Source organism: Pelophylax lessonae (genome assembly GCF_965119305.1).
Source record: "Pelophylax lessonae genome assembly, chromosome: 1".
NCBI lineage: Eukaryota > Metazoa > Chordata > Amphibia > Anura > Ranidae > Pelophylax > Pelophylax lessonae.
Window position 1 is genome coordinate 559726978 of NC_138768.1, and position 140365 is coordinate 559867342.

At 44.7% G+C, this 140365-nt stretch overlaps 1 protein-coding gene across 1 annotated transcript; it reads left to right on the top strand.

Moving 5' to 3' along the window:
* Positions 1 to 6102: 6102 nt before the first annotated feature.
* Positions 6103 to 121050, top strand: RAB3A (RAB3A, member RAS oncogene family). Its single transcript, XM_082260817.1, has 5 exons — positions 6103 to 6253; positions 37774 to 38001; positions 80085 to 80203; positions 117580 to 117704; positions 120513 to 121050. Exons 2-5 carry the CDS (start codon positions 37774 to 37776, stop codon positions 120701 to 120703), a joined length of 663 nt encoding a protein of 220 aa, XP_082116943.1. The 5' UTR covers positions 6103 to 6253; the 3' UTR covers positions 120704 to 121050.
* The last annotated feature ends 19315 nt before the right edge of the window (positions 121051 to 140365 follow it).

Here is a 140365-nt window from a genome sequence, read left to right on the forward strand (position 1 = left end):
CTTGCACACATAATTAACGATGATGGGAGGATGGTTAAAGAGGACACTGAAAAAGCAACCGTGCTGAATGCTTTTTTCTCATCAGTCTTTACACAGGAAAAGGAAGGGTACACTGACCATGACTGTATGGTTAGTAGTAATACACAGGACTTGCCACTATGGCTAACAGAGGGTGAAATCAGGAAAAGGCTGGATAAACTTAACACAAACAAATCACCAGGCCCGGATGGCGTACATCCGAGAGTACTCAAGGAACTCAGTAAGGTTATATCTAGACCACTGTTCCTGATCTTTGCTGACAGTATTAGGACAGGAGATGTACCAGGGGATTGGAGGAAAGCGAACGCGATTCCGATATTCAAAAAGGGGCAGAGGCATATCCTGGGAAATTATAGGCCTGTCAGTTTGACATCAATAGTATGTAAACTTCTGGAGGGGATGATAAGGGACTATATCATAGAGTTTGCTAAAGACAACAACATCATCAGCAGTAATCAGCACGGGTTTACAAATGGGCGTTCTTGTCAAACCAATCACTTAACATTCTACGAGGAGGTGAGCTGTGAGCTAGATAGGGGCAGACCAGTGGATGTGGTGTACCTGGACTTCGCAAAGGCATTTGATACAGTTCCCCACAAGCGCTTAATTTATAAAATAAGGTCTGCAGGTATCGACAGCAGGGTTTGCTCTTGGATACGGAACTGTCTAAAAGGGCGTGTCCAAAGGGTGGTAATAAACAGCGCATACTCAGACTGGTCTGAGGTAGTAAGCGGGGTCCCCCAAGGCTCAGTCCTGGGACCAACCTTGTTTAATTTATTCATAAACAGCATTGAGGTCGGGGTCAGTAGTTCGATATCAGTTTTTGCAGATGACACAAAATTGGCTAGGGCAATAACTGCACAGCATGAAGCAGATATCCTACAGGATGACCTGGACAAAATAACGGAGTGGGCAACGACATGGCAAATGAGGTTTAATGTGGAGAAGTGTAAGGTTTTGCACTTGGGGACTAAAAACATAAAAGCACAATACACGTTAGGAGGGGAACCCTTGGGGGAATCAAAAATGGAGAAGGATCTGGGAGTCTTGGTTGATGATAGATTAGGCAGTAGCATGCAATGTCAAGCGGCAGCTGCCAAAGCCAACAGAATATTAGCATGCATAAAGAAAGGGATGTATTCCAGAGATAAGACTATAATCCTTCCACTTTATAAAACTCTGGTCCGACCGCATCTGGAGTATTCTGTCCAGTTCTGGTCGCCAGTCCTCAGGAGGCATGTGTTGGAGCTGGAGAGAGTCCAGAGAAGGGCAACTAAACTGATTAGGGGATTGGAGGACCATAATTATGAAGAGCGTCTGCAATCGCTTGATTTATTCTCCCTGGAGAAGAGACGCCTGAGGGGGGACATGATAGCAATTTACAAATATCTCAATGGGGATCTCAGCTTAGAAAAAAAACTGTTCAGTCGAAGGGATTGCACGAGGACTCAAGGGCATACAATGCGATTAGAGGAGAAGCGTTTTAACCTCAGGCAACGTGGGGGGTTCTTTACTGTGAGGGCTACAATTTTGTGGAATTCTCTACCACAAGAGGTGGTTTTTGCAGGAAGTATGGTGGCTTTCAAAAGACTCTTAGATGTACATCTCAAGGATCAGAACATTCAGGGCTATGTGAGATGATTACAGCTACACACACCTACACAGGTTGAACTGGATGGACTATTGTCTTTATTCAACCTCATCTACTATATGTAACTATATTGATCTTGACAGAGAATTCCAGGGAAGGGGCACGTGGAGGAGGAAATATTATGAGCTCGGTTTTAGATAGATTCAGTTTGAGGAAGTGGTGAGACATCCCGGCTGATATGTCTGTTAGTAGATCAGTGATGAGGGAGGAGACTGATGGGGTGAGCTGAGGGGTAGAGAGGTAGATTTGGGTATCATCAGCATAGAAATGGTAGTGGAAGCCATGGGAGGCTATTAGCTGAACCAGGGAGGAGGTATAGATTGAGAATAGTAGCGGCCCAAGGACAGAACTTTGGGGGACCCCAACAGTAAGAGGAGTTGCAGGGGAGTAAGTGGAATTGTGAGTGACACTAAAGGTACGGTGAGATAGGTAAGATTCGAACCAATGGAGAGCACAGCCACGGAGACCGAGCAAACTGAGTTTTTTGAGAAGGAGGGGAGTATTGAGTAGTGACCATTGGTTTTAGCTGTTAGTAAGTCATTTGTAAGTTTTAGGAGAGAAGTTTCTGAGTGTTGCCAAAGAAATCCAGACTGAAGTGGATCAAGGAGGTTATTCTCAATGAGGTGCTTGCTCAGGCGGTTGTAGACTAAACTTTCAAGGAGTTTGGAAGCAAAAGGGAGTAAGGAGATGGGTCTTAAGTTATTAAGATTGGTGGGGTCTAGTGAGGCTTTCTTTGGTATGGATGTTACTTGCGCATGTTTTAGAGAGTTGGGGAAGATGCCAGTGGAGAGGGAGAGGTTGAATATATGAGTTAAAGAGTGTAGGATAGAGTCAGAGGGTGACCGTAGTATTTGAGAAGGAACAGGGTCCAGGAAGTTAGGTGGGCATTAGAAAAAATTTTAGTGACTTCCTCTACAGTAGTTGGGTTAAACAAGGGAAGTATTGATTGTGCAGGAGGACAAGGTGTGTAAGGTGAGGGAGATATCTGTAGTGTAAAGATCTCTTCATGAATTGTATCAATCTTATTTTTGAAGTGATTGGCAATCTCTTGGGCAGTGAGTAAGTTAGTGGGTGGAAGTAATGGAGGACGAAGTAGAGCGTTGAAGGTAGAAAAGAGTTGACGGGGACTGTGTGAGAGGGTGTTAATGAGAGTGATAAAGTAGGTCTCTTTGGCAGTGTGGAGGCAGGAACTGTATTTTTGGAGGGCAGATTTAAATTGGCTGAAATCTTGCTGTGTCTTAGTCTTACGCCACAGACGCTCAAGAGCGTGACTATGTTTTTTGAGGCTTCTGGTATTGTCTGTCTGCCGGGGTTGTAGCGGTCGGGGCCTGATTCTGTGCGTAGTGAGGGGGGCCAAAGCATCCAGGGTAGATGACAGTGAACTGTTGTAGACAGAAGTGGCCATGTTGGGGCAGGAAAGGGATGAGATTGTGTTGAAGAGACAATCTGTAGTGGCCATGTTGGGGCAGGAAAGGGATGAGATTGTGTAGAAGGACATCCAGGGTTGAGCAGAAGGTAGTCTCTTGGAATAGTCATAACTTTTGGTCAGAGGGAAAAACTTGTCATCATACAGGCATGTATGCATTAGCATGTTGCAGTGCAATTCTTTTGGCCAGAGAAGCCACATCCCCCCCCCCCCCCCGGGGTAGGGTTTATTTTTCTTGCTGCTTACTTATGTAAAACATATCACTACTGCCACTCTTCATGAATCAACCTCTTCGCCTTTCCATTCAATGGGCAGTATGAAAGGATGTGCCTTAAAAATGTAAAGTATGTCCTGACTTCAAAGGCAATCATCTGGGTCATTCCATTCCAGGCCTGCTTAACCAACCTAATAAATGACTGGACCCAAGAGACACTCAAAACCTGCTTAGCCTCTTCAAGAAGGACGATCGACTTTCCTCTACTGTACCTCTGGTGAAGCCAGGTGTAAGGCATGGGTAAATGGCTTGGATAAAGGTGCCCGCAGAGCTGGGAATAAAGATGGCTGTGATGGGCTCAGGGCCTCCTTGATTAGGAGGGCTAACTGTGATGAACATATCTACAAAGCTGTATCCTAGACGTTGTGCCTGGAGTCAACTGGCATAAGTGGCTATGGATATAAGTTAGAGATTCACCAACTACTTGCTCATGAAGGGTCAAGACTTGCTGACTCATAGCGTCCTTTGCCATTAGAGAGTGGCAATATCCACAGACATGTTAGTTCAGTAATAGGTCCCAGCCACAGGCCCAGAACTTCTTACCCTTTTGTCACTGTTAGCGCTCAGGGGAGGAAGAATGCCTTCAATTGCTGGTAACTTTCTGCGCCTCCTGACCGAGACCTGAATGGGGCTGGATGAGCCGCTGTCCACACTGGACTTGTCATGACATGAGGATGCTCTTTTAGCTTGACCTTAAGCAAGAGCAAGCTAAGTTGCACTAAAAGACAAAGGCTATGATCATGAAAAGGCACTCTTTTTCCTCTTCTTACTTACCATGCTGATGGTCCCAACCTAAGCACATGGAGGTCCTAAGTTATTTTTGCACTATAAACAAAAAAATAGCGACAATTCTGAAAAAAAAAAAAAAAAAAAAAATATATATATATATATATATATATATATATATATATATATTCTTTTTACTTTCTGCTACAAAACATTCCCAATAAAAAAAATCAAGTTTTTTTCATCAATTTAGGCCAATGTGTATTCTGCCACATATTTTTGGTAAAAAAAAAAACCCAGTAAGTGTATATATATAACCAGGGGATAGATTTATGTAATTTTTAATTTTTTTTACTAGTAATGGTGGCGATCAGCGATTTTTAGTGGGACTGTGGTGGACAGATCGGACACCGAACGTACACTTTTGAGGGGACCAGTGATACTAATATAGTAATCAGTGCTAAAAATTTGCACTGTTACTGTACTAATGACACTGGCAGGGAAGGGGGTTAACACCAGGGGCGATCAAAGGGTTAAGTGTGCTCCTAGGGAGCGCTTTCTATCTGTGTGGGGGTTGTACTCACTGGATGAACACAGAGACCTGTGTTCCTAAATAGGAGGAACACAGGATCCCTGTGTTCATCTCTGACAGAACAGCGGTCTGCCTTGTTTACATAGGCAGACTGCCGTTCAGTCTCCACGAGGAGCGATCGCGGTTGGCTGGCGCACATCGTGTCCCCCGGGAACCGCTCCCTCTCTGGCCAATCGGCGCGTGTGCACTCCTCCGGGGGCGAGTGTGCACCCCCACTAACTGTTACACAAAGTGACGTACAGGTACGTTGTTTCGCCGTACTAAAGCCGGCCTGCTGCAGTAAAACTACGGCGGCTGGTCTGCAAGTGCCTAAATGAAAATCGTATGGTCTGGTATTGTACAAGAGAATCTTTCCTGCTTGTCCCATCGGATAATATTGGATGACCTGTCACGATCAGCTCTCGAAAGCTGCGTACTAAAAATCAGATTATCGTAGGATTGCTTAGAAATCGGAAATTTTTCGGACGATTGTCTGTCGTGTGTGGGCCATTAGGATTGTCAGGCTGCAAAAGGAAGCGCGGTTACTGGCAGGTGCGACAGTTTACGACGTCGACATACGCCATAAGGCTCCATTCACATATAGGCATCTCAGATCGCGGGCAGAATCGCATTGCAAATTGCGGGACGCCTGTGCGATTCCTGTGACTTGCAATGGCACCCCAAACACGGTGCGATTTTACTGTGATTGTCGCCCGACGAATCAGGGTAAAATCACGCAAACAAAATTGCGGGACGCCTTTCGCCCAAAATAAGATCTTGTACTTTTTTTTGGGCAACAGGCGTCCCGCGAGTCTACGCTATTTTTTTGCGACACAATCGCTCCACGTCTGGGGTGCCATTACAAGTTACGGGAATCGCAGAGGCGCCCAGCGATTTGCAATAATTCGGGATCCAATTGGGCGTCTTGGATTCTGCCCGCGATCCAAGACGCCTAAATGTGAATGGAACCTAAACATAGCCGAGAGCTGCTTTGAACCTTGAGTGCGAAGGCCTAGCTGTGGCCAGCATCTGAGGTAAAAGTGCGCTCTGTAGACCGAGGTAATGGTTACCACATAACAGCAGCTCAATGTACGGCTGAGGAGAAGCCTTTCTTCAGACCTGAAGCGTGAGCACGGCTCGGAAAAGCTCGCAGCCTCGTTAATAATGTAAGCGGCAGCCATTCATATATTTAAGTCACTCTAACGACCGCCCTACCACAGCCGCCGCCGTTATCCTCCTTCATCTATAATTCACTCTCATCCATGTTGGAAACAAAAAAAAAAAAAAAGGGTGGGAACTTAAGGCAGAGCCATTCATCTCGGGTACCAAGGCAACCGGTGACCGCCCCCTGTTTAATAAGGAATACAGGCGGCGCTTTTCCATTGGTTTGCCCGCAGCGCCAATCCCAGCCGCCCGTTTCCACCGAGGGGGCAGGGGAATGGGACGACGTAGCCACGCCCACCACCACTCTGCAGCTGTCAATCAGCTGACGTCAGCGTGTGCTCTGCAGGTGCAGGGAGAAAGCTGCTGCATTGGTGCAATAGGGAGCCGAAGAAATATCGAGGGGTAAGAGCAAGGCTTTATTGTCCTTTATGTTGTGTTTGTGTACTGGACATGGAAAAGGGCGATCGTTTAAAGGGACACTTAGTATTGGCTTGCCTTTTTTTGTGCTGTATGCTGATGCTTGCTCGGATGCAGGATCTAACCTTCATTTGTCATGGAAGGATGCTGCTGGCGCTGTGGTCTGGGTTTTTCGCATTGCAAATCCATGAGCAGCCTTCATATGCTTGCATCAGATCACAAGCAAAAAAAAAAAAAAAATCCTGATTGCGTTTAGTATTATTCCTGGCTTTGTCTAATGGTGGGGGGGAGAGCAGATGATGATTCCATGATCAGCAGATCCATAGAGCTGGATGGAGATGAGGGATCTGCTGGGGGGCCAGAGACTTATTTGGTCATGGATGGGCTTCTATTGTCTCCTAGACATTTCTGGCATCCAAGGTTGTATGATATTTGATAGCACTAGGTTTATTTATACCATAGGTGTTAAAATGGACATGCTGAATAATTGATGCGCTTCATTTCATAGGCAATGCATTTTTTTCCCCTTAGATTATTTTACACTTTGGGGAGGGGGGATGAATCCTTGATTTCTGCCCCTCTGACATTGGGAGGTCCATATACTGTAGATGTCAAAGCTATATCATATGGTGCTGGAAAAGCCAGGCAATTCACATTTTGTTCACTAGCCAATTCTCCTCTCATTTGCTTTCCATGTAAATACAATACACCTGAGTTCTTTAATTAATGATTCATGTGCTTGCATGTTTTTGTGATTTTAATGAGTACACACACAGAAGGTTTCCGTAGCTTGCGTTTTCTTAATTTTTGGAACATTAGCCATATGCATTTATATACAGGGGAATGGACAAAGACTGGAGCAGCTGAGAAAGCAATCGGCTTTTAGCTTTCATTTTCAATCCTTAACTGAACATGCCGAAGCCAGAAGCTGATTGGTTGCCACGCACAGCTGCGCCAGTTTTAGTGATTTCCTCCCCATAGTATTTATATTGTATGATGTGTATAAATGAACACACTTCCATTCAGCTACTGAAATAGGTTGTGTCTATTGAAATGCTAAGGTGTACTTGCCAGACCTAATTAACACGATCTACTCTTTTACCATCCATGGTCATCCCTCCTATAAGAATAACCCCCCCATGTCTAGGCTGTACAAGGAAAAATGAAAACGTTTTATGTGAATCACGCTTTTGAAGAATCATCAGAAATAGCAAAAATGGGAGGCATGTGGTTTTTAAAAAAAAAAAAAAAAAAAAAAAAAAAAAGACAATGCCGTGCTCTATAATAGGCCACGTTGTAATTCTTCTTTTTATCGTTCAAACAATATCGTCTGTACCTACAGCCCTGCAGCTTCTTGGCTTTCACAGTCTGCACTCTTCTCAGCAGTAGGGCATGCCGAATTGTAATTTGCTATTGCTTGATGTCCCTCATCCACTGCAGTAATGGCTGAAAGCAATTCCAGATCAGCTTTTTGGTTATACCCAGTAGTTTCTCCTCCATTTAACAAGCAGGGGTTGTCTTTGGCTCAGCTTTCCGTTGTAGCATTGTAATAGACTATAGCACCTTGTAGATTGTAGCTAGTCTGAGTACGGTGTGGCCCATTAAAAGCTGATTGCTACTCAACATGACTATATTTTGCTGCCCCCTCTCTTGAAGACCTGTTCATTTAATTCTGTAGAAACCATGCACGTCATTCCTCATAGTTTTCAGTAGGGATGCACCGATCTGATATTTGGATCGGATATCGGTGCCGATATGGTCATTTTTAGATGGATCGGGGGATCGGTAACATTGGCCGATCCGGTTTTTGCTTGGTAACGGCTCAGCCATCCCTTACTAGGTGCAGTAGTAGTATGGGATGGGAGCCGCTACTTCCTGTATAGGTCCGGCTCACAGGCGGAGTGATATCAGATGCACTCCGCCTGTGAATGGAGGAGCCGTACACATGAAGCAGACGCTTGCTTTGTGTGTAGCTCCGGATCGGTTTCGGTATCGGCGATTTCACAACGCCAGATATCGGTGTCGGATCGGTGCATCCCTAGTTTTCAGCGAAAGGTTTGCACCTAAAGGAGTAGTACTGTACAGCCAAAGCTCATTTGGCTGTGCTTCTATGGATTACAAGAGTGCAGTTCATTCTGCACTCATGTAACCCATTTTCAGCAGACAGCGGGCTGGAGCCCACTGACATCACAGAGCCATATGGTTGGGATCCACCTAGATGCTTGGACCGCCACCCGACTCAGCCTCTCAGTGAGTCACTCCCACCCCCTCCACAGCCTAGCACTCCATTGAGCGTAGGCGACAGAGCAGAGAGCCGGTGACTGATAGTCACCGGCTCTCTGCTCCTGGAGCACTGAGTGATCAGAGGTGTTTGATCGCTCACTTCTCAGTCTTAGAGCCGGTGAGGGACCAACGCTTTATCCTCCTATATAAATATGATTTAAAAAAAAAAATACAAGAAACTTAACTTAATATTGTATGCTTCCCTTATTTTGGATTTGCCTTCCCAATCTGCTAGGGGAAGGGTGCCTTCACACAGGTGATTAGCAAACACAGCAAATTTCATCTGTAAAAACCTGTGGATTCATGTGTCTGGAACAACGTTTGTATGCAAAGAGCTGCAGCGCTCAGATCTGTGCAATGACAGGCTGACGGTGGCTGTAGCTATCCATCTATTCATGCAGCCAGCGATTAACTGCTGTGATGTGACTGCATCCAGCCACAATCATCTACCCCTGTCTGCAGGTACTCATTGAGCTGTGTGAACAGTTGCGTATCGCTACAGCCACTGTCAGCCTGTCATTGCATTATGTGGTCTGATAAGCTGCAGCTCTTAGCACACACCTGTCATTCCAGCCCATAGGAATCTGCAGATTTTTGCCACTGGAAGTTGCAATGTCTACTAATTCCCTGTGTGAATGCATCCTGAGGGCTCATTCATATAGCTGGCTTGGGGGGGGGGAGAGAGAAGTGTAGAGTTGTGCCAGGAAAAAAACTTTTCAGATTCAAACAAGCTCTAATGCTGGCCGTACAACTGTAAGGCCCCTTTCACACAGGCGGACTGACCGTTCAGATCCGCCTGTCCGTTTTTTTGGCGGATCTGAACGGTCCCCCATGCATTCCTATGGGGCATCGGATGTCAGCGGAGACATGTCTGCTGACATCTGATCCGTCAAATCTGGACGGATGGAAACCCTATTTTCCATCCGTCCAGCAGATCAGATGGGATCGAATGAGAACGGACCGACGGTCCGTTCCCATCCGATTTCCCCCATAGAGATGCATGGGGATGTGACAGCTGTGTCTCCGCACACAGCGCGGAGACACAGCTGTCATCCTGCTTAGCGGGGGATCGGCGACTCGATTCCCCGCTGAGAAAATTGGAATCCGACGGACGGATAGTGTGAAAGGAGCCTAAAATTTTATTCTTATGGACATTTTGAAAATTGGTATTGGTGGCATTCAATCTTGCCAACATTAGCTCAACTAATTTCGCTCTAAAACCCTTACATTTTGTCCAGACCTGCTACTTATATGGAATCCCAGATGTATTTAAACTGGTTTCTCTAGTGCTTAGACCATGCACATTACAATATGTAAGATTTTTCCCAAATAAAACCCACGTTCAAGGTAATAATGTTGTTTATGCTAAATGCAGTCTCCATTCAAGAAATAAAAAAAAAAAATACATTTTCCATTCTGCTCCTACATTTTCAATCTTCTTTTTTTATTGACATTTTCACCAAAAAAAAGGAAAAAACAGTTTATAGTATATATGCACATATCAGTGAAAATTACAAAGGTTGTGGATCCTCCACTGTATAAAGTACATACGAGTAAAAAAAGAAAAATGAAACCGGGAGGCGTAAACCAATAAACCTTACGGTTATGATGAGCTATGCTTTCTGTGAAGACAGCCCCAATCCTATATCAAGGGCGCATTTCCATACACATTTTAATCATCCTTCTCCTTCAAATTTTCTTGACACATTGGTAGAAAATGATTGTCGATTTGACTCTACTAACTATTAGAAAATCGAACAAGCGTTTCAAAAACGTCAATTTTGCAAACAAAATTTTACTAGAGTATGACCTTTTCACTGCTAGACACCAGTTATTTAGACATGATCACTATTTCTTCGTACATGCAATGACGTATTTAAAGAAGATATTTATTTTATAAATTGTTACATTTGTCCAGCGAGGACCAATGTATCTATACATATACCATACCTGGCTTATGTTCCTAGAAGCTGGAAATCACTGATTTCTCTGATTGGAGAGGTGGAGAGTTTGATGTCACAGTCCATCCTCTCCACCTTGTCCAATCAGAGAATGCTTTGCATTCATTCAGAAAAAGCAAAGCATTCTCTGAATGGTGCCTGTGTTGAGTGTCCAAACCTCCTGTATTCAAAATGCAGCTGCTGCTCAGCTTAGGACCCAGAAGCAAGTGGAAATCATTGGACTAGCAATGTCTTAAAATTCATGGAGACTTCCGATAGTTAAAAGACGTAATGGCTGGAAGTGACATTGATACCATATACTTCTCTCCATCCTCTCCTTAAAGCCATAGTAACAGGGGGAGAAGCTGTCCAGCAGTGTAAATTTTGGCAGCAAAATTCGATTTAATCCTAGTCTTCAGACTAAAATGCTATTTTAATTTTAGTCGTATTTTAGTCATCTGAATTTTTAGTTTGTCATATTTTAGTCAACTAAAATCTCCAGTACATTTTAGTCGACTACAAATCAAATGAGTTTAGGTAAATTGTAATGCAATATTTAAACATTTCTCTAGAATTTCCAAACTAATTATATACTTCTAGAGTAAAAATCGAATAATATGTTATTTATGGTAATAAGGTTTGAACATGCACTACAGACACAGATTTAGTCGTTGTGATATAGCGTCTTTATAAAAACCAAGTTTCATAAACAAGTTTTGCTTTTTGACAAAGAGAAGTGCAACTTTAAAACACAAAAAACGGTAAACTCTGTTGGCTGTTATGTCATTTCACATCTTACCTGAATATTTTGCCAACATTAATTATTGAGAAAAAAAATATAAGAAAAGCCTCTGCATGGAATTGTGTTGCCAATTTAGAAATATACAACAGAGTAGTGTTCATTTTTTTTTAATGTAAATTTTTGATTTAGTTTTAGTCATAGTCTTAGTCTGATGACTAAAATGCCATTTTAGTTTTAGTCGTATTTTGGTCATCTGAATTGTTTTAGTCGTATTTTAGTTGACAAAAATATTTTAGTCGACTAAATTAACACTGTTGTCCAGCTTTCTAGTCAGATAGCCAGTGCATGCACAGTGAATAAATCACACTAGGCAAACAGGACTTTGAGAGCGGTATTGATGTGGTGCAGCTTCCAAGTCCTGACAATGCCATTTGTAGTAGAGTTTTGTCAATCTAGAAGCTGAAATAAGACCATAAGCATGTAAATGGCAGGTTCTTTGATAGCTCACTTTCTTTTTTATTTTTTGCGATCTTTATCTCGCATTTTTAACAAATATGCAGTATTCACCTCCACATTCAATATTTTACTTTGATGAATTGACTTCTTTATTATCCCATGCAATTTTTCTCGAAAAATGGGTCTAGTGACCTTTGTATCGCATTCAGTAACCTTTAGTGAATTGGCCTCTTTGCTCTCTCTTCCTGTCAGCATGTTTTATTGCCAACACATTTACATGCAGCACCACAAATTTGGCCCCTAGTACAGCCGTTCTCTTTCCCAGTCTGCTTTAAGAGAAATAGTAAGAACCTTACATCTGGTACTTCACCATAACTGCATCTAAAAATATTAATTTAAAGGAGATGTACCACCAAAGCTGGTTTGGCTGCAGGTCTCCTATGAATCATAGGAGTGCAGTTCGTTCTGCACTCCTATGACCCCTTTTCAGCAGAGAGATGTCTGAAGTCTGCTCTCCGCTGCTGTCACCGAAGTCGTTCCATGCACCGCATCATCACGGCCATGGAGTCGGGATCTGCTAGATGCCTGGACTGACACCCGGCTCAGCCTCTCAGCGAGCCCCTGAGAGCCTGAGTCAGCCGCTCCCTGACCCTCCACTGCCCAGCACTCCAGTGAGCGAGGAAAGGGCAGAGCAGAGAGCTGCTGACTGACAGCCGGTTCACACTAGTGCGGCTGCGGCGATCGCATTTAATGTCGGAGCGCACTGCTCCTTCATTACATGCGATCGGCTGTGCAGTGCGAGTTTAGCCATACACTTTGTATGGCTAAATTCGCACCGCACCTGCAGCAAAGACGCACAGGACCCTTTTTGGCAGCCGCATCAGGATCGGATCGCACAGCGGTTCACACTTGTGCGATCCGATCCTGTGCGAACTGCAAGATCGCACTGCGATATGCAATGAAACTGGGGGTGTCGTTAAGATTACATTGACACCCCCAGCGTATCGCATATGGAAGTGTGAACTGCCGGGGGTGCGTTTGCGATGCGGGAACAGGCTGCGGATTCGCAGCCTTCCCGCATCGCATAAGTTTGAACTGGGGCTGACAATCAGCAGCTCTCTGCTCAGGGTGCTGTCAGAACCGAGTGATCGGCAGTGTTCGATCACTCGGTTGTCAGTGCAGAGGCGACGGGGGACAGATGCAGCATCCACCTAGGTAAGTATAAATGGGCAATAACACCAAACCCCATACTTCTCTTTTAATGTTTTATTGAATACCTTAATTTGTGTCTTTTATATCTGACTTTGGTAAAATGGTCTAAAGGGCAACTCCAGCTATTCCTTGGAAAGATTGTCCCTGTACTTCCTGTTCTGAGAGATACAAGAGCAAATGTCCACAAAGTGAAAAGAAATCCTACTTTCCACCCATTAAGAGAAATCCCTTCTGTTGTTCCAATGAAAAAAATCCTAAGAACCTACAGAAAGTTGAAGTAAGCTTTTCAGATGGGGATGTACCCTGCAATAAAAAACCTCACAGAAGTCCTCTCCTTTTCAGGCTATCAAAAAAAAAGTTCAACTAAAACACATTTACCCCTTGGGGATGAAGGGGTATGCCAAAAGAATAACTGTACTTTCAGAGATCCTTTTAAACCATTTGTGACCCTAAAAAAAATAAAAAATCCTTTTCCTTTAAAGCATGTTATACAGCACAGTGCTTGTGCTGTGTAATTTGGCCCCCCATAGGCTTCTTTCACATGGTCCGCCGGATCTGTGCTGCTCAGTGGGGGATCGATACACAGATCCCCCGCTGAACAGGCAGGTGACAGCTCCCTCTCTGCACTGTGTGTGGAGAGGGAGGTGTCGGAGCCCCATGCATCTCTATGGGGGGAATCGGATGAGAGTGGACCGCCTGTCCGCCTATCACCTGAAATACCTGGTTGATCCTGCCTGGTTCCGCCCTCCTCTCTGTAAGCTGACCACGGTTTATCATGGCTGCTGAGCCCTGACACCGTGGTCAGTTTACGTGCCTCCGTCTTCCCGCAGCTCACCTATGTTCTCCTCTCCCTCCCCTTCCTCCGTGCCTGTAGGCTTCGATTTGCTCCCCGGCTCTCCCCTCCTGCTGGTAAAATAAAGGAGTGTTTTGACTGATTGAGTAAACGATGTGGCCCAGTGCATGTTTTTTTGAAAAACATCAGCCGCTATATACCTTATTTCATAGTCACGCTCATGTGACCAGGCCGACACGCTGCCTGCTGTAGCTGTCAGATCAAGAGAGGGAAGAGGCCGCCAGTCACATGAGCGCCTAGCGGCACTATAAAATAAGGTATATAGCGGCTTATTTAAAAAAATATAGAAAAAAAAACATACGCTGGGGCACATCAGTTACTGTAACAGAGGAGATTGTAGCACAAAAATGTATTTTATTAAAAAATCAGGACCAGGGACAGTACTTAAATTTAATGTCCCTTGTGCTGGTGCCAACTCCTCTCAGGTTAGTACCTTATTAACCACCTCAATAATGAACACTTTTGTTTAATCACCACCTATTTTTTTTTATTTTTTTTATTTTTATTTTTGCCATATAAACGAGAAAATACTGACCTATTTGGAAAAAATGTTTTTCTTAACGTCTGTTATACAATTTTGCAAATAATCTTTCTTCATAAATGTATGCCAAAATGTATTCCACATTTCTTTGGTAAAAATACTCCAAATTAGGGATGCACCGATACCAGTTTATTAAGACCGAGTACTGATACTTTTTCTCAAAAACTTACCTATACTAATTATCTATGCCTATTTTTAGGCCCTGTTCACACTTGAGCGTATTTTAGCTCGTAAAACGCTAATCTCTGAAGTCTCAAAACGCCCAACAAGCAAAATCCCATTCATTTCAATGGCCCCTGTTCACATATGAGCGTTTTGTTGCCTGAAGCTCAAAAAAAGTACACGAGCTTCTTTTTTAGCAGATTACCAGCGTTTTTGTTAGATGTCAATGCCTGCCTCCAAACACCTAAAAAAAATGCCTGAAAACGATATCTTCAGGTGTGACTGGAGAATTAGTCTGTAACAGTTTTTTGTTAGGGCTCGTTCACCTTAAACATGCATGACAACTGATGAAAAAACCACACAGATTTCACTTGCAGAGACATCAATTTCACATTAGGCTTCTTTCACATGGTCCGCCTCCGTAGGCGGATCTGTGCTGCTTAGCGGGGGATCGATACACAGATCCCCCGCTGAGCAGGCAGGAGACAGCTCCCTCTCTGCACTGTGTGTGGAGAGGGAGGTGTCAGAGCCCCATGCATCTCTATGGGGGGAATCGGATGAGAGTGGACCGCCTGTCCGCTCTCATCTGATCCGATCCTCTGGACGGATGGAAAATAGGGTTTCCATCCATCCAGATTTCACGGACATGATCGGATGCGGGTGTCAGCGGACCTGTCTCCGCTGACATCCGCTGCCCCATAGGGATGCATGGGGGATCCGATCAGATCCGCCTAAAAAACTGACAGGCGGATCTGATCGGATCGCTCGTGTGAAAGGACCCTTAGGCTTCATGTGTGTTTCTGTGAGTTTTTACAGCCTGTTCACATATGTGCGCTGGCTGCAGTGCAATTTGAAAGCGAGTCCTGTGCTATTTCAGTCTGGTTCAGGGGCAATTTCTAATCTCATACGCTACAATTCACATTGAAATCACACCTGAATCACTGAACGAAATTGCACTGGACCAGGCTTTGAAATCAAACTGCAAACCATCGTGCTCATACACTCACTGGCCCCTTTATTAGGTACAGCTGTTCAATTGCTTGGTAACACAAATTGCTAATCCGCCAATCGCATGGCAGCAGCTTAATGCATTTAGGCATCTAGACGTGGTGAAGATAACTTGCTTATGTTCAAAATGAGCATCAGAGTGGGAAAGAAAGGGGATTTAAGCAGACTTGTATAAAGTACTCGAAATTTCTACTTGAGTAAAAGTACAAGTGCTCGATCAAAAAATTACTTGAGTGGAAGTGCTCGCAGAAAAAGTTACTTAAGTAGAAGTACTAAAGTATTCAACATTTTTTTTACTTAAGTATTGCAAGTAGTTTTTTCAAAAAATTTGCTACTTAAGTACTAAAAGTAAAAAGTACCAGTAGTTTTGAAAAAAAATTTCTACTCAAGTACTGAAAGTAGAAGTACAAGTACTGTGTTATGTAGTTATTAAAGAAATAAGTCAAAAGTTTGAACATCATATTGTTTTTATTATTTCAAATGATTTATTTAAATGATTAACCTGTGTTTGTTAGTAGTTTCTTGATGCACTTTAAGCGCTGTAGCACCATTTATTTGTTTGTTTCATATTTTCTTTTTATTGGAAAGATTTGGTATAGCAGCTTTTATTATACACAGCCTTTATTTTCGTATGCGCTGATTTACAAATGACATTATACACATTTTTTTGAGCTTTATGCAACCTACCATCTACTGTTCTGGCAGTGGTAATTTTTTTAAAAGTAACGAGTAACTATGCAGCACAAAAAAAAAATACTTGAGTAGAAGTATCGAAATCATCGAAAAAATGTAGTGAAGTAAAAGTAGAAGTAGGAGAAAAAAATTCTACTCTAGGAAAGTACAGATACCGCATTTCGGTACTTAAGTACAGTACTTAAGTAGTTCTACTTCGTTACTATACATCTCTGGATTTAAGTGACTTTAAACATGGCATGGTTGGTGCCACGTGCTGGTCTGAGTATTTAAAAAAAAAAAAACGCTGATCTATTGTGATTTTTACGCACAACCATCTCTAGGTTTTACAGAGCATGATCTAAAAAGAGAAAATATCTAGTTGTGTGGTGAAAAATGCCTTGTTGATGTCAGAGGAGAATGGGCAGACTGGTTTGAGATGATGGAAAGGTAACAGTAGCTCAAATAACCACTCGTTACAACCAAGGTATGCAGAATACCTTCTGTGAACGCACAACACATCGAACCTTAAAGCAGATTGGCTACAGCAGCAGAAGACTACACTGGGTGCCACTCCTGTCAGCTAAGAACAGGAAACTGAGGCTACAATGCGCACAGGCTCACCAAAATAGGACAATAGAAGACCTGGAAAAATGTTGCCTGGTCTGAGTCTTGATTTCAGCTGCGACATTCAGTTAGTTGGGTCAGAATTTGGCGTAAACAACATGAACGCATGTATCTATCCTGCCTTGTGTCAACTTCTCAGGCTGGAGGTGGTGGTGTAATGGTGTGGGGTATATTTTCTTGGCACACTTTGGGTCCCTCAGTACCAATTAAGCATCATTTAAATGCCACGGCCTACCTGAGTATTGTTGCTGACTGTGTCCATCCATTTATGACTACAGTGTACCCATCTTCTGATGGTTACTTCCACCAGGATAATGCACCATGTCAAATATCCTCTCAAACTGGTTTCTTGAACATGACAATGAATTCAATGTACTGATAACGGTATTGTTGCAAATCTAACCCAAATCTGTGTATATTATTTATACAATCATGGTATACTGTATATATTTGAAAAATGTCATCTTATCTGATGTACTTACTATCAGTTTTTCATTTCTCAAAAGCCCTAAGATGCCAGGACAGTACAAATACCCCCCAAATGACCCATTGTTTGGGAAGTAGACAGTCCAAGATATTTAGAAAGCCACAAATTTTTGGAAATAAAGAAATTAAATAAAATTAATATTTTTTTCACAAAGTAGTAATTTTAACAAATTATGTCTCACAAACCGCATAGGCATACCTAGACTTATGCCCCAAAACACAATCTGCTATGCCTCCCGAGTATGGGGATGCCACATGTGTGAGACCTTCACATCACCTTTGGGCTTTCAAGGAGCATAGATTTTGCACTTTTATTTCCTGACTACTTATGACATTTTTGGAGACGCTGGAGCACCAGGACAGTGGAAACGCCCACAAAATGACACCATTTTGGAAAGCAAACACCAAGGTACTTTCCAAAAGGCAAAACGAGAAAATGTAATTTTATTTTGTCACATGTTTTTTCGAAAATGCAGAAAAGTAAATATAAAAGGGAATTTTTTTTTTTTTTTTTTTTTTAAATGCAGTTGTAAATTTCTAACTCATACAGTGCCTTGCAAAAGTATTCACCCCCTTGGCATTCTTCGTGTTTTGTTGCCTCACAACCTGGAATTAACATGGATTGTTTGAGGACCTGCATTAGGGATAGACTGATATGGTTTTTTTCAGGGCCAATACCGATATTTTGGTCACAAACTATTGGTCTCGGCCGATATTTTGTACATTTAAAGTTTTGAAAAATAAAGACAATTTTTGACACAAATCTGGCACTGCACATGTTAATGTTTGTTTGTTAACATTTTTAACATTAAAGGCTTGTTCTTCACACCTTACCTTCATGAAAACTGATTTGAGAACCGCACAGCTTTCACTTGCAGGTACATCGGTTTAACAGCATGTGAACAAACGAGTCATAGAAGAGTAGACAACTGTGAAAAATAAAGTGCTGAGAAAATAACTAAAGGCTTCCCAAAAAATTTTTTACATAAACTGCTGCAGTATTGCACTCACTGTCTGCAATGATTAAATCTAGTAGCTGCAGTGCAAAAGACAGTGGACTGGACACTAGTACTACTCAATTTCAATACTCCCAGTTAAGTAGAACAATATTATAGTGCAGAAAGCATAACATTTCAGTATGTTCACCAGTTAAACGGATTCTGTTTTTTTTTTTTTTTCATATATTGCTGCGACTTCACTAAAAACATGCTCACTTGGTACCGAGGAAGGAGGAGCAGAAAGGTATCTTCTAGCATGAGAAGCAAGTCTTTTTTAGGGTGCCTCATTTTCTTTCCACCACTGAAGAGGATCACCACTTCTTCTGTCAATTACTGGTTCCTTCAAATAGAGATGAAGTTCATCACCCAGGGTAATTATTGCAGATTCCGAAGAATCCTCTGCACGAAGCCCCAATAAAACACTGAACATGGCATCTATTCTGTCCATTGTCTTTTTGGACATTTTTCTCTTTTTGCAGCATCCTGCTCTTCCTGACTTGTCTTTTCGGCAGGAAACTCCTGTTGAATATCTTCTGTCAGCCATTGTTGTGCCTTGGCCAATACCTCATCAGAAGAGAAAGCATGATTCTTGTATCGAGGAGCCAAAAGACATGCAAGCACAACACTTTTATTTTCTTCATGCTTCTCAAAACATTTGGCGAGGCTGTCCCTCATGGCCTGCCTACGTGTTTTAGTGCCACGTGTGTTGGGTCCTTCATTCTCTTGAGCAAGCATCTTCAGCACTCTCGCACATGGGATGACAGATGACACAGATGAGTTGTAATGACTCACCTCTAGTGTCCCTTCCTCTATGGGGAGGAGGGTCTCAATGACATTGGCTACAATGTCCCACTGATCAGCAGTAGGACGAAAAATATCCTCCATACTAACCTGAATAGATGGTAAGAACTTGCTTCTGCTCCAGCATTCTTTGCAGCATGTAAAGTGTTGAGTTCCATGGTGTTGGAACAGCGTTGATCAAGTTGTCTTTGGGTAGGCCAAGGTCTTCCTGAATCACTGCTTGGCAAGGATTAAATAGTGGAAATGGCCTGTGCACCACTTCAGCATGCCAATTTATATCAAGCAAAGCTCTCTGGTTTGACAGACCATCATTTACCACAAGTTGGAGGGTGTGCCATGCAACTGAGGTCTGACACTTCAGCAAGCCTCATTCCTTTAACCATGTTCGCTTCACTGTCTCGAAGCACAAGCATCACTCGGTCCTTGGTGATTCCCCAGTCTTCAAGCATGCCTAGAAACATTTCTCTAATGCAGTGGTTCTCAAATCCGGTCCTCGGGACCCACTAACAGGCCAGATTTTAAGTATTACCTTGGGGGATGCAGACTAGAATACTGCAATCACTGAGAAGCAAATGAGATCACCTGTGATGTAATTTAGTTATCTTGCAAACCTGGCCTGTTGGTGGGTCCCGAGGACCGGATTTGAGAACCACTGCTCTAATGTACTCCCCAGTGTGGGATCCTTGCATCACTTTTGTATTCAACACCAAATGCCGCCTTGTCCATCCGCTGTCAATGAAGTTGTATGTAAGACTCATTAATGACTGTTTGTCCTGACCAGCAGTCAGTCGTGAATGAGAGTGAATTGCCAGCATTCTCTGGTTTCAGCATAGCCTTTACTTTCTCAACCCTTTGGTGAATCTTTCCCTGCATTTCGGTTCAATAATACTTGTCACTCTTCAGTGTGTAGCTTGGCTCAACTATGGACATCAACCGCTTAAATCCAGAGTCAGACACCATTGTAAATGGCTGGTTAGTAGTGACCATCATCTCTGTGATTACTCTGTCAAGCAGTTGAGATCTTCCATCCGAATTTCGCCACCTATCTGTTATTGTTGCCTGGGATACTGTAGTTCCCCTTGTGATTCATTGTTTTTTCTGTTCTGCATGATATAATTTAACATGATGAACTCTTAGATGGGCCCAAAGATTTGACGTATTTTTGGTTTTTGCAATTGCTGATCCCATGCTTACATTGTTTGTGCACGTGTTGCACACTGTTGCTTTTCCTGGAGATGGAGATGAGAAATAGTCCCAGATCACACTTTTGCTTTTTCTATCTGCTTTTTCTATCTGCATCCATCTCTATTGAAATTTGAAAGACACTTGAAAAAAACTGGCTGGCTGGCACCCTTTGAGTGGCTGGCACCCAGTGGTGGGTGGCTGGCTTGCTGGCGCCCTGTGGTGGGTGGCTAGCTTGCTGGCGCCCTGTGGTGGTGGTGGGTGGCTGGCTTGCTGGCGCCCGGTGGTGGTGGTGGGTGGCTGGCTTGCTGGCGCCCTGTGGTGGTGGTGGGTGGCTGGCTTGCTGGCGCCCTGTGGTGGTGGTGGGTGGCTGGCTTGCTGGCGCCCTGTGGTGGTGGTGGGTGGCTGGCTTGCTGGCGCCCTGTGGTGGTGGGTGGCTGGCTTGCTGGCGCCCTGTGGTGGTGGGTGGCTGGCTTGCTGGCACCCTGTGGTGGGGGTGGCCGGCTTGCTGGCACCCTGTGGTGGGGGTGGCTGGCTGGCTGGCACCCTGTGGTGGTGGAGGTGGTGGGTGGCTTGCTGGCTGGTACAGGGCGTGTGGGTGGCTGGCTGGCACCAGGCTGTTGTGGGTGGGTGTATGGCTGTGTTACACTCCCGACAAACTAGTCCCGACTCCAGACGAGGCTGTCCAAGCGAGGGAGGCGGCCTAAGCGAGCAGAAGGTTAGGCTCAGTCCGTGGAGGCGCGTGGCACAACATACGCAATGACGTCATGACAATATTGGCAAGTTCCGGGCCGATACCGATATATCGGGAAAAGTGAATATCGGCCCTCCGATTATTGGCTTTGCTGATAATCGGTCGATCCCTAATATGCATCATTTAATTTACAGAACATGCCCACAACTTTGAAGATGGGGGTTTTTTTTTTTTTTCGTGAAGCAAACAACAAATAGGACAAAATAACAGAATGTGTGCATAACTACTATTCACCCCCCTAAAGTCAATACTGTAGAGCCACCTTTTGCAGCAATCACAGCTCCAAGTTGCTTTGGATAAGTCTCTATGAGCTTGCCACATCTTACCACTGGGATTTTTGCCCATTCCTATTTTCAAAACCGTTCCAGCTCCTTGTGAACAGCAATCTAAAGCCTCATACACACGCGTCGAAATTCGGCCGGGAATTTTCGTCTGACCGATCTGCCGATTTCTGGCTTGTTAGTATGATGCTTCCGACAACGACTCGGACTTTGCGGCCGAAAAAAGTCTGGTGTGCAGGCTATAAAATTTTTGTCCACCGTCAAAACACGTCCGATTTTCGTGCAGTCAGTACATATTTCGACAGGGAAAAATCTTATGAGCAAGACTGGGCATGCTTAGAGAAGAAAAAACACAAAGAAAGCAAACCAACACATGACATCACTTCTGGTAGAATTTTGTCGTGCGGGAAAATTTGTGTGCAGTCTAGGCACATTCCAACCAACAAAACACAACTCTGGATAAAAGACGGACAACCGGTCGGCGGAAATTCATTACGTGTGTATTAGGCTTTAGTCTGACCACAGATTTTATTTTGGATTGATGTCTGGGTTTTGACTAGGCCATTCCAACACATTTACATATTTCCCCTTAAACCACTCAAGTGTTGCTTTAGCAGTGTGGAGTCATTGTCCTGCTGGAAGGTGAACCTCCATCCTAGCCTCAAATTACGCACAGAGTGGTACAGGTTTTGCTCAAGAATATTCCTGTATTTAGCACCATCCATCTTTCCTTCAACTCTGACCAGTTTCCCAGTCCCGGCTGCTAGATAACATCCCCACACCATGATGCTGCCACCACTATGTTTCACTGTGGGGATGGTGCTCTTTGGGTGATGTGATGTGTTGGGTTTGCGCCATACATAGCTTTTTCTTTGATGGCCAAAAAGTTCAATTTTAGTCTCATCAGACCAGAGCACCTTCCTCCATACATCTTAGGAGTCTCCCACATGCCGTTTTTGCAAACTCAAAACGGGCCATTTTGTTTTTCGCTGAAAGTAATGGCTTTCTTCTAGCCACTCTGCCATAAAGCCCAACTCTATGGAGCGTACGGCTTATTGTCCTCCTATGTACAGATACTCCAGTCTCTGCTGTGTTATATTAGGTCTCTGTGCTTCCTCTCTGATTAATGCCCTCCTTGAGTGAGTTTTGGTAGGCGGCCGTCTCTTGGCAGGTTTGCTGTTGTGCCATGTTTTTATTTGGTTATGATAGATTTGATGGTGCTCCTAGGGATCATCAAAGATTTGGATATTTTTTTTATAACCTAACCCTGACTTGTACTTCTTAACAACATTGTCCCTTGTTTGGAGAGTTCCTTGGTCTTCATGGCAGTGTTTGGTTTGTGGTGCCTCTTGCTTAGGTGTTGCAGCCTCTGGGATCTTTCAAATAAGCTGTGTATATGTAATGATAGATCATGTGACCCTTAGATTGCACACAGGTGGACATCATTTCATTAATTGTGACTTTTGAAGGTAATTGGTTGCACCAGAGCTTTTTATGGGCTTCAAAACAAAGGGGGTGAATATATGTGCACATGCCAATTTTCTGTTTTCTATTTCTGAAGTTTTTATGTATATATATTTTTCTCGTTTCGTTTCACCAACTGAGACTATTGCGTTCTGATCCATCACATAAAATTCAGATTACCTAAACCAGGCCTCGACAAATCCCAGGCGCCAGGTCGCATTTGCGACTAGAAATTGCCTCCTGGCGCCTAAGAGCCCATTCACCTTTTAGCACCAGGCACGAGTAATTCCTAAAGCCGCTATCCCTCAGCCTATCTAATGCCAGCACTATGAACGTCACGCCAATTATCTCTCCGCCCACCGGCCGAAAAGCGCGGAATTTCTTCTTCTCTTACTCCCGTATATTCCAGGCTGCGCACCCTGAAGGTTTCAGTTCCGGGTGCAGCTAGCAAGGCTGTTCGGTTCCCGGAGCCAGACCTCCAGCCAGCAAGCGGAGACAGAACGGGGGGTACCGGGAAGACGGCGGACGAAGAGAGCGGCCAGCATCTGCCGGTACAGTGACTTGTCCCATGTATACGTAGAGGAGCACATACACACGTGGGTAGCCACTCAGTACGGGGCTCCTGTGGGAGGTGAGGATAGCCCAGCTCCCAGTGTATGTGGGGAGCTCCTTCCTTCAGGCTCTGCCTTGTACTGCATGTATTCAGAGCTGAGCCCTCTGCTCATCTCTCCCATCCTCTGCTAGGGCCCATTGACACCATGGAAATACAGAGGTCTGGGCAAACATTGTACAGTACAGTGCTCAGGGGCCCCAGTTGCTCTGTCATTCCCTCCTATAAAACTGTACAGACATATGTTGTAGGTGGGTCTAGGTGGGAACACTGGAACTGGTGTGTACAGGGGGATTAGCAGAGCCCCTATGGTGAGCGCGGGGATCAGCAGAACCCCCATGGTGAGCGCGGGGATCAGCAGAGCCCCCATGGTGAGCGCAGGGAACAGCAGAGCCCCCAAGGTGAGCGCAGGGATCAGCAGAACCCCCAAGGTGAGCGCAGGGATCAGCAGAACCCCCAAGGTGAGCGCAGGGATCAGCAGAACCCCCATGGTGAGCGCAGGGATCAGCAGAACCCCCATGGTGAGCGCAGGGATCAGCAGAACCCCCAAGGTGAGCGCAGGGATCAGCAGAACCCCCATGGTGAGCGCGGGGATCAGCAGAACCCCCATGGTGAGCGCGGGGATCAGCAGAACCCCCATGGGGAGCGCGGGGATCAGCAGAACCCCCATGGTGAGCGCGGGGGATCAGCAGAACCCCCATGGTGAGCGCGGGGGATCAGCAGAACCCCCATGGTGAGCGCGGGGGATCAGCAGAACCCCCATGGTGAGCGCGGGGGATCAGCAGAACCCCCATGGTGAGCGCGGGGGATCAGCAGAACCCCCATGGTGAGCGCGGGGGATCAGCAGAACCCCCATGGTGAGCGCGGGGGATCAGCAGAACCCCCATGGTGAGCGCGGGGGATCAGCAGAACCCCCATGGTGAGCGCGGGGGATCAGCAGAACCCCCATGGTGAGCGCGGGGGATCAGCAGAGTCCCCTGTGGTAAGCGTGGGGATAGCCCCCTATGACAGGGTTCGACAAATAAGCTGGCTCCTAACTTTTTTAGCTGGCTCCTAGATTCAAGGCAAATTTGTCAACCCCTGACCTAAACATTGAATTTAAGGCTGTAATGTAACAAAATAGGTAAAAAGTCAAGGGGGTGAATACTTTTGCAAGGCACTGTATCCTAGGCATACTAAGAATTACACCCCAAAACACATTCAGCTACTCTTTTCAAGTGTGGCAATACTGCATGTGTGAGACTTTTTCACAGCCTAGCCAGACAGAGGGGCCCAAAATCCAAGGAGCACCTTTCTAGGGCCATAAACTAGACATCTAATTTCCAGATTACCTATCCTATTTTTGGAGGCCCTGGAGCACCAAGATAGTGGAAACACCTATAAGAGAGACATGGTGAATCTTTTGAAGGTTTCATTTTTTGCTACAGGTTTTTGGAAAATGCAGAATGAAAATTAATTTTATATACACAAATTTGTCAATTTAATTAGATATTTCAAGTTTACTGAGCATGGCGATACCACATGTGAGACTTTTTTTTTTTTGGATTGATTATATGCCGGACATCATATCTAGTTTAACACACCAATCAACGAATTGTATAAAAACCATTGTACTGTAATGGTCACCTCTATACGAGTCCTCAGGAAATATAGGTTAGTGTTGCATCACCTGTACTAATCCCTGTTCCTATAATCCAAGCAAGCCTTGCCTACTGGTACGTGGCTGCCCCCAGGAATGCAATGTTTACTGGCCAGGAAGTACAGGAGGAGGAAGAAAGGAAAAACAAAAGAGTTCCTGTGGTTCCAGGAGTGCAGTTGTCTACAGGGGATGGCTGGTACTGGTGTCTCAAGAACGAAATCAGTCAGATGTGCAGATGGGGCAATTCAGATGCAGCTGAGACACATCATAGGTTGAACTGGATGGACTGATGTCTTTTTTCAGCCTCACAAACTATGTAACTATATGGTCCTCAAACAGGCAAAGGATTGATCCAGGTTATAGGTAGAAATGTGGTCAATAAACAGGCCAGGGTTCGTACAGGTGGCAGGCAGAGGCAACCCGGCACTGGTGTGGCAGTGGTCAGGAAACAGTTGCTTGATGCACTGGTCTGGTGTGGTGGCAATTAAGAACACTGATTCTAGTTACACTGGTCTGGCGACGCTGTGGCTGGTCTAATGGTGATCAGATAACTCGCTGACTGCACAATTAGGACTTGTTCACATGTGAGGTTGGTGGTGGTAAAACCTTGAGCCACTTTAAGCCACCCCCCCCCCCTTAGTTGCAGAGACAGCTGCTGCAATGCCTTTCTTAGCAGGTGTGGCAGGATTTATACCCCCTGTACGACTGCCGATCATGTTTCATTCAAATGAATAGGGTTGCTTGTATGGGGTCCAAGAAATTAAAGAAGGGGGTGAGAAGGCAATACAGTGCCTCCTTACTGCCTGTCAAGTGCTTTCTGAAGAACGATACGAACATGAATGGCCCTTCAGAGAGAACATGTCTGTATGTTACAGTGTAGACATTTGCCAGCACACCACTGATCTTCACGTTGTCCAAACGGCTATATTGAAGTATGATCATATAGCAAACCAGAGAGTGCAATGTTTTCAGGGTCATGCAGGACCCCTTCCTCAGACATGTGATCCTTATGGTGACATTGTGACTGCTGTGGCCGCGATCAGGGACGCTGTGACTGATCACAATAGTAAACAATGCTATCATGAATGGATTGCATTTATGACATTTACTAGTAGACGTGGTCACTGAGATTGGTCGTAGCGACCACGTGGTATCTTGGTCAGTTACAGTGGCCTGGTACCAAGAACTACACCACTGGACACAGCGTTCACAGATTGCTGCTTCCGTAACAGAGCATCTGCCCTGCCAATGTGTGTATATATATATATATACGGTGGGTAAAATGGTATTAAAGTGTCACTAAACCCACATCATAAAAAACTATCAACAAATGGCGTATTACATGCTGTTCATAATCAGTCGCTATGATTTGTTTTCTGTGTTTGCAAAAAACCTGGTTGATCCCACTGCTTTCTATCTAAATTTTCTGTTCCCAATTCAGCTAGGAATTTTGCAGCTGTAGTGGCAACACACATGCTCAGTTTTAAGTGAGTTTCTATGCTGAGCGCTCCCTATCACATCTGAGCAGCCCATGTGACTATAGAGTCACACATGTGGGCATGTACACAGTGGTAAATGACAGTCCACTCCCATCCTCCTCCTCCGTACCCACTAACCCGCTAAACACAGTATGGGCAGGATATTACGTGTAGATTAATGGGGGTTTCACCTCCCACTTTATTCTAAGACACAGGCTGAAGGGGCGTGACACAGCCTGCGACTGTCTGAAATCCACCTACACCATGTTATTGCCAAATGATGATAAAGATTTGATTACAAATGTATATTTGTAAAGTGCTTTGAAAAAGTATTCATACCCCTTGAAATTTTCCACGTTTTTGTCATGTTACAACCAAAAACGTAAATATTTTATTGGGATTTTATGTGATAGACCAACACAAAGCGGCACATAGTTGTGAAGTGGAAGGAAAATGATAAATGGTTTTCAATTTATTTTACAAATTATCTGAAAAATGTGGGGTGCATTTGTATTCAGCCCCCTTTACTCTGTTATCCCTAACTAAAATCTAGTGGAACCAATTGCCTTCAGAAGTCGCCTAATTAAAAAGTAAATAGAGTCCACCTGTGTGTAATTTTAATCTCAGTATAAATACAGCTGTCTGTGAAGCCCTCAGAGGTTTGTTAGAGAACCTTAGTGAACAAACAACATCATGAAGGCCAAGGAACTCACCAGACAGGTCAGGGATAAATTTGTGGAGAAGTTTAAAGCGGGGTTAGGTTATAAAATAAAAAATATCCCAAGCTTTGAACATCTCACAGAGCACTGTTCAATCCATCATCTAAAAATGGAAAGAGTATGGCACAACTGCAAACCTATGAAAACCTAAAAGTGTAGCGCTAAGAATATTGATGATCACAAAATTAATAAAAAGTGTCCAAATGAATGGAAAAAACTACTAATCACAATGATGTGTATAACGAAGAAAAGAGTGTCCAAATGAATGAGTCCCAATATAAATGATATAAAATAAAATCATAAGTCCACGTGCACAATATTGCAAGAAGTGATTCAACCCGTGACACCCAGGGTATGTGAAGGAAGGGAACACCTCGGTGGTGGGATATAATAAGCAGCTTACCAGATTTCCTTGGCTGCTCAACTTAATGAGTCAGCCTCTCCCAGCTATTAATCAAGACCGCTGAAGATCTGATGTTAAAAGAATGCTTAATCGATGCAAGTAGACCACCTCTCAAGAAGCATGTAGCAGATCAGTGTAGGGTCCGTGCTCCTTAATATTTTTCTCCAGCATAAATGAATATGTGGGAAGAAAAAGCGAAGCCCATAGCGTAATCCCGTTTAAAAATAATATTCCACTTTATTAAAAAATATTACTCACATTATCTCATGAATAAAATAGGCTTGTCAAATCACTAGAACCAGGGATGGAGATGCGGCGTCCCGCGAACAATCCCAAGTAGCAAAGGATAATGAAGGCCGGCTATTTTCCAGGGGGCGTGTGGACGTTGCGTCTGGAGTCGCCAACGTTTCGTCTCAATAGACTTCGTCTGGGCGCCCATCCCTGGTTCTAGTGATTTGACAAGCCTATTTTATTCATGAGATAATGTGAGTAATATTTTTTAATAAAGTGGAATATTATTTTTAAACGGGATTACGCTATGGGCTTCGCTTTCTTTTCTTCCCACATATTCATTTATGCTGGAGAAAAATATTAAGGAGCACGAACCCTACACTGATCTGCTACATGCTTCTTGAGAGGTGGTCTACTTGCATCGATTAAGCATTCTTTTAACATCAGATCTTCAGCGGTCTTGATTAATAGCTGGGAGAGGCTGACTCATTAGGTTGAGCAGCCAAGGAAATCTGGTAAGCTGCTTATTATATCCCACCACCGAGGTGTTCCCTTCCTTCACATACCCTGGGTGTCACGGGTTGAATCACTTCTTGCAATATTGTGCACGTGGACTTATGATTTTATTTTATATCATTTAAATTGGGACTCATTCATTTGGACACTCTTTTCTTCGTTATACACATCATTGTGATTAGTAGTTTTTTCCATCCATTTGGACACTTTTTATTAATTTTGTGATCATCAATATTCTTAGCGCTACACTTTTATGTTTTCATTGTTAATTTGAGTCACTGTTGGTTGATTTTGTGTTGGCTGCTGACATACATTTATCAATTATTTATCATATTAGCGCGGAAATTTTTCTATCTTTTACAACTGCAAACCTACCAAGACATGGCCATCCACCTAAAATGACAGGCCAGGCAAGGAGAGCATTAATTGGAGAAGCCGCCAAGACGCCCATGGAAACTCTAGAGGAGCTGCAGAGATCCACAGCTCAGGTGGAAGAATCTGTATACAGGACAACTATTAGTCATGCACTCCACAAATCTGGCCTTGAGTGGCAAGAAGAAAGCCATTGTTGAAAGAAAGCCTTAAGAAATCCCATTTGCAGTTTGCAAGAAACCATGTGGGGGGACACAGCAAACATGTGGAAGAAGGTCTTGTGGTCAGATTAGACTAAAATTTAACTTTTTGGCCTAAAACCAAAACACTCTATTTGTGACGGAAAACTAACACTGTACATTACCCTGAAACATGGTGGTGGCAGCATCGTTGTGGGAATGCGTTTTTTTTTTTTTTTTCAGTGGAACAGAGAAGCTAGTGAGAGTTGAGGGGGAATATGGATGGAGCCAAATACAGGGCAATCTTAGAAGAAAACCTGTTAGAGTCTGCAAAAGACGTGAGACTGGGGCGGAGGTTCACCTTCCAACAGGACAACGACCCTAAACATACAGCCAGAGTGACAATAAAATGGTTTAGATCAAAGCATATTCGTTTGTTAGAATGGCCCAGTCAAAGGCCAGACTTAAATCCAATGGAGAATCTGTGGCAAGACTTGAAAATTGTTGTTCACAGACGCTCTCCATCCAATTTGACAGCTGATAGCTATTTTGCAAAGAAGAATGGGCAAAAATGTCACTCTCTAGATATGCAAAGCTAATAGAGACATCCCCAAAAAGATTTGCAGCGAAAGGTGGTTCTACAAAGTATTGACTATTGGGGGGCTGAATACAAATGCACGCCACACTTTTCAGATATTTATTTGTAAAAAATTTTGAAAACCATTTATCATTTTCCTTACACTTCACAATTATGTGCCACATAGTCTATCACCTAAAATCCAAATAAAATAAATTTACAATAACATGACAAAATGTGGACAATTTCAAGGGGTATGACTACTTTTTCGAGGCACTGTATCCCAATTTAAACCAGTTTATTGATCTTCTTTATTTTTACTCTGTATTCCAAAGGCTGTTTTGTGTGTTTTTGTTTTTTAACACTTTTAACACTTGACCAGCAGCAGAGGACTAGAAACTCCTGCTTATGTTTCCCTGCAGACAGGTAGGGAAAGAGCTGGGTCATGTGACAGCTGTATATTGATTAGGAAAAAGGTACTTAGCACTCTGATTTTAAGTAAATAAAAATCTATCATCCATGTATTAGTATATGTAAAATTACTGTGCCACTGATTTTTCTGCAGAGAAAGCTGCTGACACTACAATCCCAACAATATTGTTAAACAACTAAAATCCAAAACAAGTGCCGCGCTATGAACGAGAGAAAAACGTCAGAATGCTCTAGCATGTAAAACGCTACATATATCCCTTCGAAAATTCCTCTTATCCCGTCCTGGTTGGCGTGGGGGATTTGCACCCTTTTTTTTTTTTTTTTTCTCTCTCCTCCCCCCTTGCCTTTCCCTCCTTTTCAATCCTTCTTTTTATCTTTCCTACAACGTCCTTTCTTTTTTCACTCTGGTAACCTTAAAGTGAAAAAAATAAAAAATCTCAGGATGCACACAGGCTCAGGCGCCTGCCCACCTGGAGTACGGTTCCTTGTTCTCCTTCACTTGTTGGTTTGCTGGTTTGACTTTGGAGGCGTCATTCCCGAGGTAAGTTTGCCTCCCTTACACGGAGGACCTGGGAATGGCGCGTTCTCTGCATAAATGTAATTTAAAGTAGCGGATCACCTTTTTATATTTTCTCATACTGTCCGCTTTTGGTTCTCCGCACTTTTGTGTTGTACTGACAAACCTGTTTCATGAATCTGCATATTTGCCTGTTGCCTGTATTGTATTCTTTAAATAAAAAATTTTGAAAACGCTACATATAAGCATATAAAAATAGTATAGTATATGTCTGTACAAAAAGAAAGCAAAGTGCCTTATGTGCAAAATAAAAACAACCTATTGCTCATAAGCATCACAAAATAATATTATAAAAGTGCAAAGTCCTTTTAAAATATAGACAGTGTTCAAATCAAGAATAAAGTCCATGTCCAAAAAAACAGGGGACAGTCCCTGTTCAGAGGTAGAATGATGTCACCACAGGTGCGACCATCACCATGAAGGGAAGTCAGAAGCACTTACCAGAAATTGTGGACTCTACTGCGGATAGCAAAGAGTCCTACAAGCAGAGGGCTTTAAAGCGGAGGTCCGGGCACAAAAACAAACTTTTTTTTTTTTTTTTTTTTTTTTGTGCCCATCCGCTTGGTCTCCTTCACCTGAAAATGAATTGGATAGTTAGGCATTTTTTTTTTCACTCACCTTGTAATTGGAGATTGAAAATACTCACCTATTCTCTACTTCCTCCCTCGGTGCCGCGGCTCCGACGTCACTTCCTGTCTTGCGATGATTCCTGGGAGCTGAACGTCATCGCTCCCAGGAATCAATGCGACGGCACCGGCCCCGCTCGTCACTTCCGGGGCGACGCCGCATTCCCTGCTAAACAGTTTCTGGGCATGCCCAGAAGCTGTGGAGGAATGCGGCGCCGCACCGGAAGTGACGAGAGGGGCCGGTGCAGGTGCATTCTGGGACAAGAAGACGCGGAAGAGGACGCAGAAGAGGATCGCGCTGGCTTCAGCTGCCCACAACAGAGATGGCAACGCTGGAGAAGAAATTTTAAAAGTGAGTATTTCTTCTTGTAGGTAAGTGCGAACCGGGACAGTTCAGAGGCTAGCCATTGTGGAATGTACTAGCCCTGACTGTCCCAGGGGTATGTTCACTGAAAAAACGTTTTCGTGCCCAGAACTCTTTAAGTCTCAATAGTGCAACATTAGGAAGTTGGTAGTGTCTCTTCAAATTTCTCAGATACCCAGAAAAACAAAAAGCCTCCTCATATTGTAATATCCTCAAGACTAGGCTTTATTAAAAAGTAGAAAATCCGACGTACGTTTCGTCCACATAGACATCCTCTTGGGTATGAGTATGTATCCATTTATTGTGCTTTTTATATAGGTAATGAATTATCTCTAAATTGGCTCTCATGTTAACTCGAAGTTCGAGAGAGCCGGAAGCGGAACGGAAAGCACAGCCCACCAAGTTCCACATACCACACACTTTTGCATAAAGGCAAAGAAAAATGTGAATATATTATATTGCCCAACACGAATTTACATCCATGAAAGTCATATAAGATACAAAGACTCTAGAAAAAAAAAAAAAAAAAAAAAACAAGCCGATCGTTAAAAATGAATTGAAATAAAAAATAAATATAAATAAAAAATATAATTGAGGCGTGGCATTTGATTGCGCATTGGATCTGTGATATCGCGAGATCCAACGTTATGTTGATTTGGCCTATCGCGAAAGCGAGGCGTGACTTAATCTATGATTGACCATAGCCATTATCACCTATAGCGGAAAGAGGCGTGGAACGCACACCGCACACCATGGCACACGCACTTCCTCCTCGCTGGGAAAGAATGTTTATTTGTATATCATGGAGCCAATTTAGAGTTAATTCATTACCTATATTTAAGTGCAATAAATGGATAAATACTCCTACCCTTGAGGATGTCCATGTGGACAAAATGTACGTCGAGTTAGATTGAGTTTATTCAATTGTATTGTGCCTATTGAAGATCATTTGTGATCACATTTGAGTTGCCTGCTATTTGCACAGGAAGTGTAAGTTTTCTACTTTTTAATAAAGCCTAGTCTTGACGATATTACACTATGAGGAGACTTTTTGTTTTCCTGGGTAGCTGAGAGATTTGAACAAACGCTACCTAATTCCTAATGATGTTGCACTATTGAGACTTAACCTCCCTGGCGGTATGATTCTTTTGGATTTTAGGTGCTGAAAGCGGTACCATTATTTTGCATGTAATTCTTGTGAATGAGCAGCCCAAACCAACTGTATACATTATATATTGTAACATGGGGGACCATTAGCTCAGTGGCAGATGCGTTATTCCAGTGATTCACTGTAGTCAGGACTGTAGTTTAAGGGCATGGCAGCCCATTTTTTATTAAAACAATAAGGAAAGTCCATAACATAGTTTTTCCCACGCAGGGGTTCTTCGCCAGTAAATACAAAACTGAAAACACTAGCCCACCTTGCTCTCTCGCTCTCATGCAGTTTTTCCTCAGCAGTACCTCTGCACTTTATGCTGGTCTCCAGACCATGGACTTTCTGAAGCTTGACAGCTACACTGTGGCCTTGGTCCTCAGGCCGTCTCCTGTCTCTTCAGAAACACACACACACACACACACACACACACACACACACACACACGTTCTGGCTGCCACCTGCAGCCACTGACTCCCCGAGAGTTTTGGAGTCCTCCTGACTCCCCACGAACAGACCTCCTGTCTGTTAGCTGAAACAGTCTCCAACTGGGAGCCCTGAGGTTTTCCTAAACCTTCATTATAAGGGCTGTGTGCACCTGAGCACACACCCTGCTTGTAATCAACAAAACATGGACACAGAGTTGGAGATTCCGTCCCTCCCAAGACACTTGGACACTCCAAACTACAGAGCCCCATTCAGGAATACCAAAACCTGGAGAAAGCTGCAACAGCAGTCTTCTCCACTGCACATCTATGCTCTGTAGTCTTGCACAGAGCCAATGTGCACACTCTGTGTCCTTTAAGTTACAGATTTCACCGTGACAGAGTCTTGACCTGTCACTATATATGTGTGTATGTGTGTATTAGGCTTGTGACGGTATCAGATTTTCATGCTGCGATTAATTAAGGTTTTGCCACGGTATACGGTATTATCACGGTATTCTATTATTAAATTTAAATTATTAAATTTCCACCTCACTTCAATTTCATTGCTGAATTTAGGGGCTTTGGTTCACTTATGCACATTATTATATAGTCAGTCAGTATAGACTCTGAACCAGGCCTAAAATAGGTCATCAAGCAGTGTCTGGCCTAACTGGTGATAACTGGTCCTGGCGCTCGGCTCCGATCCGATGGCCTGGTCATTAAGAGGGCAAATCCTTGTGGTCAAGAAGTGGTTAAACCTGAAGGAGGTGTTGTTTATAAATTACTTTACTATTGCTTTAGGCCTGGTTCACATGTATGCGGGTTGGTGGTTCGCATGTATGCGGGTTGGCGGTTCGCATGTATGCGGGTTGGCGGTTCGCATGTATGCGGGTTGGCGGTTCGCATGTATGCGGGTTGGCGGTTCACATGTATGCGGGTTGGCGGCCCACATTTGCACAGGCATAGCAGCCCATTGATTTGAACGGGCTGCTATGCCCTCATTTTCCGCAGAAAAAAGGTGCATGCAGCATTTTTTTTTAAAATTCAGTGGCCTTGAAATCCATCCTGCTTTTGCACCATGCGACTAACCTGCAGTTCCTGCTCTGGCAAGCTTTCTGCATTTTTTGTATACGTGGGCACGGCATTTAAAAACAGTTTGCGTGTGCAGCAACGGCAGGTAAGTCGCATGGTGCAAAAGAAGGATGGATTTCATGGCCACTGCATTTTTTTAAATTCTGCATGCACCTTTTTTCAGCTGAAAACGCAGGCATAGCAGCTCAAGCCCATTCACATCAATGGGCTGCTATGCCTGTGCAAATGTGGGCCCCCAACCCGCATACATGTGAACCGCCAACCCGCATACATGTGAACCACCAACCCGCATACATGTGAACCACCAACCCGCATACATGTGAACCAGGCCTAAAGCAATAGTAAAGTCATTAATAGATAAAAACACCGGTCCTCCTGCAGGTTTAACCACTTCTGGATCGCAAGGATTTGCCCCTTTAAAGACCAGGCCATCGGATCAGAGCGCCAGGACCAGTCATCACCAGGTAGGCCAGACACTGCTTGATGGCTATATAATAATGTAATGTGGGCTGCTATGCGTGTGTGTGTGTATATATATATATATATTAGAGCTGCACGATTCTGGCCAAAATGAGAATCACGATTTTTTAGCTTGGAATAAAGATCACGATTCTCTCACGATTCTCTGTGTAACAAAAAAAAAAATTGGGATAACTTTACTGTTACGTTTTTTTTTTTTTTTTATTCATTAAAGTCTATTAATTGCGTTTGAAAGACTGCTGCGCAAATACAGTGTGCCATAAAATATTACAACAATCGCCATTTTTTTCTGTAGGTTCTCTGCTAAAAAAATATATAAAATGTTTGGGGGTTCTAAGTACTTTTCTAGCAAAAAAAAACTGATTTTAACTTGCAAGCAACAAGTGTCAGAAAAAGATCCAGTCTTTAAGAGGTTAAACTTCCTTTCTCCCTGGCAGAGGGAAGGAAAAAATACAATGTAATCATTTTTGTTTATAGTTACTGGGAGACTTTGCTGATAGGCATTAGCTGTGTGAGTGAATGAGTCATCCAGCTCACTGAAATGTATCAATTCACAAGTCAGGCAGACTTGACAGAGAAACTCTGTATTTTAAAAATGCCACAAAAACAAAACCGTGGCTATGCAATACCGCGATATATCGAATTACCGAAAACCGGCATATGTCTAGTGTGTATATATATATATATATATATATATATATATATATATATATATATATATATATATATATATAAAAACAAAAACTAATGTGTTTTTTTTTTTATTTTGAATTGTATCAGTGTGTTTTGGTGTGTTTTTACATTTGAATTTGCCGCCGGTTCCACCCCCCTTCGAACGTCACGTGTGTGGCTCGGGGTTACCGCTTTTGGCTCTGAAATTTAACCCCAAGCCACGCTCGAATACTGCTAAGAAGGTTAAAGCCCTCTGCTTGTATTACTCTTTGCTATCCGCAGTAGAGTCCACGATTTTTGGTAAGCGCTTCTGAATTCCCTTCATGGTGATGGTCGTACTTATGGTGACATCTTTCTACTGCTGAACACGGACTGTCCCCTGTTTTTTTGTTTTTGGATATGGACTTTATCCTTGATTTGAATACTGTCTAAATTTTAAGTACTTTGCACTTTTCTAATAATATTTTGTGATGCTTATGAGCACTTTATTTTCTTTCTGCACAGACATACTATTTTGATATGGTTATATGTAGCACTTTACATGTTAGTGTCAGAATGCTCTATCATCCATATATAGATAGAATAGAATTGCACAGAGCAGCCCGATCCTCTTCTTCTTGGGTACCCCAGCAGTGTTGCTGACTTCTCCTCCCTTGCAGGTGCCCAAATAGGAAGCAGAGTCCTGTAGTGGCACTCGTGCAGGCTCGCTCCCGAGACCCACTGCTGCGTTTGACACAGACAGCCGGACTTGGCCTATCTCCCCCATCCCTGGAGTTGATTGACAGGAACGGGAGCCACTGCTATCGATCTGCCCAGGGAGGAGGGACAAAGTCAGGAGAGCCGCAGCTCTCATGCACAGCGCTGGATTGTGATGGGGCTCAAATAAGTATAAAGGGGGGGATACATTAAGGTAAAAAAAACCTTGAGACTTTAGAACCACTTCCTGCACAAAGATGTACTTGTACGTCGGCTTGAAGAAGTGGTTGTACCGGGGTGATGCCTGCAATTGCAGGCATCATCCCGGTACCGTTTTTTAGAGCCAGCAGTCGCTTTTTGATGACGATAACCTGGCTAGGCCATTATCCCAGTGATTTCCCCCTCCCGCCGGGAGACCTGAGCGAGCAGCCGGCATGTCCACCGGCTGGTAAGAGTCCCGAGGAAGCCAGAAACTGCTTTGATCAGGTCTCGGCTGCTAACGGCGCCAATTTAAAAAAACTGACCGTATTAAAAAATGCAGATTTCGGCATTTTGAATACTTTGAAGTGCATTGGAGGGGATCCCTCAATAAAGAGTACCTGTCACTGCCTATTACTGTTTTTTAGATTCAGTGAAATTTATTTGTTCCAAAAAAAATTGCGTTTAAAAGACTGCTGCGCAAATGCTTCGTGACAAAAAATATTTCATTCTCCAGAGTCTTTGCTAAAAAATTATATTTATAATGTTTGGGGGTTCTGAGTAATTTTCTAGAAAAAAATACTGATTTTAATTTGTAAACAACATGTGTCAGAAATAGGCTTGGTCCTTAAGTGGTTAAAGGAGAAGTATGGTGTTGGTGTGTGGTGTGTGGTGTTTGTGTGTTGTTTTTTTTTTTTTTTTTTTTTTTTTTTAAGACTTATACTTACCTAGGTGGACGCAGCATTGGTCCCCCAGTGCCACCAATACTGAGAACCAAGTGATTGAACACCCCCGAACGCTTGGTTCTCACAGCTCCCTGAGCAGAGAGCTGCTGACTGTCATTCACCGGCAATCTACTCTGCCCACCCTGCGCTCCCTGGAGCTCTGGGCTGTGGAGGGGGTGGTAGCGGCCGGCTCAGGCTCTCAGCGGCCCATTGTCTGCTGAAAACGGGTCACCGGAGTGCATTGCCAACTGCACTCTTGTGTTTCACAGGAGAAGTACAGCCAAACAAGCTTTGGCTGTACTTCTCCTTTTAATGGCAGGGTCACCAGGTAGTAGTTTAATAAGTGTTGCAGATTTAAAAATCTTGAAAAATGTTTAAAATTACATCAACATGGTAAAGTCAATAATAAAATTTTTAGTGATTGGGCTTATATATACTTTAGGGAGAGTACGTTGGACTGTTGGTTGCGCAAAAAGATCAGTATGGCATATAAAATATATTAAAAAAAAAATAATAAAATATATGAGGTAAGAAGAATAGAAAGTACAATGTTATTACTTTATTTAGAACTGAGGCAAGTGGATTAATAGGTTGAAAATGTTGTATTTTTGGGTAATTACCTGATTATTTGGTGAGTTTTGTGGGGAAAACATAGGTGTTGATTTTGCAGCATACCACAAGGCCCCAGCTGTCATTGCATTGTTGCATGCGGGAATCCAGAAAATTCCTAAGGCTTCTCCAAGTTATATAATGGTGAAAATGTTTTATTTATATATTATATATAAAATATGAGTTTTAGACACCACATTTCTATTTACAAAGAGAATGCCTGGTTCCTATTGCATTGAATTGTAATTTTCACTTCTCTGTGTACAGATGGCATCAGCTACAGACTCCCGTTATGGGCAAAAAGAATCCTCGGACCAGAACTTTGATTACATGTTCAAGATCTTAATTATTGGGAATAGCAGCGTGGGTAAAACCTCCTTCCTCTTCAGATATGCAGACGACTCATTCACCCCTGCATTTGTCAGCACGGTGGGAATAGACTTCAAAGTGAAAACCATTTACAGGAATGATAAAAGAATCAAGCTGCAGATCTGGGTAAGCATGTAATTAACCAAGAAACATCTGTATCTGATTATCCCACCCATTGAATGATTTTTCTGCAGTGTCTTGTCTTTGTTTTAGATTATATACATTTGTAGGTTCGCAGTAAGAGACATATGAGCATTACACCTTCCAACATCACGCACTTTTCTCATGTTTTTCCTTTAGGGTCTATCTTTACGCTTTGTATTCTATACATTTTGTAGGATCACATTAAAAGTTTACCTTTTCTAGCACAATGCCCGTTTTTACAATCAGCACAAAGCTTTATAAGCTGGCGACACATGGTTAGTTTCAGCCCTACTGGCTGAACAAAAAAATGTAACGAGCTGATTCCTCCATCCACACAAACGAGTTGGATGGAGGACATTGCATTTTGACAGCAGAGCTTGCTTCTGTCCATACACTGATCAGTGTCTGACAAAAATGTTCCAATATGTCACTTCGACAGAAGCTGATCAAGCGATTGACTCACACACTGGATTACACACACACTTGGATTAGTGTATGGGCAGCTTTATTGTCATTCTGCTCAAGCTGTCTGTAATTACTTATTCCTCATTTACCTCCTACATGGCCACCTTGTATATGCACCCTCTGGGGTCAGAAATGTAAAATATAAGACAACATTTCAGGCATTCTATAGTGGCATGAAGTGAAAAAGAGGGAATGGTGGAAAGGGGTGGGTGGAGAGTGTCCTAAAGAAGTCAGTGGCGGCAACAGGAGGAAGAGATCTTTGGGGCCAATGGCTGGGGCTGACTTGCCTTTAGCACAGGATGCTTGATTAAATGCTAGAGAGAAGTTTTTGTGCACAGGGCGACTGGTGGATATGGTAGCCCTGGTCCAACACCTATGGATGCCTTTAATCATCCTAAGGAAGAGGTACAGTACGTTAATACTGTATTGGGATATAGAGAAGCTGTGCCAAGCCTTCAGTAAGCAATATATACACACAATACACTCCCCAAAATTATGCATTTTGTTATGTAACCGTGCTTGAATTTGCATTTTTCATCCACAGGAAGACACAAATATTTCCAAAAGCACTTTATTTTAACTTAACCTAAAAACAAAAATGTCAGATTTTATTTCCATGCTCATTTTCCTTTAATTTCACCTGGTAATCCTGCAGTCAACACCGTTTCTGTACCTGGGTAGCTACATTCTCTTGTCCACTGTATCTATAGAGCAAACCATGGTTTTTACCCAGGCTAGACTTCAAAAAGTCGTATTTCTGTACTTGCTGAAAAATTTTGTAGCCTGAAAAAAAGAAAACAAATAGCCACCACATCCAAGGACTAGTTAGTTGCAGTTTTTAAATTTTTTTGTGCTTGGGTTTAGTCTCTCTTAACCACTTCCCGCAAACCAATGTTTTTAGAGCTGGCGGTCGGCTTTCTTATGATAACAATCGATGCGACTAAGCAGCCGCTCGGCCGTTATCATAAGGAGCGGGAGGGGACGCCCCCCTCCTGCCGCCTTCTGCCGTTCTGCCAGGGTCTCCTGTCCCACCGGGAAACTCAAGTGACCAGCCGACACGTCCGCCGGCTGGCAGAGTCCTGAACGAAGCAAGATTCAACTTCAATCTGGTCTCCGATGAAGTAGCCCTGGTGCGACGTCACAATGTCACTTTTGGTTTACTTGGCCGCCAATGGCACTGATTTAAAAAAAAAAAAAGACCGTATTCAAAAACGCAGATTTTGGCGTTTTGAATACTTTTAAGTGCAAAGGAGGGATTTGGGGTCCAAGATCCCTCCATAAAGAGTACCTGTTACTGCCTATTACTGTCACAAGGGATGTTTACATTCTATTTGACAGCAATAAAAGTGATCAGATTTATTTATTTTAAACCTTTTTAAAGCGTGGCCTATGGAGATTTTTAAATACCGTAGTTTGTCGCAAAAGTGTGCGCAAATTTTAACCTTAACATGTTCAGTATCTATTTACACGGCATGACATCATCTTTCACAATATACAAAAAAAAAAATGGGTTAACTTTTACTGTTTAGTATTTATTTTTTTTTAATTCAGTGAAGTATTTTTTCCAAAATAAATTGCGTTTGAAAGACTGTTGCGTAAAACCTTAGTTAGACTTAACGGTGACAGTATTTTGAAGAGCCTTTCAAGATAGCACATGGAGAGCGCAGCTCCACCCCAATTTCCCAGGAAACCCTGCAGCCTTTAAAATCCCTCCTCTTCTACCATGCCTTCAGTTATAGAGTAGCCTCTGACATGCTGGAAAACGGAGTACATAACAAAAAAAAAACATAACAGGCCATTAAGACATATTTTCGAAAAAACCCCAGGGAGGGTAGCAGCTGCTGTCATGAGGCTCTTAGAAATAACGTCACCGCTAAGTCTAACTAAGGTTTTCCAAAATCGCCTTTTAGGACAGCACCTGGAGAGGATAACTGAGAAACTAACCCTAGGGCGGGACCACTGCCTGCCACACCTTCCTGCCTAAAGCCTGATCTGCCGCTGACAGTAATGGGCCATACACACTATAAGATTTTCTGAAGACTTTTTCCTTTATATTTACCAAAACCAGATAATATGAAGTCAAACCTAAACACTTTCAATTTGTATGCAATCTGGCAGGCCCTTGCACTACATAGAAAAGGTAAATCTGAAGGAAAAAGTCTTCAGAAAAACTTGTAGTGTGCATGGCCCTCAAGTCTAGCCTATAGTGCCGAAGGAAAGTAGAAAAGCTGGACCAGGTAGCTTTTCTAGATTTGTTCAGGTGAAGCACCGGCCCTTTTGGCCCAGGAAGCTGCCACAGACCTTGTAGAGTGAGCAGCAATACCCACCCTTTTGCATTTTGCATCTGGATGCTTCTTCTTCCACCTCATCCGTATCCTTGAGGGAAAGAAGTGTATTTGCCCCTTCTCCCCCTGAGTCACTGGCCTCTGCCGACTTTGAGGTGGATGCCAAGGAGCTAGATAAAGTACTTTGTTGGGAATCTGTCTGTTGCTGGTCCTTTGACTAACAAGGAACGGACTGAGCTTAAAGTATCCATTCTCTCTTTCACAGACTAAAGCCCCGTACAGACGTACTGATTGTCGGCCGAACGATCGGCCGTCTTTTGTCCAGGGCTGTCGTGTCTGATGAAAACTGCAAAAGACTGTACACGAATTTTGTCGGCCAACAACAGCCGACTGCAGAAGTGATGTCATGTGATGGTTAACTTCCCTTGTCTTTTTTCTTTTCTGAGCATGCCCAGTCTTGCTAATCTGCTGTCTGTCGGCGGAAATCTGTACTGACTGGCGAACAATCGGCCGTTCTGGTGTTGGCCAACAAAAATTTTAATGCCTGCACGACGGTTTCTGTTCGGCCGAAAATGCGCTGTCGGAAGCATCATACTAAAAAGCCTACAATCGGCTGATCGGTCGTCGGCCGAATATTTACGGCCGACAATCGGTACGTGTGTACGGGGCTTAAGTCCCCTTTCACACTTGTGCGACCTTTCACACTTGTGCGACTTTTCCTGCGATTTGGGACTGCAAAGTCACATGACAAGTCGTTCTCCATGATTTCCAATGAGTACCGTTCATATCTGTACGACTTCAAAGTAGTCCCTGCACTACTTTTTGCTGATTTTAATGCGTTTTGAGGTCCAAAGACATAAGCATTGCTTCAAGTCGTGTCAAAGTCGCGGCAACAAAATCGCGCAACTTTTAAGTTGCACAAGTGTGAAAGGGGCCTAAAACAAATCTTTACATTGTTGTGAAGATTCCTCTTTGACAAGGTCTGCTATGCAGGTTTTGCACAGAGGTTTCGGCCATGAATCTCTCAGGGGGCTTTTGCAAGAGGGACACTTCCTTGAAACTGAGGGAGATGCTTTAGTTTTAACCGTGGTTTCAACCTTGGACCAAACCTAAGAGGCCACCAATCCCCTAACAGCTAGGACTAAAAAAACCCCAAAGTGAACAGATACTGACCCTCAGAAACAACCTCTGGGCACTAAACCAGCCAACACCAAAAGACAGAGTCCTAGCTCCAACTGTAAGTCTAAGAACAGTTTACCACAGCACTCTCAGAGCAGGCTCCCACTGGAGGCAGTACAGCAAAGAACCACAACAATTAAGGCAAAATAGTAAAGAATAGAGGCACCACTGTACCTCTCTTACCTGGGCCTAGCCGTTGCTTGCGGTGCCTGCTTCCGCCGCTGCTGCACCCCCCTCCTCTTTCATACAGAGTGCGCAGCGGAATGTAAAATAACTGCCTGAGCTTTAAAATGATGCTTCCCAGCGTCCCAATGCTTCGGGGAGCAGAAGCAGTGACCTTCAACCTGCCCACTGACCCTTGCGTTCCAGCAGCCGGAAACCAATGCCGCTACGCCCCCGCCGGAAGTCCCGCCTACCGAAAACTACGTCGGCCGGGGCCGACATGCAGGGACTGCCGCGAGATGCGGCTGTCTGCTTGGACTGCCTACCAGCCCATAACCCGTGGCTCCCAAGCACACTAGACATCCTGGGGAGTCACTGCTCCCCTGAGCTGGAAGGACCAGAGGCTCCAGAACACTCCCCTCCAGTACAGCCAGGGGGAAGGGGGTGCTGGGATGGTCATTAAAATGCAAAATCCTAGAGGTAAGCCTACCCTTTCTCCACCTGGAGAGAGCGCAGCCCCCCTAACTGGTTCCCTGCAGCACTTCTACTATAGTGGAGGTAACCCAATAACTGAAGGCATGGTGGAATAGGAGGGCTTTTAAAGGCTGCAGTGTTTCCTGGGAAATTTGGGTGGAGCTGCGCTCTCTAGGTGCTGTCCTGAAAGGTGATTTGTGAAATACAGTGTGACCTAAAATCTTGCAATGACCGCCATTTTTATTCTCCAGAGTAATTTTCTAGCAAGAAATACTGATTTTTAACTTGTAAACAACATGTCAGAAATAGGCTTGGTCCTTAAGTGGTTAATTGTTATGCTTGGTATTGGACACATGGTTTTACAATCACTTGCAATACCAAGCACTATGATTGGAAAAAAAGGCCAGCGTTTTTCAGCTTTAACTTGCAAAACCTTGATAATATTACTTCATGTGATGTTCTGCTATGCCTTCCACACTCTGCCTAATTATCAACCAAGTTGATGGCCTAAATAAACTGCACACCTTGTGCCAGGTCATTCCAGTGCAAGTATAGGGTTTCCCTACTAATTGAGAAGCCCTGCCCTTGCTGATTTGTACTGTAAGACAGAAACTGTGTTACGTCTTTTTAGGTTGCATATCCCAACTCTGTTACCCTTTTTGGCTTTTTCTATACAGTTTGGTGACCCTAAAATGCTATTAAAGGAAATCTATTATAGGAGAAGTATAGGAAGCTGTCATCGCTGATCTTTTTCTGGAAACGCACTTGCCTGGTTGTTATACTGACATGCTGGGTTTATTATTTGCTGGTTTAGTGACCCAGAACAAATATGCAGATCGGGATTTCTGACCTCAGTTTGATTTAAAAGCGAAGTTAATTTTTGTGAATAAATTTATTATATTACAGGTACTTGAATAGCACTATCAATTTACGCAGAAGATTTACATATTTATTATACATTCCCTGCTCTCAAGGAGCTTGCAATCTAAGGTTCCTAACCCACATCTATACATACACATACTAGGGCCAGTTTAGACAGGAGCCAATTAATCTACCAACAAGTCTTTGGAGTGTGGGATAAATGCACATATTTTTTGCAGGTGTATGCATAGGAGCATGTTACATGTTACCCTAAATATGAGTGTAACATTTAACATGCACCTAAAGATGAAATTATCCTTTAAAGATTAAAAATTAGTGTGCATAGAACCATGAATGGCCCCACAAAAATATACTATGCTGTGAAAAGAATGTCCTAGCCAGAAGTTTCAAAGACTAATCTGTCAAGTCAAATATATTGGTTGGACTAAATAAATATCTGGTGACCTCCCCCAATTTTTGCTGCAGGTCTTTTGGCGTTAGTCTCTAATCTGCATCCTGCTAGATTGGATGGAGAATCTTTTTGAATCATTTTTCAAGTCCTGCTCAAGATTCCTAATTGAATTAAAGTATAAGTTCACCTTTTGTGAACATGTTACAATTAAACTAAGAGCCTGCTTTGACAGCGAGCAGAAGGATCTTCTCCCCTTGTTTCCTGTCACTATCTAGAGAAAATGCTGGCCACATCATCCATTCACATTGTTCTGTATATTAGAAAACTATAAGTCCCGACAGCCTTTGCTGCCTTCGTCTTGTAGTTCTCAATGAACTACTATGGCGCTGTTGAGCACTGTGGTAGCTCATTCTCTCTTCCTGTCAGTGTGTATCTGCCTGCCCGCACAAGGTACGAGCAGGCGGATACACTGACAGGTCTGCAGGAGTCCTGCATGTGCAATGCTTTACAGACTCCAATTGAAAAAAAACAAAAAAAAATGCACACTACTCTTTCGTTCATTGACGGATACAGCTCCTGATATTCTTAACAATTGGGTTATACTGCCTCCTACAGAATTAGGACACTAGGCAGAAAAAAAGTCTGGCTACGCCTATGGGCAGTCCCAGGAGGTATACTCCCTCTTTCTGCTATAGTTACTAGTTTTTTTCTGCCTAGTCGGGAGTAAGAACCTGGTTCCTTGCTGGGATCTATGGTCCTGGCAAAAATGTTTCTTTTAGATACATTTTTTTGCTGTTTTTTTTTTTTTTTTTTTACCTGTGAGATCTACAATCAACTTCCGGACTGGGCGACAGACTGGATAATCTAGATCCAATGGTCACCAGAGTCTGTACAGCAAGCGTGCGCAGACTGCAGCTCCGCACTAGGTTGGCCGTGACATAGCCCCACCAGATGGGGGCTGGCCTGCCAGTTAAACACTCCTTGCGAGGTTGCATACGACCAGGTGTCGCAGCATTCCTCCTGGCCGACCGACAGCCCCCCATTTCCATGGCGAGGGATTCTGTCTGGAGCGGTGCCCACCTGGTTCCTGGTATGGTGAGTAGCCCCCTGGAGGGTTTTGGGGTGGATGTGGGCCCCTCCATGGGACGGTCGGACCCACGGGTTCCCCTCCTTCCCGTTAGGCACCCCCCTCACCTGTCCCCTCTTCCTACCCCCCCTCACCTGTCCCCCCTTCACTAATGCTGGTGATTTGTGGCTGGTCTTGTACACCTCCTGGGGTGGGAGCAGGGCGCTATGCTGGCGATTGGACGATCGGCCGTGTGGGGGTGGGGTGTTTTATCTTATGGTGGCTCCTGCTAGGGCCCCCCCGTCCTGCCTGTCTTGAGGCCCAGGGGTCTTTCCTCGGTCCCTGGGAGCATCGTGGTGCCGCCATTTTGTTGTAGCCTTTGTGCTGCAATGCACGGCGGCCATGTTTGTGTAGTCCAGTGGGCATTTTGCGGTGGTTTGCCATAGAAAACAGCGGCGGCCGTGACAATGCAGCGATTCCGGCGGTGGGAGCCCCTCCTCATCCCCTAGTGCTGACTCCTGGATCCTTTCTTTTCCTGATCACCATACAAGTAGTGCAGATTCTCCTGGTGGCTGCGGTGCCTGGTTTTTGCTGGGTGTGGAGTCTGGTGGGGTCATGCTGAGGATTGATTGTGACTGGCAACCGGGTGTGCTGCCAGAGTGGTGGGGGTGTCCCATTAGTGTTTTATACTTTTGAGGGGTCCCCCTTGTGACTTATGGAGTCTTTTAGAGCACATCTCTCCACCTGATCCCCTCTCCGAGGCCGCAGGGCCTTCTGGATCCCAACCATCCATCAACGCACTGATGGCGGTCCTGGAGTCCTTTGTGTCCCAGGTGGAGTTGGCTTTTGGGCGACAGACTGGCAAAAAAGTACCCCTCGTCTTCCCCTGCCTCATCTGTCCCCTCAGATCCTGAATCTGATTCGGCCACCGTGGACGTGGGTCACGAGTCTGCAACCACGCGCCCTGAATCCTCAGATGGAGAGAGGATTCCTCCACATCTGCAACCGTGCACGAAAAAGGCGCTGGGGGACGCACTGACTGTATTTGTCACTCACAAGCCATTCAGAGCGTCAAAGGTTTAACCTTTCCCCTCCTATTTTGACAGAATTGTCACTAAAGAGTGGGGACGACCAAAGCGTCCCCTTGGGGTCCCTAAGCGCATTGATAGGCGAAACCCCTATAAGGAGTCCTAGCTTAAGAAGTTGACTGTTCCACCCATGGTGGACCCTCCAGTTTCCAGATTAAACAAGGCAACCATGATTCAGGTTGAAAAGTCCCTGGCCTTTAAGGACTCGGCTGACAGGAAGGCAGTGGCTGTGGCCTGCAATATGTACACCCTAGCTGGTTCGGCACTGAGGCTGCTATTCAATATTGCCCTGGTGTCACAGCTTCTGTCTGAGTGGGCTACGCATTTGCAGTGACCAGGGGCTGCAGTTTATCTGTAATGCCTCTTTGTGGCTCAGCTCTCTGTTTTGACAGTGCTCCTTCGGCGTGTCTTTTGGCTCAAATGCTGGTCTGCGGACCAGACTTCTAAAAAGGCGTTTACTGATCTTCCCGTTTTAAGGAGATTGCCTGTTTGGTGCTACCCTGGATGACATTAAAGGTCTTGCAGGGGGGAAGAGTACCCTTCTTCCACAGGCTACTAAGGGCAAGTACCCTCGTCATAGATGTGGGCCCTCCTCCTCGGCTCATACGTTTTTTTTTTTTTCGTCCCTCAGGTTTGACTGACAAAGGGTCGAAGCCCTTCAGGGCCTCCTCTGGAGGATCCAAGCGAACTTGGTCTGGCAAGTCAAAAGCAGGCTTCTCCAGACCAGAGGACAAGGCCCCTTCAGCTTGAAAGTGCGCCCTCACCTGTATCTGGTGTGGGGGGGACGTCTTCGCTAGTTCCCAGACCTGTGGACTTCCCCGGTACAAGACAAGTGGGTGCACAAAGTCACGCGGCCTGGCTTTAAGACAGAGTTTCATCCTTACCCTCTGGAAATGTTATTTCCTTGCAATGTGCGACTGCCCCCGGTCCGCTTATGGGCTCTCCTTTTGGGCGGTGCAAGACCTTTTACTTCAAGGGGTGATTGTCCCGGTTCCGACTTTGGAACGTTTATAGGGATTTTACTCAAACCTATTTACAGTCCCCAGAAAGGAAGGCAAGATGCGTCTTATCCTGGACCCCAAGGTGCTGAACTGCTTGTGCAGTTGCAGAAGTTCAGAATGGAATCTGTTCGCATGGTGGTGGCTTCCCTGCATCATGATGGATTTTCTTGCCTCCATCAACATCTAGGACGCTAACTTCACATTCCAATATGTGTCGGTCACCAGTGCTCCCTCCGCTTTGCCGTGGGAGAGGAGCAATATCAGTTTGTGGCGTTACCCTTTGGTCTCGCCTCCACTCCTCAGGTCTTCACGAAAGTGTTGGCCCCGCTGCTAGCATCGTTGGGTCATCAGGGGATCGCGGTCCTGGGCTACCTGAATTACCTTTTGCAAGTAGAGTCTCCTACTGCTCTGGTGGAAAACCTGGAGATCTCCATACGGATCCCTTGTATTGGATGGTGGTCAACACGGATGCCAGCCTGTCAGGGTTGGGAGGCGTTCTCAACAGAAATTCTGCTCAGGGGGGTCTGAACCCCCCGGAAGGGTCTAGACCACCGATCAATACCCTGGAGCTCCAAGCAGTTAGACTGTGCTTAGGACATTGGGCAGATCATCTCCAAGAATGTCCAGTGCGCATTCAATTGGACAATGCCACAGCTGTGGCTTATGTCAATCACCAAGGGAGCACAAGAAGTGTTCTGGCGGCTAATGAGATAGCCGGCATTCTCAGGTGGGCAGAACATTTGTTCCAGCCCTTTCTACCGTACACATTCCCGGAGTGGAAAACTGGCAGGCGGATTACCTTAGTCGGCAGACGTTGGACCGGGGGGAGTGGTCCCTTCATCCGGAGGTGTTTCATCAGTTGTGTCTCCGGTGGGGGACCCCCGCATTGGATCTGTTGGCGTCGCTGCTCAACAGGTGCAGAGGTTCGTGTCACGGTCACGGGATTCTCTGGCAGACACCAGAGACACGCTGGTGGCCCCGTGGGGTCAGTAATGTCTGATTTACGCCTTCCCTCCTCTCAAGCTTCTGCCAAGACTTCTACGCAGGATTGAGGCAGAAGGGATTACGGTCATCTTAGTGGCCTCGGACTTGCCTCGCTGGGCATGGTAAGCCGATCTGGTGAGGCTAGTCATCGACGTTCCTTGGAAGCTTCCTCCTAGGGAGGATTTGCTGTCCTAAGTGCCAATCTTCCACCCTGCTTTACAGTCGCTGGCTTTGACAGCTTGGCTGTTGAAGGCCAGTTACTGAAGGATAGGGATTGGTCTGAATCAGTGATTCAGACGCTGTTAAAAGCTATTAAATCTACTTCTAGGAAGATCTACCATCCTACGTGGAAGACATACATTGCGTGGTGTGAGTCCCTTGGGATTCATCCTCGCTCTATCTCGGTGGCTCGGATCTTGACCTTCCTTCACGGGGGGTTGAACAGAAATTGGCCTTGAGTCCTGTCAAAGGCCAGGTGTCGGCTTTGGCAGTCTTCTTTCCACGACCCTTGGCCACACACTCCCTGGTGCGTACCTTTCTTCAGGGAGTTTGCCATTTGGTTTCTCCAATGCGGTCTCCGTTGCCACCTTGGGACCTCAATTTGGTGCTTTTGGTCCTCCAGAAGTTTTATCTTTGAGATTCTTTGGGAGATTCCCGTTTACGCTGTCTCAGAAGGTGGTAATGAAGACGTGTTGACTGGCGAGCATTATCCTGTTTACCTTGGTGGTTCACAGAGATAAGGTGGTTCTTCGCCCCTGTCCGTCATTCCTTTTAAAATGTTGTCTCTGATTTTCTATTTGAATGAAGACATTGTGTTGCCTTCCCTGTGTCCTAGACCAAAACATCCAAAGCAAAATGCCTTGCATTCCTTGGATGTGGTTAGAGCAATTGGGGTGTAAATGGCAGATATGGAGTCTTTTAGGAAGTCCGACTCCTATTTGTGCCTACTGATGGGTCTTGGACGGGGTTGTCCTCTTCCTCTGCGACCATTTCTAGAAGAATCAGACAGACGGTGATTCAGGCCTATTCCATTAGGGGTCAGGTTCCTCCTTTCCCTATCAAGGCACACTCTACTTGGGCGCTCAGTGCCTCCTGGGCCTTCCGTCATCAGGCGTCAGTGACACTGGTTTGCAAGGCGGCCACCTGGTCGTTGGTGCACACTTTCACAAAGTTCTATAAAGTGGATGTGCCGGCATCTGCAGATGCCTCTTTTAGCTGCAAGGTTTTGCAGGCTGCTGTTTTAGAGGACTTGATCCTCTTTGAGGGTGTATTGTTTTTTTCAGGTGGGCTCCAGTTGTTTTGGTTGAGCCCCTGTTTGCTGGTTGGCTACTGTTTTTAGCCTTGGGAATTTTTTCTGTTCCCACCCCTCATGTTTAACACTGCTTTGGGTTGTCCCAATGGTTAAGAATATCAGGAGCTGTATCCATCAATGAATGAAAGAGAAAATGGGATTTTTGACTTACCGTAAAACCCATTTCTATGATGTTCATTGACGGACACAGCACCCACCCCTCTGCAGAGTTGTATTTTCTCTGACACTACTGGTAACAAAACTGAGTACCTATAGCAGAGAGAGGGAGTATACCCCCTGGGACTGCCCATAGGCGTAGCCAAACTTTGTTTCTGGCTAGTGTCCTACTCCTGTAAGTAGGGGACTGTATAACCCAATGGTTATGAATATCAGGAGCTGTATCTGTCAATGAGCATCAGAGAAATGGATTTTACGGTAATTCAAAAATCTTTTTTTTTTTTTTTCTAACCTGCAAAAAGAGGTTAATGCATTTATTTTTAATGCACACTAGCGTTTCTCATAAGCTCAAAAAAGCATTTTATTAACGTTTTTGCAACACATGAAGAAAGGAGAAGAAAAAAAGAAAAGCTGTTGGTAACATTTTCATAGCATTTTAGAAGCAGTTAGGACCATTTAGAAGCAGTTACGAGCATTCTGCAGTTTTCTTTTTTTTTTTTTTTTTTTTAACCACTTCTGGACCGAAAGATTTTCCCCCTTGACAAGGCCATTTTTTTGCAATTCGGCACTGCGTTACTGATAATTGCCCAGTCGTGCGACGCTGTACCCAAATAAAATTGATGTCCTTTTTTTTTCCCCCCCCCCCACAAATGGAGCATTCTTTTGGTGGTATTTGATCACCTATGCGTGTTTTTTTTTTTTTCAATTTATTGTGCTATAAACAAAAAAAGAGCGACAATTCTGAAAACACAATATTTTTCACTTTCTGCTATATAACATTCCCAAAAAACAAATTTCAAAATCAAAATTTTCATCCTTTTTAGGCCAATTTTGTATTCTGCTACATATTTTGGTTAAAAAAAAATCCCATTAAGCCTATTTTGATTGGTTTGCGCAAAAACTATTGCGTCTACAAACTAGGGGAAAGATATGTCATTTTTTTTTTAATAGTAATGGCGATTTGCGATTTTTAGCTGGACTGTGACATTGCGGCAGACAGATCGGACCCCTGACATTTTTGACACTTTTCTGGGGACCAGTGACATTACTACAGTAATCAGTGCTAAAAAATATGCACTGTTACTGTAATAATGACACTGGCAGGGAAAGGGGTTAACCCAGGGGTGTCCCAATGGTTAAGAATATCAGGAGCTGTGTCCGTCAATAAACGAAAGAGAAAATGGGATTTTTGACTTACCGTAAAATCCAGTAGGCACGTAAAAGACACATCAAACAGACTTGTTTTCTTTTTCGGCAATTGCTTTTTTTCTACTTTTCCTTTAAACTCTGCATTGGGAAATGTCTGTGCTATGAACTATTTCTCTCACCTCAAGTGTGGGTCTCTTCATTTCCTTTAGAGTTACTATTGGACTTAAAGTTCCTTCTCTTGTTTTAACCTTTTTGCTCCTGGACCACTTTTCCAGTTTTTACATGCGTTCAAATTTGTGACTTGTAAATTTATGTAAAAGCCTGTAGAATAAAAAAACACAAATTTAATTTTAGTGCACACAAACCCAATATAATTTACATTTTTTGTAAAAAAAAAAAAAAAAAACATTGAGTAAATACATTTCAAACCGGCATTTTCAGTCCTACTTCAGGGGCGATTTCACAGACATCTGTGTGGGTTCCTGCATATATGTCTTCTGAAATTGCCCCCCGAAGTCACCAAAAAGTAGTACAGAAACTACTTTTGGGAATCAGTGTGGCGCCACAAAGACATGTCAAATCTGACCAATATGAACGTGGGCTAAAATACGGTACAGATAATCAGTTTAGAGCTAACCACTAATGGCAGTCCTGGAATTATTCTTCTCACTCTGCATGAGGATACCTAATAAGGATTGTGCAGTTGGCATTTACAGACGATTGTGTCCTAAGCGTGCATATTTTTAAGTATATGTTTAATATTTTTTATTTTGCTTTTTTCTTTTAGCTACCTTTTTATTTAGCTCTACTGATTCTGTGTTTTATTTATTTGTGCCCTTAGCCCTTTCTGAGCTGCATAGACCTTCTGATTCCGAGTTTCTCAAGCCCTTGGAAGTGTCGTAATAATAGCATGATTTCTCCTCCTAACAAATCCATATGGTGTGGATTTTGTTGATGTGGTCTGTTTCCTCTGTGTGTCCAGCCATATACCCTCTTCCTTTCCCATCCTTCTTTGCTTCCTTTCACCAGCTATATATATATATCGTTTTTTTTATCAAGGATGTTACTTTGTGGCAGGTTTACTCCTTTTCCCCAGTGGAAGATGCCTAAGGAACAGACTGAAAAGTAAATTTCCTCTCTGAACATCCACTCCCTTCATCGCTGAGGCATTCCATGTATGCCCCCCCCCCCCCCAATCAATACACAATGTCTTGCACTCTAAGTCTTCCAAATCCCCCAACAAGCCTCTCTCTGCATGAACGTGTACCCCCACTTTCCAGAGTGGGGTTATGTCTGTTGGCCCTTGCGGATTTTTGGGTGCAGAATGTGGTATTCAAGAGCTAAAACTCAGTTTTGTTCTCTGTCCCCTCCTCGCTTTCTATCTTTTAAATCTTTCTGTGTTTAGAACTGTCTGGCTGATCTCAATTAGACTTCCTCGAGCCTTCTGTACCAAGGTATCATAGCTTAGGTCCCTTCTTTGCAGCAGTTCCAGGGGTTTTACTCCTGCTTGTTCACTCTTCCAAAACATAAAGGGGCCATTTGCCCAATCCTGGACCTCGAAGCCTTGAATAGCTTAATGTGGGTCCACAAATTCTGGATAGAATTAACCAGATCTGCCCTTGCTGCCCTTCGTCAGGGTGACTTTTTTTTGACCATGCATACTTGCATGTACGCATGTTTCCAGCACACAGTTTACTGTAGGACGTCTGCACTGCCAGTTTATAGACCTGCCTTTCCCATTATGTGCTGCTGTGGAGTGAGGGTTGCAGAAAATCTGTTACTTTGTCCTGCATGAGCAATGCACATGTTTCCTTTAGGGTGAGCAGAAGCACTGGAATGGTAATTTTTCAGAAGATTTTGAAAGGAAGCATAAGTGTACAATGTTAAAATATGTCTGGTATTGTTACCTATGCGTCTTTGTATTCTTCCAATTTTTTTCTTCATATCTCAGTAACCTTCAGAATTTATTTACATGTACTGATTTTGGATCCCTTTGCTTAGAAAAGGTTTGTGTACCTAACAGCCCAAAGCACATATTGTGCTTTTTCTTCTGTAGCTCTGACTTCTAAGGACAAAGGAAAATTCCCTTTATTCTAGAGAAACAGCGCTTTAGATCTAAGGCTAGCTATATTAGAATACATACAGAGAACTCCTGCCCACCAGCAATTGTTAGTATGGTCATGTACTGACTGATTACCAGATACACCATATCCATGCAATTACACATAACAAATGGTTGAACCGTGTTTTTACTGCCCCCAGCCGCTCCTTCACAAGGTGCAAAAGCAGCAGACACATGCCATGTCCACACTACTTTGCATTGCGGTGTGGCAAAAAAGGTCCTGCCAGTTGCTCTCAGTGAGCACTAGTGCCTGACATATGCAACCTATTCAACTGAATGGGGCTGTACTGCCAATGCCTCACAACCATGTGCACTGCACGCAGTTGTGGTGTAGGTTTTTAGGAGTTAAAACAGGCAATGAGGAGGCAACATAATGTCAAATGCTCTCTGTAGAGAGATCAGCTGCAGAGGACGCCACACGTGTAAGGCTAAAGGCCCGTACACACGTACCGATCGTCGGCATACAAACGTCGGCGGACGAAAGATCTGCCGATTGTACGCGTGTTAGTATGGTGCCTCCGACAGATGTCTGCGCACAATCCGCGGACAAAAGTCTTTCGTGCAAACATGAAAATTTTTGTCTGCGGACACCAGAACGGACGATTGTTCGCCTGTCAGTACACAATTCGGCCGACAGACCGCAGATTTGCAAGACTGGGCATGCTCAGAAAATTAAAAACACAGGGAAAGTTAACCATTACATGACATCACTTCTGCAGTCAGCTGAAGTCTGCAGACAAAATTCTTGTGCTGTCCTTGTGCTGTCTTTGCACTTTTCAACAGACACTGACATCCCGGGGAGAAAAGACGAACATTTGTATGCCGACCATCGGTACGTGTGTACGGGGCTTAAGTTCACACTTGTGTTGGTGGTTGCGGTATGCAGGTAAATTGCACCTGTTCCTGCACCCTCAACTACCCACAGCTGCTCCTTTTTAGATGCGCTGGGCTGCCATTCACCCCCACGCATCTGAAACTGCAGCACATTTTCGGTTGCGGAAAATCACATGGTGCTATGGCAATTTTCTGTATTGAATCTCTTTGTTAAAATCGGTGTGGAACCCACTCTGGAAAAAAAAAAACGCCACTGGTGGCGCAAATAGACCTGAAAAAGGTCTGTCTGCTTTGTTAATGTGGCTCATGCTACTTACACCAGTTTCCTGTGTTATAATGGCGCTGGAAACTTTCATTCTCCCCACTATATAATGTTTCTTATGTATACAAAACATTAGTAAGTACATTTTTACTTTAGGCCTTCTTTAAGACCACTGAATATATTTTACAATCTAATAAAGTTCATCTGTAACTAATTTACGAGATGTGAACTAAGGTACTGTATGTTTTTATAATAATTTAGCATACCAATTTGCCCAGTACTTAGTGCCATATGTGGCCAAATGCAGTATTTTCTGTTTTAAATCATATAAAAACATTCAACCAGCAGAGGAAATAGCCTAATAATAGTGTTTTATTTATTTTTGCCCTATTTACACAGAAAAAAAAGAAAACATGGACTCTGGTTAAATTATGTATTTTTTCTCCATAAATGCACCACTAGGGCATTTGGTTTTGAGGAAGCTATCAGAATATGGATAAATTGTCATAACTGTTTCACCATTGAAACCTTTAGATTAACATTTTTATGTTCTAATATTTGTGTGTTATTCTGTCCAAAAATGAGTGCAGACTTTGGATTCCAGAGGTCATCTGAAAAACACTAACAGTTGCTCCTCCTCTAAGGTTGCTACCTGCCCAATGTTCTCTTTTGTTCATTAATGGACACAGCTCCTGATCTTCTTGACTATTGGGTTATACTGCCCACTACAGAAGTAGGACACTAGACAGAAAAAGAACTTGACTAGACCTATGGGCAGTCCCAGGAGATATGCTCCCCTCTCTCTACTATAAGTACTATACTGCTATAGGTACTCAGTCTTTTTCTGCCTATTCAGGAGTAAGGATCTAGGTCCTTGCTGGGATCTCTGGTCCTGGCCATTTTTTTATTTTTATTTTTGGGAGCCTCTTGGAGCCGCCATTTTGTTGTAGCCTATTTCCTGTATAGGCTGGCGACCATGTTTGTGTAGCCACAGCAGCCATTTTGCATTAGTCCGGAATGGAATTGAATGGAGGCCATTACTGTGGAGCCTTCTGGGCGTCCATTTTAGCTGTGGGAGTCCCTCTTTTATCCCCTGGTGCTGACTCCTGGACTCTTTCCTTCCTGGACATTGCATGTGGAGTGCTTTGATCCTGGTGCTGGTGGTGAGCCTGATGGGGTCCTTTTCCTCTCTGCTGCAGGATCAGGGGATGCTCTGTGACTGGCGACTGGCTGATTGTTCCCAGCGGGGTGGGGTGTCCCTTAGCAGTGGGGTTTTATTTTTTGCACTTTTTTGGGGTACCCTTATTCCTCATGGAGTCCTTAAAGCACATTTCCCCACCTGACCCCCCCCCTCTTAGAGCCTGCAGGCCCTCTGGGTCCCAACCATCCATTTATGCACTGATGGCAGTCCTGGAGTCCTTTGTGTCCTGGGTGGAGGTGGCTTTTAGGTGGCTGGGTAGTAAAAAGTGCCCCCCCCCTTTCCCTTGATTCATCTGTCTCCTCAGATTCTGAACCTGATATGGCTGCCGCAGACGGGGCTTCCCCTAAGGGGTCTGGGCCACGCGCCCTGAATTCTCAGATAGTGAGGATGATTCCTCCAGTCCTGTAGCCACGCAGAAAAAGGCGCTGGTGGACACACTTATTATATCTGTGGGTGAGACTTTAAAAATGGAGCCACGCAGAAAAAGGCGCTGGTGGACACACTTATTATATCTGTGGGTGAGACTTTAAAAATGGAGCAGGCAGCTGAATCTGCGGTGCAGTCACTGGTTCCCTTTGGCACTCCCAAGCCATCTAGAGCGGTGAAGGGGTTTCCATTTCCTTCCTATTTTGTACCCATTTGAAAAGTCTCTTCTTAAGAAGTGTTCACTGTGACCAGCTCGGCACTCAGACCGGTCTTCACCATTGCCCTGGTGTCACAAACTTTGACCGAGTGGGCTAAGCTTTTACGCCGTGACCTGGAAATTGAGCAGTTCCCCCTGCCTTTGCGGAGCTGGCGGACCAGTTAGTCCAGAGGCAGCAGTTTATCTGTGATGCCTCTTTGAATGCGGCTCCCCTGATTTCTAGACTGTCTGTTTTAGCAGTGGTCTTTGGACGTGTTTGGTAAGCCTTAACTGATCTTCCTTTTTCAAGGAGATCGCCTGTATGGGGCTACCCTGGATGACCTCATTAAGAGTCTCACGGGGGGAGAGCACTTTTCTTCCGCTAGTAAGGGTATGGAACATCCTCGTAGATGTGTCCCGTCCTTCTCGGCTCACATGAAGGTTTTTTGGTCCCTCAGGGTCGGTTGACAAGGGTTTGAAGCCTTTCAAGGCCTGTTGGCTTTGCTCTCCAGCTCTTCGCCAGGGCAAATCTTTTCTCCCCCTGTATTGGACAGTGGTCACCATGAATGCTAGTCTGTCTGGGTGGGGAGGTGTCCTGGGTCGGAACTCCGCTCAGGGAGTTTGAACACTGGAAAAGTCCAAACTCCCGATCAATGTCCTGGAACTCCTAGCGATCAGGCTGTGCCTGAATCACTGGACAGATCGCCTTCAGGGGTGTCTGGTGCAAATCCAATCGGACAATGCTACAGCCATGACTTGTGTCAAATCACCAGGGTGGAACAAGTAGTGTATTGGCAGCTCTGGAGGTAGCCGGCATTTTTCGGTAGGCAGAACATTTAGTTCCGGCCCTCTCCACCGTACACATTACAGGGGTGGAAAATTGGCAGGCGGATTATCTCAGTCGGCAGGCGTTGGACCAAGGGGAGTGGTCCCTTCATCCAGAGGTGTTTCGTCAGCTGTGTCTCCAGTGGGGCACCCCAGAGGTGGATCTGTTGGCATCTCGGCTCAACAGGAAGGTACATAGGTTTGTGGCACGGTCATGGGATCCGCTAGTGGACGCCACAGGTGCGCTGGTGGCCCCCTGGGGCCAGTATCATCTGATTTACACCTTCCCTCCTCTCAAGCTTCTGCCAAGACTCTTGCACAGGATCGAGGAAGAAGGAATTCCAATCATTCTAGTGGCCCCAGATTGGCCTCGCTGGTCTTGGTACGCAGACCTGGTGCGGCTGGTCGCCGACGCCCCTTAGAGATGACCTCTCAGGGAGGCTCTGTTGTCCCAATGGCTAATCTTCCATTCTGCTTTACCGTCGCTGGCTTTGACGGCTTGGCTATTGAAAAGGCAGGTGCTGATGGATAGAGGTTTGTCTGGGTCAGTGATTCCCACACTAGTGAAGGCTAGGAAGTCTACTTCTAGGAAGATCTACCATCGTACGTGGAAAACGTACATTTCGTGGTGTGAGTCGCTTGGTGTTCACCCTCGCTCTTTTTCGGTGGCTCTTGACCTTCCTTCAATGAGTGTTGAGCAGAAATTGGCCTTGAGTACCATTTTTAAGGGTCAGGTGTCGGCCTTGGTGATCTTCTTTCAACTACCCTTGGCCACGCAGTCCCTGGTGCATACTTTTATTCAGGGGGTTCGACATTTGACTCAACCAATGCAGTCCCCACAACCCCCTCGGGATCTCAACTTGGTGCTTTCAGCTCTCCAGAAGCCTTCCTTTGAGAACATTCGGGAGATTCCCCTGCTTATGCTGTTCCTTCCAAAAGTTGTCTCTGATTTCCATCTGAATGAGGACATTGTTTTGCCTTCCCAGTGTCCCAGGCCAAAGCATCCTAACGAAATTGTGTTGCATTCCCTGGATGTGGTTCTGGCTATTTGGGTGTACCCGGAAGCTACAAAGTCTTTTAGGAAGTCAGACTCACTATTTGTGCTTACGGGTGGGCCTCAAAAGGACTACCTGCCTCATCTGCTACCATTTCTAGATGGATCAGACAGACGGTGACTCAGGCTTTTTTCGACTAAGGGTCAAGTTCCTCCTTTCCCTGTGAAGGCGCACTCTTCATGGGCGCTTAGTGCTTTTTGGGCCTTCCCTAATCAGGCGTCAGTGATGCAGGTGTACAAGGGGGCTACTTGGTCGTCGGACACTTTCACAAAATGTTTTAAAGTGGATGTGTTGGCATCTGCGGATACCTCTTTTGGCTGCAAGGTTTTACAGGCTGCTCTTTAGGGGGCTTCTTCCCTCTTTGGGGGTATAATGTTTTTCAGGTGGGCTCCAGTAGCTTTATTTGAGCTCCTGTAACCTGGTTGGCTACAGTATAGCCTTGGGAGTTTTTACTTGCTGTTCCCACCCCCTCTTGTTTGACACTGCTTTGGGACGTCCCAATGGTTATGAATATCAGGAGCTGTGTCCATCAATGAACGAAAGAGAATGGGATTTTTGACTTACCGTAAAATCTATTTCTCTGATGTTCATTGACGGACACAGCACCCACCCCTCTGTCGAGTTGTAATACTTCCGACACTGCTTGTAACAAAACGGAGTACCTATAGCAGAGTGGGGGAGCATACTCCTGTCCTACTCCTGTTGGGGGCAGTATAACTCAATGGTCAAGAAGATCAGAAGCTGTGTCTGCTAGTAAACATCAGAGAAATGGATTTCACGGTAAGTCAAAAATCCAATTTTTAAACAGGACAGTCAGGTTTAGTCTGTCCAATTTCAAGACCTTCCTCCTCTGCTGTCCAGTTTTCCAAATGTTCACTAGCCTGAAGAAAACAGCAGTAGAAAGGAAATAGCAGAGGAGGAGGAGGAGGGGGTGGCAACAGCATGGCATTTGTGAGCTGACTGCGTTGCTGACCTGAAAAAATGCCAAGGTTGCCAGCAGCTCTTCATTCCTGTGGCAGCCCTTTAACGGCTCCAGTCCTACAGAAGTGACATAACGAGGTCAGGGGTAGCTTTGAATGTTTAAGATAACACTGTCTGTGTATTCTCCAGAATGGAGTGATGTAAATTAAGCCAGCAATAGATGGTTTGAATCTCGGCCGATTTCAGCAGAGACCAGCCGAGATTTGAACCATGTATGGGCAGGCTAAATATACAACAGTTCGATTTGATCAACTTTGGTACAACCAGCCTGTCAGATTTTATATGCAATTATGCTTATTACTGTGTTCTCCTAGGTGGGAATGGCTCCCCCTGTCTCCCTTGCCAGGAGAACACGATGGCTCAATGGTACAAGCCATCAATAAAGTGGCTGCATACAAAGATAAATTTGGCATCCATCCCAAAATTAATATAAGCAACACACCGCAAAGGAGGGAAAGAAGGGAACTTTTAGTGATACCCAGATATTGATTCAACCATGCTATAGATAAAAATCCAATTACTTTATTGAAAAAATATTAAAATTATTCCCAAATAAAACTCATGAGAGAGAATTGACAAGCATGACATATGATCGCATAAAAACACTTCACATAATAAAGCGATAAACAAAAAGTATGTAATGATGAATTGCCAAACCTATCATGATGCGATCCCAATAGTATATGTCCAGAGCACCAACACGTTTCGACTTAGTCTTCCTCAGGGGATGGTAAAAATTGGCATTACATTAGAGTTTCTGGAAAACATATATTATATATATATATATATATATACATATATATATAATATATGTTTTCCAGAAACTCTAATGTAATGCCAATGCCTGTAAAGCAGGCTTACAAAAGTCAATAATCCAAAAAACAGGCTCTACATAAAGCATGACCTTGAAATATGGATAAGTTTCATGTAACCTTAGTATAAATCTACCTATAAAAAAAAAACTTTTCTTTACCAGTCCCTGAAATCACAGCAATTAAGTAGCCAGTCTAACCACCATAGACCAACAGCCATGGAGCACCACTACAAGCAGAGCATTTATAAATAGGGAGATTGGCCCTGCCCTGTGCACCTACAGGACCAATCCAAGAGAGGCAAATTGGCGCCAATATTAGCTTTCAGCTGTGCAGGGAAGGAAAGAACTAAGTGCTTTCAAACCAGTTGCAAGGAGACCACTTTCTCCAATGTCACCCGCCGTCATACGCCACCCCCGAACCTGGCCAGAACTGCATCAACACAATGGCTCAGTGGAAGGGATTTCCCCTTCAACAATGACTGTGTTGATGGGGGAATCGAGAAAATTGTTCTGTCTATGGCCAGCCTAAGTTACCCAAAGGTTCAGTGTAAACACATTTGATATTGCAACTTTTACATTAAAGTGGTTGCTAAGGCAAAAGATTTTTTACTTGAATGCATTCTTTGCATTAAGGTAAACAACCTTTTATTCTCCGTTCCGCAGCGCCCCCCCCCCCCCTTCCCCAAATACTTGCCTATCTCCATCCAGCGCTGTGCTCGAGAGCACCGCTTTCTCTCTCTCTCTCCCTCCCCACTGGCTCCTGCTGATGTCAATCAAATCCAGTGACCAGGGGGCAGGGTTAAGCCGCACGGTGTGTGTCAATGGACACACAGAGCACAGCTGGGGATCGAGCCCACGTGTGTGTCACCATAGGAAGCCGCTTCCTATGGTAGCACACTAAAAAGAGGAAGAGAGCAGGGGAACCGGAGAAGAGGATTGGGGCTGCTCTGTGCTAAACCATTGCATAGAGCAGGTGTTACATGTTTGTTATTTAAAAAAGAAAAAAAACTTTATATTCACTTTAATTTTTGACTGTAAAAATGTGTCTCCTTTTCTTGATTGAAAACATGGCTTTGCTATGGTGGTGTACTTTAAGGCTCCATGCACACAGGACATTCAAAAAAGTATTTCTGGATGTGCTATTGCTGGTAAGAAACTGCTGCTTTAAAGCGTGCTTTTAACAGCATTTTTTTAATCCCATTTATGTGCGTTTTTCAGCGTAAGCATTTTTAGAGCATTCAGCTCTACAATGTAAAGAGCGCTAATGAAAGCATGTTTGAGTGGTTATGCGTGTTTTTCAGCATTCAGCGTGTTTTGTGGTCAGAAGAACTGCTCTTGAATGCAATTTTAGGGAGTTCAGACAACAGCCCATAATCTCCCCTGCTGATAAACTTCAAAAAACATCCATGTCTGCATGGACACATAGGATAACCTAAGAGAAAACAGAGCGCCTCTAAGTGCATCAAATGCATAACTGTAGCAACTCGCATGGTAAAAGAGTACAACAGGTTTGGGAACTCCGTGGTATGTCCGATTTATAGGTCCAGGGGTCCTGGAGAGTGTGATGCCAAGAGCCAGTCTGAAGGGCTTATCCTACACTGAAGGTTATCCTACACTTGACAAAAGAGCGCGCATGCCCAATGAGAGCCGTGCGCGAGCTCTGAAACGCGTCGTGTCATCCACTGCCTCCGGTGACGTCACACAGCGTACGCTGCATTCCAGCTTGGTCTTTGGCGCCCAGCCCTATCCGGAAGACGGACGATTCCCTGCACAGCGTCGATCCGCCCTTCAGACTGGCTCTTGGCATCCCACTTTCCAGGACCCCTGGACTTACATCGGACATACCACCGGAGTTCCCAAGCCTGTTGTACTCTTTTACCATGTGAGTTGCTAAAGTTATGTATATGATGCCTACCAATAAATGCTGCACTTAGAGGCGCTCTGTTTGTTTTCTCTTGCATTGTCCCACAGCACCGACTTCACTGTGTTTTATGGAGCAGCCCTTACAGCAGCAACTGGTTTTACTTTGATCTTCACCTGTTGGACATGATCTGGACTTATGTCTAGTATTTAGTCCACAGATTGTTCTTGTCCCCTATCACCCGTAGTAGAGCAGCACTTCTGGTTAAAGTTTAGCATATAGTTACCATCCTTACCAGCTTAAACCTAGAGCGCTTGTTTTTTTTTTCTTGTACATAGGATAACCTAGAGGGGAGTTTAAGGCTAAGTTCACATGTAGGCGTTTTGGGGCGTTTTTGGGGAGTTTTTCTGCTCTAGGATCAGCTCAAAAAACGCCTAACAAGACGAATCCTATTCATTTCAATGGCCCCTGTTCACATCTGAGTGTTTTGACGTTTTAAGCAAAACACCCAACGCTCAAAAAAGTACATCAGCTTCTTTTTGGGCAGATTACAGGCGTTTTTATTTTTTTCCATTGGTTAATAGTCAACCTAAAAACGCCTGAAAAAAACTCCTAAATGCTTGTAAATAGCAACGCCAAGATGTGAACGTAGCCTAAGGGCTGTTAAAACAAAAAAACCCAAACTCACAAAAACGTGAGTTTATCAGCTGCAGTGTGCATTAGTAACCATTAGAAAACGGACTGGCAGTCCTACTGAATAATGTATGACTTTTTTTTTTTTTGAGTGAAAAGCTTGGACAGACATATTGTTTGCAAGTCAGCATGTATCCTGTAGAAGAAAACATGTCCCTCTAAAAGGAAGCAGCAGGTTGCTTGTGGGAGGTTCTGGGGATTAATTGGCAGATCTGGCTGCTGCCCAGAAAACATGAACTTGGAAAACAGCCTATAAGCTGGATAAAAAAACTGCAGTTTTCTTAGCGACAACTTGCAGAATGTGATAGTGGTATACAGTAGAATTCAGAAATCTAATGAGACTTTTAAAGAGAGCCTGTCTTTCAAAACACACCAGCTGCTATATATTGGGTGCTTGAAAGACCTTCTGGGAGACATGTAGGACCAAGAGTGGGTTTCTCTCTCGTGCAGTGTTGCAAAGAGCCTGCATTTTCTAGTGCTGTCATGGATAATTTAGTTGTTGATCACTGTTCCTCTGGAGTTGACTGAAAACCTTCAGAGTGGCATTCCACTGTGATCCTATCGAGTTATGAAAAGAGAGGTTTTTGTCTTTGCAGGGGCAGAAGTTCAAATGTAACACCATAAGGGCTAGTTTGCACTAGCATTGCTCTTTAGAGAGTGATCTGCATTTGGATCAGAGAGCATTTGACAGCTGATGAGGAGGCGGCATTGTATCAGCTCCACATGGCCTGCTTTAACCACTTAAGCCCCGGAAGATTTTACCCCCTTCCTGACCAGGGGGTATTTTGCGATTCGGCGAAGCGTGACTTTAACGGACAATTGCGCGGTCGTGCGATGCTGTACCCAAACAAATTTGATGTCCTTTTTTTTTCCCCACAAACAGAGCTTTCTTTTGGTGGTATTTGATCACCTGTGCGATTTTTTTTTTTTTTTTTTTTTTTTTTTTTTTTTGATCATGCGCTATAAACAAAAAAAGAGCGTCAATTTTGCAAAAATAACAATATTTTTCACATTTTTTTTATATGAAAATCCCCCCAAAAAATGTAAAAATCAAAATTTTTTAACATTTTCGGCCAATTTGTTTTATGCTACATATGTTTTTTGGTAAAAAAAATCGCAAAAAGCATATTTTGATTGGTTTGCGCAAAAGTTCTCGCGTTTACTAACAAAGGGAAAGATTTTTGTCATTTTTGTTGTTTTTTTTTTTTTTTTTTTTTTTACGCGTAATGGCGGCGATCTGCGATTTTTTTTTTTTTTTTGCGGTACTGCGACATTGCGCCGGACAGATCGGACCCTTGACTGACATTTTTGACACTTCTGGGGTTACCAGTGACATTTCTACAGTAATCAGTGCTATACATATGCACTGTTACTGTAAAATTACACTGGCAGTGAAGGGGTTAACTTTATTTGAGAGGGAGGGGTTATGTGTGTCCCTAGGGGCGTGATTCTAACTGTGATTGGCTGTGGCTTGAGGTGTAGGAACCATGATCAACGGTCCTACATAGTAGAACCGTATGATCATTGTTTCTACACAGGGGAGAATGACAGGCGGCTTGTTTACACTAGCCGTCTGCCTTTCTCCCTCTCCCTCGACGATCCCCGAGTGACCGCTCTGCCTGTGGGGGGCTGACTGCCGCAGTAAATATACTGTGAGCAGTCGGCAAGTGGTTAACCACTTGAACCTGGCGCTTGTGAGGAGCAGGTCCACTGATGAGGCAGTACAGCCAGCCCTGCTGTACTGGGCCCAAGCTTCATCAGTTCAAAAGGGGGGTCCGGGCACCTGCCAAGTAGGGGAGCCAGCAGTACTGTGTTATTGATGACACTTGTGACTATTGTGCAGTTCTCCCGGCTTCTACTATACTTTTCTTTCTCCGACTGCACTGCAGGAGGATCAGTTTAGTATCTGTGCCCCTTTCTCCCTGCCGTCTGGGACCCCTGTGTGCCCCTTTCTGCTGCAGTGCTGCTATTTTTCCTCCTCTTCTCTCCCTCCAGCATCTGCTGAGGGCACACAGGCTGGGTTATTTCAGGATGATGAGTGTGGGGGGGATCACTATCCTAAATAAACACCCCACCCTGAATGAACACAGTGAGTGATTAGTACTGATCGCTCACTGTGGAGGTGCAGATATTGCCTCTGTGCTGCAATTCACCTGAATAAGTCTTGTTCAATGGGGTGTATTTTCTGCCATGGCTGCAAAGAATAGCATAGCGGGCGTTGCATTTTAGCAAAAATATAATTTGATGTTTTCAGAGGAGGGGGGCCCTGACAGACAGACTGTTCGGGGGCCCTGTAATTTCTATCAGCAGCCCTGGGGAGGAGCAACTGTGTGGGTGGTTGTGAGGCACCCCCCATTCAGTTGAATGGGTCGTGTTCAGTGGGTGGTACTGCCGCTGATGGAAAATTGTTGCAGCAGGGACACCGACAAAACAAAATCCATTTTAGTACAGTGCACAAAGAGTATCTTTGGATGTATTTTTTATTTTTTTTAATTGTGCATTTCTGTTTCAGTGACAACCACACAAACCCCATTTCTTGTGAGCATCACAAAGACAGGAAGTCTATCCGAAGCAAAAAAAAACCAAATCTGGAAGTTATAATTGGGCTTTAAAACCCAAAACAGTCATTAGGCTTACATGCTTAATGGGTATATACAGTAGTGATAAGCTTGCATAATCTCCCTAATAATGCCTAAAATCCAGTACTGTGAGTTTCTTTTTACATTTGTGTACAATAGAATACCTGGAGAAAGTAAAAAGCTTAAAGCGGAGTTCCGGCCACAAAATGCACTTTGGGCCATCTGCTTGCTGTAAAAGAAATGGATAGTCACGATTTTTTATTTTTTTGTTTACTTACCTTGTTATTGAAAAAATATACTTACCTTCCTTCCACTTCCTCCCTCTGCGGCCGCGGCCCGCGCCGTCAATTCCTGCTTCCATTGATTCCTGGGAGCTGAAAGTCATCGCTCCCAGGAATCAATGCGTCTGCATCGGCCCCGCTCGTCAGTTCCGGTGCAGGCGCGTCATTCCCTGCTAAACAGCTTCTGGGCATACCCAGAAGCTGTGCAGGGATTACGCTCCTGCCCCGGAAGTGATGGCGGGGCCGGTGCAGTGCATTGTGGGACCGAAAGGGACACGGAAGAGGACGTGCTGGCTTCAGAGCTGCCCACACCTGAGATGGCAGCGCTGGAGAAGAAATTTTCAAGGTAAGTATTTCTTCTAAAAGGTAAGTGCGACCTGGGACAGATCAGAGGCTAGCCATTGTGGAATGTACTAGCCCTGACTGTCCCGGGGGTATTTTTATTGAAAAAAACATTTTTGTGGCCGGAACTCCACTTTAAAGTGATTTGTAAAGGCTCATTTTATTTTCTAATAAAATAACAAACATGTTCTACTTCCCTCCTCAGTGGTTTTGCACAGGGCAGCCCAGATCCTCCTCTTTTCAGGTCCCTGGCTGGAGCTCCTGGCCCCTCCCTCCTGCTGCGTGTCCCCACAGCAAACAGCTTGCTATGGGGGCACCCGAGCTGAGTTGCAGCTCTGTGTGTTCATTCAGACACCGAGCTGCCTGACCCTGCCCCCTCTCTCTCTTCTTTGTTTGACAGCAGCGGGAGCCAATGGCGCCACTGCTGTGTCTCAGCCAACGGACAGCTGAGAGACTCGTGGACATCTCTGGCTAGAGAGGGGGCTCAGGTAAGTATTAGGGGGGCTGGGGAGGGGGGGGGGGCTGCGCCATGAAGGTATTTTTTCTCTTAATTAATAGAATGCATTTTAACCACTTTACCACCGGAGGACTTTGCTGTCTTCCGTCCAGGCCACTTTTTGCGATTCGGCGCTGTGCGAATTCAACTGACAATTGCGCGGTCGTGCGACGCCGTACCCAAACGAAATTTACGTCCTTTTTTTCCCACAAACAGAGCTTTCTTTTGGTGGTATTTGATCACCTGTGCGATTTTTACTTTTTGCGCTATAAACAAAAAAAGAGCGTTTATTTTGAAAAAATAACAATATTTTTAACATTTTTTTATATGAAATTCCCCCCAAAAAAGATGTAAAAACCAATTTTTTAAAAAATTTTTGGCCAATTTGTTTTCTGCTACCTATGTTTGGTAAAAAAAAATCGCAATAAGCGTATTTTGATTGGTTTGCGCAAAAGTTATTGCGTTTACTAACAAAGGGAAAGATTTCTGTCATTTTTGGTGTTTTTTTTTTAACGCGTAATGGCGGCGATCTGCGATTTTTTTTTTTTTTTTTGTGGGACTGCGACATTGCGGCGGACAGATCGGACCCTTGACTGACATTTTTGACACTTTTGGGGGTACCAGTGACATTACTGCAGTAATCAGTGCTATATATATATATGCACTGTTACTGTAAAAATGACACTGGCAGGGAAGGGGTTAATTTTATTGGAGAGGGAGGGGTTAATGTATGCCTGGTGCTTACTGACGTGTAGGGGGGGAGGTGACTGAGTGAGTCATGGACAGATCGGATGTCCAGCTATGCTGAACAGTCCCGATCTGTCACTCCCTGTCACTATGGAGATCCGTCCGCTTGTGTTTACACAGGCGGGCGGATCTCCACACTAGATCCCCGGCGATCGGGGCAGAGCAGCGGCGATCGCCGCTGCTCCTCCCCTGGCCTGACTCCCGCTGTGAATGAAAACAGCGGGAGCGAGCCTCCGGCGGCGCGCAAGCGCCGCCCAGAAGGGGAGTGTCTGACGACGTTAATACTACGTCGTCAGGCGATAACGAGCCACTCTGCCGCAGTAGTATTACTGTGAGCGGACGTAAAGTGGTTAATAAATATCCTTCTGACTTTATAACCCCTTTAAACACTGCTACCCAACAATATAACATCCCCCCCCCCCCCGCCCCTTTCAACTCCAAAAAGCAATTTGGTGGCTGTCTGTCATCCTATTAGCAGCATACTGTAAGTATCTGGGTAAGAGCTTTTATGTAACATCATAGATCCAAAAAGGTAGTAATGAAAGATCAACAAAGCTTCCATAGTCTTCTAATCTTGGTTACCGGTATATTTCCACTGCTTTTAGAGTAATCCACATTATCTGTATTCGTCATCTTTTTCTGCTAATAGGATTCTATTAAAGTTAAACTTTAGGCTTGAAAATACAAATGGGGCGAAAGGCAGGATTTTTAATGCAGAAGACACTTTTTGTCTTCTGCATTAAAACAGTCAGCAGCTCTTTGCTCACAGAGCTATGAGAACTGAGCGATCGGAGGTGTTTGATAGCTCAGTTCAGTGTAGAGGCGTTGGGGGACCACTTAGGTAAGTATGAATATTAAAAAAAAAAAAAAAAAAAAGTACATCTTTTAATAAAAATGTATATAAATTTTGATATTCTGTTCTGTTTTCTGATATTGTTGATTCTGTTTATTCTTTCTGCTGGAGCTCTTGGAGAAGCATCAGAGCCATTTGAAGTGATTGATCCCAGGCTGCTGTTTGTTGTCTTTAAGTACATCATTGGCAGATTGACCTCCTACAACTTAGAGGTCTGATCATTTTTAAAGCGGTAGTATCCCGCTTCTTGACACTTTTACCTACAGGTAAGCCTATAATAATGCTTACCTGTAGGTACAAATACTATCTCCTAAACCGGCATGGTTTTGGAGATATTTACAGTGCATGCAGCCGCTCGCGCGAGCGGCGCATGCGCTCTGAAGGTCCGGGGGGACCTTCAATTAATTTGCCGGGAGCTTGCCGGAAAAATCACTCCACGCGCATGCGCGGGAGTGACGTCATCGCGGCTCCGGCCAATCATCGCGCCGGAGCCGCCGAACCCGGAAGAGACGGCGAGGGATCATGGCAGCGCCCGCAGCGATGTCCGTGTCGGGGCTTCGTTCTAAGGTAAGTTACACATAATGGGCTAGTATGCGATGCATACTAGCCCATTATGCCTTTGTCTTGCAGGTTTTTTTTTTTTTTTTATTTATTAGGGTTTACAACCACTTTAAGACCTCATGCACACTGGATGTTATCAGAATGCCAGTAAAAAGCTGTAGCTGTAGAAGGAGGTTTTTTTTTTTTATTTTTTTTTTTTTTAGCTTTTTTCAGCTATAGTGTTTTTTAGCTTTTTTTTAGCAAAACTATACTCCCACAAAAGCTTATGGCTCAAAAACGTAGAGAACGCTGAATAGCCATGTTTTGTAATTTTTCCGCGTTTTTAAGCTTTTATCAGAGTTGGAGCGTTTTTACAGCTGAAAAACGCCTCTCAAAACCCACTAGTTCTGGGGGTTTTTTTGCAGCCAGAAAACGCCCCTGTCAAAAACTGCTGATAACAGCCTATGTGGGCATGGACATACAGGATAACATGCTGGAGAGTTTACTGGCTGTAGAAAAAAAACGAATGCCAAAAACAGCAGCTGCAAAAACGTCCAGTGTGCATGAGACCTTAAGGAGCGTGTATGTTGGTGGTGGGACACCTCCTATTGGCATTTTGGTAGAATCTGTCACCATCTTATTTCTGGAGGAGTCTATTATTTATTTATATATATATATATATATATATATATATATATATATATATATATATTTTGGGACTTTATATTGCTTGTTATGCCACTTCCACTTTAAAAAACATTTTTGCACGCTGCACTTAATTTAATCTTTGCACAGAGTTGCACATGGAATTCTAAATTAAATTGCACTTTGATGAATTTAACATACTGTAAGTTTTATCATTTTTTTCTGTTTAATGTGAAGAATTATTTTGGTTGAATTTAAGACACTAATGATTTAAAGAGACAGACAGCACAGTCCTTTTTGAGGTGTTGTTGTCCATATTGTGTATTCCAATATTAGGGTGCTGCAGTTTCTTTGCACGATAGATACTTAGTGGTCCTATCCAAATTCTATTTCATGTCACTATTCAGAAAGACCCTAAAATGGCCCCTCTGTACTTCTTTATCCCAGGCCTAACTAATTCCCAGTGAAAGTTTGCCACCATCAGCTAAACAGACAATTCCCTGAAGTTGGAAGAAACCTGGCATAGCCTAGGAAGAAAACCTGTATGAATATTGTTCTTTCCTACTATTTGTTCATAATTACAGTATTAAAATATTCAGACCCCCTTAAATTTTTCACTCTTTGTTATATTGCAGCCATTTGCTAAAATCATTTAACTTCATTCTTCTTCCTCATGAATGTACACATAGCACCCCATACTGACAGAAAAACACAGAATTGTTGACATTGTTGCAGATTATTAAAAAAGAAAAACGGAAATATCACATGGTCCTAAGTATTCAGACCCTTTGCTCAGTATTTAGTAGAAGCCCCCTTTTGATCTAATACAGCCAGGAGTCTTTTTGGGAAAGATGCAACAAGTCTTTCACACCTGGATTTGGGGATCCTCTGCCATTCCTCCTTGCAGATCCTCTCCAGTTCTGTCAGGTTGGATGGTAAACGTTGGTGGACAGCCATTTTTAGGTCTCTCCAGAGATGCTCAATTGGGTTTAAGTCAGGGCTCTGGCTGGGCCATTCAAGAACAGTCACAGAGTTGTTGTGAAGCCACTCCTTCGTTATTTTAGCTGTGTGCTTAGGGTCATTGTCTTGTTGGAAGGTAAACCTTCAGCCCAGTCTGAGGTCCAGAGCACTCTGGAGAAGGTTTTTGTCCAGGATATCCCTGTACTTGGCCGCATTCATCTTTCCCTCGATTGCAACCAGTCGTCCTGTCCCTGCAGCTGAAAAACACCCCCACAGCATGATGCTGCCACCACCATGCTTCACTGTTGGGACTGTATTGGACAGGTGATGAGCAGTGCCTGGTTTTCTCCACACATACTGTTTAGAATTAAGGCCAAAAAGTTCTATTTTGGTCTCATCAGACCAGAGAATCTTATTTCTCACCATCTTGGAGCAGGGGCCTACCTAGAGCATTTGGCACCCGGGGCGGATCCTATATCTGGCACCCCCCCCCCCCCCAGGCAACGAACATTGACGTGTCATGTGTAAAATGTATGGAGACCCCCTTTTACATTACACAGAACCCTTACCCCTGGACCCCTTTACATTACACAGCCCCCGTACCCCTGGACCCCTTTACATTACACAGCCCCTGTACCCCTGGACCCCTTTACATTACACAGCCCCCTTACCCCTGGACCCCTTTACATTACACAGCCCCCTTACCCCTGGACCCCTTTACATTACACAGCCCCCTTACCTCTGGACCCCTTTACATTACACAGCCCCTGTACATTACACAGCCCCCTTACCCCTGGACCCCTTTACATTACACAGCCCCTGTACCCCTGGACCCCTTTACATTACACTGCCCCCTTACCCCTGGACCCCTTTACATTACACAGCCCCTGGACCCCTTTACATTACACAGCCCCCTTACCCCTGGACCCCTTTACATTACACAGCCCCATCCCCCATACAACCCTTTACATTACACAGCCCCCCAATATAACCCCTTTACAATACAAAGCCCCCACCAATAGAACCCCTCTACAATAAATCCCCCCATAGAACCCCTATACAATACAAAGCCCCCCCCCATAGAACCCCTATACAATACAAAGCCCCCCCCCATAAAACCCCTATACAATACAAAGCCCCCCCCATAGAACCCCTATACAATACAAAGCCCCCCCATACAAGCCCTATACAATACAAAGCCACCCCCCCAAAAAAAGAACCCCTTTACAATACAAAGTCACCCCCCCTCAAAATAACCCCTTTACAATACAAAGCCCCCCGCCCCCCCTCAAAATAACCCCTTTACAATACAAAGCCCCCCCGCCTCAAAATAACCCCTTTACAATACAAAGCCCCCCCGCCCCCCCTCAAAATAACCCCTTTACAATACAAAGCCCCCCGCCCCCCTCAAAATAACCCCTTTACAATACAAAGCCCCCCCCGCCCCCCCCTCAAAATAACCCCTTTACAATACAAAGCCCCCCCCGCCCCCCCCCCCTCAAAATAACCCCTTTACAATACAAAGCCCCCCCGCCCCCCCCTACCTTTTTAGGAGGAGAGCGGAGGAGGAGGAACTGTTTAAAGCAGAGAGGATGTGAGAGACTCACTGTTACTCCCGAGCCCTGAGCCCTGAATACACAGCGATCGGCGCCTCGGCGGGAACTGCAGAAGTTACTATGCTGGTTAATGAGCAGGTGATTGGTTGATAGGCGGTCCTAGCAACCAATCGCCTTCTCATTAACCAGCATAGTAAACTGCGGCAGCGCCGATCGCTGTGTATTCAGGGCTCGGGAGTGACAGTGAGTCTCTCACATCCTCTCTGCTTTAAACAGTTCCTCCTCCTCCGCGGTGGAAGCAGTCTGGCGGCCGGCCCCGGGTGTCACCCTGATCTTCCCTGACACACTGACACCCCCCTAATGTGTGGCACCCGGGGCGGACCGCCCCCCCCGCCCCCCCTATTGGTACGCCACTGTCTTGGAGTCCTTCAGGTGTTTCTTAGCAAACTCCATGCGGGCTTTCATGTGTCTTACACTGAGGAGAGGCTTCCGTCGGGCCACTCTGCCATAAAGCCCCGACTGGTGGAGGGCTGCAGTGATGGTTGACTTTCTACAACTTTCTCCCATCTCCTGACTGCATCTCTAGAGCTCAGCCACAGTTATCTTTGGGTTCTTCTTTACCTCTCTCACCAAGGCTCTTCTCCCCCGATAGCTCAGTTTGGCCGGACGGCCAGCTCTAGGAAGGGTTCTGGTCGTCCCAAACGTCTTCCAATTGAGGATTATGGAGGCCACTGTGCTCTTAGGAACCTTAAGTGCAGCAGAAATCTTTTTGTAACCTTGGCCAGATCTGTGCCTTGCCACAATTCTGTCTCTGAGCTCTTCAGGCAGTTCCTTTGACCTCATGATTCTCATTTGCTCTGACATGCATTGTGATCTGGAAGGTCTTATATAGACAGGTGTGTGGCTTTCCTAATCAAGTCCAATCAGTATAATCAAACACAGCTGGACTCAAATGAAGGTGTAGAACCATCTCAAGGATGATCAGAAGAAATGGAAAGCACCGGAGTTAAATATATGAGTGTCACAGCAAAGGGTCTGAATACTTAGGACCATGTGATATTTCAGTTTTTCTTTTTTAATAAATCTGCAACAATGTCAACAATTCTGTGTTTTTCTGTCAGTATGGGGTGCTATGTGTACATTCATGAGGAAGAAGAATGAACCTAAATGATTTTAGCAAATGGCTGCAATATAACAAAGAGTGAAAAATATAAGGGGGTCTGAATACTTTCCGTACCCACTGTATGTCCCATGAAATTAATTGGGAGGCAGTTTCCTTGAAAAAAATTGGAATCTTGTTAAAGTTGAGTTCCAGTCGTTTTTAGTGTTTTTTAAAAGTCAACAGCTACAAAAAGTGTGCAACTAGTCATGCAACTTTGGACATCAAAGTTACATGACAAGTCGTTCCCCATGTTTTCCGATGATACCCATTCATATATGTACAACCTAAAGTTGCAGCAACTTCAAAGTAGTTTATGCACTACTTTGATCTGACTTTCATGCAGCTTGAGGGCCATAGAGTTCAATGTTAACCCTCCAGAAGTTGCATGAAAATTGTACCTGAATGTTATACAATGCAACTTGTGTGCAACAGTTGTCTATTATCACTGGTCAAAGCCAAAGTCGTATCCAAGTTGCACCTATACAAAGTTGCACTCCAACGTCGGAGGAGTCAGAGGAAAACTTCTGCTTGGATGGTCTACGGTCTGAGCAGAAATGAGAGCGGTACCTGTCAAAACTAGATACCCTCAGGTACTAATGTACTAGCTTCAGGTAATACACAGATTAAACAAATCCTCCTATTGAAGTTGTACCGGTTTATCTACTGCAATCTGTTCTATATATCATTAAAAAAACACACAGGTCAAAATATTTTTTCTTAGGTCTAGCAGCAGGGGGCAGGGATCTGATTGCACACATATTGCATAGCGTAGAGCACAGTTTCCTATATCTGACAGCTGTTTGGAGAAAAGGGACACACCCTCCTCTACACAGGCTTATAGGCTCCTATAATATACACTAAGCTAAATCTATGAGTCACCTGCTGGATGTTGGGCCATCTCTCTCTACTCTAGGCCATAGCTCCCAACTGTTCCTGATTGAGGGACTGTCCCTGATTTAGAACAAAGTACCTCTGTCCTTTTCTCCTCATTTGTCCCTCATTTTGGTCTTATCTATATAGTTGTATATAAAATGCACTTTATATCTTTCAAAAAGTGTTTCCCGGTGCTAAACCTTTCATCCAATTTCTAAATTGCTGCATTTGTAAATTTCAAAAGCCAGTATAAAGGAATAGTAGTGGTAAAAAAAAAAACACTTGTGGGTTTAACTAATCAATTTTCTTTTGTATGATTCCCCTTTAAGGGGGCATGGTAGGCGGAGTGTCCTATGCGTACATACTTTTGCTAATAGGTGTCCTTCCCATCTCAAAAAGTTGGGAGGTATGCTCTAGGCTGCTGTGTCAGGAAAAATCAGAAGTGACTCATGCAGATAGTAGAGCGAAATATCACTCGGTGCTTTGGATTTAGGTAAGTACACACTATAGCAGAAAGTGCTTTGTTCCTTTTTCATGTTTGAGGTTTACAACCACTTTAACTAATCTCTCACCCTCTGTTGCTGATACCTTTTTTGTAACAGTTGTAACGTCGGCAAACTAAATCTTGCATGTTCCTTGTTTGTTGCTTCAATACCAAATTTTGTAAATCAGCTGTTTTGATACCTTCCTTAAATAAGATATAATAATTTTCACACATTAGTCATGGCCTAATAGTAAACAGTGTGGGAATGCTGTTAGAAATGTGTGGGATGTTGAAAGGAAATCTAGAGAATAAATAACATTTAAAGCTAAACTGCACCAAAAATGTATGGGATTGCAACGGTGGGGAACCTCTTAGCTTGCTGCACAATGAAACACTGTATGGCCTTTAGGTTGACTGTAGTTGCAGCCCTGAGCATGCCAATGTTCCACCTGTGGTACTCTGGTGACATCTGTTTACATCGCCCAATGCTTGTAGGTTTTGCAAGTAAACTTTGGTAGAACCACAGCATGACCCAAAGACTCCAAACTTGGGTGGCAGTTTGTAGTGAAGTTAATCAACAGCAGGTCCCTCCAAAGCAGCTTACCTTTCCATACCCCATCTCCTCTCCCAGCAGCTCACCTACTCATAGCCTCACTCCCTTCAAGCAGCTGAGTTTTCCCCATGGCCCAGCTCCACATAGCTCACCTTCACATACCTCCGATCTTCTCATTGCTGCTCATCTCCCATGTAGCTCTGCTTCCCTCCCGACAGCGGAGTTTCCCATTATTTGGCTCCCCTGTGCTGCAGCTACTAACACATACAAAGCAAATCTGGTGACTGGCTTCCTTTTTTTCCTTTTTAATTCTTTCTTTTTATTAGTTTTGCAAAGAAAATACACAGCAGAGCCTTATGGGCATACCCGGCTCAAAGCAAACAAAACAACAATAATACAAAAAAAAAATCCCATAAGATTACATAACCTAATCTAACAAAACAGCTGCTCAGTGCTAAATACAGGATTATGAAGGAGAATAATTTATGGTACCATTCATACTATTCGTCTTTAATCTTCTATCGGTTCGGTTACGATGATATGTACCTTAGAGCTACTGGACGCATAGTTAAGTCACAGTACCTCTACAGAGCAGAAGTCAACAAATACTTGCATCCAAGGGGACTTAATATCTTAGGCAGAAGCCGTTGAGGGGGATTCAGTCCAGATATCCCAGACTTGGAGAATTTATTAGGACATCCATGGGAGAGGTATGTGGCTTTATATAATGGCAATACAGCATTCACTAAGGACTGCCAAAAAACTATAGTGGGGGCCTCCCTGGTTTCCAGTTCAATAGAATGGCTTTGCGGGCGTAAAAAGGTAAACTAAGGACGGTTCTAAGTGCCCTACGAGGAGCTAGAGGGGTCACCAGACCAAGTAAGCAAACTTCGATGGTGAGAAGAACCCCCACCATAATTCGGTTAGCAATGAACTGTGTAACTTCAGCCCAAAAAAAATGTATTTCTGTACATGTCCAGAATATATGTTTAAAATCATAATGTTCCTCCAAAGACCTGGAAAAATGTTATTTTACATCTTAGTTGTCAGATATATTCTGTGTACCAACTTGAATGTAACCAATTTGTCTCTACTGGCTGCCAATTGAGAGAAGCAAAATTCTCATAAGTCTTTCCAGGCTTTATTGTCGATATCTGGAACATCCGCCTACCATCTAGCCCGTAAAGTCTCCATACCAACATGAACCGATGGTAGGAGAGCTTTGAAAAATTATGAAATCGGTTTAGCTAACATGTCATCCGGAATACATTTTTTAATTTCTGAGCTGTACAGGTCAACTGGGGATGTGCCAAATTGGGTAGAATAGGCATGCGGAGCTGCACGTACCTAAAGAATTAAGGAGGTTAAATTGTGCTTTAAAATCATCAAAGGATAACCGCTTCCCATCAGGACATACTTGGCCAAGCCTTTTGATGCCCCGGGACGCCCAGACAGTCTGATCTGGAATAGACTGAAATTCATTGAGGGTTGGATTGAACCACATAGGATTGTAGGGAGACCAAAAGTGAGTGTCAGCAATGAGCTTAAGCACTTTCAACCGCCAGGTCCTGAGCATGGCCCGCATTGAGAGTATTATTGGGAGCGGTATCTGCTGTCCCCGGTAGGGGAGAAGGCACAAAGATTTGTAGGAGCGCAGGTAAGCAGCTTCAAGGATGACTGAGGAATAAGTGTCATCTGAAATAGCCCAGTTGTGGGCATGCGTAAGAAGTGTCGCTAAAAAGTATGAATACAAATCAGGAAACGCTATCCCCCCTGGGTCCAGGGCCTACATAATGTTTTCTTGCTAAACCGGGGAGGAGTGGATTTCCACAGGAAGGAGAAGAGCAAGGAAAAAAATAGTTTTGAAGAATTTTTTTAGGAATCCACATCAGGGAGTGTCTCAGAATATACAGGAAAACCGGGAGGATTTTCATTTTGATTAAATTAATTCGCCCAATAGGAGAAGGCGGGAGGTTGTCCCATGCCTTCATTCTCTGTTTGGTAGTATTTAACAGGGGATACAAGTTCAGGTGTGCAAAATCCATAACATTGGATGTAATATTAACTCCTAATTCGGTGACACGTTAAATTTGCGACAGGCGGGAAGAGTGAGCGGGCACAGAGAGAGAGACAACCTGCTGCCAGAACTACAACTCCTAGCTGGGGTGAGAGCGACACTGTGTGGCACAAAATGAAAAAAAAAAAATATTTTTTTTTTTTGTGATTTACATTCTCCCTGATTAACAGGGACACTGTAAAATACCTGGGACAGGCTCCTATTTGCCGGGATTGTGCCAGGAAAAACAGGACAGTTGGCAGGTATGGCACGGCGATGAGGGAAAAAAAAAAAAAGATATATATATATATATATATATATATATATATATATATATATATATATATATAATTAGGACTGTCACGACGCGTCAACGTAGTCGACTACAAAAAATCGTCGACGTGCGTGAAAAGCGTCGACGCGTCTACGCGTGACGTCACACGCCCCCTGGCCGGCCGCCGCGCCGCTTGAAATTCCCCCACCGGGCTCCGTCCACACCGATGCCGGAGACAAGACCGTCCACACCGATGCCGGAGACAAGAGGTGAGCGCTGACCGTCTCCAGCACCCCTGTACTCCGCCACAGCTTCTGCCGCAACGCCATCCTCCCCGATCACCCAGCTACTTAAGAGATGTCACATGTGCGGCACTACACCAGCTTGTACTGTACTGTGGCGGCTTGTAATGGCCTGTACTAGGTGGGAGGGCTTACTGGGGGGTCTGTACTGGGAGGGGGCATACTAAGTGGTCTGTACAGTACAGACCACTTAGTAAGCCCCCCTCCCAGTGCAGACCCCTCAGTAAGCCCTTCCACCTAGTACAGACCCCTTAGTAAGCCCCCCTCCCAGTGCAGACCCCTCAGTAAGCCCTTCCACCTAGTACAGACCCCTTAGTAAGCCCCCCTCCCAGTGCAGACCCCTCAGTACGCCCTCCCACCTAGTACAGTCTGTACTAGGTGGGAGGGCGTACGGAGGGGTCTGCACTGGGAGGGGGGGCTTACTAAGGGGTGTGTACTAGGTGGGAGGGCTTACTGAGGGGTCTGTACTGGGAGGGGGGCTTAGTAAGTGGTCTGTACTAGGTGGGAGGGCTTACTGAGGGGTCTGCACTGGGAGGGGGGGCTTACTAAGGGGTTTGTACTAGGTTGGAGGGCTTACTGAGTGGTCTGTACTAGTGTACTGGGAGGGGGGCTTACTAAGTGGTCTGTACAGTACAGACCACTTAGTAAGCCCCCCTTCCAGTACAGACCCCTCAGTAAGCCCTCCCACCTAGTACATATACCACTTAGTAAGCCCCCCTCCCAGTACAGACCCCTCAGTAAGCCCTCCCACCTAGTACATACTGTACTAGGTGGGAGGGCTTACTGAGGGGTCTGCACTGGGAGGGGGGGCTTACTAAGTGGTCTGTACTAGGTGGAAGGGCTTACTGAGGGGTCTGCACTGGGAGGGGGGCTTACTAAGTGGTCTGTACTAGGTGGGAGGGCTTACTGTGGGGTCTGTACTGGGAGGGGGCTTACTGAGGGGTCTGTATTAATTACAGGATTAATTAGCTAATCAAAAAAACACTCAATTAAGCAAAAAAAATAAAATAAAAATAATCGTTAGATTAGTCGACTAATCGTAAAAATAATCGATAGATTAGTCGACAGACAAATTAATCATTAGTTGCAGCCCTAATATATATAATATAATTTTTTTTAATAATAAGAATTGAAAAAAAAAAAGAAAAAGATGTTTTTTTTTTTTTTTTTTTAATTTAAAAAATAAATTAATAATAATAACCACACTCCCTGTCCACTTACCTTTAAGCAAAGGTAACTGGACAGGGGATGAAGCCTGCAAAAACTTCCCATCTCCTTCCAAAGCGCAGATGAGAGGGAAGGCATTACTCCCAGCCACCACAAGAGGGCGCCAGTTCCCCTAGCCTCTCATCTCACAGAAGAAGGCCGAAAAGCCGGGGCCTCAATTTATGGACGGCGCGGAAGTCCGTGCACTCGGGAAAGAAGGTGGGGGCGCAAAAGGGACAGGGCACCTCCTGCAGGGCACCCCAGGCGCCAGGTCGCTAATTCTAGTCGCAAATGCGACCTGGCGCCCGGGGTTTGTCGAGGCCTGAGTTAATTTGTGCATTAAAATTTATTTTATGCATAATATTTACCCGTAAATGCCTCCCTTATGTCTCAAAACGGTCAGAGACTGCTGCTGGACCTTTTTCTGCAGGATTGACCACTAATTCAGGTAGTCCTCTCCTAAGGCTACATTCACACATGCTTCTGTCACTGTTCGCAGCAAGGGTCCGGTGTGTCCCTGTTCACCAATTGAGGTGCAAATCTGGTCCGAATTTTTGCCTAAATTCACAAATAAAAACGGACCAGAAGATGCACAGGACCCTTTTTCAATGCAGACCGTGGCCGCCCCAGAGCTACGTGAATCAGCTCTATTGAGAGCCGGTCACACTCTATGTTCATGCAAATTTGCATCTGTGTGAACGGAGCCAGAATGTTATACTTCTCTTACGCCAACCTAGAAACCCTTTATAACCTGAGAATCTGTTTTTAATTAAGTTATTTAGGTCGCTTACTAAGGCACATGTGTCAACACAAGGTCCGTGGGCCGAATCTGACCCTCAATTCCATTTCATGTGGCCCTTGCACCGCTCCTGCAGCTGCAGTACCCCCCTAATGCAGCCATGGAGAGGCTCATCTCTGCCCTCCTGTCTCAGCAGTCAGTAGCAGAGAGGAGGACTGAACTCCTCCTACAGATCCTGTGCCTTTCTGTGCAGCCACAGCACCCCTGTCTCTGCCTCTCTTAGTCTCAGCATACTCCAGCCCTCCTCTGGTCTTCCTCCAGACCCTGTACTTTCTGCTTCCCAGATCTGCCCCAGCTCCTTCCCAGCAGCAGCACAATGTAAGGGGGTTCACTGTGATGTAAGGGAGGGTCGGGACTCTTGGCTTCTAATGGTGGGGGCTCTTGATATCCAATGTAAGGGGGGGTAAGGTGCTCTTGACATCTAGTCTTTAAGATACAACCGGCCCTTTGAGGGCAACCATAATGCTGATGCAGCCCGCAATGAAATTGAGTTTGACACCCCTGTACTAAGGTTTAATTACCGCATGATGTGTCAAGTTGGAAGTACTAACTTTGTAAAATTTTGGCTACATCTGTGGTATACAGCAGTGGTTCTAGATGCACTGATGGCTAAAAGGGGCAAAAAAGAATGATATTGCATGACTGCCCAATTACGTAGGCAGAGACGGGGCTAGTTAATTTTTGGATTTTGTGCCGGAAGGGAGGACTTGTAAATACCTTGTGTTATAAGAAGTTAATGTTGTAGCTCTTAGTATTTTATAGGTAGACTTTTTTGGTTCCTTTTTGGACCAACTCACCGCTCTCCTAATGGTTGTACTCTTTCCCTGTAAATATATGGAGTTGAGACTACATACTAAACAAACCGGCAGAGAGTTCTTCAACCCCAATATTAAATATCCTTTTCATTTAAAATTTTTAAATGGCATGGCAAATTTAAAAAAATAAAAAACACTCCGAACTGTTTTTTTAGTATTCCTGCTGACCACCATGGGGTAAAAATGCAGTTCAAATAGAAAACAAAGTACAGGAGTTGGCCAAGTCAGACAATGGCCTACTGTGTCTATTCTTCTTGCACCTATTTTTTCTGGGATTCAAAACAGGAAACTTTTGTCTGCTTATATAGAAGAAGCTAATATCCATGATAAGGTGGAGTTACCAGAGATAACAGCATGTCAACTGTTTGCTCCACAAATGCGTTCGGGAGAATTCATCAAAACTGAGAATTCATCAAAACTGAAGCAGCTGTGCATGGCAACCAATCGGCCTCTATCTTCAGCTTGTTGAGTTTCATATTGAAAGTGAAAGCTAGAAGCTGATTGGTTGCCATGCACAGCTGCTCCAGATTCTGTCTGCGCCACCTTTGTTATATTTCCTTTCACTGCGTCTTCTGTGGAATGAACATAAGATTCGATTAAATTGTAGAATATTTTTTGTTGCAAATCACTATCCGTATGTTCTACATTACCCATACATGCATCATGTTTATTTTTCAGGACACTGCAGGCCAGGAAAGATACAGAACAATTACCACAGCCTACTATCGGGGTGCCATGGGCTTTATTTTGATGTATGATATTACCAATGAAGAATCATTTAATGCTGTACAGGACTGGTGAGTACTGAAATATGCTGGAATGGGTTGCTTTAGTTTGTCATTCTATGCACTCATTTTCATTCTCTTGATTTCTACATGTATTTTCTTTCTATAATGTGTATGTAGCACCACCCCCGCAGGAGCTGCTGATTATATTATTGGGTCTACACCCTGCCTAACAACCCAATCAAATTGGCTCGATCCCTCCTCAGGCACAACTGACCCAGAATAGGACTGGACTATCAAATAGATACACAGGTTGGAATACAATACTTCACTATGCAACAATACCTTGTTACCTTCTTGAATAGTAGTCCTTCTGGGTGACACAATGGAACAACGCACAAGATTGTAATTAACCAAACTTAGTTTACTATGTATCAAATTGAATAGGGGAGATACAATACAATACAATACAAGTCCATAAAAGGTTATTTAAAACAGCTTTAAAAAGGTAAAAGAATACCCCCACACTCCTCCTGCATTAAGGCTAGACACAGTACCAGGTAGGTGGGCCTATCTGAGTCCCTCCCCCAGAGTTCTCTTCTTTCTTGTTGATCTTCGCTAGCAAGGTTATTGAATAGAGCTCATTTGTAATCCAGATTAGGAATAAAGATCAAGAAAGAAAAAACAACGAGCTGTTAGTTGTCACCGCAGGGTGTCTGCGTAACTGAGCAATAACTTCTGCGAGAGAGATAAGCCTCTGGCGACTCCTTTACAGACCTTATTGTTTGTCTATGAGTCTCCTGAGAGAGTATGGTGATAAACCCCGGGGTTTTATCACCTCCTGCTGCGCTACCGCTATCTGTAGATAAAACTGTCTCTTCAGCAGATAAAGTCAGTTATTGGGCATGTGCCCTCTCACCAACAGAAGTTTCTCCTTCGCGCGCTTCCACTGCGGTCTCAGTCCTTTGGCTATATGCCAGCCGCGCGGGGTCCTTCTGGCGGATGACTTCCGGTCTCGGCAAACAGCAGTATGACCTCCAGGAATGTGCCTCGTGCTTGAGATGGGACGGTTCCACGTCGTCCCTCCAGGCTAAAAGGCTCTGGCCCAATATCCAGTGTCAGTCCTTCACTCTCGCTCGCTGGTTCCTCAGAGTCCAGCGCAGAAAGGCCCCCCCCCTTCGCACGCTTCTCTCTTCCTTTAAATAACCTCCCCCATAGTGCCGTGCGGTGCAGCCGTGCACCCTGGATCTTGCAAAGCAGCCTGGGAGATGTAGTTTCTTCATCTTGTGAAAAGGAAGTCACAGCCCGGGAAATTCCATGCAGCTACCACTAGAGGGAGCCTAGTTCCTGGATCTTGCAAAGCAGCCTGGGAGATGTGGTTTCTTCATCTTGTGAAAAGGAAGTCACAGCCCGGGAAATTCCATGCAGCTACCACTAGAGGGAGCCTAGTTCCTGGATCTTGCAAAGCAGCCTGGGAGATGTAGTTTCTTCATCTTGTGAAAAGGAAGTCACAGCCCGGGAAATTCCATGCAGCTACCACTAGAGGGAGCCTAGTTCCTTCCCACATATCAAACAGTGTCTTTAGGCATGTTTAACCCCGCTACACACTCCCCCCACTTGAGAAACTTTGGTCCCCAAAGAGGTCAACAGTATGTACCCTAGTGCATAGGTTGGCATTATACAACAAAAACATTAACATTTTGCTGAAATAAGTCAATCTGAATACATCCAATTTTGTATTCTAATAGCAGTGCAACAGTAAAACGATAAAGTGCAATTAATAAACAAATAAGTGATTTCTACAGTGTTAATATAGTGCTGATTTCTAGTGCTTTTATATAGTGCTCCTTTAAAAAGCACATGTGCCTTTGCAATTTCTTAAACACTTACATCTTAAAGTTTGTGTTGAAAAAAAAACATCAAAAGGTGAGAAAGAGAAAAAAACATATAGTGAGGTCAGAGCAACAAAATGTGCGCAAACATTAACTCACAAAGTAAACCAAATTGTGAACATCAAAAACTGTGCTTATTATAATGGCCAAACCCAATATCCTTATGTACAAACTTAAATGCAAACGTTTTCTACTTCAATACTTTGTTCTCATGATCTCTCACAGACCCCCCAAAACTTGGGTGGCTTGTACAGTTGTGCCTGGGGGTGAGCTAGGGTTGTCCCCCACCAAATCTACAGTGGAGGAACTAGGCTGGTCAGGAGATCTTTTGGAGGTAAAAACAGCTTCTTCCGAACATTCACCCAATTGATCATAGGTCAGTCTCTTAGGTGGGTGAATGACTCTCCTTTCCCTCTGTTCCCGTGGAGGCATGCTCTCAGAGGTGCTAGGATCAGGCACTTCTGAGGATTCTTCAATGTCCCCCTCCTCATGTTCCAACACAGAGGAACCTGATGGTTCAAGAGAGGTCAGTTCTTCTTCAGAGAAGGGTGCAACCTCCTCCTCAGGATCTTCATCCTCAGCTGCTTCTTCTGGAAGCATATGAAAGGGTATGAATTCAGGGGCTTCTGCCCGAAGGGCTCCTCTATCAGCCAAGTCAGATGAAGACAGGGAGGCAGGTGTGGGTTCTGGCAACTGAGATGACCACAACCAGTCGGGTACCTCCTCTTCATCTTCCAAATCTTCAGATGGAGAACTTCCCTCTCCCTCATCTGGGAGCGTCGTCTGAGATCTGGTAACTGGTCTGGACCGGCGAGAAGTCGAAGGGGCCTCTGACAAGTCTTCCACAGGGGGCATACGAACCGCTTCAGAGAGAGGCAGCAAATGGTTCCGATGCCAAGCCTTCAATGGACCCACACTTCCTTCAGGCCGAATTTGGTACACAGGAAGGTTTGGCAGTTGCTTGCAGATAACATAAGGTTGGGACTTCCAGCGGTCTGCCAACTTGTGTTTTCCCGGGACACCCAAGTTTCTCAACAAAACCCTGTCCCCTGGTTGCAGGTCATGGATCCGAACTTTTAGGTCGAAATTTTTTTTATTCCGCAGTCCACGTTGATCAGATGTGGCCTGAGCCTTGTCATAGGCCGCTTTCAGACTCTTCCGCAGTCGGTCCACATATCCTCTATGCGATGCTAAAGAGGTATGATCAGGCGAAATGCCAAAGGCCAAATCCACTGGCAACCGAGCCTCCCTTCCAAACATCAGCCGATAAGGGGAATATCCAGTAGCATCACTGACAGTGCTGTTGTAGGCATGCACAATGGCAGCTACGTGCTTGCCCCAATGCTGTTTCTTCTCTGAGCTCAAAGTCCCCAACATATCCAAAAGAGTCCTGTTAAATCGTTCAGGCTGGGCATCCCCCTGTGGATGGTAGGGAGTGGTTCTAGTCTTTTGAATGCCTAACATATCTAACAGTCTCTTGATCAGTCTGCTTTCAAAGTCCCTTCCCTGATCAGAATGGAGGCGTTGTGGTAACCCATAATGTACAAAGAACTTCTCTACAAGAACTTTGGCTACCGTTGAGGCCTTCTGATCCCTTGTTGGGAATGCTTGAGCATATCTGGTAAAATGGTCTGTTACCACAAGGACATTCCCCTGGCCACTCAGATCAGGCTCTAAGCAAAGGAAATCAATGCACACCAGCTCCATGGGTCCCTGACTTTGTAGATGGCCCATTGGGGCTGCTTGACGTGGCAGAGTCTTCCTCTGTATACACCGGACACAAGAATGACAGTATCCTTCAACTTCGGCCCTCATACAAGGCCAGTAGAACCTGTCCCTGACAAGCTGAAAGGTTCTTTCGGGCCCCAGATGGCCATGATTATCATGAAGAGCGGCCAGAACTCCCTCTCTGTATTTAGCTGGTAAGAACAGTTGCCACTTCTCCTCCAGATCTTCAGATGGACCTCTCCGGTAGGCCACTCCTTCTCTGGTCTGTAACCGGGTCCACTCTCTATGCAACAGACGGGCCCCCTGAGGGGAGTCAGTTAGAAGCAACTCAGGGCTCTGGATCTCCAGAGCTTCCAAGAGAAGTTTTCCCAAAGGGTCTTCCAACTGCTCCTTCCGCAAGTCCCTTTTGGACAGCCGGGGCAAACCCTCCCCTTCAACTTGGGTCACCTGGCAGTAGCATTTGGGTACTCCGATAGCCGAAACCCCAATCTCTTCTGCTCTTGACCCTCCTCGGGATCGAAATTCAGTTCCCTGATATAGGGCACGCACCCCTTCTGGAGCCAAATAAGTCCATTCTTCCGCAGGTTCCTGTGGAACATGCAACCTTCTGGATAGGGCATCTGCATCCCTATTTCCGATTCCTGGCCGATACTTCAGGCTAAAATTGAAGCTAGAGAGGGCAGCCAACCATCGATGTCCTGTTGCATCCAGCTTGGCCGTAGTCAACAGATAGGTGAGGGGATTATTATCTGTCTTGACAATGAATTCAGCTCCGTACAGGTAGTCTTTCAATTTGTCAACCACTGCCCACTTCAAGGCCAAGAATTCAAGTTTGTGAGTAGGATAATTCCTTTCAGCAGGCAGTAGGCTTCTGCTCACATAGGCAACAGGTCGCAGATGACCCTCATGCTCCTGATAAAGTACCCCCCCCAGCCCATCTCGGCTGGCATCAACATGCAGTTCATATGGTTTTGTGGGGTCCGCATAGGCCAACACAGGGGCAGTGGTTAGGGTTTCCTTCAGCTGGACAAAGGCCCCTTCGCATTCCGGGGTCCACTGATCCTGGATGGATTCCTTAGCCTTCCGGGGGCCTATGGTGGACTTCGCCGGCTTTACCAACTCAGGGACATCATCTTCTTCATTCTTCAGGAGCTCATTTAGGGGTCGGGCAATCTGGGCGAACCCCTCCACAAACCTCCTGTAATAGGAGCAAAAGCCCAAGAATGACCGGAGTTCGGTCACATTTGTGGGTCTCGGCCAGGAAGCAACAGCATCCAGCTTGTCCGGGTCAGTGGCCACCCCTTCTTCAGACACGATATGGCCCAGGTAATGGACCGAGGACTGATAGAATTGGCACTTCTCAGGAGAAAGTTTCAGACCTTCTTCATGTAGCCTCTTCAAGACCTTTTCCAACCTCTCCTCATGTTCTTCTAAAGTTCTGCCAAACACGATAACATCATCCAAGTATACCAGTACCTCTATCAAATTCATATCTCCAACGGTCCTCTCCATCAGCCTTTGGAAGGTAGCAGGGGCCCCGGACAACCCCTGAGGCATGCGATTGAACTCAAAGAACCCCACAGGGGTGATGAAGGCTGTTTTCTCCCGATCTTCAGGGTGCATGGGGATCTGATAATACCCACTCTTTAAGTCCATCACACTGAACCACTTCGCCCCTGACAGACTCTGTAGGGCATCTTCGATTCGAGGAGTGGTATACTGGTCTGGGATGGTTCTTCTGTTCAGCGTTCGGTAGTCGATACAAAGCCTCAAAGATCCATTTTTCTTCCGGACTACCACTATCGGGGAAGCATACGGGCTCCTGGATTCTCGGATAATCCCGATCTTTTTGAGCTCTGCCAGCTGTTGACGTAGATCTTCTAAGTCACCTAAGGGGACTCGCCGGACTCTCTCCCTGAAAGGCTTGTCCTCACTCAGGCGGATCTTATGAGTGGCGCTCCTGGCACATCCCACGTCAAACTCGTCCTTAGAGAATATTTCCCTACATCGAGCAAGTTGTGCCTTGGCCCTCTTCACCCATTCCGGCGGGAGGGCAGCGTTTCCAGAGCAAAGCTCCTCTATAACCGCTTCACCCTGTTCCTTTTCTTTGAAATCAATGGGGGCAACTGGGGTAGCCGGGTTGACTTGGCCCAGGAGCACTCTGGCCGGTACCTTCACTGGTGTAATAGAGGTGTTTCTGACACTCACTAAAACCCTTCCACGGTTTTCCTGTAACACCTTCAAAGGGATCACCTCAGGGATCACTTCTATCCCTCTCTGTCTCTCCTTTTGACCTGATTCAAAGATAATGAAGGGACCCGGCTGTTGCCATGTGAGTTTAACAGAAGCCTTAAAACAGGCCACCTCTCCTGGCTGTAAGACCTTTTCTGCTCTATCCAGCTTCCAGAGTCGTCCAACTCCTTCTGCGGGGGTCTCTTGCTCCAACACTAATCGTTGGTAGGCCTGCCGTAACATGGGATGGATCCTTGGCGCCTGAGCATCTTGTCCCTGGACCAGTTGTATCAGAAGGCGCCTTACCAGGTCAGTGTTTGTTCCTACGATGAGAGAGCTTTTGTTGGCCCCTGGTGGACGAGGACAGACCACCGCTAAGGTGTCGAAGGTTTCCGCTTCACCAGCCACTGATGGATCAAAGGTCAACTTGATTGGCAGATACCCGTCATAGGGAAAACTTTGGGTCCCAATACCCCATATCTCCAGATCTTCCAACTTCTGCAAAGGTAGATGGGTAAGATATTTATCATAGAAGTCTCTATACAAAAGAGTCACCTGGGCCCCTGTGTCAAGGAGGGCTCTTGTGTAAATTCCTTCCACCTGAACCGAGACCACTGGGGAGGGCCCGACCAAGTTAGTTGGGAATTCTCTTGATGTAGCCTGGTTGTCTGATTCAGTTCTCTGTACCCTGGCCCTCTTCTCCTTTTTCTTCCTTGATCTGGGCCCCCGCTGAACCCGGTGTGCATTGACTTTCCTTCCCTCAGTAACCCGGAGTCTAGAACTGGGGGTATTATATTTGGGTCTGACCCCCTGACTCAGTTTCCCTGATCCTGCACCACTTCTGGAGTCCCTTAAGACTGACGGACACCCGGTTGACTCCTTCACCGGTGTCCTCTGAAGTTTCCCGCTGGCTCGCGAGGTTTCGCGGCAGCATTTCCTGAGCTGGGACATACCCTTCTAACATGCCCAACTCCCCCGCAGTTGAAACAAGTTAACAATCTTGCAGGCCGTGGCTCTGGATCTGTGCTGAGACTAACAGGTTCATCTGGCCTCTCCAATATACTCCCCTTGGGTAGAGTGGATACCTGACCAGTCAGGATGGACACCATTTCTATCAACTGAGACACTTGGGTCTTTAGGAGTTCAACTTGAGAGTCACCCTCTTCCACACTTATCACTCCAACCCGGGCAGTTGAGTCAAACTGCCGACTTTTCTTCTTGTTGTCCAACATAACCTCTTCCTCTCTGACCATTCGAATCAGATCGGGGTATTCTAGAATGCCGCCATCTCGACGAGTTCGTAACAGTATGGCAATGGGATCTAAAGGTTGAGCCCCTTTCAGAACCTGTCGTGCACGAGTCTCATCTATTTTCCGGTGGTCTATTCCTTTCTTTAACAGAATCTGGTGGATAATCCTATCCAGACGTTTAATGAATTCGGACAACTTCTCCCCCTCTTCTTGATAACAGTGGTCCAACTGGTAGAGAAGTTCAGCCGCGTTCTCCGTCCGACCAAACACATCTTGCAGAATGTCCAAATAATCCTGTGCAGTGCAGTTCTTCTTGCTAAGCTTTAGATTACGTACAGCCTCTAATGCAGGTCCCCTTAAACTCTCTGTGATTCTCTGCTTCTTGTGCTGTTCTGGTACCTCCCATTCCTCCAAAGCCTGAGTGGCGGTATCTAACCACTCTTCGAACCCATCTTCTGCTGAAGGCACAGGCTGTTTCCCAGAGAATGTCCGGAGCTTCCTATATCCAGTCATCAAATAGCTCGAGGAGTCCCTACTACATTTTGCCACAATCTCCCCAAGAACAGCACACAGTTCTGAGCTAAAAGTCGACAAAGGTGATGACTCAGGATGCCCTTCTTGGACACCTTTTTCTTGGCTGGATACCCCAGGGGTGGTGGATGAGGGACCCGCAATAGGAACTCCTGGATGTATCAGGAAAAGTTCTGTTTGGTCAGTAGTTTTTACACTGTTTCCGTTGAAATAATCAGGGACCCCCTTCCTCCACTCACACAGTGCATACGTGTGTGGGACAGTGGTGTCAGTTTTCATGTCAATCACCCAAAATTTCCTGTCTGTGGATAGTGCCCTCAAAACAGGGAGGAGCTTTTCTTCAGTCCAGGCTTCTCCCTTGATTTCAACCACCAGGCCATTTTCCACTATGACATTCTCTTCCTTGCACCACTCAGCAGCAGCGACAGGATCCATTTCTGCGTGGGAGGGGATTCTATGGCTGAGAGGGTTGTATTGCAGGACTGTAGAAATCCCGGACGAGCCCCCACGTGTAGCACCACCCCCGCAGGAGCTGCTGATTATATTATTGGGTCTACACCCTGCCTAACAACCCAATCAAATTGGCTCGATCCCTCCTCAGGCACAACTGACCCAGAATAGGACTGGACTATCAAATAGATACACAGGTTGGAATACAATACTTCACTATGCAACAATACCTTGTTACCTTCTTGAATAGTAGTCCTTCTGGGTGACACAATGGAACAACGCACAAGATTGTAATTAACCAAACTTAGTTTACTATGTATCAAATTGAATAGGGGAGATACAATACAATACAATACAAGTCCATAAAAGGTTATTTAAAACAGCTTTAAAAAGGTAAAAGAATACCCCCACACTCCTCCTGCATTAAGGCTAGACACAGTACCAGGTAGGTGGGCCTATCTGAGTCCCTCCCCCAGAGTTCTCTTCTTTCTTGTTGATCTTCGCTAGCAAGGTTATTGAATAGAGCTCATTTGTAATCCAGATTAGGAATAAAGATCAAGAAAGAAAAAACAACGAGCTGTTAGTTGTCACCGCAGGGTGTCTGCGTAACTGAGCAATAACTTCTGCGAGAGAGATAAGCCTCTGGCGACTCCTTTACAGACCTTATTGTTTGTCTATGAGTCTCCTGAGAGAGTATGGTGATAAACCCCGGGGTTTTATCACCTCCTGCTGCGCTACCGCTATCTGTAGATAAAACTGTCTCTTCAGCAGATAAAGTCAGTTATTGGGCATGTGCCCTCTCACCAACAGAAGTTTCTCCTTCGCGCGCTTCCACTGCGGTCTCAGTCCTTTGGCTATATGCCAGCCGCGCGGGGTCCTTCTGGCGGATGACTTCCGGTCTCGGCAAACAGCAGTATGACCTCCAGGAATGTGCCTCGTGCTTGAGATGGGACGGTTCCACGTCGTCCCTCCAGGCTAAAAGGCTCTGGCCCAATATCCAGTGTCAGTCCTTCACTCTCGCTCGCTGGTTCCTCAGAGTCCAGCGCAGAAAGGCCCCCCCCCCTTCGCACGCTTCTCTCTTCCTTTAAATAACCTCCCCCATAGTGCCGTGCGGTGCAGCCGTGCACCCTGGATCTTGCAAAGCAGCCTGGGAGATGTAGTTTCTTCATCTTGTGAAAAGGAAGTCACAGCCCGGGAAATTCCATGCAGCTACCACTAGAGGGAGCCTAGTTCCTGGATCTTGCAAAGCAGCCTGGGAGATGTGGTTTCTTCATCTTGTGAAAAGGAAGTCACAGCCCGGGAAATTCCATGCAGCTACCACTAGAGGGAGCCTAGTTCCTGGATCTTGCAAAGCAGCCTGGGAGATGTAGTTTCTTCATCTTGTGAAAAGGAAGTCACAGCCCGGGAAATTCCATGCAGCTACCACTAGAGGGAGCCTAGTTCCTTCCCACATATCAAACAGTGTCTTTAGGCATGTTTAACCCCGCTACATGTACATTAAAACTTCAAGATCAAATGTTAATGTGATGTGTAAGGCCTCACGCACATAAGCGGTTTGGAACAAGGATGCCAAATCCTGGCATTTTCAAGCACATTGGAGGCACAAATGCTTTGTCCATCCCTGAGGCCAGCAACCTGCCAAAATCGGTGACAGAGCAAAATACACTGTGGGGTAGATTTACTAAAACTGGTTCAATCAGAATTTGGTGCAGCTGTGCATAGCAACCAATCCACTTTGAGGTTCAGCTTGTTCAATTAAATTTATAACTAAAGGCAAAACTTTTTTTCTCTTACGTCCTCCGACAGTCGCCGCCTCTTCATATTCGTCACATATGGGGTATTAGACTTTGCTCCGAAGGAGTAGCTAGGCAACAGAATATGTTAACATTAAAGCTTTTAACATATCCCACCCTCAAGGGGTGGTCCCCTCAGTCAATACCCTCCTACTTCCTGCAACCATATCTCAGTTTTAATGTCTAGCTTGTCAGGAGTGGCTGGCTTTTTCTGTGCTGGGGCTTTCTGCCCCAGACTCTTTCTTCTTTTTGAAATTTTGTTTGAGTTTTCTCTCTACCTTTACTTAGCTGTTATATTTGTCAGCGTTAGTTAGTTCTTCTGATGAAGAGGATCATGCGGGCTGGGTCTCGGGCTGATCCCCCTGGTCGCAGGTCGTGGGTCAGTGGCTTCCCAGCCTGCCATCGAGCGTTCAGCCAGGTAACGCTCCTGGCACAGTGAACGACCCATCCCTGTTCGGTGCAGGGATGATTGGTGAGGTGGCTACCTCACTGGACGCTGTGCGGTTTCTTAACCCCCATTTTGTGCGTCTTGAATTGCGACTCTCCCTGCCTCATGTGCAGCGGCTTGTTCGCCTGTGCGGGTCCCCCACGCCATTGTGAGGTAAGTGTATCTATGTGGGGGCCTGTCTGTCTGGGGGGGTGTCAGTCTGGGACTGTGTAACCTGCCTCTATTCACACTGCTTGTCTCCCTATCTCTCGGCTGCATGCTGTGGGCTGCAAGGGGGGGGGGGGGAGCTGTGTGACACTGTGTGTGTCAGTCTGATCAGTGTGTGAAGCTGTGTGCTGTGGGGCATGTTTTTTTTTTTTTGGCATGTTTGGGCATATACAGCGATCGCTGCGGCGATCTGACATGTATTCTTATACAGGGATGTCATGTGTGCATTACTGCACTGTGGAGCGGCGGTTTCGGCGCCAAATGGCGCCATTTTGCCTGCACTCGCTCCGGCCGCATGTTTTACATGCATGGCGGCCATTTTCTTGTAGCCTCCATAGGCTTTCATAGAGCGCCCTGGCAGCATCACTTCCTCTTTCCAGGAACACCGATCGAGGCAGCAGCAGCGGCGAGGGTCTCCTCAGGTTTTATCCTTCTGTTCTTGCTATCCATTGCCTGTGTTCAGTTTGCATATTCCCTGTGGGGGTCTCATTGTGCTGGAGTGTGGTGCGGTGGGCTGCGCTTGCCGCGCTTGCTTAAAGGGGCAGTTAACCCTTTATTGTACAGCATTACAGGGGCAATGGATTCTCAGGAGGGCAAATTTCCTACCGTCTTGGTGGAAAGCCAGGGGACCGCTGTTTCCCCCCCAGGGGGGGATTTAGCCTCTATTGTGGCTGGCCTTGCTGCTCAGGTAAAGATGCTGGTGGCTGCTCAATCTACTAAAAGGCCCAGAGTTGCTCTTTCCTCTGATTCTGAGGGTGAAGGTGATGGGGCTGTCATGGCGGGGGCCTCCCTATCGGGGTCCCGCTCCTCCCTAGATCTAGTGGGGTCCGAGGTGGAGGCTGAGGTTGAGGGGGTTGATAATTCTCTCCCTGGCTCGCCTGAAGAGCTTGCAATCATGGATGAGTTGATTGCTTCCATAAAGCAAACGCTGCGTTTGCAGGATGAAGTGTGTCCCCCCGCCGCCTTGGCGGCTTATGGGACGCAGAGAAAACGCAGGACGCCGCAGGTTTTTCCCTGCAATGATGATTTTCAGCGCGCTGTTAAGGAACAATGGCGCAATTTGCGCAAACCTTTTGCTGTACCAAGTAGATTCAAGCTGCGTTATCCTTTCTCCCCTTCCACTGATGAAAGGTGGTGTGTGCCTCCCCCAGTGGATCACGCAATTGCGGTTTTAAACAAAGCCACTGCGATTCCTGCAGAGGATTCCCCTGTGTTCCATGATGCCACGGATAGGAGATTGGAGTCTCTTGCCCGTCATACTTATTCTGTTACGGGTTCTATGCTTAAGGCTCTGTTTGCTTCTCTCATGGCGGCCCAGGCGATCGCAAGTTGGACGCAGATGCTTAGGCGCGTCCTAGTGGCCGATTCGGCCGCGCCGGCGACCCTGGATATGGTGGATCAAATCCACCAGGGTGTCATGTATCTGTGTGATGCGGACCTGGACCTGGTTCCGTTGGCTGCACGTGTGCACAGCGTGGCGGTGTTGTCTTGCCGCCTGGTTTGGTTAAAATGTTGGTCGGTGGACCAGTCCTCACGTAAGACCTTAGCCAATCTCCCTTATGATGGGTCTCGCCTTTTTGGTGAGTCCTTGGATGTGTTGATTAAGGGGATCTCCGGGGATAAGAGCACTCTCTTGCCCCATTTCCCCAAGGCTAAGGGGGCTTCTGGGAAGAAGCATGCTAATTTTCGGCCCCCCCAGGGGTCCTTTCGTGCCTTCCGGCCGCACTACAAGGGCAAGCCGTTCAAAGGTCAAGGCTCTCAGAAGAAGCCCTGGTCTGGGAAACAGAAGTCCGGTCAATCCGGATCTGCAGCCCATAACAGTTCGGCCTGAAGGGGCGCCCTCACCCAGTTTTGGGGTGGGGGGACGCTTGCTCGGTTTTCTTCAGCCCTGGTTGGCCCGTGTGCGGGACAGATGGGTTCAGGAAATCGTTCGGTCTGGTTACAAGATCGAGTTTCTCTCTCGGCCGGAGAGCAGATTTTTTCCCTCAAATCTTCAACTGTCTCCAGAGCGCTTGCGGGACCTGCACCTGGTGGTGCGGGACCTGAGGGCTCAGGGAGTGGTGGTTCCGGTGCCTCATCGGGACAGATTTCGGGGGATTTATTCCAATCTGTTCACCGTGCCCAGAAAGGAGGGCAAGGTTCGTCCCAATTCTGGACTTGAAGGCTCTGAACCGCTCTGTGCGGGTTCGCAAGTTCCGCATGGAATCCCTGCGGTCGGTGGTGGCTGCCCTGGTTCCGGGGGAATTCATGGCCTCCATCGATTTGAAGGATGCGTATCTTCACATCCCCATTTTCGAGGGTCACCAGAGGTTCCTTCGATTTGCCATTGCGGAGGATCACTACCAGTTCGTGGCGTTGCCTTTTGGTCTCGCCTCGGCTCCGCGGGTCTTCACCAAGGTGCTTGCACCGGTTCTGGCATTATTGAGGGCCCAGGGCATTTCTGTCCTGGGGTATCTGGACGACATTCTGGTTCGGTCTGCGACCAGCCAGGGTCTGGAGAAGGACCTGTCTGTCACGATGCAAACTCTACAGGAGTTTGGTTGGACGATAAATTTTTCAAAGTCGACACTGAGTCCGTCGGTTCGTCTTCCCTACCTGGGAATGATTCTGGACTCGGTGCAGGCGAAGGTCTTCCTGCCGGAAGACAAACTCCGAACTCTTCAGGAGGAAGTCAGGTCCCTCAGGGACGTTCCGCACTCGTCTCTGCGGACGTGCATGAGATGTCTGGGATTGATGGTCTCGGCCTTCGAGGCGATTCCCTTTGCCCAGTTTCACACGCGGGGTCTCCAATCGGAGATCCTGTCCAGGTGGGACGGGCGGCCTCAATCCCTGGATCTTCAAATCTCGTTGAGTCATCGCACCAGAAGAAACCTTCTGTGGTGGCTCCAGTCCCCGTTGGTGTCCGGGGGCAAGTCGTTTCGTCCTGTCTCGTGGACGGTGATCACCACGAATGCCAGCCTGTCGGGCTGGGGTGGTGTTCTGGGCGTTCTGTCCGCCCAGGGAACTTGGTCGGAGGGGGAGTCTTCCCTTCCGATCAACATTCTGGAATTGCGTGCGATAAGTCTCTGTCTTCATCGCTGGACGGACCGGCTGCAGGGCTGCCCGGTTCGGGTGCAGACGGACAATGCCACGGCGGTGGCCTACATCAACCACCAAGGGGGCACCAAGAGTGCCCGAGCGGCTCGAGAAGTGGCCGACATTCTGTCTTGGGCCGAGACTCATGTCCCGGCGATAACGGCGGTTCACATTCCGGGGGTGGAGAACTGGCAGGCGGACTATCTGAGTCGCCAGACCCTGGATCAGGGGGAATGGTCTCTCCACCCGGCTGTCTTCCAGATGTTGTGCGCGAAGTGGGGTCTTCCAGATGTGGACCTGTTCGCGTCTCGTCTCAACAACAAGGTGAAAAGGTTCGTGGCAAGGACGCGCGACCCTCGGGCAGACGCGTCGGACGCGTTAGTGGCCCCGTGGCATCAGTACAGGCTGATGTATGCGTTTCCACCGATTTCAGTTGCTGTCCAGGTTCCTTCGCAGGTTACACTCGGAACGCAGCACGGTGATTCTGGTGGCACCGGACTGGCCTCGCCGGTCCTGGTACGCAGACCTCGTGAATCTGGCGGTCGACGCCCCGTGGCGTCTGCCTCTTCGAGACGATCTACTGTCTCAAGGACCGATATACCATCCTGCTTTACAGTCGCTGGCTTTGACGGCCTGGCTGTTGAGACCGAGGTCCTGAAGGAGAAGGGTCTCTCTCCGGAGGTCGTTCATACTTTGATCAACGCGAGGAAGTCTTCCTCGGGGAAGGTTTATTACCGTACTTGGAAGGCCTATTTTGCCTGGTGTGAGTCCAGGGGTTTTCACCCCGCACGTACTCGGTTTCCCGTGTGCTGTCTTTCCTTCAAACGGGAGTTGATCAGCGTTTGGCGCTGGCTACGATAAAGGGTCAGGTGTCTGCACTGGCCGTTCTGTTTCAACGTCCCGTGGCTTCCAACTCCTTGGTTGGCACCTTTGTTCAGGGTGTGCGGCATCTGGTTCCTCCTAGGAGGGATCCCTTGCCCCCTTGGGACTTGAATCTCGTTCTGTCTGTGTTGCAACGTGCTCCTTTTGAACAGATCAGGGAGATCTCGTTGTCTATGTTGTCCAAAAAGGTCGCCTTTTTGGTGGCGATCACTTCGGCTCGCAGAGTGTCGGAGCTGGCAGCTTTGTCCTGCAAGTCTCCGTACCTGGTTGTTCATTTGGATAAGGTGGTCTTGCGACCTAATCCTTCTTTTCTTCCGAAACGAGTTTCGGAATTCCATCTTAATGAGGATATTGTCTTACCTTCGCTGTGCGCGAAGCCTAAACATCCAAAGGAGGTGAGATTGCATTCTCTGGATGTTGTTCGGGCGATTAGGGTTTACCTTAAATCGACTGAGTCTTTTCGAAAGACGGACTCCTTGTTTGTTCTTCCAGAGGGTCCTCGGAAGGGCATGGTGGCTTCGGCCTCTACCATTGCCAAATGGATCAGGCAGACCATTGAACAGGCCTATGCCTTGCAGGGGAAGGTTCCCCCTGTGCCTGTGAAGGCGCACTCTACTAGATCTTTGAGTACGTCTTGGGCCTGTCGTCATGGGGCTTCTGTAGCCCAGGTGTGTAAGGCGGCGACCTGGTCGACCGTACACACATTCACTAGATTCTACAAAGTAGATGTTCAGGCATCGGCGGATGCTTCCTTTGGCCGCAAGGTTCTTAGTGCGGCAATTTCCTAGGGTCCCTTGTTGGGGACCTCTGGCTGTTGGGATATGTTTTACATTCCCTGGTTTTTTGTCTTTTCCTGGGTTGTTGCTCCTGTTGAGCACTTGTTTTTTCCTGTTGCCCAGCTGGTTTCCTTCCTTTGGTAAGGTTCCTTTCTTTGATGCGGAGACTGCGTTGCCTTTTCGGCGCGGATGCGTTTCCCACCCCTCATGTTTGCACTGCTTTGGGACGTCCCCATATGTGACGAATATGAAGAGGCGGCGACTGTCGGAGGACGTAAGAGAAAACGGAATTTTTGTAAAATCTTACCTGTAAAATTCCTTTCTCTGAGTCCTCCGACAGTCGCCGCCCCCGCCCCTCTTTTGGGGTTTGGTTGTATACTCTACTGCTATTCCACTAAAACTGAGATATGGTTGTAGGAAGTAGGAGGGTATTGACTGAGGGGACCACCCCTTGAGGGTGGGATATGTTAAAAGCTTTAATGTTAACATATTCTGTTGCCTAGCTACTCCTTCGGAGCAAAGTCTAATACCCCATATGTGACGAATATGAAGAGGCGGCGACTGTCGGAGGACTCAGAGAAAGGAATTTTACAGGTAAGATTTTACAAAAATTCCGTTTTTTTGTGGAGAGGGATTAGTGCACTTGTTTTTTATTGCTGCCTGTGCCCCCGTTAGGGAGATTCACCCTCTCTATTTGTCTTGTTTACCATTATCATTGAAAGTAAAAGAAAATCCCAAATTTTGGATTGTTTCCGAAAAAGTATTAGAGGGAAAACCTTCTAATGGGGTCACTAGTTCTGGTGACCTGGGAGTCCCCAAGTGATTCCCTTAATTTACAGGGATTTCCTCTCACTTCCTGTTTAGCTATGGGACAGGAAGTGATGGTAAATCTCTGCAATGGAACACAGATGGCGGAAAAAAATCTGACAGGGGTTATAACACTCCCTTACTCTATCCAAAATGGAAAAAAAAAAGTTTTGCCTATAGTTCTTCTTGAAGCTTTGACAAAACCTGGAAGCTGATTGGTTTCTATGTAGAGTTGCAGCAGATTTTGCTCTCTTCAGTTGCTCAGTTTTAGTAAATAAACCCATGTGGTTGTATCTGTTCAAGAATGTATGCCATGAACACAAATTCTGCTGCCAGCAGCAGGGCTGTACGCTGTGCTTAAAATTTCGGGATTTGACATTGATAGGCCAAATCACCCATGTTCAGGTAGCCTAAAAGGTAGCATCAACGCACCATCTGTGGTACAGTATTTATCCTCCCATCTACAAACAGTGCTGACCATATGTTGATGTTATGTTTGGTCAGAGAACTTAATAGCCATTTTGCCCAAAGCATGTTCAAAGCTTAGCACAGTCTCTGGGCTGACTGAGAATTAAAAGCTACCTTTTACACATCAGGAATATAACAAAATGCACATACTGTAACTACTCGTAGGCAACCGCCTGTCCTTTATGACAGTAACTTTTTTGTGTTAGTGCCGCCACTCTTTTAAAACTTAGAGACAATAAGAGGCTTTTTGTTTGTTGGTTTGTGTTCTCGAATAGTCTCCAGGATTAACTTCCAAAGGATTCATTCTAAGTTATAGCTCAGTATTTATCACTTGTAAATGGATCCCCCCTAAACAGTAACAGCTTAGGGAATGAGTTACATCTTCCAAAAAAAAGGACATATAACAGACCTAAAGATAGTCTTACAGACAGAACACGTACATGGGTGGGCACACGGGAGTCATTGATATTGTTTAGGTTTCAAGAAAACCTGGAGATTCATCTCCGTATTCAGACCCATTAGATCAAGGAAAATTGGCTTTTTCAACATTTTTTCTTTCTGGAGTAATATAAGGTTAAAATTGCCCACTTTTGGAGGTAGCTTAAGGACTTTGATCCCGTTCGATTTTCACGCCATTTACGTTTCCTCTTTGACACGTGGCAAAATATTTTGCCAGAGTTTTTTGGGGTTCTTTTCTTTAATCTCCCTTAAATTTTCATCTATTCGATCTTTAGGGATCTCTTAATTTTGCCTATATAAATGTACACACCTCCATTGCCACTCTTTACTTTTATTGGTCCTTAAGGCTCCATGTACACGGGACGTTAGAAAAAACGTCCTGCAAAGCTATTTCTGACGCCGGGAAAAAGCAGCTGTTAAACGTGCTTTCAGTAGCTTTTTCCATTTGCGTTATTGCACGTTTGGCCACGTTGCTTTTAGCAGCGTTTTTCTGCCTCCATTCAAAATCAATGGCTCCCTATGGGAGCCTATTGATTTGAATGGAAGGCGCACCGCAAGTCAGATCAGGATGATCCGACTTGCGGCGCGACCTGCACTGTGAGAATCTTGAGGGGGAACTCCACCCAAAAATGGGAAAAAAATTGCGTGGGGTTCCCCCCCAGGTTCCAAACCAGGCCCTTCGGGTCCGGTATGGAATTTGAGGGTAGCCCCACGCTGAAAAAACAGCGTGGGGTCCCCCCCAAAATCCATACCAGACCCTTATCCGAGCATGCAGCCCGGCAGGCCAGGAAAGGGGAGGGGACGAGCGAGCGGCCCCACCCCCCCTGGACCACACCAGGCCACATGCCCTCAACATGGGGGGTGTTGGTGCTTTGGGGCAGGGGGAGCTCTGCACCCCCCACCTCAAAGCACCCTGCCCCCATGTTGATGAGGACAAGGGCCTCATCCCCACAACCCTGGCCGGTGGTTGTGGGGGTCTGCGGGCAGGGGGCTGATCGGAATCTGGAAGCCCCCTTTAACAAGGGGGCCCCCCAGATCCCGGACCCCCTCCCTGTGTGAATGGGTATTGGGGTACACTGTACCCCTACCCATTCACCCCATAAAAGATAGTGTATGTAAATAATGACAGGAGACGTTTTGGAAAGTTTATTAAAAATCTTCATCCGGCTCTTCGGGGTCTTCTCCTCTCCGGGGGTCTTCTGCTCTTTTGCTGTCCGCCCTTCTGCTGTCCTCTCTTCTTGTCTTCTCCTCTCCGGGGGTCTTCTGCTGTCTTCTCTCCGTGGGGTCTTCTGCTCTTTTGCTGTCCGCCCTTCTGCTGTCCTCTCCTCTCCGGGGGTCTTCTGCTGTCTTCTCTCCGTGGGGTCTTCTGCTCTTTTGCTGTCCGCCCTTCTGATGTCCTCTCTTCTTGTCTTCTCCTCTCCGGTCTTCTGCTCTTGTGCTGTCGGCTGTCGGTTCTCCTTCTTCCTCCGGTCCTCCTCCGACGACGTCTCCAGCGATTATGCCGGCCTCTGGTCTCTGCAGCTTATTATATAGCCATTAGGGGCGTGGCCGACAGATGACGTCATCGGGAGACCACGCCCCTTGTGTCACATGTGACGTCACATGTGACACAAGGGGCGTGGTCTCCCGATGACGTCATCTGGCGGCCACGCCCCTAATGGCTATATAATAAGCTGCAGAGACCAGAGGCCGGCATAATCGCTGGAGACGTCGTCGGAGGAGGACCGGAGGAAGAAGGAGAGCCGACAGCCGACAGCACAAGAGCAGAAGACCGGAGAGGAGAAGACAAGAAGAGAGGACATCAGAAGGGCGGACAGCAAAAGAGCAGGAGACCCCACGGAGAGAAGACAGCAGAAGACCCCCGGAGAGGAGAGGACAGCAGAAGGGCGGACAGCAAAAGAGCAGAAGACCCCACGGAGAGAAGACAGCAGAAGACCCCCGGAGAGGAGAAGACAAGAAGAGAGGACAGCAGAAGGGCGGACAGCAAAAGAGCAGAAGACCCCCGGAGAGGAGAAGACCCCGAAGAGCCGGATGAAGATTTTTAATAAACTTTCCAAAACGTCTCCTGTCCTTATTTACATACTCTATCTTTTATGGGGTGAATGGGTAGGGGTACAGTGTACCTCAATACCCATTCACACAGGGAGGGGGTCCGGGATCTGGGGGGCCCTCTTGTTAAAGGGGGCTTCCAGATTCCGATCAGCCCCCTGCCCGCAGACCCCCACAACCACCGGCCAGGGTTGTGGGGATGAGGCCCTTGTCCTCATCAACATGGGGGCAGGGTGCTTTAAGGTGGGGGGTGCAGAGCTCCCCCTGCCCCAAAGCACCAACACCCCCCCATGTTGAGGGCATGTGGCCTGGTGTGGTCCAGGGGGGGTGGGGCCGCTCGCTCGTCCCCTCCCCTTTCCTGGCCTGCCGGGCTGCATGCTCGGATAAGGGTCTGGTATGGATTTTGGGGGGGACCCCACGCCGTTTTTTCGGCGTGGGGCTACCCTCAAATTCCATGCCGGACCCGAAGGGCCTGGTTTGGAACCTGGGGGGGAACCCCACGCAGTTTTTTTTCCCATTTTTGGCGTGGAGTTCCCCCTCAAGATTCTCACAGTGCAGGTCGCGCCGCAAGTCGGATCCGACTTGCGGTGCGACTTCCATTCAAATCAATAGGCTCCCATAGGGAACCATTGATTTTGAATGGAAGAAAAAAAACGTATAACGTGGCTGAACGTAGGTTCATCACGTTCAGTCACGTTTAGTCACGTTCGGCCGCGTTTCTGCGTTTGAAACGTCGGGAAACACACGTTCGAACGCAATATAATTGCGTTCTAAAAAAAGTCCCTGAACGCAACTGCCTGCAAATGACTGTAAACTACCATGTGTACATGGACAGATAAGATAACATGGAGCTGCGTTCAGGGACTTCTGAAAAAAACGCCCAACTGCTCCTAAACGTCCATTTCCAGCGTCCCGTGTACATGGAGCCTTACCATGTTTGTAATTTCAAAGAGATAATTCTATGTCAACCCTTGATTGTATTGACACTTGACGTCTGGAGGAATAGTATATTATGTGTTTTTGTGTTTTATGTTTGTCCTAAATGCACTTTAACTGTTGCTGCTCTGTTGATCTGAGTTACTCTGAGTCCTTTGATTTTAGTGCTGAAAATTTTTTTTCAAACTAAGCCATTAATAAAGTTGATATTTTTTGCTATTAAACCCTATTATGACTCTGTCATTTAAGCAACTCCATTGGTTCCCAGGTAGCCTATTAACAGGGTTTTGTAGTATATTATGTGTTTGGTTACAGTGACAACACCCTAACATGTGAGTGGTCTATGGGAGTTCCTGAATTCTGAAAATATGCAAGGGCCTGGTGTTTATTATTTTTTGGCCATACATTATACAATTTTCCTTTTAGATTTACCAAAACCTTGAAATATAAACCTAAACACTTTCAATTTGTATGCAAACATTCAGGCCTTTGCACTGTATATATTTGAAGGTAAATCTAAAGGAAATTGGAAAAGAAAATTCTATAATGTATAGCCAGCTTAAAGTAGACCCATAGGCAGATTTTCTTTTTCTTTTTTTTTCCTGCCATCTGTGTCCCATTGTGGAGATTTTTCCTTTACTTTCTGTCCCATAGCCAAACAGGAAGTAAGAGGAAATCTATAAAAATTAAAGGAATTTCTTGGGAACCCACCGATCACCAGAACAAGTGTCCTCATTGGAAGATTTCACCTCTTACTTTTCTGGAGACAACCCAAAATTTGGGATTTTCTTTTACTTTTTACTTTCGCTTTCGATGATAATGGTAAACAGGAAAGATTGAGAGGGGGAATCTCCTTAATGGAGGAACAGATAGCAATAGAAAAGTGACAGGCATTTTACTCCCCCCCCCCCCCCCCCATACTCCAAAACTAAAAAAAATGTTTTGTCTTTAGTTATAGTTTAACTACTCTCCTAAAATACTTAGGAGGTCCAAGTCAAACCTGGACTTTTGAGTTTATCTAATAAAAGAACACATTTCAAGAAGTGAAAAACTGCATTTATTTTGACATACTCCCCTGCTTAATTTATCCACTTATCCCAGTGTTTAAGGCCTGGAAAGCTTTGGCACAGAAAGATTTGTTGGTACATCTGAACCATCCTAGGACAGCCTGCTTTACTTCCTCATCCGAAAGATTTGTCTCTTGTGCAATTCCAGGCGTTCCATTCACTGAATGTGCACAGGAATGGCTGCTGTGGGCTGGGAACCACTACGGCTGATATTGTCACTGACGGACGTACAGCCACCCTTATAATGTTTACACTATTCAAATGCTTTACAACCTGATATCTGCAGGTTTTACGCTTTTGTTCACAATAAACTTCATCACCACACACTGTTTCATGCACGCACTAACACTGTTGTGTGCCATATTGATGAACAGTCTCTGGACTGGCTGGCAACATGTGCGCTGCCTATCAGTAATAGGACACACTTGCCATGTAGTACCGCCACGCTAACATCCCTTTTTTATACCTGTAAAATGAAAAGTCCCAGTTTGACTTGAACACCCTCATATAAAACAAGAGAAATGCATTTGGAAAATTTTGGATTTGCCTAGTAGGAAAGTTTATATTTTCGTAGGGAATTATATATTTTGTTACCAATATTTTTAATACATTGAGTAACCTGTAGATAGTAATAAATCTCAAGTTGAAAATCATGTATTAACATTTTCTAGTGGTATTGAGTAAATGAGTAGATAAGTTTACCAATAGGGATGTTTTTGGTCAACTTAAAGTTCACTTGCAGCTGTGATTCCCCCCCCCCCCCCCCGTGCTGCAAGGGTAGCAGTCTGGAGTGAGGATCCATAGTGTTTGTAATGGCAAACATTCATTGGTCATTGTAGCCATGTGACTATGGTGACCAGTGCAATGTATCTGAGACTTCTTCTGCCATGGTGTCTCAGAAAATTTTCTTTGCAGTCATGTGGTCGCACTGACCAATGAGCGCTTGCCATTATGAGCATATTGATGGATACTCATTCTGGGCTGTGTAGGTGTTCTGTGAATTGAGGATGGGTGGATGAATGAAAGGCCCTCCTCCTTTCATTTTAAAGAATGTTTTTCATTTCTAGAAGCTATATTCCGTAATACAAGTAGTAAAGCTTCTATGAATGGAAAAGAGGGGTTGAAAGGGTGAGCATAGTAGGCACTTTTGGGAGAGTGCCTGTGACTGGTCCAGCAGTTCGTATTAACAACGTAGCACCGGAATATTACTGCTGCAGGGTTATGAGAGAGGCAGAGGATGGAAGATTACAACTAAGAAAGCAGCCACCAGCACAAAGGAACACTTCTTATTCAAGTAAGTACTGTCCCTTGTGCTGATTAAACTAAACTTAGGCTTTAAATCAGAGCTAAATAAAAAAAAAAAACGTCATCGGGTTATAGAGCAATAACTTCACATCAGGATATGGAAATTTTACAGAAAGACCTGAACAAAATAATGGCGTGGGCAACTACATGGTAAATTAGGTGTGATGTGGAGAAATGTAAGGTAATGCACTTGGGGGCTAAAAACATTAACGCAAACTGCTCACGAGGAGGAGAACATCTGGGGGAATCAGGGATGGAGAAAGATCTTGGGTTCTAGTAGAAGACAGAGCAATCGCACGCAATGTCAAGCTGCAGCTACCAAAGCCGGCAGAATATTAGCATGCATAAAATAGGAGATATACTCCAGAGATAAAACTATAATCCTGCCACTTTATAAAACTCTGGTCCAGCCACATCTGGAGTACTCTGTCCAGTTCTGGTCAGCAGTCCTCAGAAGGGATGTGCTGGAGAGAGTCCACAGAAGGGCAACGAGATTAATAAGGAGATTAAAGGACTTCAGTTACGAGAAACGACTACAAGCACTAAATGTATTCTCGCTGGAGAAGAGACGCTTGAGATGGGGGACGAGAGCGATTTACAAATACCTCAATGGGCCCCACAATGAGATTGGAGGAGCAGCGGTTTAACAGTAAAGTGGAGTTCCAGCCATTTCTGTGTTTAATAAAAGTCAGCAGCTACAAAAAGTGGCTGCTGAATTTTAATAAACACACACTCACCTGTCCCACCAACCAGCGATGCAGCTGCCCGAAGCCTTGGTTCTCTCCCTCTTCTCCCCCCAACACCGGCACCACTAGTGTGGGCACCCGGCTGTGACAGCTTGCAGCTTCACAGCCAGGTGCGCATACGCGAGTCGCGCTGCGCGTCCTGAATGGACGGGCAATCTTCTGGGACCTGTGACTTGTCCCAGAAGATTGCAAGGAGGGAGGGGGAGAGAAGAACTTCCGCTTGAACCGCCTAGGTACTTGCTCCCCCCCCCCCCCCCCGCAAAAAAAACAAAGATGACATGCCAAATGTGGCATGTCGGGAGGTCAGGAGTCCTTAAATCGGAACTTCCACTTTTGGGTGAAACTCGGCTTAAGCTGCATAGGGGATTTTTCACTGTCGGGGCAATAAGAATGTGGAACTCTCTTCCACAGTTGGTTGTGTCAACGGGGGAGTATTGATAGATTTAAAAGACTCTTGAACGTGCTTCTCAAAGAACACAACTTACAGGCATATTGGAAGTAATTATCAACACTAACAAAGTATACCTACACTGTTTGAACTGGATGGACTATTGTCTTTTTTCAACCTTACCTACTATGTAACTATTCTAACAGTCTTACGCCCATTAGGTCCACTAGCATCCTATTCCTAGTTTCTTTTGGGTGAAGGTCTTTGATTCCCACGCATTTGCAGAAATTTTAACTGAGCTGTGCATGTGCAGATCAGTGTATATTCTGAAGGAGATTGCAAGTAGGCAGGTAAGTGTATTTTATTGCAGAAGAGACATTGGATGTCTCTTCTGCAATAAAGAGCCTGCCTGTTCACATTTTATTTTTAACTTTTAGTTCCACTTTATGTATGATTTTAATTATGGATTTGCAGTTATAATTGCACAGTTGAAACACAGTATTGTTTCCAGTGTGCATGTAATGTCTATGATAAAATACTGGATTTGGTTTTGTTAACCTTCTAGTATGAACTGTTGCTAATTTACATTTCAGTTAATGACTTTACGGGGGTTTGTAAGGGTTATAAACCCATCATCAGAAAATAACCCTAATTATTGCTTTACTAAGTTTAATGTCTATGATATTTATGTAGTACTAATTAGTCTCAACTAGAAGTTCCAAAATTCATGATTATAATTACCTTTAAAAATGGGTAATCTTTTCTCGTGCCTTTCCTATGCCATTGGCCTATGCCATTGGACTCCTGGCAAAAGCCTTCTCCACAGCCAAAGCAAAGGAGGCACTCAGCAAAGCTTTGTATGTTGAATTGGATTGATTATTTATCTGGTCTCCCCTTATGCTTGTCTGTTTTTATTAAAGCAACCTGATTACTAATAATGTGTTGAGTATATGTAGGAGTCTAGAGGAAGATGTTTAAATCTGAATTGAAAGTAAAAATTACCTTGGAATGTCGGTTTACTTCCTGGTTTTGGTAGCATTACAATATTAGTTTTGAAGCATGTGTTTAGGGATGTTTCCTGAGAGGCTATTTATGTAATTAAAGTGTTGATAAAGAAACCATCACCAGCTGGAGACTTACCCTCAGGTAGCGAAGTTAGTGCATTATGAATGTCTTGTTGGGAGAATGGGGAATCGGATAGGTCTTACTATTAGGATTAGAAAGAATGGAAAGGGAGGGATTGGACTTTATAGGCACCAGTAATTAAAATTGTATACTTTATTAAAGGATTCACAAAAGCATATAAGACAAAATACACAAAAGAAAAAGGAAAAAGGCCAACATATAATGTACATATAATGCAATGAGGCGATAGAGCCTAAAAACAGTATACAAATCGCATAGCCTATCAGATATTAATGTATGTAACAACAGTCACATATAATAATCACAAATGTTACAGAATACCCTATGTTCATAACGCGGCCAAAGAGAGGAATGGTACCCGTCTCTAACGGTCGTCTTGTACAGAGTAGATAAATATTAGGTTGAATCCCAGCTGCCCTACATGTTTTGCTTAGTTTAATAAGCTTCTTCTGGGGCATGTGGTGAGAAAGGACATCTGAGAAGAATTTTCAGGTCATCAGACCTTGTAAAAAACCAAGCCTGGTAAGTTAAAATGATAACGAGGGGGTCGGTACGCTGTAGTGGGAGCAGACTGCCTAACACAATTACCGGTGTAAGCATGAGACAGGGTAATTCAAATAACATGGGTACAAGGCCTAACACGGGCTCAATGTCATGGAATTCCAATCGTTTCATAAACGTTTAAGTGGGAAGGCCGGAGAGATGGAGAGCCCCGACCTAAAAAACCAACCAGGGGCAGGCGAGGTAGGTATACCTCATATGCCTAAGACCCAGATGTGTTAGGTGTAGGTGTGCTGCCGACAGAGCGACCAGATGAAACCCCCCCCCCCCCCCCCGGATGGCGATATCCCCATCCGGGGGGGGGGTTTCATCTGGTCGCTCTGTCGGCAGCACACCTACACCTAACACATCTGGGTCTTAGGCATATGAGGTATACCTACCTCGCCTGCCCCTGGTTGGTTTTTTAGGTCGGGGCTCTCCATCTCTCCGGCCTTCCCACTTAAACGTTTTTGAAACTATTGGAATTCCATGACATTGAGCCCGTGTTAGGCCTTGTACCCATGTTATTTGAATTACCCTGTCTCATGCTTACACCGGTAATTGTGTTAGGCAGTCTGCTCCCACTACAGCGTACCGACCCCCTCGTTATCATTTTAACTTACCAGGCTTGGTTTTTTACAAGGTCTGATGACCTGAAAATTCTTCTCAGATGTCCTTTCTCACCACATGCCCCAGAAGAAGCTTATTAAACTAAGCAAAACATGTAGGGCAGCTGGGATTCAACCTAATATTTATCTACTCTGTACAAGACGACCGTTAGAGACGGGTACCATTCCTCTCTTTGGCCGCCTTATGAACATAGGGTATTCTGTAACATTTGTGATTATTATATGTGACTGTTGTTACATACATTAATATCTGATAGGCTATGCGATTTGTATACTGTTTTTAGGCTCTATCGCCTCATTGCATTATATGTACATTATATGTTGGCCTTTTTCCTTTTTCTTTTGTGTATTTTGTCTTGTATGCTTTTGTGAATCCTTTAATAAAGTATACAATTTTAATTACTGGTGCCTATAAAGTCCAATCCCTCCCTTTCCATTCTTTCTACTACTAATTTAGGATGTGGCACCCTTAATTCTACTTTCCCCCCCCTTTTGTGCGCCTGGACATCCTGCGACCCAGGAGCGCACATACCAAACATTTGACTTACTATTAGGATGTCCATTTAGGGAAATGAAAGGCCTCATGCACCTGGGTGCAAATAGGCTGCGCTCAGATCCGTAATGCATATTTTTTTTTAAAGGGTCTAAGTGCAACATGTTATGCTTTGGGACACTGTACTAAGCTCCATATTTAGGATCTGTGGTCCTGGGAAAAAAACATTGGACCCTTTGAAATTCTGTATGCATGTAAATGTTTGTTCTAATGCTTACAATGATGAGCATAATGGTATGCTATTGCCTGTGTACTAGCAAACTAGGACTCTAGGCAGCATGAGCCACCTGAGTCCTAGTAACCAAGGGCACCTTTCTGCATCTTAGCAACCGAGGACACTAGACAACACTAGACAGCAGGAGCTATCTGCATCCTTATTTACGCTGTATGTATGTAAACATTACAAAATAAATTGCATGCATACAGTGTGTGGAGTAGATTTGACATATGGTCTTGCTGCAAGCAGGGTCCTATTTAAAATTATACAGCTGTGTGCATGAGCCCTACAGTAGAAGGCATGTCAATACATCCACCTAAATTTGAAATGTTGCTCTGCTCTTATCTTTTCTGCATGGTGTTTATAATTTCAATGGAAATCTTTTTTTTTTTTATTTTAACTTTTTCCAAGTGGTCACGTGACCTAGAATATTCGGCGAGTGTGCTCCTCTGTGGAGAACTAATGATGTGGCTAAAGCCTTTTAGAGCTGAGCTGTCATCACTCCAGCATCCATAGCTCTAAGGTGTTGTCAGCCCTGAAAGAAGTCATGCTTACCAGCTGCACCCGCCAGAGCTTTGGGGTCACGTAACTAGTTAAAAAACAAAGGTATTTCCAGTGAGGATTTATTATAAACTGTATTTTGGAAATGTAAAGCAATTTATAGTATTTGCAAAAAAAATCTGTGATTGTGGGTTGACCATCTTCCACTTATGTACATGTTCTAATGAGACAACGGATGGTGTCCTGAGGGTTCTTCCTCCCAGATCTGGACCAGGGCACCATTGAGCTCCTGTACAGACTGGGGTGCAACCTGGCAGTGTTGGATGGTCTGAAACATAATGTCCTAGAAGTGTTCTATTGGATTTAGGTCAGATGAGCATAGGGGCCATTCGATGGTATCAGTTCCTTCATCCTCCAGCAACTGGCGGCATTCTCTTGCCTCATGAGGCCGGGCATTTCCATGCACCAGGAGGAACCCAGGATGCCCTGCACCAGTATAGGGTCTGACATAAGGTCTAAGGATTTCATCCCGATACCTAATGGCAGTCAGGGTGCCATTGTCTAGCGCCTGTAGGGGTCTGTGCGTCCCTCCATGGATATGCCTCTTGAGACCGTCACTGAATCCCCACCAAACCAGTCATGTTGAATGATGTTACAGGCAGCATAACGTTCTCCATGGCTTTTCCAGACCCTTTCACATCTGCTTAGGGTGAACCTGCTCTCGTCTGTGAAAAGCACAGGGCGCCAGTGGTGGACCTGCTAATTCTGGTATTCAATGGCAATGGCAAATGCCAATCGAGCTTCTTGGTACCAGGCAGTGAGCACAGGGCCCATTAGAGGATGTTGAGCCCTCAGGGCACCCTGATGATGAAGTCTTTTTCTGATTGTTTGGTCTGAGACATTCACACCAGTGGCCTGCTGGAGGTCATTTTGTAGGGATCTGGCAGTTTTTGTCCTGTTCCTCCTTGCACAAAGGAGTAGATATCGGTTCTGTTGATGGGTTAAGGACCTTTTACGGCCCTGTCCCAACCTCTCCTAGAGTCTACCTGTCTCCTGGAATCTCCTCCATGCTCTTGAGACTGTGCTGGGAGACACAGCAAACCTTCTGGCAATGGCACACATTGATGTGCCATCCTGTAGGAGTTGGACTGCCAGTGCAACCTCTATAGGGTCCAGGTATCGCCTCATGCTACCAGTAGTGACACTGATCCTAGGTTAATGTAAAACTAGTGAAAAACAGTCAGATGAGCAGGGAAAAGAAAAATGTTAGTGGTCTCCACTTGTAAACCATTCCTGTTTTGAGGATGGTCTCAGTGTTGCCCTTCTAGTGCACCTGTTAATTTCATTAACACCAAAGCAGCTGAAACTGATTACCAAACCCCCTCTGCTACTTAACTGACCAGATCAATATCCCAGGAGTTTAATTGACTTGATGCTATACTCTGATTAAAAAGTGTTCCATTTTTTTTTTTAGCAGTGTATATGCCGCTACCTTCAGGTGATTGTAGAAAAAAAGAAGGCTCCAGAGACATCTGCCTATATACAGTGCTCAGCATAGTTGAGTACACTCCCAACAGATTTGTCAAAAAACCTTTACTTTCCTTTTAGAATCATTTTCTATCGAACACTAAACTACAAAATACTCCCACAAATGCGGCCAATTGATTGCAACCAAGATATGTTAATTTGCACAAAGTATTTTTCCTAACAAATTAATTTAAGACCATGTTGCAAAAATGAATAAACCCCAATGAAAGTCTTAGGAGCAAAGCTAAATTTTAGACAACAAAATCCTATTTAACAAGAATTCAACTACTGGTAAATCAAATTATTTATTAAACTAGTGTCCAGAAGTTGATTATAAAAGGGTGTTACTTAACAAAATAAATTAACATTTTATGTTGTCAGCTATGGCACCACATGGAGGAGAAATGTCACAAGTCCTGAGAGAGAAAATAATTTCTTTACACAAGAAAGGTGAAGGCTACAAGAAGATCAGCAAAGTTTTACTTATCAGTCAGAATACTGTAGCAAAGTCCATGGAAGTGAACACCTTGACAGAAGAGTCTTCTGATGGTAAGGGTTGAAGAAAATCGCCATGCAAGTTCACCGCAGTTAGCAGAAAACGTAGAAAGCTTAGGGTGATTGGTTCCCATGACACAATATGGCATGCCCTGCAGAGGAAAGGCATGCATGGGTGTCCTCCATGAAGGAAGCCTCTCCTAAAGCCCATGCACAAAAAAGCCCACCTAGAATTTGCCAGGGCCCATGCTGAAAAAGAAGACTGCTGGGACTCTGTACTCTGGAGTGATGAGACCAAGATAAATGCTTTTAGAACTGATGGCTTCAAAACCGTATGCTGTTGCAAAGGTGAGGAGCACAAAGAAAAATGCATGGTGCCTACAGTGAAAAATGGTGGTGGCAGTGATCTGTGCTGTTGGTGTTGGAGAGCTGCATTTCATCGATGGTGTCATGAACTCACAGATGTGCTGCTCTATATTGAAAAAGGAGATGCCCTTGGTCGTCGTGCACTTTTCCAACATAATGATCCAAAACACACATCTAAGGCCATTGTTACATTTCTGAAGAACAGGGTGAAAGTGATTCAGTGGCCAAGTACAGTATGTCCTGATCTGAACCCAATCAAACACCTATGGGGAATTCTGAAGAGACAAGTTGAGCATCACTCTCCATCCAGCATCCAGGCTCTAAAAGAGGTCGTTCTTGAAGAATGGAAAAAGATAGATGTTGTAATATGTCACCAACTTGTTCATTCCATGCCTAGAAGACTTGATGCTGTCCTTACAAATTATGGAGATCATTCAAAATACTAGATGTAGTAGTTTTTGTGTTGGGGTGTATTCATTTTTGTATCAACTAATTTGAGCAAAACTGAAGATTTTGTAATCTTAAGTTAATTTATTAATCCCTTTCATGTAATGGAGCTAAACAAATGTTCTATTAAATTCAGTTTTGTCAAAATGTTGGAAATTGTTCTATTGAGATATTGATTAAAATCTTACTTTTCAAAAGGGGTGTGCACATATATGCTGAGCACTGTACTTCTTGCCACTCCCAGCTAGCCTCAGTTTTTTTGCTAGTGTCCATAGGTGATAGACCACTTCTCCCTACTGAGAAAATCTTACCTCTCCATATAGGCATTTTTTCACTCTGACTGCTCTTCTATCAGCTGCTTTGTAGCCACTTTGGCTCCTGCTGCAGCAGCTTACGGACTTGGCTGAGCCTTGGGGTACTGTACCCGGACCCAGCCAGATCCAAAAAGGCGGGCCGGCCTGTAAAGTTGGAATGCACAGGGTCCTGCTGTAGGCGCTCCCATTAGCATTTAGTGCAAATCATGGACTGCATTGCACAGCGCTTTACACGTTCCAGGCACTGGTTTTCCAGCAGCAGCGTCCTGTTCCTGAAGACTCATGCAGGGGTATGCCCATTATGGGGGACAAAGCCAGAATGTAATCTGATCCCTTTTTATACTGCTCGCATGCAAGCTTCAGCAGGGAGTGCAGGACAGTAGTCCTTTAAAAAATCATTGCCCAGGGAGTAAAGAGCCTCCAAAGTCTCTTGTAGTGTATGGTTTATGGCGACCCACCCCTCTGGTAACAGTTTGGAGCTGGGAGTGCCGGGTTGTACATTTAAAATGGACACTGCTTACATGCACTGGCAGACACTGGCATCCCATTGCACCGCCTCATACTTAATTGGGTTACTGTAACTGCATGTCCTGTGCCTTCCTCTCCTTCCTTTGCAGGATATGCCTATGTTCAAGGATCAGGTAGACAATAAATCTTGTTTAAAATCCCTTTTAAAAAACGCCATTCTTTCCTTAGGCCTTGCCAAGCAATCTGAAATTTATTTTACAGCAACCTGCTAGACCACTGCTTCCTGGACTTGAATGCATGGCCTGAGATTCTAGTTCCATCAGAACGGACTCCAGACCTAAATCCTATTGAGCATCTGTGGGGCATCCTCAAACGGAAGGAGGAGGAGCACAAGGTCTCCAACATCCACCAGCTCCCTGATGTCGTCATGGAGGAGTGGAAGAGGACTCCAGTGGCAACCTGTGAAGCTCTGGGGAACTCCATGCCCAAGATTGTTAAGGCAGTGCTGCAAAATAAAGGTGGCCACACAAAATATTAACACTTTGGGCTCAATTTGGACATTTTCACTTAGGGGTGTACTCACTTTTGTTCCCAGCGATTTAGACAATAATGGCTGTGTTAAGTTATTTTGAGGGGGCAGCAAATGTACACTGTTATACAAGCTGTACACTCACTACTTTACATTGTAGCAAAGTGTCATTTCTTCAGTGTTATCACATGAATAATGCTATAATATGTTTACAAAAATGTGAAGCGTGTACTCGCTTTTGTGAAATACGCATCTACAAACTAGAGGATAGATCTATGACATTTAATTATTTTATTTATTTTTTACTAGTATTATTATTATACAGGATTTATATAGCGCCAACAGTTTGCGCAGCGCTTTACAATGTGAAGGAAGACAATCCAGTTACAATACAGTTCAAAACAGGAGGAACTAGAGGGCCCTGCTCGTTAGAGCTTACAATCTAGAAGGGAGGGTCAAGTGAAACAAAAGGCAATAACCGTGGGGGATGGGTTGATGGAGAAAAAGGAGGTACATTTGTTAGGGGTTGGTAGGATAGGCTTCTCTGAAAAGGAGGGTTTTCAGAGATCGCCTAAAAGCTAATAGAGTGGGGGATAATCGGACAGATAAGGGTAAGGAGTTCCATAGGATTGGAGAGGCTCTGGAAAAGTCCTGGAGGCGAGCATGGGAGGAGGTGATGAGTGAGCTAGAGAGCAGGAGGTTTTGAGAGGAACGAAGAGAGTGATTAGGTTGGTATTTTGAGATGAGGCTGGTGATGTAGCTGGGGGCTAGGCTGTGGATTGCTTTGTAAGATGTTGTAAGTATTTTGAATTTAATTCGTTGGGTGAGCGGAAGCCAGTGGAGGGCTTGACAGAGAGGAGCAGCGGACACTGAGCGATTGGTGAGGTGGATGAGTCTGGCGGCAGCATTCATGATGGATTGAAGGGGGGATAGCCTGTGTAAAGGTAAGCCAATGAGAAGGGAATTGCAGTAGTCGAGGCGCGAGATGACCAGGGAGTGAACTAGGAGTTTTGTTGTGTCTTTGGTTAGAAAGGGGCGTATTTTGGAGATGTTGCGGAGGCTGAGGCGGCAAGATTTGGACAGCGATTGGATGTGGGGTTTGAAGGAGAGTTCAGAGTCCAGGACAACACCTAAGACCTTGGCATGTGGGGATGGGCTGATGGTAATGCCATTGATATTGACGGAGAAATCAGGGGAAGGAGCACGAGGTGGAGGAAAAATTATAAGCTCGGTTTTGGATGGATTGAGTTTGAGGAAGTGGTGAGACATCCAGACCGATATATCTGATAGTAAATTAGTGATACGTGAGGAGACTGAGGGAGAGAGCTGAGGAGTGGATAGGTAGATTTGGGTATCGTCAGCGTAGAGGTGGTATTGGAAGCCGTGGGAGGCTATCAACTGACCTAGAGAGGAGGTGTAGATTGAAAATAGGAGGGGTCCAAGAACAGAGCCTTGGGGAACTCAAACAGAGAAGGGAAGAGGAGAGGAGGAAGTAGAATTGTAGGTAACGCTAAAGGTGCGGTTAGATAAGTAGGAAGATAACCAGTTAAGAGTACAGTCACGGAGACCAAAGGCATGGAGTTTTTTGAGGAGGAGGGGATGGTCAACCGTATCAAAGGCAGCAGAAAGGTCCAGAAGTAGGAGTACAGAATACTGTCCATTGGTTTTGGCCGTTAGCAGATCGTTTGTCAGCTTTAGGAGTGCAGTTTCAGTGGAGTGTTGAGGCCGAAATCCAGACTGAGTAGTGGCGATCAGTGATTTTTAGCGGGACTTCGACATTGCGGCGGACAGATCGGACACCTAACTGATACTTTTCAGGGGACCAGTGACATTGCTACAGTAATCAGTGCAAAAAATATGCGCTGTTACTGATAATGGCAGGGAATGGGTTAACACCAGGGGCGATTAAAGGGTTAAGTGTGGTTTCTAACTGTGTAAGGGATGTACTCAATAGATTAAAAACCCCGAGACCTGTGTTCCTAAATAGTAGGAACACAGAATCCCTGTGTTCATCTGTGACAGAACGGCGGTCTGCCTTGTTTACATAAGCAGACCACTGTTCTGTCTCCATGGGGAGCAATCCGCTGATTGCCTCCCCCTCTGTCTGTCACATGAAGCGACGTACAGGTCCGCATAATGCACGTCGTTTCGCATAATAGAGCCGACTTGCCACAGTAAAACTATGCTGGCTGATCGGCAAGTGGTTAAAGGGAGTGCTCCTAACCTCAGCTTGTTACCTGTCCACAGAAGCAATTTATCAGATTCCAGTCTCCCCACCATGGCCAAGACCAAAGCGCTGTCCAAGGATGTCAGGGACAAGACTAGACCTACACCAAGCTGGTTGGTAAGATGGTGACAACAGTTGGTGCGATTATGTGCAAATGGAAGTAACACAAAATAACACTCGCTCTCCCTCGGTCTGGGGCCCATGCAAAATCTCACCACGTGGAATTTCAACGATCATGAGAACGGTGAGGAAACAGCCCAGAACTACACGGGAGAATCTTTTCATTGATCTCAAGGCAGCTGGGACCACAGTCACCAAGAAAACAATTGGCAACACCCTGAAGCACTGAAATCCTGCAATTCACCTGCTTAACAAAAGCACACGTACAGGCCCATCTGAAGTTTACTAATGAACATCTGAATGATTCAGAGGAAAACTGGGTAAAAGTGTTGTGGTCAGATGAGACCACAATGGAAGTTCATTGGTATCAACTCAACTCGCTGTGTTTGGAGGGGGATGAATGCTGCCTATGACCCCCAAGAACACCATCCCCACCGTCAAGCATGGAGGTGGAAACATTAGGCTTTTCTGCTAAGGGGACAGCACAACTTCACTGCATCAAAGGGATGATGGACAGGGCCATGTACTGTCAAATTTTGGGTGAGAACCTCCTTCCCTCAGCCAGGGCATTGAAAATGGGTCATGGATGGGTATTCCAGCATGACAATGACCCAACAAAACGGCCATGGCAACAAAGGAGTGACTCAAGAAGAAGCACGTTAGGGTCCTGGAATGGCCTAGCCAGTCTCCAGACCTTTGACCTATAGAAAATGCAGTTGTGTTTATAAGTTTACATACCCTGGCAGAATTTATGATTTCTTGGCCATTTTTCCAAGAATATGAATGATAACACAAAAACTTTTCTTTTACTCATGGTTAGTGTTTGGCTGAAGCCATTTATTATTGATCAACTGTGTTTACTCTTTTGAAATTATAATGACAACAGAAATTACCCAAATGACCCTGATCAAAAGTTTACATACCCCAGTTAATAATACCGGGTATTGCCCCCTTTAACATCAATGGCATCTTGAAGTATTTTGTGGTATTTGTGGATCAGGCTCTTTATCTTCTCAGATGGTAAAGGTGCCCATTCTTCCTGGCAAAAAGCCTCCAGTTCCTGTAAATTCTTGAGCTGTCTTACATGAACTGCACGTTTGAGATCTCCCCAGAGTGGGAGATATTGAGGTCAGGAGACGGCCACTCCAGAAACTTCACTTTATTCTGTTGTAGCCAATGACCGGTCGACTTGGCCTTGTGTTTAAGATCATGGTCATGTTGGAATGTCCAAGTACGACACATGCGCAGCTTCCGGGCTGCTGAATGCAAATTTTCCGCCAGTATTTCTTGATAACCTCATTTGCAGTGGTCTCATCACTCCAAATGACTTTGTGCCAGAAGGTTTGAGGCTTGTCTCTTTGCTGTTTGGCGTATTGTAAAGCTGGGTTTTTCTTTGCATCCCGAACAATTTTCCTGGCAGTTGTGGCTAAAATTTTAGTTGGTCTACCTGACCGTGGTTTAGTTTCAAGAGAACCCCTAATTTTCCACTTCTTGATTAGAGTTTGAACACTGCTGACTGGCATTCTCAATTCCTTGGATATCTTTTTATATCCCTTTCCTGTTTTATACAGTTCAACTGCCTTTTCCCGCAGATCCTTTGACAATTCTTTTGCTTTCCCCGTTTCTCAGAATCCAGAAATGTCAGTGCAGCACTGGATGAAAGATGCAAGAGTCTGTCAGGAGTCCAGAAACTCATTGAACTTTTATACACACACATTAATTACAAGCAAACAGATCAGAGGTGAGGATGGTTACCTTTTTAATACCCATTCAAACCCCTTTGTGTCAATTTGTGTGCATGATATCAGGCAAAAATCACCAGGGCATGTAAACTTTTGATCAGAGTCATTTGGGTAGTTTCTGTTATCGTCCTGATTTAAAAAGAGTAAACACAGTTGATTGATGATAAATGGCTTCAACCAAACACTAACCATGAGTGAAAGAAAAGTTTTTTGTTAATATTCATGTAAAAATGGCCAAGAAATCATAAACTCTGTCAGGGTATGTAAACTTATGAGCACATCTGTATGTGGAGGGAGATGAAGGTTTGAGTTACCAAACGTTAACCTCGAAACCTTATTAACTTGGAGAGGATCTGCAAAGAGGAAAGGGACAAAATCCCTCCTGAGATGTGTGCAAACCTGGTGGCCAACTACAAGAAACGTCTGACTTCTTATTTCACTCATTAAAATGCGAATCAATTTATACCTTTTTTGAAATGCGGTTTTTCTGGATATTTTTGTTCTGTCTCACTGGTAAAATCTACCATTAAATTATAATATAGACTTTGATTTCTTTGTCAGTGGGCAAACATACAAAATCAGTAGGGGATCAAATATGTTTTTCCCTCACAAGAGCTCTAACAGGAGAGATGCTGCATTCTCTCGCACAGAATCTCTGTCCGCCCATCCTCTTTGGTGCCTATTTACAGGAGCCTTTGTAATTTGGGAATGAGATCACGTAACGCAAAACACTGTGATTTGGCTGGAGCAGAGGGCTGTGCACAGCAGCTGCATTGGACTCTGCAGCTGCTGGAACTGAGATCAGAAGGTCCAGCTTTGAAGTACAGGAAGTATAGCGATTCCCTATCCAGTTCAATCCACCATATATACATGTACAGTTGAAAGACTGTCTCTACCAGGAGTTAAACTTGGATTGGAAACATACATTGAAACATTATTCACAAGTTGACTATTTATGGGGCCGAATTTTCCAGCACAGATGTTTAGGAAACCAAATGATTGAAGCGATGGGGTGTACTGGTTTTTCTTATAGCCTATTCTTGGCTAAGTTTAATTAAAGCGATTTGTAAAGGTAATTTTTTTGTTTTAAAAAAGCAAACATGACCTCCTTACCTGCTCTGTACAATGGTTTTGCACAAAGCAATCCCGATCCTCTTCTTTCTTCTGCAGTCCCCCTACGGCACTCCTGGCTCCTCCTTCTGCCTACCTTCCAGCAAGCCATGTGCCTTGGTAGTTATGCGTGCTTGATCCTGAGGCACACTGAATGCGCCTAGTGGCATACAGAGTGCTGCTCAGCCCTGCCCCCTGCTCTCTCGTAACTGGATTTAATTAAGTGGAGAAGGAGCCAATGGCTCCCATTGCTTTGTGGGGGGGGGGGGGGGAGAGAGCAGCACCGCTGCTTTCAGCCACATCGCTGGATCGGGCTTAAGGGAGTATTTTAGGAGGTGGGGGAGCTGCACCTAAAAGTTTTTTAACCACTGAGATCCTGAACCAGCCGCTTCTACCCCTCCACAACCCAGCACTCCACTGATAGTCACCGGCTCTCTGCTCACTGAAGGCTGAGAACCGAACAATCAGTGGTCTTTTATTAGTTATCAGTCATAGAGCTGGCAGGGGGATCGATGTTGCATCCATCTTAAGTTGGTAAAAAAAAAAAAATGTATATATTTTTTTTAAGGATTTTTTTTGTAATTAAGATGGTGTAGATAAGCTTTTTGTTGCCTCTTCGCTATTCAGTTGGTGTACATAAAGTGGTTGTTTGGGTCAGAAGTAGGTATTTTTTCTTTGTACTGCAGTGATATATAACCAATGACTCCTCCACTCTTGTTGAATATATAATATTTAATCTTTTGGGGGACCCTGAGGTTTTAGAATTTCTGTTTTACAGTTATAAAGATAGATTAGAATTAGTAGATACAGCTGCCACTCTGGGGGGGTTTCTTTACATTGCTGTGTCTGCAGAGACTAACTTAACATAACCATGCTTGTTGCAATTATAATCACTGTAGAAATTGCTTCTATGGCAGTACAAGTATAGTTCAGTATATATTCAATAATATATTGCAATTATTTTCATCTATATGTAGACAAGCCTCATACAATATATTGTGTGTAAGTTTATCTTTGTAAATTACTAGGTCTACTCAGATCAAGACATATTCCTGGGATAATGCTCAGGTTTTACTGGTTGGTAACAAGTGTGATATGGAAGATGAGCGAGTAGTGTCTTCAGAGCGAGGAAGACAACTAGCAGAACACCTAGGTAAGACCATTGACCATTTAAGTGTTTGTTACCCCAGCATTTCAGATTCCCAATATGTGCCTGATGTACCACGTACTTGAATGAAAAAGTATCCTGTTCTCTTTGTTTTGCTTACTTTGTGTGAAATCCCTGGGGTTCCTGTCAGTCCCTGTGCTTTCCTTTTAAAAATTGACCACACAAAACAGGAGAACACATTGTGGTCATTTCTCTTGCTTTGCTGGGAGCTCTGGCTGCTCTCCAATGTTCAGGCTTGCCGTGACATGCCCCCCCCCCCCTCCTCACAGCCATTCGATGGGAAGAAAGGGTGTGCTGCTGCTTCTCCTCTCCCCAGCTCTTATGCAGCTGAGAACAGAGGGAATGTGATCACTTGGTTTTTATATCTATACAGAAATATTTTGCCTTATATTACTGTTTAAACTGAATGGGTTATTTTACAAGGTGATTGTTTACTATCACTTTAATACATTATTTAAAGCAATGGAGCCAACAAAGACTACAATATTTTACCACACAATAATGTGGTTTAGTCTTTTTTTTTTTTTTATTGACACTTTTTTTTTTTAAAAGCTGAAGAATCTGCCATCTTAAAGCAGACCATCACTGCATTTAAGCACTGCAAACTAAAAAACACTATTTAATTCATTTTTAATATTCAAAGCAAACTCCCCCATCCATCCAGGTCTCCATGCTTTTATTTTGTTGAAAAAACACTTTGAAAACACTCCCCTAGCATTTCTGGCTGTAGACATCTTGAGTAAGGGCAAATGATTTATTGTAGCATTTACTTCCTGTAAATCATATGCCCTTAGCTCAAGCATGCATGTAAGAGTGTGCTTAGAAACTCCCTCCTCCTCTCCTAAAGACTCCTGGAATGTATGACCTCATTTGCAAGAAACCAGGAAGTAACTGAAGAAATGTATAAAAAAAAAATGTAAAAGCAAATATGATATACTTTCCAATCTATTCACTAATGCTAACAGCATGAGGATTAAAAATAATCAATGTTGATTGGGAGAGTGAAGTTCCACTTTAATAAAAACTCCACAAAGAAGTAAGTGGCACAAGTAATGTTTTTATACATAACACTCACCTTGGCAACCACATACAGTTTGGTCCATATATATATTTTTTTTTTAGGAATTTACCATATATATAAGCTATAGTTAGTTAATGAATGGATATGGGCTGAAAGTTTACACTCTCAGGTTTAATTTGAGGGTATGTACATCCAAATCGGAGGAAAGGTTTATGAATTACAATTGGACATTTGAATCAAAAGCTGTTCCATGGCCAGGTGTGGGCTACTCCTTCGTTATTTCATCTTCAATTAGGCAGGTAAAAGGTCTGGAGGTGATTCTAAATGTGGTATTTGCATTTGGAATCTGTTGCTGTAAACCTACATCATGCGCTCAAAGGAGCTGTCCATGAAGTGAAACAGGCTATTGTAAGGCTTCAAAAACAAAACCAATTCATCAGAGAGACAGCAGCAACATTAGGAGTGGCCAAATCAACCGTTTGGTACATTCTGAGGAAAGAAGAACACAATGGTGAGCTTAGCAACCTAAAAAGGGCTTGATGTCCACAGAAGACAACTGTGGTGGATAATTGCAGGAACTTCTCTGGTTAAAAAAAAAAAAAAAAACCCATTCACAACATCCAGACAAGTGAAGGACACTCTCCAGGAGGTGGGCTTGTCATTGTCAAAGTCTACAATCAGGAGAAGACTTCACAAGAGCAAATGCAGAGGGTTCACCACAAGGTGCAAACTATTCATAAGCCTAAAGAATAGAAAAGCCAGATTAGACTTTGCCAAAAAATATCTAAAAAAAAAAAAAAAAGCCTGACCAGTTCTGGAAAAGCATTTTTTGAAACTAAGATTAATCTGTACCAGAATGAAGGGAAGAAAAAAGTGTGGAGAAGGCTTGGAACAGCTCATGATCTAAAGCACACATCATCTGTAAAACATGGTGGAGGCAGAGTGATGGCATGGGCATGCATGGCTTCCAGTGGCCCCTGGTCATTGTTGTTTGTTGATGATGTGACAGAAGCAGCTGGAAGAATTCTGCAGTGTATAGAGATTTACGGTCAGCCCAGTTTCAGCCAAATGCAGCAAAGTTGATTGGACGTCACTTCACAGTACAGATGAACAATGATCCAAAACACACTGCAAAAGCAACCCAGAAGCTTTTGAAGGAAAAGCAGTGGAATATTCTGCTATGGCCGAGACAATCGCCTGATCTCAACCCAATTGAGCATGCATTTCACTTCCCGAAGGCAACACTAAAGGCAGAAAGGCCCACAAACGAAGAACTGAAGACAGCTGCAGTTAGAGCCTGACAAAGCATTAGAAAGGAGGAAACCCAGTCTTTGGTAATGTCCAAGGGTTTCAGACTTCAGGCAGTCATTGCCAGTAAAGGATTCTCAACAAAATATGAATCCTAAAAATAATTTTGTCCAATTACGTTTTAAGCCCCTGAAAATAGAGGGAGGGACTGTGTATAAAAATGGTTGCAGTTCCTAAAATTTGTACTTGATATTCATGTTCAACACCTTCAAATTAATTTGGATTGTTTTAATTTTATTCTGGTGGCATACAGAGCTAAAAGTATGAACTTTGTGCCTGTGTCCAAATATATATATATATATATATATATATATATATATATATATATATCTAACTGTTTTTCCAGTATGCCTTCCTTTCCATTTTTATGTACATGATTTTATCAGCCTCTCTTTAATAGCATACAAGTGTCTTGCCACTAATTATTTTTAACTGTAAGCCTTATTTAACTTTTCATCTTTCAGGTTTTGAATTTTTTGAAGCAAGCGCCAAAGACAACATAAATGTGAAGCAGACATTTGAACGCTTGGTGGACATAATCTGTGAAAAGATGTCTGAGAGTTTGGACACAGCTGATCCAGCTGTCACTGGAGCCAAACAAGGACCTCAGCTCACCGACCAGCAGGCTCCCCCACACCAGGACTGTGCCTGCTAAGGAACATGCCTTTCCCATATACACACAGCACTCCACACCCCTGCCCTTATCTCCTGCATAGTGGTGACCTCTCCTTCACTGACCTTGAAACCTGCATATCATCTGAAAATGACTTTGTCTGTTACAACCTTTTTAGTTAGAATCTATGTAGCAATGAGAGAGTAAAAACTGAGTGGTTGAATAAAAAATATAGTTTAAAAATAATATAAATATTATATATCTATATAGAAAGAGTTTAACAAACTGAGGGGGTACAACAATTAGATGATTGGAGAAATGCCATGTTTTCTCTATAAAAGTATTCTTGCGTCATTCTAAAGAGTTTTTTTTTTTTGGTTTTTTTTTTTTAGAGCTTTACTGCACAATAATAGGTAACTTTTCATATATTGCATACCAGGGCTGATTTAAAGGAAAACCTGTACTGAAAAAAATACAAAGACTGCCATTGTTGAAAATACCTGTTGAGTATCTGTTTCTGTTACAAGCCTGAAACAAGATTGCAGATGAGGAAATCTGGACTGAAGTCAGAACTCCTAATCTACAAACTTGCTGCAAGTCAATATTAAAGTACTGAGACTATAAGATCAGCATGACAACCAGGGAACTAGTGTAATAACAAGTTAAGGTAACAGCCTTCATACTACTTCAGTAGAGGTTTCTTATAATCACAGCACAAAGGGCAGTTGACCTGGTTTAAGACTGGTGCTCTACGTTGAGGCTTGTACTTTTACTTGGGCATTAAAATAAATAGCTTTACCTTCAGGCCCCACACAAAGGCTCTTTTTTTTGCATTCTGCCTTTCTGGTAGTTTGCTGCAAAACAGACCCAGCAACTTATGAAAAAAAAATTAACAAAACATGTTTTAGAACAATTCAAGATTTGTCCATGTTTTCAAGAACATGCGTGACTGCTCCTGGAGACACCTGAGCACTAATGCCCTTAGTACTTCTGGGAACAATGTGTGAATGAAATCTCCAGGGCAACAATATTTCTTTGCTGTGAACATCAACGTGTGATCTGCAAAGTCAACAGGCTGCAGGACTATTCGGCATCTCTGACTACGGTCTCTTTCATTTACTGTTTTTTTTTTTTTTTAAACTGGGTCAAATATGTTTAATCTTATGTTCAGCTGCCTATGGCATTGCAAGAAGGGAACAAGGGCCAATTAAAGCTTTTTTCTCTCTATTAATCCTGGGATCATTATGGCTTAAAACAGCTCTGTTGTGCAAATATTGCTTCAAGGCAAGTATTCATATTGCCACTGACTGTATAAATTTGATTTCTTCAACCATTTTGTTGCAGTACCCATCAGAATTCAGAGACCCTATAAATGTGTACGCATGAAACGTGAATGTTCTATTTGTTTATCCAGCATTGCTTTTTTTTTTTTTTTTCCTGTGTGTGTGTATGTATGCGTGTGTGCATTTAAACACTTCTATATTGTAACTCTTCCCACTTTTTTGTGTTAAATTATTTATATACATATATATATATATTGTTATATTTTTGTTTTACTGTGTCTGAATCTGCAATATGTATGTGAGAATTTTATCTTCCTATTTAAATGGAGTGACGTTTCAGGTTCCTGCCACAAGGAGGCAGCTGCTTGTAGAGGAGTACTGTGGCCAGTAATAGTCCTTTTAATGTCCTGACTTTAGTCGGTGATAAAATATTACCCTCAACATAAATAGTTCTATTTAATTTTCCATCTCCTAGAGTATATAGTAACATAAATATATAGCAAATTGTATGTTAAATATTATAGGGTTTTAAAAACTGCAGTTGAGTGCTGTGACTTTCCTCTGCAATTTTGTTGATGTAGTTACAATAGAAAATGTGAAGAAAAAAAAATGATCATTTTTGTTTTAATAATTGTATTTATAAAAAGAGCCAGCTCTATATAAAATCTGTTTAAAGGTGCAACAGTTCCATTTGATTGTTTTATGTTTTGAAATAGAAACTTACACGGTACAGACACGATGTTCTGTGGTAAGGATCCACATCACAGTATTTAACAGTCAGTATCACTGCAGACACTTGAAATAAGCTTATTGAACTAGCCTTACAATAATTGCAGTGTATGCCAAAATGTTTTTGCTTAATTTTAGACACGTTCATTTTTCACATCTGTGGGACTGTGTTTTTCACACCATAACCATTATATCCCTTTCTTTTTAGTCGTATATTCTAGTTAAAGTTGTTTATAATGACAGGTACTCATTTAAATGACTGAAAAGAGATCTTCTATAAGGAAGTAAGCAATGATAAATTCATTGAGTGAATTCTTCAGGACATTGCTGGAGATGGCTCCAGTCAGGTACAGTGGGGCCTTTTGGAGATTCTTGCACATGAAAGAGAAACTTCTGTCTTAGGTGTTGCAGAAATGAATAAAACATTGATGGTTGCACCTTTATTAAGATGGTTTACTTGATTTTTCCAAGCTGAGAATAAAATCTACAGTCTGCTGTAAAAATGTCATTTTGTATTTTTTTCCTTAAGGACCGTTCCGTCACTCTAAAGTGGTATACACATTATGTCTAAAAAGAGGGGGAGGTTTTTTGAAATTCCAGGGAGGAGCCAAGAGAAGCCAACCCCAACTCAATAAAAGGGGACTTTAACGGGTGTAGAATGTGCAGTAAGTGAGCATATTGAGACAACAAAATTATACTCTTAAAAACATATAAATTTAATACATATACTTGGTCAAAAACCATAGACAGAGGTCATATATATAATATGAATTACAAAGCCGCCATAGAAAAATAGAGCCATCCAAAGAGTAGTGATGGCCTTCTAATGGTCGATCAATCACTACTCTTTTGATGGCTCTATTTTTCTATGGCAGCTTTGTCATTCTATATATATATATATATATATATATATATATATATATATATATATATATATATATATATATATATATATATATATATATATATATATATATATATAATATGTGTGACCTCTGTGTATGGTTTTTAACCAAGTATATGTAATAAATTTATATGTTTTCCCAAGTATAATTTTGTTGTCTCAATATGCTCACTTACTGCGCATTCTACACCCATTAAAGTCCCCTTTCTTTTTTTGAGTTGGGATTGGCTTCTCTTGGTTCCTCCCTGGAATTTCAAAAAACCTCCCCCTCTTTTTACACATAATTACCAACCTTGGGATGTGGGTGTAGTTTGTAGTAACTATCCTCAACACCTTTGTTTATTTCCTATGTGGTATACACATTAGTTAAACACACCTTTTTAAAGGGTCAGTCTGTCCAAAACTGATATTTCTATTTTTGGAGATTTGAAGTCGATTTTCACCCATATGCAGGTGTGGAAATGCTTGGAAAACACACCCCTGCAACCAAAAAGCGCTGCTCGTTAGCAGGCACACGGGGGTGTCATTCGTTTTTAACTACGGGGTTTGTGTGACTGCTCTGCATTTTTGAAAAAGGGATGGGGACTTTTTATCTGCTTTTTCTGCAGATATAGCAACCCATTCAAATGAATGGGCTGCTGTGCCAGTGCAAATGCACCCGCACAGAGATGCAAATATGTGAACCTAGCCTAAAGCAGAATGGAAACCCAGTCACTGAAAGGTCATAAAAGCTTGAACACATTTATATAATTTTAAAAGTGGTTTTCAGGCTTTTAAATCTGCAGCTTTCATCAAAATAAAGCTGCCACAGCCATGCCCAAAAGCTTGCGAATGACACAACTAATAATTTTCACAAAGTCTGCTACTTTAGTGGTTTTAGATGTACTACGGTATATTGAAGTATAAATTACAAGCATTTCATAAGTGTCAAACGTTTTTTTTGATGATGACATTAAGTTTATGCAAAGAGTCAATATTTCCAGTGTTGACCCTTCTTTTTCAAGACCTCTGCAATTCGCCCAGGCATGCTGTCAATCAACTTCTGGGCTACATCCTGACTGATAGCAGCCCAAACCTGTATCAATGCTTGGAGTTTGTCAACATTTGTGGGTTTTTTTTTGTTCACCCACCTCTTGAGAATTAACAAGTTCTCAGTGGGAGTAAGGTCTGGGGAGTTTCCTGGCCATGGACCCAAAATATAAATTTTTTTTTATACTCCAAGCCACTTAGTTATCACTTTTGCCTTATAGCAAGGTGCTCCATCATGCTGGAAAAGGCATTGTTCGTCACCAAACTGTTCTTGGATGGTTGGAAGAAGTTGCTCTCGGAGGATGTTTTTGTACTGTTCTTTATTCGTAGCTGTGTTCACATTTGTACACATTTATAGGGTCTCTGAAATTCTTAGGCAAAATTGTGAGTGAGCCCACTCCTTTGGCAGAGAAGCAACCCCACACGTGAATGGTCTCAGAATACTTTACTGTTGGCATGACACAGAAATTATGGTAGCGCTCACCTTTACTTCTCCGGACAAGGTTACCCCAAACAATCGGAAAGGGAATTCGTCATAGCTGTCTAATCCCTGTACCTTTTACAGAATATCAGTCTGTCCCTGATGTTTTTCCTGGAGAGAATGGGCTCTTTGCTGCCCTTCTTGACATCAGGCCATCCTCCAAAAGTCTTTGCCTCACTGCCTGCAGATGCACTCAAGCTCTGCACTGGTGGTGGATCCCCCAGCTGAATCAACTGTAGAGAGATGGCCCTGGCGCTTGCTGGACTTTCTTGGGTGCCCTTAAGCCTTCTTCACAAATGCAGTGGAAAGGTTTTTTTTTTTTATTGTATTTTTATTTTCATGGCAAAGAGGGACTTTGTAATTAGATACAATTTATCTGATCACTCTTCATGACATTCTGAAGTATATGCAAATTGCTTTCATAAAAAATGAGACCACAAACTTTGTGAAAATTGATATTTGTGTCATTCTCAAAACTTTTGGCCACGGCTATATACACTTTGCAAGTAAGCTGCACCTGCCCTCCCTCTTATCAGCCGCCCCTGTGATAGCAACAACTTTAGGTTGAAAAAAGGGGGAGGGGGGAGCATAAAAAAAACTTTTACACCACATAAGAATACAAATGCATTTGTTGGGTTCAAATGCATATGATGGCAGATTCACAACAAATATCGGGTATCACTGTGGATGCCAGAATGTATGCAATCATTTTAGGGCTATCATTTACAGTCAAGTAAATTGAGGACCTCTAAAGTTTTTAAAATGCAATTTTAAAAATATAGGCAATTTTAGGTACCTTTTTAGTTTTTTGAGGACTAACATATTCAAATTTACCTGAAGCAAACTATCTTTTCTATTTTTCAATACAACTGGATATTAGGTTGTGATTTTTTTTTATGCACGAAGATTAGTTTAGTTGTATTTTTTACTGAAAATATAGAAGCACAAGTATCATGTAATATTAAAATATTTTAAAAAAAATGCAACTGATACCATTTAATTATTTCTATAGGGTTTCTGCTTTCAGAAAATATATACTAGTGGTTTTAGGTAATTTTCAGACCTAAAATGTGCCTTTTAACATGTGCAAAAAATGAAACAAATGTTTTCTCATGTGGCAAAATGGCTAAATCGCCTGAACATTTTTAATATCCTCTGCGATATCTGGGTCTACGTACCTGTTGCGCCCATAGAAATGGGTTTCCACTCTCCCTGGTGTATTTTTTTTATTCGAATATTTTTATGAATGCAACAGGAAGTGCTGTAACACTTAAATCGCCCAGGTGGTCAATAGCTGAGTAAGGAATGGTGACACATAGATTTCACTCTTAAGGCCCCATTCACACCTGAGTGTTTTGTAGCTTGAAGCGCTAAAACGCTCAGGGAGAAAAAATAAATTCTCTATGGTGGTGGTTCAAATTTCCACTCCAAAAGCCTGAAGCTCAAATACTTTTTTGGAGCTAATTTTGTAGCTTGATTTGGGCAGATTGGTTCATTTTTTAGGCCGCTAAAAGCAGAAACATACAGCAACAAATGAGACAGATGATCGTGTTTTTTTTATTTGCAAAAACGCCAAGGCTCCAAAACACTTGGAAAACACTGTACACAAATGTATGGCACTCAGGTGTGACTGCAGCCTGAAATACCTTTAGGCCTCTAAGAATCCAGAGGCTGATTCAGCCCACCAGGCTCAGACTATGGCTAAAATACCAGTTTTGGGTGGGTTGACCTGGGTACATTGGTGTGCATTTTGTATGTTTTTAATATGCTTATAGAACTTAAGAACAGTAAACCTAGCACAAAATGGAACCTTATTCCTGTGTAGTGATTGCATCTAGTAGAACTTTTGGGCATGTTTTGTGAACACCTCTAAAAACAAAAGTGTCATGTGTTTTGACAAACTTAAATGTTGTGGTAAATTAAAGTTCATGCTGGCAAGCTAAACTTTTTTTTTTTTTCATTTCAAATTTTTGTAACTACATTTCATTGGAAACACAAGTAAGTGGCATGAAAAATCATTACTAGCTATATAAGTGCTTTAATATCTAGGATGTGTTTGCATACAGTGAGTTTGGGTCTGTGCTAAGATTATTACTCACTGGGCTCAGGCTATAGAAAATATCTCTCATAGAATCAGACACAGAGATCTGCCCATCCTCAACTGGGTCACCTGATCCACCCCCAAAAGCAGCATGCACACATGAGGAAATTTATTTAAAGCAGCTGTTTAATAATGTGCAATTTACATGCAAAAAAAATGTCATAAATCTGGAATCAAAATGTCTTGTTTTACGACCAAGGAGACAGATTTAGTTATGTTTCATGGTCAGCTAAATGGCAAATGACTGGTTGCTAAAGAAGTTGCATATTAATATGCAATTTGCATGCAAAAATGTTAACATGAATCTGTGGGTCTGTTTGGTGACTAAAGCGACAGATTTAGTTCCGCATGATTGTGCAGCCGAATCCTCACATCTTTTGCAAACCTAAGAAATTATGTGGACCACTTTTTAAAAATGCATATACCGTATTTTCCGGCGTATAAGACGACCCCCCTAATTTTCAAGTTAAAACATAGGTTTTGTGCTATACTCGCCGTACAAGACTACCCCCCTTCCGAAGCAAGGCAACACCATTGAAAAACTTTAGATTTCTCATAGATCTCCAAGGTACCCTAGTACTGTAATACATGTAATCTCTCATAATATCTCCAAGTATTACCAGTAGATGTAATCTCAAGACGCTGGCTGTGTGGGAATCCTGTACCGGTATACCATATGTACCATAGCTTCGGCTACATACAGTATACCGCGCTGAGCCAATCACAGTGAGCGATGTATTCTATTATTGAATGCAAAGCATGCTTGGATTGGCAGAGTCAGAGAGGCGGGCTGATGTTACTCCGCCAATCCGAGCAGGCTTTGCATGGGGCTGCAGTCTCAGCCTTTTCTTCTTAATTTTTATTTCTGCTAAGTGTTTTTTCTTTAAACGCAGGAACAAATAAAAATCTATTAGTGTAGTTAGTCAGACTTCGGAAGATTACAGCGTTTGTGGAGCTGGTAATTGCACTGGTTGTACTAGAGCCTTACAGAATCCCAGCCTGCCATCGAACGTTAGCAGGCTATGCGTACGCCCAGGCCTCACAAATGACCTGTCCCTGTCCTCAGGGACAAAGCCTGCGGAGTGGCTACTTCGCTAGGATGTCTCAACTGCAGTACGCCACGTGTTGCTAGCGTCCTGTTTGGCTGACGGCACCCCCACCCAGAGCGGGAGGCTTTTTGTTTTCGCTGGATCGGTGAGTACCATGCTACCCCTCTTCTATGGCATTTTCTATATGGCAGTCTATTTGGTGTCTGTGATATCCCCCTCATGTTTGTCTATGTGGTTCCCGTGTGTCCCTCACGGTCCCTGCGGGGGCGCTATAGCGGTCCTGCCACAGTGTGGGGTGTTTGCGGGGGTCCCTGTGTCCCTTGTGCAATGTTTTGGGGGTACAGACATGTTTGTGGGGGCTGCAGCGGTGAAAAATTGCTGGGCTGCCATTTCGGGTGTGGGCAGGCTGTTTGGCCACATGTAAGGGCAGCAGCCATTTTCTCTGTAATGCTTGGTGCCCTTTCGGGCGCCATCTTTAGTGTGGGCAATGTGTTTTCCCCATGTGCTCGGCGGCCATTTTCTCGAAGCCTCCCCCATAGGATTACATTGGCAACCATTTTCTTGTGGCTCGGACCTATGTCCGGCCTCTAGTGGCGTGACATCATTTCCTCTCTCCAAGCACTCAGATCGAGCTGGCAGCATGGTATTGTATAGATACACTTCTCGGGGGCTTTTTCTACTATTTTTTCAGGTTTATATCTCTGCTGGCAGTTATATCTTTCAGTGCTTAGTAGCACAGGCTAGTCTCTCATTGCGGTACTTTGCAGTGGGAACCGCCGCTATCGCCATTTTAAAGGGCCAGCACCATAAAATTTCTAAGTGTGTTTTATGGAGTCCTAGGATAGCAAATTCCCCCAGCTCTGGTGGAGGGTTCAGGTACTCCTGAATCCTCTGCAATAGTCTCAATTACTGCTGCACTTGCGACTTTAGCGTCCAAAGTGGATCTGTTGATGTCTGAACGGGCCTCTAAGAAAAGGCCCAGGCTTTCTCAATCTTCTGATTTGGAGCTAGATATGGTTGCCACGGACAGTGTACCCCCTGAGGGGTCTCAGTCGGATGGGGAGGATTCCCCCTCCGGGTCGACCAGAGAACGCGCTGCACTGTCTGCGCTAAATAGCTCTGTTAAAGACACGCTACATTTAGCAGATGAGCCCCACCCGCCGGATAAGCGGTCTTCCTTTGGGACCTGCAGAACCTAGAAGTCAGTTCAGGTGTTCCCCTGTCCTGCTGAGTTTCACGAAACAGTGAACGAATAATGGCGCAATTTAAAACGCAATTTTGTGGTACCTAAGCGGTTTCAGTACCGTTATCCCTTTGCGTCTCCGGATTCGCGCTGGACTGTGGCCCCTAAGGTGGACCACACAGTATACAGGTTAAACAAAGCCACTCTGATGCCCGCGGAGGATTCTCCGGTGTTCAGGGACCCGGCAGATATGTGGGTGGAATCTCTTACCCGCCACTCCTATATGGTGGCAGGTTCCTTAATGAAACCCGTGTTCGCCTCAGTGATGGTCTCTCAGGCTGTGGTGGAGTGGACTAAGGTGCTAAGAAGCACCCTTGTGGCTGATTCCGCCCCTCCTGCTACTCTGGAGATGGTGGACCAAATTATTCAGGCTGTTTTATACCTGTGCGACGTGGCCTTGGATGAGGCCCCTTTAGTCTCCCGCTTGTCTGCGGTTGCAGTGACGATCCGTAGCATTGTGTGGTTGAAAAGCTGGTCTACCGACCAGACTTCCCAGAAGACGGTGTCTGACATCCCTTATGCAGGGAATCGCCTTTTTGGGGACTCCCTGGATGAATTGATTAAAGGGGTCACTGGGGGTAAAAGCACACTGCTGCCCCAGGTGTCCAGGGGCAAGTCTTTCTGCGGTAAGCGGGGCCCTTCCTTTAAACCTAACCAGCGGTCCTGTCGTGCCTTCAAGGCACAAGACAAGGGCAACTCTTTCAAGGCTTCTGGTGGCCAGAAGAAGCCTTGGGCGGGCAAGCCTAAAGCCGCCCACACTGGCACGGTGGCCCAGTCCGCCTCAACCTGAAGGGGCGCCCTCACCCATTTCAGGGGTGGGGGGACATCTGCGCTGTTTTCCCAAACCTTGGCTGGCCAAGATTCAGGACAGAGGGGTTCAGGAACTCATTCGGTCAGGGTACAAGATCGAATTTTGATCGCGCCCAGCAGACAGATTCTTTCCCTCAAATCTTCATTTGACTCCAGGTCGTTTCCAAGATCTCCAACGGGTGGTTCAGGATCCCTCACCCAGGGGGTTTTTACTTGAATCTGTTCACGGTGCCCAGGAAGGAGGGCAAGGTGCGTCCAATTCTGGACTTAAAGTTTCTGAACCGCTTCGTGCAGGTTCAAAAGTTCCGCATGGAATCCCTGCAATCGGTGGTGGCCTCCCTGCGCCTGGGAGATTTCCTGGCTTCCTTCGACCTCAAGGATGCGTATTTACACATCCCCATTTACGAAGGTCATCAGAGGTACCTCTGATTCGCAATGGCGGAGGAGCATTATCAGTTCGTGGCGTTGCCTTTCGGCTCCAAGGGTGTTTACCAAGGTGTTGGCTCCTGTCCTGGCCCTGTTGCGGGCACAGGGGATTGCAATCCTTGGGTATCTGGACGATCTCCTGTTAAGGTCGAGTCCTGGTCCAACTTTGTTGCGTGATCTGGCAACCACTGTTCAGACGCTCCAGGAGTTTGGGTGGACCATCAATTTTCAGAAGTCAACATTGTCTCCTTCTGTTCGCCTCCCTTACCTGGGGATGGTTCTGGACTCCGCCCAAGCCAAAGTCTTCCTGCCGGAGGACAAGCTCCGGACTCTGCAGAACAAGGTCAGGTCCCTCAGGGACAACGAATCCTCATCACTCAGGACCTGCATGCGGTCCCTGGGATTGATGGTGTCAGCCTTCGAGGCGATACCATTTGCACAGTTCCACACACTATCTCTGCAAGCGGAGATCCTGGCCAGGTGGGACAGGCATCCTCAGTCTTTGGAATGGAGGATATCTGTAAGCCACTGAGTCAGAGTGGATCTTCTGTGGTGGCTCCAGTCCCCAGCTCTGATGGAAGGGAAATCCTTCCGGCCATTGTTATGGACGCCAGCCTGTCAGGCGTTCTGGGCAATTTGTCTGCCCAGGGCACTTGGTCGGAGGAGGAATCCTCTCTACCGATGTCCTGGAACTGAGAGCGATCAGACTATGCTTGCTCCGTTGGTCGGATCGGCTTCAGGGCCGTCCTGTGCGTGTGCAGACTGACAACGCAACTGCAGTGGCTTACATCAATCACCAAGGGGGCACCAGGAGTGCCCGGGCGGCCGAGATTCTGTCCTGGGCCGAGACGCATGTCTCAGCGCTTTCTGCAGTTCACATGCCAGGTGTGGAGAACTGGCAGGCCGACTATCTGAGCCGTCAGATCCTGGACCAGGGGGAATTGTCCCTACACCCGGAGGTGTTTCAGATGCTGTGTGCGCAATGGGGATCCCCGGACGTGGATCTGTTCACGTCTCGTCTAAACAAGGTGGGAAGGTTCGTGGCAAGAACACGCGATCCTCTGGCAGACGCCTCGGACGCGCTGGTGGTGCATTGGAATCGGTATCGTCTGAATTAAGCCTCCCCCCCCCCCCATTCAGTTGTCCAGGTTTCTTCGCAGGTTGGTCTCTGAACCAAGGTTGGTGATTCTAGCGGCCCCTGACTGGCCGCGCCGGTCTTGGTAGGCGGACATCATGCAACTGGTCGTCGAGCCTCCTTGGCGGCTCCCTCTACGGGATGATATTCTGTCTCAGGGGCCGATCTTCCATCCTGCTTTACAGTGCCTGTTGAAAGCCAGGTCTTGAGAGATCAGGGTCTCTCGTCGGCGGTCATTCCTACCTTACTTAAGGCAAGGAAGGCCTCGTCCGGTAAAATTTATTATCGTACCTGGAAGGCTTATTTTTCCTGATGCGAGTCGCAGGGTTTCCATCCTCGCTCCTTTTCGGTGGCGAGGGTATTGCCATTCCTGCAATCTGGTGTGGACCAGTGTCTTGCACTGACCACTATCAAGGGTCAGTTATCTGTGCTGGCTATTCTTTTCCAGTGCCGCTTGGCGTCAAATTCCTTGATCCGCACCTTTATTCAAGGGGTGCATCATCTGGCTCCCCCTAGGAGGGCACCCTTGCCTCCTTGGGACTTTGAATTTTGTTTTGGAAAAAAATTGGAAAAAATTATTCGGAGTCTGTGTTTAAACCTGGGATCTTGCCAACATCCTGGTGAATAGGGCCAAGAAAAGAAAACCCCTGAGGAGTGGGACTTTAAATGGCAAGAACCAGGACTTGAGTATAAAACGTATAAATTTATTAAACAACAATCATGAGATACAAAAAATGACATAGACATGAAAAAACATATATCATAAAAACATGGTCATAAATATGTCTTTGATTCAGAGAATGTCTGAGATGTCTGGACAGGACTAGACGCGTTTCGGTCAGTTTGCCTTTCTCGATAGTCCAAGAAACACCAGAGCTCAGACTGGAAGCATGAAAGGTAGAAAATCAGTATGATAAGCGTAACAATTGATTTTTAGTACATTACAATATTGAATAGTCAGTACATGTTATCTATAGCAGATTTACACAGTGTCTGTTATATTTAGATGTAGAGAAGAGCTGAAGTACTTCTATAACTACATACCAGATATGCAGATACTCTGTGGGTTCAAGGACGGAAGACCCTGAATTTTGTTTTGTCCGTTTTGCAACGTCCTCCATTTGAGAACATCCAGGAGATTCCTCTGCCTACACTGTTACGGAAAGTTGCGTTTCTGGTGGCGATCACATCTGCTTGCAGAGTGTTGGAGTTGGCGGCCCTATCTTGCCACTCTCCCTACCTGGTTGTTCATAGGGATAAGGTGGTCTTGCGGCCTCATCAATCTTTCCTTCCACAGGTGGTGTCAAATTTCCATCTCAATGAGGACTTTGTCTTGCCTTCGCTGTGTGTGAATCCTAAGCATCCTAAGGAGTTTGCCTTGCATTCCTTGGATGTAGTCCGGGCGATCAGGGTTTACCTGTTGTCTACTGAATCCTTCAGAAAGTCAGATTCTCTTTTTGTCCTTCCTGAGGGACCTCGGAAGGGTATGGCTGCGTCTGCGGCAACCATTTCTATTTTAATGAAGACATTGGGTTGCCTTCTCTGTGTCCAAGGCCGAAACATCCGAAGGAAATTTCATTGCATGCCTTGGATGTGGTCTGGGTAATTGGGGTGTATGTGGCAGCTACAAAGTCTTAAGAAGTGAGACTCCCTATTTGTGCTCACGGATGGGCCTCAGAAAGGATCCTCTGCGACCATTTCCAGATGTATCAGACAACGGTGGTTCAGGCCTATTCCATCAGGGGTCAGGTTCCTCCTTTCCCTGTCAAGGCGCACTCTACTAGGGCACTTAGTGCCTCCTGGGCCTTTGGTCATCAGGCATCAGTGACGCAGGATTGCAAGGTGGCCACCTGGTCGCTGGTGCACACTTTCTCAAAGTTCTATAAAGTGGATATGTTGGCATCTGCGGATGCTTCTTTTGGCCGCAAGGTTTTTCAGGCTGCTGTTTAGAAGACTTGATCTTCTTTGAGGGTGTATTGTTTTTTTTTTTTTCAGGTGGGCTCCAGTTGTTTTGGTTGAGCTGCTGTTGCCTGGTTGGCTACTGTAGCCTTGGGAAATTGTTTTTGCTGTTCCCACCCCTCATGTTTAACACTGCTTTGGAGCATCCCAATGGTTATGAAGATCAGGAGCTGTGTCCGTCAATGAACGAAAGAAAATGGGATTTTTTTGACATACCCTAAAATCCTTTTCTCTTTTAATTCTTCTGACACTGTTTGTAACAAAACTGAGTACCTAGAGAAGGGAGAGAGTTTACCCCCTGGGACTGCCCATAGGCGTAGCCAGATAATTTTTCTGCCTAGTGTCCTACTCCTGTAGGGGGCAGTATAACCCAAAGGTTATGAAGATCAGGAGCGGTGTCTGTCAATGAACTTCACCAAAATGGATTTTATGGTAAGTCAAAAATCCCATTTTTCTCTCTATCCCCCTTATATATCTAATTTTCTACTTCGGCACTTATCACTAAAGTATTACCGAATTACATTAACCCTTTAAATAAACTAAATGTTTACTGGATCCCCTAAACTATGATGGCTTTGTACAATGTATGTTGTAGTGATATCCCTCTGGCTAAGCCCCTACTTGTTAATGCTTAGCTACCTGATATACTTCACACTTGCTTAGTCTACATCCTGTATATTTACTTGACTATTAGTACTCTGTACAATCCATGGAACTTGAATTATCCTTTCTTAAGATGCATCATATGACTGTTGTTTCTCATATTTCACAAATACTATAAACTTTCCCTTTTCTACTTTGAAAAATTAAAAAAAAACTATCAGAAAAAAATATATAGGATGCAACAAATTCGTAACCACATTCAAAGCAGTACTGATAAATGTCCCAACAGTACTGTAATCCTTTTCTCTGCCTCAGTTTTTCCAACATTTTTCCTATACCTATGTGCATCATAGATGCCCCCTGGGTGGAATTAGTCCAGTAATTGCAGTTGATGCATGAAACTGAGATCACTTGTAATTATCAGGCAGTAGTTCTGTTCACAGAGCAGGGTGGCTATGTGCATTTTTTGGCATTATTGGCTCTTTTATAACACTTCCGTTTTTTTTTTCTTTTATAACACTGCACATAATGGCCCATGTACGCTGAGCTCATACAGCACCTGTAACCTGTCCGCTTCTGCAGCAATCAGTGTAGTTGTACGACTTCCCACATTCTGAATTTAGGAATCGCTGAACTCTCAGTAGAATGTCTGCAGTATGTTGGTGAAATATTTTTGCATGGGGATAAAATCATGTCCTAAACATGTGCACAGTATTGAAGTCAGCAAAAAAGTCGAAACGCCATGTGCAGCATAAGTAAACTGCTTATTGGGTTTAGTAAGAGAAAAATGTGTTGTATGTCAGTGACTGCAGCTAAAAGCTGGAAAAGGCACTTTATGAACGCTTCAGAAGCACCAGATGGAATGGGTCCAGCAGTCTCTTGTTCAACGGACTTATATGGTTCCTCAGGGTAGTGTGTCAAATACATGTGAAGAAAAAAAATATACTTCCATAGCATAATACTGTTTGATTGTATTATAAACCCAAACTGTGAGCCACCACCAAGCAAACAATGGGTAAAGGTGAGGAGACAGATCACCACACCAGTATCAATCCTGCTTACCAGATGGTAAATAATAGACAGCAAAAGGACAGCCAATTAGCCACCAGAAAAGTGAGAAGACCACCACCACCGATAACACTGCCGTTTACCAGATGTTGATAATGTGCAAGCCAAACAGTCACAAAGGAATTACATACAGAGTGTAGCTTCAAATAAACAGCCAAACTGAAATTAGGTATAGCCCCCACCACCGAAAACACTGCCGCTTACCAGACTCAAATGGTTGTCAAGCCAAACAGTCTCCAATAGTCTTCAAAGTTGTCCTGATATCAAACCAATTGATCCGAGTTCAAACAGACCAAAAAAGGGGGACAGAAAGCGCTCGATAGTGTAAAACCAACAAATTTAATGAATTAAAAAGAAAGAGCAACTTACAAACGTAAAATTTAGAGAGCGTGGATAGGTTACGAGCCGCCGGCCGGTCGGCTCCTCTGCCCGTCCTCAGACACAGATGGGTGACATCACCGCGACCGACGTATGTTTCTTCAGATGTGACGTTCTCAAGGTACGGGCGGCGTGCTGACGACACCGCTTAAATAACACAGACAGTGAGGCTCGCACCCCATGTGACCATCAAAGGCAGATCAACGCCGCCATCTTAGAAGAGGTAAACCAGCGAAAAATGCCCTTTAACAGGCATCATCACCATAAATGACTTAATATGAACACTGTAAGTATATGTCCACATTCAAAATCAGTTACAGGCACATCCCAAATATATATGGTTCCAGAGGCTTTGATTGAACAACAATCCAAACCAAATGGACATCCATGGTGTCCAAAAAGAACACTTTTTGGACACCATGGATGTTCTCAATTTTCCAGGCACAAAGAACCGCAAAAAGTACAGGCAGGACACTGGAAAAGCCACTAGGTGAAAACCTTTGGTGAAATGGCATGATAGAAAAGTTGTAATCGTAACAGTTTACACTGTATCATGTCATTTGATTTTATTTTTTGAATCTCCCGCTGGTTCCACCTCCCTGTGGCGCTCGCAGGGAAGGGAACCGGAAAACAGGTGACTGCATTGGCTGGATCACACAGCGGGAGGATGGCTGGAGGACGGCAGGGGATCGCAGTGGAAGGTAAGTTTGATTGTTGGGTAATCCCGAGTGTGGCTCAGGGTTACTGCTTTTGGCACTTTATAATAACCCAGAGCAACACTCAGGAATACCACCAGGGAGGTTAAGCAGGTCACTACATAGCTATCCGGATCATTTTTTCCTTAACATCAGCTCTGAAGACTGGATGGGCTTTACTAGACTAAATTATTGCGGGCTAACTTGAAATGTCACCTTTGGGCAGTGGCCTCTACTGTAGCACATTCCGGAGCAGAGTGGTCCATGATGATTAGCCACAGAGTGCTTTCTGGGTTCAGAGTTGTGGAACAGCCTCTGGTGTGCTTTGTCTCTGAAGCCTCAGTAAGGCCAATTGTGGTGAAGCACTGGCAGCTACCTTGTCATTGGGTGCCTTTTCTATCGCCCCATTTTATCGCAGTTCGGGTTAAGAATCTGGGAGCAAGAGCTAACATCATCAGTTAGGTGGTGTGTTGCATGTGTGCACCATAGCCTCTTTCCCGCCAATCAGCCTAGATGGAAGCACCAACCCATTGCTACTTCTGCTCTTAGAGCACCATGTGAGTCATCTGGTCCGGTCTTATTCCTCCCCCACCTTTAGTAATATGGTTACCGATGGCCCCCTACAATCTCATCATCTCTCAAAGCAGAGACCATAGGTAGCCTCTGCTGTCCTGAATCCGGTCTGTGAACATTGAGAATACACAACCGACTGTGGGCTAGATAAAATCCTGTAGAGGGCTGTAGTTTGGAGACTCTTGCTGTAGAGGGCCAGCCTGCTGTTCCGGGTCTTTGATAGCTCCTACAGCTGGAGCCTTCCCACTATTTAAGTAATTTCTCTATGAGAACAAGAAAAATTCCTGGGAATCCTAGGCCCTTTCTGAGAGTGAGAGAATGTATTACTTGGTGGTCTCTACCCACCATAGACACGTCAACATGCATATACCCTAAGGAGTTGATGGTTTTCTCACTTTCAGCGGTTTCACTGACAGGCCATTTAATTCCTATCTCAGTTTAAATTAACTGGAGTGACTCTCCATCCTTTAATATGTCAGAAGGTGTAACATCTTTAGGAGATGATCCACCCATTGCTGGGGTAAGCCATAGAGCACTTGGAGCAAATATATAGATCCTTGTGCTTTGTGACAATTTATGTGCATCTATACTTTTTCTTTTTCATGGGACTAAGGTCTGTTCATATGTGTAAAGACCTCTGATTTTGTGCCTTGAGCCCTTCTATAGGTTCCATCATCTGCAGGTCTCATTTGAAATACATCTTTCCAGGTATCTATGGCTGGTAATCTTGGAACACCAGTGGCTAGGTAAGTCAACTCCCTGTAGACATTTCCCCCTTTTTGTATCTGACTTTAAATAACCCCATCTTCCCCTTTTGGATTTTTTATAGTGTGTTTGGGTGATGTCTATCGAGGAATATTTCTCCCTCACGTATGGTGCTTTTTTTTCAGCCTCCCCTCAGTGATGGGAGCCTAGACTCGGGGAGTGACATTCAGATGGGCTTCTTGAACCACAACATGTGAGCACAATCTACCAGATTCTGGCAGGGGTGGAGTGGATCCTTCCCCTCACACTAGGAGGGTGTAGCCTCATGTTTGGTACTTCCATGTAATGACCTAGAAGAGACAGTTTCTGTTTTGTTGGGGGCAGCCTCTGTGGGTCAGTATGCTTACCTGATCTTCATTTGATATTACGTGGGCGCTGAAGGACCTTTCTCTCCAAGAAGTTTTGGTGAGCCACCCTATGATGGGCTGAGTGTCTTGATCCCTATGTTGACTGGTGCCGAGTCTGACAGCACTATCTCTCCCACAGACAAGACATCTCTTCTGGATTCTCCAAACAGACGGTCTCCAATTTGAAGGCAGAGAGTTCAGCACTTGAGTGTCCCTCTTTTTCTTGTGAGCAAGGAAGTGTCCATCATCGGATGGTACTATGCTACTCAAATCAATAAACCTTAGGTAGACTTCAGGGTTGGGACCCTTGTCTTTTCTATCTGTTTGAGGGCCATGCTATTTTCTTTTTTGATAATATGCTGTCAAGGCTATCACAATGATTGCTATCTCAGGCAACCTCTTTCCTCATAATGACTCCTTCTTTCTCTGAATTATATATATATATATATATATATATATATATATATATAGTTCATAAAATAAGGCATGTATCCACAGGGCCCAAAAAAAAAAAAAAAAACCTTTTCGAGCACATGAGGACAAATTAAATGGCTCTTTAAAATTAAAAGATGCTGGGGTAAAAAAAACTCTCTGTGACACTGTAAAGAGGACACTGATAGAAAACCAGCCTTAGGCACCACAAGAATCGTTGGATAAACAGGTGACTCCAAGGAGGAGGCCAGAATCAGCTGGAGAGATGATGTTCAGTGTGGAGAGGTTGCACAGCAGATTCCAACAAGCTGTCACACAGGAAGTAAAGCTAGATACACACTATCCAACTTTTGTGGTTAGATTTCCTTCAGATTTACCTTTTCTATGTAGTGCAAGGGCCTGTCTGATTGCATATAAATTGAAAGTGTTTAGGTTTGACCTCATATTATATGGTTTTGGTAAATCTAAAGGAAAAAGTCTTCAGAAAATCTTATAGTGTGTATGGCCCTTAACACACAGTCGGGCAGGAAACAACCGCAGAAGGCTGGGATGAAGCCAAAATGTTTACAGGAAGGAGGCTCGAACCACAAGTAAAAAAGTTGCCATGACAATGCATTTCGCAGACTTGCCCCTTTGTCAAACAAACTACTTCATGTGCGACAGTTTGTGACATGGGACCAGCTATTATCCCTTGTTATTGAATGTGTGTTTTTCATTCCTGTTGTACCAGCTCTACTGCTCTTTGATCTGTCATTGCTAAAGTGATGAGTTTCCTGTTGGGGTACTCATGGAACAGATGCAGGAACGGTGGGATTTTGCATTTCTGTAATACAGCAGCTGCTCTAACTCAGGCATTGACCACATTCCTAGGTTTGCTGTCTGTACAGAAGGTGTCAAGAAGTGCAGAAAACAAGGGATGCATGTTTTCGGTAAGTATGATGGGCAAAAATGCGTAAGCCAGGAGTTTTGTGATTGCGTCAACATCCTGAAACCAAGTATAGAAGGAAAAAGACCCAAAATGTAAAATGAAGTGGCAATACTTAAGTTTGCCAAAGGAGTTAAAGTGGTAGTATCCCGCTTTTTGACACTTTTACCTACAGGTAAGCCTATAATAAGGCTTACCTGTAGGTACAAATAATATCTCCTAAACCGGCATGGTTTAGGAGATATTTACAGTGCATGCAGCCGCTCTCGCGAGCGGCGCATGCGCTGCGAAGGTCCGGGGGGACCTTCAATTAATTTGCCGGGAGCTTGCCGGAAAATCACTCCCGAGCGCATGCGCGGGAGTGACGTCATCACGGCTCCAGCCAATCATCGCGCTGGAGCCGTCTCTTCCGGCCGATCACCATGCCGGAGCCGCCGAACCCAGAAGAGACGGCGAGGGATCATGGCAGCGCCCGCAGCGATGTCCGGGGGTCCGTGTCGGGGCTTCGTTCTAAGGTAAGTTACACATAATGGGCTAGTATGCGATGCATACTAGCCCATTATGCCTTTGTCTTGCAGGTTTTTTTTTTTTCCAAGGGTTTACAACCGCTTTAAGAGACAAGTACAACAGGGAGTAACACAAAAGTGAATAACTCTCTATATCTGTGCCTATGTATACATTTTCTGCACTAAACACTGGGTAATGTCCATAGCCAGGAATGGTCCAAATTACAGGGAAACACTCTTATCTTATCCATTTTGCTAGGCCC

Coding starts and splice junctions, on each gene's coding strand:
- RAB3A (XM_082260817.1), top strand. CDS start 37,774: ATGGCATCAGCTACAGACTCCCGTTATGGGCAAAAAGAATCCTCGGAC. Junction 80,204..117,579: donor TTTAATGCTGTACAGGACTG/GTGAGTACTGAA, acceptor GTAAATTACTAG/GTCTACTCAGATCAAGACAT. Junction 117,705..120,512: donor ACAACTAGCAGAACACCTAG/GTAAGACCATTG, acceptor TTCATCTTTCAG/GTTTTGAATTTTTTGAAGCA.